Source organism: Bos indicus x Bos taurus, chromosome 14 (genome assembly GCF_003369695.1).
Source record: "Bos indicus x Bos taurus breed Angus x Brahman F1 hybrid chromosome 14, Bos_hybrid_MaternalHap_v2.0, whole genome shotgun sequence".
Taxonomy (NCBI): domain Eukaryota; kingdom Metazoa; phylum Chordata; class Mammalia; order Artiodactyla; family Bovidae; genus Bos; species Bos indicus x Bos taurus.
This window is the reverse complement of record NC_040089.1, coordinates 26,249,524-26,393,702: the sequence shown is the minus strand read 5'-3', so window position 1 is coordinate 26,393,702 and position 144,179 is coordinate 26,249,524. Positions and strand designations below refer to the sequence as shown.

Sequence of the window (144,179 nt, the reverse complement as noted above, 5' to 3'; positions counted from 1 at the left end):
ATCTCCTGGAGTTTGTTCAAACTCATGCCCATTGAGTCAGTGATGCCATCCAATCATCTCATCCTCTATCATCCCCTTTACCTGCCTTTAATCTTTCCCAGCATCAGGGTCTTTCTAATGAGTTGGCTCTCACATCAGATGGCCAAAGTATTGGAGCTTCAGCTTCAGCATCAGTCCTTTCAGTGAATATTCAGGACTGATTTCCTTTAGGATTGACTGGTTTGATCTCCTTGCAGTCCAAGGCACTCTCAAGAGTCTTTTCCAACACCATAGTTCAAAAGCATCAATTCTTTGGTGTTCAGCTTTCTTTATGGTCCAACTCTCACATCCATACATGACTCCTGGAAAAACCATAACTTTGACTATACAGACCTTTGTCAGTGAAGTAATGTCTCTGCTTTTTAATATGTTGTCTAGGTTTGTCATCGTTTTTCTCCAAGGAGCAAGCATCTTTTATTTTCATGGCTTTAGTTACCACCTGCAATGATTTTGGAGCCCAAGAAAATAAAGTGTAACACTGTTTCCATTGTTTCCCCACCTATTTGCCAAGAAGTGATGGGATCGGATGCCATGATCTTAGCTTTTTGAATGTTGAATTTTAAGCTAAGATGTTTACAGGAGTGTAAGATTATGGGAGGGCTTCCCAGGTGGCACTAGTGGTAAAGAACCCACCTGTCAATGCAGGAGATGTAAGAGACATGGATTCTATCCCTGGGTCAGGAAGATCCCCTGGAGGAGGGTATGGCAACTCACTCCAGTATTCTTGCCTGGAGAATCTCATGGACAGAGGAGCCTGGCGGGTTACAGTCCATAGGGTGACACAGAGTCAGACACGACTAAAGTGACTTAGCAAGCATGCATGCAAGGTTATGGAAAGTTGCATTTCCCAATGGGGACTGCTATTGTGTATTCCATCCCTTTCCACTGTTCCTCTTACAATATGATTGTTTCTCCTACCAAGAGATGGAAATAATGGAGGCTATATTCCCTCTTCTTGAGTCAAGATAGGTTTGGGACTGTCACAAGCTGTCCCAACTGCCCCTATGGAGTGTGGTTGAAGGGATCCCATGTGACTTCTGAGGTTTGGTCATAGAAAGGAGACAACTCCTTCCTCCACCCCAACCCTAATCTTAACCTCAGAACCCAGAGCTGGGTTTGTAAGGAAGCCTAGGATTCTTCTTGATCTGTTTCCAATGGCCAGCATCAGTACTAGATCTGCATGAAGTAATCTCTGGACGATTTCAGTCTGCAGCCTTCATGCCTTTCATTTTAGGTCTCAGGCGTGGGGGGAGAAAAAAGCTTGTCCTCCCCCGTGTCTTGCCTGATTTCTGGATGGACAGATACCGTGCAAGATGGTAAATGACTATTGCTATTAAGTCACTGTGTTCTTTTTAATATATGCACTTATGAAACTTGCTCTTTTATTTATTTACTTGGCTGCACTGGGTCTTTATTGCTACATGTGAGATCTTTATAGTTTTGGCATGTAGGATCTAGTTCCTTGACCAGGGATCCAATCTGGGCCTTGTGCATTAGGAACACATGGAGTCCTAGACACTGGACTACCAGGGAAGTTCCTTAAGTCACTGAGTTTTAAGTGAATTTGTCTTGTGCCAATAAATAGATCACCCGTGCAAAGGTACATGAGGGCCCATGTTTTTCATCTTTCATCCTCCTCTTACCCCTAAATCCTAAACTCTGCAGCAGTTAGTGCAATGATTTGCTCATATACTAGAAATTCTATTTCTTTAAATAATTATGAATATTAAATAAGATCACGAAAGTGAAAGGACTTGGCTGAGTGCTCATATGAGTAATAACATTCAGAGTAATTCAGGTATGACCTAAATCAAATCCCTTATGATTACACAGTGGAAGTGAGAAATAGATTTAAGGGACTAGATCTGATAGACAGAGTGCCTGACGAACTATGGACAGAGGTTCGTGACATTGTACAGGAGACAGGGATCAAGACCATTCCCATGGAAAAGAAATGCAAAAAAGCAAAATGGCTGTCTGAGGAAGCCTTACAAATAGCTGTGAAAAGAAGAGACGCGAAAAGCAAAGGAGAAAAGGAAAGATATAAGCATCTGAATGCAGAGTTTCAAAGAATAGCAAGGAGAGATAAGAAAACCTTTCTCAGTGATCAATGCAAAGAAATAGAGGAAATCAACAGAGTGGGAAAGACTAGAGATCTCTTCAAGAAAATTAGTGATACCAAGGGAACATTTCATGCAAAGATGGGCTCAATAAAGGACAGAAATGGTATGGACCTAACAGAAGCAGAAGATATTAAGAAGAGGTGGCAAGAATACACAGAAGAACTGTACAAAAAAGATCTTCATGACCCAGATAACCATGATGGTGTGATCACTGACCTAGAGCCAGACATCCTGGAATGTGAAGTCAAGTGGGCTTTAGAAGGCATCACTATGAACAAAGCTAGTGGAGGTGATGGAATTCCAGTTGAGCTCTTTCAAATCCTGAAAGACGATGCTGTGAAAGTGCTGCACTCAATATGTCAGCAAATTTGGAAAACTCAGCAGTGGCCCCAGGACTGGAAAAGGTCAGTTTTCATTCCAATCCCAAAGAAAGGCAATGCCAAAGAATGCTCAAACTACCACACAATTGCACTCATCTCACATGGTAGTAAAGTAATGCTCAAAATTCTCCAAGCCAGGCTTCAGCAGTACGTGAACCGTGAACTTTCAGATGTTCAAGCTGGTTTTAGAAAAGGCAGAGGAACAAGAGATCAAATTGCCAACATCTGCTGGATCATGGAAAAAGCAAGAGAGTTCCAGAAAAACATCTGTTTCTGCTTTATTGACTATGCCAAAGCCTTTGACTGTGTGGATCACAATAAACTGTGGAAAATTCTGAAAGAGATGGGAATACCAGACCACTTGACCTGCCTCTTGAGAAACCTATATGCAGGTCAGGAAGCAACAGTTAGAACTGGACATGGAACAGACTGGTTCCAAATAGGAAAAGGAGTACGTCAAGGATGTATATTGTCACCCTGCTTATTTAACTTATATACAGAGTACATCATGAGAAATGCTGGGCTGGAAGAAGCATAAGCTGGAATCAGGGTTGCCGGGAGAAATATCAATAACCTCAGATATGCAGATGACACCACCCTCATGGCAGAAAGTGAAGAGGAACTCAAAAGCCTCTTGATGAAAGTGAAAGAGGAGAGTGAAAAAGTTGGCTTAAAGCTCAACATTCAGAAAACTAAGATCATGGCATCTGGTCCCATCACTTCATGGCAAATAGATGGGGAAACACTGGAAACAGTGTCAGACTTTATTCTGGGGGGCTCCAAAATCACTGCAGATGGTGATTGCAGCCATGAAATTAAAAGACGCTTACTTCTTGATAGAAAAGTTATGACCACCCTAGATAGTATATTGAAAAGCAGAAATATTACTTTGCCAACAAAGGTCCATCTAGTCAAGGCTATGGTTTTTCCAGTGGTCATGTATGGATGTGAGAATTGGACTGTGAAGAAAGCTGAGTGCCAAAGAATTGATGCTTTTGAACTGTGGTGTTGGAGAAGACTCTTGAGAGTCCCTTGGACTGCAAGGAGATCCAACCAGTCCATCCTAAAGGAGATCAGTCCTGGGTGTTCATTGGAAGGACTGATACTGAGGCTGAAACTCCAGTACTTTGGCCACCTCATGCGAAGAGTTGACTCATTGGAAAAGACTCTGATGCTGGGAGGGATTGGGGGCAGGAGGAGAAGGGGACGACAGAGGATGAGATGGCTGGATGGCATCACCGACTCAATGGACATGAATGTGAGTGAACTCCGGGAGTTGGTGATGGACAGGGAGGCCTGGCGTGCTGTGATTCATGGGGTGGCAAAGAGTCAGACACGACTGAGCAACTGAACTGAACTGAACTGAAGGACTAAATGTTGCTGTCTTGTTATTTTCTGACTGTTTTGTAATTCTTTTCTTTCGCTCTTGCTGCCTTCCTTTACGTGTTGATGACTTTCCATAGTGGTATTCTTGGATTCCCTCTTTTTATCTTCTGTGAATCTGCTATTGGTTTTTGATTTATTTTTTACCATGAGATTTATCTGAAATATCTTATAGATATAATTATATTTTACACTGGTAACAACTTAATTTTGCATACGAAACCTCTACCCTTCTATATCCACCTTTGTGTGTTTTTGATGTCACAATTCACCTCCTTTAATACTGTATATACATTAACATTATTGTAGCTAAATTTCATGGAGCTAAGGAGTGGTGGTGGTTGTCTAGTCATTCAGTCGTGTCCAACTCTTTGGACTATACGGTCCAAAAGACTGTACAGTCTATACAGTCATGACCCCATGGATTGTAGCCTGCCAGACTCCTCTGTCCATGGGATTTTCCAGTCAAGAATACTGGAGTGGGTTGCCATTCCCTTCTTCAGGGCATCTTCCCAACCCAGGAACTGAACCACATCTCCTGCATTGGCAGGCAGACAGGAGGATTATTGTGATCCTTTGGTGATACCATGTGAGCTTGATTTTTTCATGTTCTTTGACTATTACATGGCTGTCTTCATATTTGAAATAGCAGCCACATCCTCCAATCTTTACTAACTGCCCACTCTAATGTATCCAAACTCTTACCTATTTGCTCCTGGACCACAGCCCAGAGGGCTGATGAGTCACTGCAGGATCTACAGTCAGGATCAAGGTCTGTTTATCTATTACCCGATGCACAGTTGGGTGAGATGTCTCCTGGGTCCTTTGGTATCTGGTGCTGGATCCAACAGCTCCCTCCAAGGCACCTTTATTCATGGATGAATGCTGAACTTCTGTTATTGTTGGGAGGGGAGAAATAAAGGGCATCTTATGCACCATAATGTTGATGTCACTCTTACTATATGTAAATTATGACTTTGCTTTCCTCATATATCATGTCCATAGGACACAAAAAGAAGTAGTCTATTAACACCAGATCAGCAAAGACAAAATCCATCAGTTGTTCTGTTATATTTATATCCCTAGTCTGTTTTGCTTCCCACTCCTTTTCCATGCCTTTAAAATTCTCGGAAAATTAAAAAAAAAATTCATTACATTCGTTTGTGTGACACAAATCTATGGAAGAAGGCCTGATGGGAATTTATTAAATGGCTGGGTAAAGTTACATCACAATTCTATTTTTGCTCCCTGGTACAGGAAGTGGTCTCAAATATTGCAGAGCTGGATGGAGACATGGGGACCTACTGGTCAGGCTAGTCACTTGCTGTCCCTTCAAATGAATGTTGTTCAGTCGCTCAGTTGTGTCTGACTCTTTTCGACCCCACAGGCTGCAGCATGCTAAGCTTCCCTGTCTTTCACTCTATCCTGGAGTTGGCTCAAACTCATGTCCATTGAGTCAGTGATGCCACCCAACCACCTCTCCTCTGTCAATGAATAGTCTCCTGTCAATGAATGTCTCCTCCTTCAAATGAATATTCATGAAATACTTGTTAAATAGTTAAAACTGAGGCTATAGAAGATTATCACACCTGTGAAAAGGTTGGTCTGGCTGTGATGAGTATTAATAATAGGCTGTGGTCTTGGTTGTCCCCAAACTACATTCATAATGCCTTCCCAAACAGAGGATGTTCCTGAGTTGTGTCAAGGATATACAGAACGGAGTCTGTGCCTGTGTCTTTTTCTTTTTTCTTTCGCATAAGACATCATTTTCATGAATACTGCAAGTCCCTTTGTGCATAATGGTAGACCCGATGTCAGGAATCCTGGAGGCTTAGTTTCTTTGCACCCTTCTCAATTGCCTTCCAAATGAGAGTGTTGAATAAAACTATGTTAAAAATTCTCGCCTACTATATTATTCCATCTCTTTGGCATATGGAGCTGCGTGATGAATCTATATAGAAAAAAGAAAATACACATGAGTTACAAGTGAAATCCAAAAGAATTAACCTATATATCCTTTAGGTTAATTAACATATTTTTCTGACTTATAAAAGCTCCATCTGATTCAGAGCTAGTACTTTAAACATTTTTGCAAAATCTTGGTGAACTGAACTAGAGAGTAATGCATTATAAGTTACCAGATTCATGGAAGAAATAGAAGCCTAATGCATTGTTGCCATGTTGATCAAATCACTGCATAATTTTTAGAAATAATAAAATATTAACCTTGATGAGGTTACCACTGCAAATGCATTCCTAGATTTTGTGTATACAGTTCTGAGAAATTTGTAGTATGATGCTACCATTATAAAATGGAAAATTTCCTCCTTCAAATAATGCTTTTGAATATGAATGTCAAATGTTTTCATGGAAGAGAAGTTTACTGAATTACACTTACTGAGAATTAGCAAAAGAAATGATAACAGAATGACACTACAGTCATGAAATAACTGAGATGCCAAGAGTTAAACTGCTAAGACTACCAGCTAGAAAGCAGACAATGAAGAAGGAAAAACGATGGGTCCTAATGCGCTGAAGAATTGCTGCTTTTGAACTGTGGTGTTGGAGGAGACTCTTGAGAGTCCCTTGGACTGCAAGGAGATCCAACCAGTCCATTCTAAAGGAGATCAGCCCTGGGTGTTCTTTGGAAGTAATGATGCTGAAGCTGAAACTCCAGTACTTTGGCCACCTCATGCAAAGAGTTGACTCATTGGAAAAGACTCTGATGCTGGGAGGGATTGGGGGCAGGAGGAGAAGGGGATGACAGAGGATGAGATGGCTGGATGGCATCACCGACTCGATGGATGTGAGTTTGAGTGAACTCCGGGAGTTGGTGATGGACGGGAAGGCCTGGTGTGCTGCAATTCATGGGGTTGCAAAGAGTCGGACACGACTGAGTGACTGAACTGAACTGAATTGGATAAAAACTTTTTTAAGGGAAAGTGGGTGACAGACATTTATAGTTTGGTTTTACAAAAGCCTCAGGCTATGCAAAGTACAAAGATGAAGCCAGAATTTCAAGCCTGAAAGAGATCTTAGATACTTGGATACATCAAATTATTACTAGAGTGACCTATTTACATGTAGATACTGGTTTACATAGGCTCAGTGGTAAAAAATCTTCCTGTAATTCAGGAGACACAGGTTCGATCCCTGGGTTGGGAAGATCCCGTGGAGAAGGAAATGGCTACCCACTCCAGTATTCTTGCCTGGAGAATCCCATGGACAGAGAAGCCCAGCGGGCTATAGTCCACAGGGTTGCAAAGAGTTGGACACGACTTAGTGACTCAACAACAACTGGTTATTTCTACTGAATTATACCTAGGATTTAATATTTATGACATTTTAATGATTTAAATAAAGTGCTACAGGAACGTAATTTCTCTTGTTTTGAAACTTGTCTTATCGATTTCATTTTCTTTCACCTTCCTTCTTTTATAAGAATGTTCTTTCTTCTTTCTCCTTAAGATACAGGATATAGAGTGCAAATTAATTTACAGTAGTTAAAAGTTTCTTTCTGTTGTTAATTAAAAATAAATTTTTCATCATATTAATCAAAATTAAGCAATATTAGGCAAAATAACTGTCTTTTTCACCTACCGAAAAACACTAAGTCTAAAGAAGGCAAAGAAAGAGTGTTGTAACTTGCAGGACTCTGAAGAGTTGACAACTAAATGCAACTCATGATCTTGATTTAATCCTGAGCCTACAGAAATGTTTTGTGACAGATGGAATTATTGAGAAATTTGACAAAATGTGACAGCTAGGAAGAGAGCTCCCACCTGGAACTGAACACTGCCGACCTTGACCTTGGACTACCCATTCTCCAGAGCTGTGAGAAGATAAATGTCTGTTAAACGTTTATGTCACCTGATCTATGGTATTTTGTTACAGCAGCTGGAGCTAAGTCAGCTACCAACACCTTGTCTTTACTTCAGATGCCAAGGCCAATCTTCATGCATTTCTCCACAACCAACTGGGTTTAAAAATAGATACTGGTTCCTTAGCAACACAAGGAAATTGGTGATGAATAACCACTCCTTAGGGGCTGTGTGTAGTGAGGAGAACCTGGGATGTATAATCAGAAGTGACCCTGGCAGAATCATGACCTGTATCACCTTGGTCTGCTCATCTCTTAAATGGGAGAATAAGACTCCTGTCCCTCCCCTCCCCCAAGATATTTTCTTTGTCAGTGGTGTATACTAGGTACAGGGTTCTGTCTACTATGACTCTACAAACAGAGATACACGGAAATACAACGTCTTTTTTTCTTTCTTTACAAATGGACAAATGAGATGCACAAAGGTGAACGGATTTTCCTCTCAGAATTAGATTAGCAAAAGAAAATTCCTAAAACTGACTCCATGTTTTAGTCACTTCTTTTCCTTGTTTGGATCTCTGTATGGTTCAGGTTGTGATTTTTCTTCTTTCATTGACTTATTTAATTTTCAGAAATAGGATTAACGCATGGACATGAATTAAACATAAAACAGACAGTCTCTGCATGACTGACCAGAACAGGGCAATCAAAAGAAAAAGAGAACTGAATGGGCCAGGGAAGAGATAAGAAGGGGGCGGAAATGAGGGACCAAGAACAATGTGGTCTTGATTTCTCACAGAGCTTTCAACACGTATTGTTTAACTGTCAGTTTGTGAACGGAAGTAGTTAGCAAAAGTTTTCCCAAGCAGCCATAGAGAGAAGAATGGGCTGTTCAATGGCAGTTAAGAAATCAAGGGTTCAAAAAGGCATATTCATACTCAGTCAAATGGAGAGAGATCCAAATTCCAAGTGTGACTTGGAAAGCATCATGTTGTTGACTTTCCCCCAAGGTTGACAACATACTGGTGACAAATGGCATTGCTTACATGTTCCCCATCCATTCCCACATTTTATTCTAAAATTCATCCCTACTTCAACTCTCCCTACTTTCATGAGTCAACTATTGTGGATAGTGTGGTCTCAACTTAGCATGGTTTATTTGCCTTTGCCACAAGACTCAGATATAAAGGGGCAACATTTACATAACTTTATATTAGCTTATTTATTTATTGGCCATGCTGCACAACGTGTGAGATCTTAGTTCTCTGACCAGGGACTGAAGCCATGCCTCCTGCATTGGAAGAGTTAAATCTTAACTACTGGACTGCCAGGGAAATCCCTATGCCTTCTTATTATGGTACTGAAAACCTTCACACTTCCCTCTCCATTTGGGGATAATAGAAAGCATTCTGGTTAAAATATCTCATTTCTTACGTTAGTGTGTTTGCATTAATAAGAAATAAATAGGATAGCTGTCTCTTGGAGACAAATAAAAGCTAGTACACTTAAGAGAAACTTTATATGGTGTTATAAATACAAAATGTCTTGGGCACATTGAAGGTGTACCTTGAGTTATACATTGCTTAATAAAATAACTAGGGGATCATGACCTAGTTTGCAAACATTAGAGACAAATAGATGTAGAGATTCTTTAATAATGATGTAAGCTTGGAGCTGGGAAGAAAAAGATGCAGTGATTGTCAGACTGTGGATGGAACTTTTCTGCTGTAAAATATTGTTGTATTTTGTCCTCCACAAAGAGAAAGAGAAACACAGGGCTTACTAAGCAAGTGTGCTTGGCTTAGAAGGATATAATGGATTACAGATACTTCTGTACTGGCTAGAGAAATATTGTGATTTCCACTACTGCCAAATCTTTTCTTCCCAAATGTACTGGAAAGCTTTCTGCCTTAGGGGACAAAGACCAGCAGACTAGAAAGCTCATCTTTCTCTGATGGACAGGGGTTTGAGTGTGGCAGAGATGGGGGTCGTACACTATGAGAAGATTTATAAAAGTAGCCAGGAGCTGGGGCTTCTTTCTTGCACATTGAGATCCAATTAGGCGCTAAAACTTCCTCCAAAAAACAAGCCAAGAAACTATGCCTCCCTGGTCAGACACAAACTCCAGAAGAGAGAACAAGTAACTGTAACTTTTCACATACTTTTAGTCCTTTCTGTATCAAGGAAGAAAACGCAGGTCATGAAACTTCCATTTGAAGACCAGTATTGAGGCCATTGTGTGGTTAGTCACTCAGTTGTGTCTTACTCTTTGTGACCCCATGGACTGTAGCCCACCTGGCTCCTCTGTCCCTGGAATTCTCCAGGCAAGATTACTAGAGAGGGTAGCCATTCCTTTCTCCAGACGATCTTCCCAACCCAGGGATCAAACTCAGGTCTCCTGCATTGCAGCAGATTCTTTATTGCCTGAGCCACCAGGGAAGCCCATAAGGAGATTAGGGGAAGGGCAATTTCTCTTTGTTCCTTTGTCCAAACTCTCAAATAAATAGGTCCTTCCTGCCCCCACCCCCAAACTTTTCTGTACTTAGCATTAAAATGAAGATATCATATTGATTTAGCCTTGAGATGGGGTAATGGAGAATTGAAATAGGCTGTCTGCAGTATTTTCAAGTGAATGCAAGAGTCAAGTCAGTTATACTTTCATTTTCCAGCGGTATACCACATTTTGCAGGCAATGGAAGCTATCGTATTTCATTTATACTTAGCAAATGATTCAGTATTCTTAAGATCACTTTTCAAACAGAATTTTGAGTCAGGGGCAAAATTTACTATTTTTCTACTCTTGCATCTTGGAGAATTTGCAATCTAGTTAAGCTGGATGGAATGTCTAAATTCAGAGCAGTGACTGAAAATAAAAAGATTTAAAACTCATAAAACCAGCATGGAAAAGAGAGAACTGCCTAAAGTCTTTGCTCTTACTATATACAATTATGGTTTTTTAAAAATTCTAGAACTAAAAAAAAAAAATCATTGTACCTGAAAGAGTAGTTTATTTAGTTTAGAAGGAAATGGGGAGAACTGTCCAGTGTGAATTTTTTTATTTTCAGTGTCCTGAGTCACAGAATTTGATCAACTTCTCATTTAACCTTGCATCAAAAGGGAGATAAATCCTTTGAGAAACAGGTTTTCAGGGTTCTCCTGCATTACTGAAGAATTATTTTCTCTCGACATTATAGACTTCCTTTGAATTCACATCCAAATTGTTCATTGTTGGAATTCAGACATTCAGGGGTTGACAAAAACATCTGCTTCTCTGATTTATGCTTCTCAAGGGCATTCACAGTACTCTTCAAAGAATTGTACCAAAACCTCATTTGGGATAGAAGCAATATTTTAAAAATAGAAATTGATGAGTTCCCTTTTGTCTACAGTTAATCACTTTTCTCATCACATGTAGAGTTTTAAAAACAATAAGAAAAACAACCAAACAACAATAACAATAACAGATACAACATCAGACACCATAACAACACCCATTACCAGGTAGTACTGTTACCTCTAAGCCTCTTCGCCTCTGTCATTTCTAGTAACAGGCCGGCGGAGGCTTGTTACTAGAGGCCTGAACTTTCTGTGTCCTCTTTTTAAAGCTTTTACTACTTTAAACTTTGAGTGTTAGTTTTAGAAAGGCAATGATGAAATCTACTGAGTAATGAGTTTCTTCCCCTCCACCTTCCTTATCTCTCTGATTCATCTCGCGCCTGGGATATCCTGGGTGGGCATTGACCTTGGCTAACCTCATAGCGTCAGCCCATCAAGGCCACAGAGCTCCTTTGTGTGACTGTGTAGAAAAGAGAAATGTTCCCTCAATGTTTCACCTTTTCCATACACAAAATTCTAATTTTGTAGTAAACTTATCTTTCCTCTGATTCAAATACTTATTCTGTAATTAATTATTTGGGAGACATTACAGCACAGTAGTTACTAATTCAAACATTCGAGGTGGCTAATTGTGGATCTGAATTCAAACTCCCACACTTAGACCTTGGGCAAGTTTATTCAACTCTTCTGGGGCCTCTAAAATGGGATATTCATATTTATCGCATTGGGTTATTGGGAAAATTAAAATGTGCATTTGTTGTTGTTCAGTGGCTAAGTCGTATCTGAGTACTTGTGACCCCATGGATTGCAGCGTGGCAGGCTTCCCTGTCCTTCACCATCTCCCGGAGTTTGCTCAGACTCATGTCCATTGAGTCATACAGTCATCTCACCCTCTGTCACCCCCTTCTCTTCCTGCCCTCAATCTTTCTCAGCATCAGAATTTTTCTCATGAGTTGGCTCTTTGCATATGCAACATACAATATTTTGTATGTGACATTCTTCAAAGTTATTTTTTCTCGTTGGGTCACAGTTTGCAAAAACAGTTGAAATGGTTTTGTTAATACTCTATGCAATTTTGATTTATTGGGAAATCTTTTGAGTTTCTTTCCAGTTTTTCTGGCCATTATGATTCCAATATATACATCAAAATTCTCAACTATGGGCTGATGGGCCATTTATTTTAAACTATTTTTGGCTTCTCAGAATTCTAGCCAAACAGAAACCTCAGATAAACTGTCTAGATTTTGTGATAGTAGGTTGAACCTTTGGTATCGAACAGCAATAGGCAGATTTGGACTCTGTTTAAGCAATGGGCTCCGCCATCCATTGAGTCATTTGGTAGCTCAGAGCCTGGAGTGCTGTGTGTGATATTTATTCCACCTCCATACTTTAATCATTTCTTGACTGAAGCTTGTTTTCCTATTGTCCTTTTTACTTTTTTAAACTATTTGACTGTGTCATTCAGCTTAAGGGATCTTAGTTCCTCGACCAGGAATCAAACCTGCACCTTTGGCAATGAAATCAAGACATCCTAACCACTGGACCAGCAGGGAATTTCCTCCAACCCTCCTTTTGTCTTATCCTTCATGCCCTTTGGTGCATTAGCACGGATTCTATCAACATTACAGAAATTTGTCTCTATTCCCCCATCATTTTCTTCCCAATGCGGTCTGCATTAAGTCTGTCCCACAGAATAACTGCTCAGTGAACCACAGGTCCAGCATCAGCCAGGGAACGTCAGATTTCCCCTGAATTATTTATTGGGTCCCTGAAACATTAGATATGTAGATGATACCACTCTAATGGCAGAAAGCAAAGAGGAATTAAAAAGCCTCTTGATGAAAATGAAAGAGGAGAGTGAAAAAGCTGGCTTAAGACTCAACATTCAAAAAACTAAGATCACGGCATCTGCTGCCATCACTTCATGGCAAATAGAAGGGGGAAAGTGGAAGCAATGACAGATTTTATTTTCTTGGGTTCCAAAATCACTGCAGACAGACTGCAGCCATGAAATTAAATGGCTTGCTCCTTAGAAGAAAAGCTATGACTAACCTATACAGTGTATTAAAAAGCAGAGACACCACTTTGCTAACAAAGGTCTGTATAGTCAAAGCTATGGTTTTTCCAGTAGTCATGTGTCACACATATGGATGTGAGAGTTGGACCATCAAGAAGGCTGAGTGCCAGAGAACTGATGCTTTAAAATTGTGTGGATGGACAAGACTCTTGAGAGGCCCTTGGACAGCATGGAGATCAAACCAGGAAATCAACCCTGAATATTCATTGGAAGGATTGATGCTGAAGCTGAAGCTCCAATACTTTGCCACCTAATGCAAAGAGCTGACTCATTGGAAAAGACTCTGCTGCTGGGAAAGATTGAGGGCAGGAGGAGAGGAGGGTGACAAAGGATAAGATGGTTGGATGGCAACATTAACTCAAAGAACAAGAGTTTGAGCAAACTCTGGGAGATAGTGAAGGACAGGGAAGCCTGGTGTGCTGCAATCCATGCGGTCGCAAGGAGCTGGACACGACTGAGCGACTGAACAGCAACAACAAACAGCAACAGGAAGGGTAAGCTTGGGAGTTGTGACACTTGAAAAGGATGTTGCAGACAATGTAGGTAAAGCTTTACATATATCTTAGATAACAACAATAATAACAGTTTGGCAAAGTTTTGGACCCCAAACGCAGAAGGAGAGGCTTCAAATGCTGCAGAGAGTTGTGAAGAATGATTTAGGAGAAAATGCTCACCTTGTCCCATTTGGAAGGAAGGTTAGGTTTTAATCATCTCAATCCATTTGGCTCAGGCGGGTAAATGTCTTCCTAGAAAATCTCTCGGGAAATTGTGTTTATAGCTCCTTATGTAATCGTTAAATATTTACTTTCTGGCAGGGATTTCAGTGCCACATAAAGAGGATCCCTTGTGTTTACTATCACAGCTAAGCAAAAATAGATGCCAAACCAGGTAGTTTTTAACGTTAAAAAAAAAAATACACTGAAGCATTCTTTACTGAGTCCTATTAATATTTTATTGAGGAAACAGTGCTATTTGCTTCTAAGTAAGGGTTAATTATCTCTATCCGGGTAGTGTTTATAACAACATTTTATTTGGGTCCCAGCCCCTGCCCAGGTCTCCCAAAGGTCTTGCTTATAATTCAACAAACCTTCTACAGAAAATACACAGATGGTTTGAAGTGTTTAAGTTCATCTGAAAAAAATCATGGTGAAAAACTGTACCAGTGTATCAGGTTGTGTTAACATTAGGTTGTTTTTGTACTCCTCTTTCTACAGTATTTGTTTGGAGTATATGAGTATTGTTATATACCTAAACTTAACAGGGGCTTCAAATATTCACAAAAGCAGTTTTTTCCCCAACACATATTTGGTATACATGTGCCACAGGCATGCATGCTAAGTTTCTGACTCTTTGTGACTCTATGGATTGTAGCCTGCCAGCCTCCTCTGTCCATGGGATTTCCCAGACAAGAAGACTGGAGTGGGTTGCCATACCCTCCTCCAGGGGATCTTTCCTACCCATCGACCGAGCTCTTGTCTCTTACATCCCCTGCATTGGCAGGCAGGTTCTTTACCACTAGCACCACCTGGGGAGCCCATATATGTGCCCCTTGCTGAGTCAAATGCTTGGCTTGAATTATTTCATGAATCTCTACAACAACTTGCAGAAATAGGTACTATTCCCACCACTGATCTTTATAATTTAAAGCTTCTATTTTTGCAAATTCACTCAGTTGCTAAACTTTTAACCCCATAGGGATGCTCGCTGAACTTTTTGCAGTTATTTGTGGACACACACCTGTGCAGAACAGGGAAAAATTGGAGTTGCTTGATGCCCCTGTTTCTAGGCAAGGTACAACAAAGGCCACGCTCTGCCCTCTTGTTTCAGCTTCACACTGTAACAAACTGGAGAAATGAGCCCTGAAAGCACAGTCTCAGCCTCACACCAAATAAACGCCATTTTTTAGGGTCTATGTAGTCCTGTTTTGGGGCTTCCCAGGTGGCTCAGTGGTAAAGAATCTGCTGCCAATGCAGCAGATGCAAGAGACATGGGTTCCATCCCTAGGTTGGGAAGATCCCCTGGAGGAGGAATGGCAACCCACTCCACTATTCTTTCCTGGGAAATCCCCTGGACAGAGGAGACTGGCGGGCTACAGTCCACAGGGTCGCAAAGAGTTGGACACGACTGAAGTGACTTAGAATGCACGCGTGTTCTTATGCCCAGGAATTCTGAGCACAACACCTGCAGGAAAGTGTTACTGCCTACACACAACTTCTTGGCTGGCATTTTATCCCTTGGCTGTTTGCTTCAACCCATCAGCCACATTAAATGCTCATCCAAAACTTCCTGGGAAAAAAAAAAAAATCTGTCTTCAACCATTTAAGGCAGTAGAAGTATTATCATTTGTGAACACAAAAGTTGCAACAGCACGCATTTCGGCTTAACCTAATACAAGTCAACACACACCTTAATCTGCAAACCTTTGCTCTCAAAGAGCTCAGAACTTCCCATGATGACATTTGTGCTCCCAAATTTATTGTTCTGGAAGTTACTTTTTTCTGAATATAAAACTAATACATATTTATTGTAGATTATTTAGAAAATACAGAAAAGCAGAGAGAAGACCATACAAGGCAGTTGCTAATTCTATCACTCACATATAATTCCTCTTAGAATTGGGGTGTTCTTCAGTTTTTTCTTACAGTTTATACAGTACAAAATGTGGCATTCCAAGCTTTTTCCATGAATATGACTCTATAAATATTTTTCTATTCATTTAGAGATCGTTATTACTATTAAATGATAGCAAAATATTTTATACCACAAGTTATTTTTCAGATTTTATATAGCTGTATATTCAGGTGGTTTGCTTATTTTTTTTTTTATAGTATAAAATGATTCAACATAGAGAATCCTTATAGCTCAGTCCTTGCACAAATCTCTAGTTATTTTCTTTGGAAAAATCGTTAGAAATGAAATTTGGTAGGTCAACAGTATGCACATTTTTGAGGCCTTTGAAAGCCTCGCATCCAGTGGGAGTGTAAATATTGGTTAGTATCCAAAGCTATTTTACCCCTTAGCTGGATTTCCTGCATGATAGCAAACATTAGCGGTATGGTGGACAGGCATAAACTTCAAGGACAAATGTTTTGGAATAAAAATCATTACCTCTTAAATCTTCCAAGTATTGATAGCAGAAGGATATGGGTAAGCTAGAACCAGATTGAATGTGAGTGCTCGTGTCTCTGTTTGGTAGCTGTCATAAGGGGTCCATCCTGACTTATGATGTATACTTGACCTTGTCTCTAATAATTGCTGTAATGTGATCATGACATTTTTTTTTCAGCTTTTAATTGGAGGACCATTGCTTTTTAATGTTGCGTTGGTTTCTGCTGTACAACAATGCGAGCATTCACGACTTTTCAACGCCTTACACTTGGAACCTGCCACCTCTCCTTTCACTGGAGAAATTCCCAAAAAACACTCATCTAGAGCTTGGAATACTTGAAAATAAAGTAACTTTTGCAGGTGTAGTTGCTGCAGAGTATAGCTCCATTTGGGTTAAGTTCTTCATAGTGATGAAATAGAATCATTTACAACAGAATATCTGTATCTGCAGCTGTGTGAATCTATTTTCATCTCCTGGAAAGACAGCCATTGTGCCATCTGTGTATGATGGTGTGGTGGTTTAGTCACTCAGTCACGTCTGACTCTTTTGCAACTCCATGGACTGTAGCCCACCCGGTTTCTCTGTCCATGGGATTTCCCAGGCAAGAATACTGGAACGGGTTGCCATTTCCTTCTCCAATGACATTGGTGAACTGGTGGCCACGATGTCTAGAGAAACCACCACCACCATCACCACTACATCAGTCTTTCTGCCTAGAGGAATTGATGATCAGTTCTTAGGACAGGATATGTATTGCTTACATTTAACATATTTATTTTTTATTTTTTATGGCTGCACCCTGCAGCATGGGGGATCTTAGTTCTCTGACCAGCGATTGAACCCATACCCTCTGTATTGGGAGCATGGAGTCCCGGCCACTGGACCACCAGGCAAGTCCCTATTGCTTACATTTAGCAATGAAGAAGTTATCCCTAAAAAAAGAAAAAAAGAAAAGAAATGATCACTGCTTCCCATAACGTGAATGTGAACTGAATTCGATCCAGTAGAACATTACCCATGGTTTATATGTCAGATCAAAATTTCTTTTTGAGGTCTGAACAAATCAGATGTAGACAGCAACAGCATTCTTCCTTCTCACCCAGAAAACTTTTATTGTGCCTAGTTTCCTTTTATGCATGCCCAAGTTTGTCACAGAGACAAGAATTTGGTATTTCCTTGGTCTTCTGAATAGCTAGTGGTGGAAACGAATGGTTTTATGCTGGGAACTCTGCTTGCACTAAATTCACCTATGTGTTGGCAAGCAATTTCAGTGCTGGCTCTCAGGGCTGCCAAGCCTGTGGTAGGTTGTTTGTTTTTGAGGTTAGTACCTCCCTGTTTTGTACATTTTCTTCATTTTCTGTCTTTCCCACTTCCTCTCTTGTAGCCTGGGTTAAAGAGAAGAAAGATCTGATAAACAAATTTTCAGTAAATTGATAATAACACGTGTTACTCCTTCTAGAAATATTTCAAAGTAGGTTCACAATAAGGAGGGCATCCTTTACAAAAAAGTAATTAATTCCCAATGCGTGCTTCATTGCCATTTCCACGTGTATATACCTGTTTGGTTGTTGTTTTTTGGTCACTAAGTCCTGTCTGACTCTGTTGTGACACCATGGACTGTAGCCTGCCAGGCTCCTCTGTCCATGGGATTTCCCAGGCAAGAATACTGGAGTGAATTGCCATTTCTTTCTCCAGGGGATCTTCCCCCAGGGGATCTTCAGGAATTGAACCTGTGTCTCCTGCATTGGCAGACAGATTCCTTACCACTGAGCCACCAGGGAAGCCCATGTACATGTTTATGGAGATGTATATTTATTTTGTGGTAAGAGGACGAGAAATGTCAAAATAAATCATAGAGGAATATAGCTTTGTACGGCAGTTGTTTTTGTTCGGCTCAAGGATTGTCGCTCAATCTGACAGTTTGTCAACATGAACAGCCATTTGGTTGGTGGAAGCTCCTTTTTTGTTTACAGTTCTGTACACGCCTTCCATTCTCCTACTGTTACGGGAGCAGAATTTAGAAGCTCTCAGTGATTTGATTACTATGAAAATCACTATTTTCTTGCATTGTTAAAAAAAAATCCTCCATGGTTCATTTCAGCAAATTTCTTCATGATTATTCTGGAAATGTTTGCATATTTTATTGTTTTCTTTTTGAACTAGAAGAAAAATTTGCTACAATTCCTAGTCACTAGTCGAACACATGGAGAAGGCAATGGCACCCCACTCCAGTACTCTTGCCTGGAAAAGCCCATGGACGGAGGAGCCTGGTAGGCTGCTGTCCATGGGGTCGCTAAGAGTCGGACACGACTGAAGTGACTTAGCAGCAGTGGAACACATAGGGTTTTATAAGTGATAAATAAGATAAATGCATTTGGTCCTATATTTATACTCCAGCGCTTCCCGTTCTTTTAGAATTCAAAACTTTTTTTAAGGTATAAATATCTATTCATAAAAGGCAAAGAAAGATCGAAGAGACTGTATTCAAATAAACAGGCGCTTTTCTAGTGTGATTTCATGGCATGTATCTTTTAAATTATTTTATGTGCTTTTATTAAGAAGAAAATTTTACTTTATCCTTTTGGCAATGAAGAGTATACATTAGAATCTATGTAATTTTGCCTTTAATTTTGTTCAGATGCATAAACTCTAAAAAGAAAAGTTTTTTTTTTGTCTTTTAGGATAGCTATTGCCAAGTATTGCATGGAAAAACCTCCATATATTTTCATTTTATTTATTACCCAACTTTTAATGACTTCATTTCAGTGTACTAAAGTACCAGGAGCTCCTCTTTGGGAGGATCAAGCTACAAGATTTCTTCATCAGTGTGAGAAAATAGCTCAGAGCCACAAAAGAGAATGTGCCTTGTAGATCTGTTGAGTTGACCTAGCACAATTTAGCAGCTAAAATCTAGGTAAAGGTAATAAACATCTCACAAGAAGACCAAGACTCTGGTCAGAAATTCTTTGTTTTGGGACTTCGGTGGTGGTCCAGTGGCTAAGACTCTGAGCGCCCCGAGTGCAGCGGCCCTGAGTCCAATTGGTGGTCAGGGAACTAGATCCCACAGGCTGCACAGCTGAGCTCACGCATGCCTCAACCAAGATTCCACGAGGTACAACTAAGAACCAGTACAGCTAAATAAATAAATAAATATTGAAAAAAAGAGAAATTCTTCACTTCTTAGGTTGTTTCTACAGAAGACATTTTTCCAGTTGCATCAAATGTTGCTCTGACGTTTTAATTTCTTTGATTCGTTCTTTCCAAATACCAATAACGTTGACCGTATGAACTTCCATTAGCACACTGATATTCTGCTCTTTTCTAAAATGGATCACAGCATTTAAGAAAGGGCATTCACACTGCCAGGACCAGCACTGTCCCCAGCATCAACAACCTGAGTCTGGCTTGGCTTGAAGTGAATTCCTCTTTGTGGGACTTCACAGGGTGAAGGTAAAGACGTCTGTCTCTGTCATGCTGTGCCTTTAAAGAAAGTTTATTTACTTATAACTGTGCTGGGTCTTCGGTGCTGCAAGCGGGTTTTCCCTACTTGCAGCAGGCAGAGGCTACTCTTTGTGTGGTGCTCAGACTTCTTGTGGTGGCTTCTCTCGTTGCGGAGCACCGGCTCTAGGGCGTGAGGGCTCAGTAGTTAGAGCACTAGGGCTCAGTAGTTGTGGTGCATGGGCTTAGTTGCCCCATGACATGTGGAATCTTCCCAGATCAGGGATCAAACCTGTGTCCCCCATATTGGCAGGTGGATTCTTAACCATTGGACCACCAGGGAAACCCGTTGTGCTTTATTAAACACACGGATTCACAGAGGACTGAACTTGAAGAACTGCAAAAATGGGTCAGGTCAAGCAAATTAATATTTCATTAGCAAAAGAAGTTCACCATTGAAATGGACAAGAAACTCTTAGAAAATCATTCCTGGAAAAATTTCCTTTTTCTTACCATGAGTAAAAAGTTATCCTCTCTTTAAAAAAGCCTTTAAGTCCTGATCAAATGTCAGTCTTTGTGGGATTAGGGTCTTATCTTAAACTCCACAAAGGGATTAAGAAAAGTATATGATGAGATTTCTGGAGCAAGAATATGCGATTCACTTAGTGAGAAAATGAAAGGACTAAATGTTGATATATTACCTTTTTATCCTGTGGAACTCAACCAATTCACAGTTACAATTTCATGCTTAGATCTCCAGGATTCATGCAGTTATCATGAAGTGTACAGTGAGTGCCTGCCACGTGCTTGGCAATGGGATAACTGTTGGAGATAAAAGGTGAATGAAAATTTCCATTTTTCAGAAGTTTATAGCCTTGGAAGAATACAAGACTTCACAGAAATAACTATAGAAATTAAAGAAGGTGTGAAAATTGCTGTGACATCTTGATGGACTAACTCCAACTTACAGAGAGTTAGGAAAAGCTTCACAAAAGAGGTGACATTGATTGAAGTGGACTCTTGAAGAATGAGTAGGAGTTGAAGAGGGAGGAAGGAAGGAAGCCATCATGGAACCTAAGGCTCCATGCTCCCAATGCAGGGGGCCCAGGTTTGATCCCTGATCAGGGAACTAGATCCTGCATGCCCCAACAAAGGGTTCTCATGCTTTTAAAGATCCCATTTGCTGAGACTAACACCCAGTGCAGCCAAATAAATATATAAATTAAAAAATTAGAAAACAGGAAGGGGTCAGAGACACAGTGAGCAGCATATTCAAAGACATAAAGCAGAGCTTCTCAAAGTCCTTCAGAAGCACGGGGGTGGGACATCCTTTCAAAGTGCAGATTCCTGGACTCATGTAACTTTATTTAGAATCAGAATCTCTGTGGGTGGGGCCGGATCATTCACATCTTGGCAAGCATTCAAATGTATTCTTGTGTACACCATAGTGTGAGAACCACTGGAATGGGGGAGAGACAAGAATTTCTAGATTTTCTCTAGAAAGTCAGTCTTACATTGGAATACCGAGATCTGGCAGCCTTGCAGGGAATATAGGGTTTGCTGGTGGCTCAGATGGTAAAGGATCTGCCTGCAATGGAAGAGACTCAGCAGACATGGGTTTGATCCTTGGGTAGGGAAGATTCTCTGGAAAAAGGAATAGCTATCCACTCCAGTATTCTTGCTTGGGAAATCACATATGGACAGAGAAGCTGGCAGACTATGGTCACAAAAGAGTCAGGCATGACTGAGCACATGCATAGCAGCAGTAGTGAATTTATGGTAGACTGAATGCCTGCCATATTAGTAAAATTTTGCCGGTGGTCAGATGGTCAGGGCTGTGCCAGGACATCTCCTCTAAAGTATTGCATCTTGCCTTTCCTTTCACAAAGCAGACACAATGCCTGTCTGGCCTCTGTGGGTTGTAGTAGCAGCAGATTCTAAGGTTGGAAATACTGCTCCAGCCCCATTGCTAAGTGAACCAAAAGGCTACCTACCAGCTCTGAATGTGACTGGGTGTCATCAGGCTCCCTGCAGCAGGTATTGGAGGTACTGGCAGGGGGAGCAGAAGCTGTGTATAACATGTGTCAAGCCCAAGGGGGAAAATCACAAAGCAGGCCCCCAGCCTTCTGCTGTCAAGCCATTTCAGAGGAGCATGGAATGACATGCTTTTTGCAAAGCATCTTCTGGGATGTTACTGGGCCTTGGGGGACCCATCCCTCACGAGCAGGGCAGACCTACTAAATCATCAAGTCAGGCTGGCCTAGCAACAATCCAGCATGAGATGAAACAGGTAGTCCAGCACTGAGCCCAAGCAGCACTAGTGGGCAAAGCAGAAGACATGTACTGCAGTCCAGACATGTACAGCAGTCCAGCTCCCAGTGCACTATGTCTGCTGTTCTGTTGCCACGTGGCTTACACCCACAGCCAGACAGGGGATCCCACGGGAGGAAGAAAAAGCTCACGCTTGCTTACAGAGCATGAGCTTGCTAGGTGGGTGCAAATAGCAAGTGGGGGATGGCCACCATGCTCCCAGCTCCCTGCAAGTTGACCTTGCTAGAGTATGGTGAGAGAAAACCCTTCCTGTGGGCAGTGTGCCTAGTTTCCCACTTTATATTGAAAGATAAGTGGCCCAGAGTTAGAAAATCATGGGAATCCTGGGACATAGTGAATGGCGTGGTAGAAGGAGAAAGATTGGAAGACCATGGATGTATGTGGACAGACACTTGGGGGGCCCTGACGACCACCATGTCACATGTTCATACGAGAGTGCGTATCCTCTCACTCAGAAGAGGCACTAAACACGGAGCAGACAAAGCGCCCCAGCCTCATTATTGTCAACTGCAAGTTGGTACTTGCCATGGTTGCTTGCCATCTACCTCTGCAAGGAGTAAATTATGAGCTGTTGCAGCTGCTGACCTTCAACACCCTCTGAAAGGAGTTCAGGGTGGAGAGCAGAAACGAGGTGTTCTGCACTCTGGGAAAAACTGGCAGGACGAGTTTTCAGGTAGTTAGATATTCTCAGGACCTGATTTTATGAGCCCAGTTCTTATATCTCCTCATACCTAGAAAAGCACTAAAATCCTTCATGGTGACGACTGTTTCTCGTGACTAGCAGAAAGCTGCATAAGACTAGTAGAAACCTTCTGAAAAAATATGTGCCTGATCACATGTATTTCCCCTTCACCAAAATCACATACACAATGACCCTCGCCCTGCCTCTCTGAAGCAGTTTCTCAGAGCCATCTGAGCTGTGTCTCCAGGGCTGCAGTCCTTATTCTGCCCCAAATTAGAACTCGTCTTGCAACTTTCATGTTGTGCATTTTTTAAAAAGTTGATGTTATTAGTCACCCTAGTGCTGATGGGAACAGCACTTGAATGCAAGGGCCACGGTGACTGTGCCTGGGCCAACAGCACGAACTCAGTCCCACCAAGACCTGTCTGGCTGTGGTTGCCATAGGGCATCTAAACCACAGCTCCAAGAAGTCTGAGGGCTTCTGTCTTCTCTACAGCCCAGCCCTGGATCACTTCTGGTCTATTCCAAAGGGGCCTCAGATTCATTCATAGAATAGCTTCTTGAAAAACCTGAGAGATGGTTCACTTTGGAAACCATACCATCACACTTAGAATTCTTTTATATTATTTTTTTTAATTCATTTATTTCAATTTCAGGCTTATTACTTTGCAATACTGTGGGGGAGGGAAGAGGGAGGGGGGTTCGGGACAGGGAACACATGTACACCAGTGGCTGGTTCATGACATACTTAGAATTCTTAAGACTTTTCACTTGCTGAGGTGTCTAAACTGGACAGACCCAATTTTATTATTATTATTATTTTCCTTTTCCATTGTGGTTTATGACAGGATATTGCAAATAGTTCCCAGTGCTATAAAATAGACCTTGTTTATCCATTCTGTATACAATAGTATTGAGCTTCCCAGGTGGCGCAGTGGTAAAGAAACTGCCTGTCAATGCGGGAGATGCAAGAGATGTGGGTTTGACCCCTGAGTTGAGAATATCCCCTGGAGAAAGGCATGGCAACCCAATCCAGTATTCTTGCCTGGAAAATTCCATGGACAGAAGAGTCTGGTGGACTACAATCTATGGGGTCGCAAAGAATCAGACATGACTGGTCGACTGAACACATATACACATACAGTAATTTGCATTTGCTAACCCCAAACTCCCAATCCATCCATTCCCCACCTGCCCTCTCCCCCTTGGTGACCACAAGTCTGTTTTCTATGTCTGTGAGTCTGCTTCTGTAAGATCCAGTTTTATTCCTGGTAGAAATAAGACGACTTAAAATTCTTCAGGTAATCTTTACACAGTTAATAAATTGACATTTATTGAAGAAATCAGTTTTAATGGCACTAAAACAGCATCATAAAAATTTCATGTTGGAAGAGGTGGAGGCCTCATGCCAAGGTCATGGATAAGAAGTTGATTTTCTTTAAAATTCCACTTCCCCCATCTTTTAAGTAAAATGTATCTCAATTACCATAGGAAAACTCAAAAGCATTCATATTATCTTTCATTAATTCACAATATCTAATCATAAAGGGTTAAAATTTCATAGAATGTACTTTAAAAGACCAATTGTGTTTGAGAGGGAAAAAAACCAAAGTAATCCTTCATGGAAGCCATTGGTCAGATAAAAGACCAATCCCATAGTTGGGAAAACAAAAGAAAATACATTTATAATGTTTGTAATCTGCCAAGATGTGAATATATACAAGTCTAGCTTTTGAGAAATCTAATCTTGACAGTAGAGCAATTTCAACTGGCAAAAGTAATCCCTGAACCCGTTAAGCAATTATCTGGGATTTCAGCATCTAGATAAATCCTGCTTATTTGGGATAAACCTGCTCTGGGGTTTAAAGATTTGTCAAACTTTGCCCTGCCTTGTGTTTTGAACTTTATCAAAGTGACCAGCACACACACACAAAAAAGTCTTTATGATATTGCTTTAGAGGGACAGCATTTTACAACAAACTCTAGGGGTGTGGTGTCACTAGAGTACAGGGCAGAAGTTCCCTGATTTTCAGTGATAGAAAATGATCAAAGTGTAGCACTGTAAGCCTACACTGACAGCACAAGAGGCATCCACATGCCTTCACTCCAGGCAACCAGACTGCAGAGCCAAGCTCTCTGAATGCCTGATAAATAATCCAATGGCAAATGGAATTTGAAAGAGAACAGGAATTGCCTCAGGCATTCCTCCAAAGGCTGTGCCTGTGGGAGACCTCTGCTTTTAGAGATTTTGGAAGCAAAATAATCAGTGTTTCTAGTATTGAATTAACAGTTTAACATGGAGCAAAGTCGTATTAGGAACTTACACTTTTGCTTTAGGGAAGACTTAGCTTTGCATGTCCTGGGGTTCCGACACCCTTCTGAAAATCTTGTACACCTGCCTCCCCGGTTCCACTTCTTAGTTAAGTTCTCTGCTCTCTTACTTCACAGCCTGCTGTCCCCTGAATTCTCCCACTGTCTTACTGCCTCCAAATTTTTGCTCTGTTGGAAATCCTCCCATCACCCCTGCCTCCTGGTATCCTGTTCATTCTTGAAGTTCTAGTTCAAGTATCCCTTGAAGAAATCTTCTGATGCCTACAACTGGGACCAGCCTCAGTCCCCTCCCCCTCCTGCTCTGCACACAGCCTGTTCAGACCTCTCCTTGGATGTCAGCACTTAACACAGACCCCAGCCACTGAGGCCTTAAGTGGCTGTCCCCACCCCACCCTTAAGCAGGACTGTAAACTTCAGGAGGATGGTGGTTCTAGAAGTCTCTTGAGAGTCATTGTGTCCAGCGTTCAATCACATGAAGAGTCTATGACCCATAGAAGGCATGTAACTCACATTTGTCATTGCTTTATCCCTCTGCACTTCCTTTCACAGTGAGATAAAATTAATAAATATTTTCTCATTCAGGTCAAACTGCATTAATTAACAAGCCTTTCCAACCTGTCAAGTGCTTTTGGAAATGAAATAATATTGATGTTGTCTAAGCCCAGCTCAGTTCCTCTAAAGCATAAGCAGGCTCTGTTATTAATGACTTAAGAAATGCTTTGGAAGATTAGCAGACTGTTTATACAACTTCTGCAGGCACTTGGCCTCTCTTAAATCAGCAAAAGCCACAATGTTGGATTCAATGGAAAGTACACAAATGAATACGGCTTACATTTCCAATGTTGTAACTTTCCCTTGAACAAAAGGATCTTTGGAAGCAACTTGTAATCCAATGTGTATTCCTATAATATCTCAACACTTAAAAATAAGGACTTGTAGGGAACAGGAAAATATCACGTGCTAAGTGAAATACATTAGAAATAGGTACAATTTATACATGTGGTTTTCTAATTTTGTAAATTGTAATAAAACTGTCCGGGGATTTGGTACAGGACTTGGCAAAATGTTTTAGTCTAAACACTGCTATATCAACTGACTAGCTGTTCTGCAGAGGAAAAGGGAACTTGAGAAAACTTCAGCTGAATGGCATGAATGTGGGAAGTCCCACCTTCTTGGCCACAGAGAAACCCTATTACCCAAGTTTAGAAACTGTTTACACAAAATAACACTAAATCTTAGAACTTCTCAGATGTGCAAATCCAAGATTAAAAACAACATGAATGACACAAACTGGGGATAAGGCTGGTATCATTCTCTAAAATAGGTCTTTTCATGGGAATAAAATAGGGGATTTTCTGTTTTCTGAGTTAAAATTTGTTTCATTTTCCTTTAGGGTTGCTCTTTGTTCCCCATTCTCCCAGCTATATAATATCTTTGGAATGTTCTTAGAAACCAAAGATCCAGACTTCTTCACACTAGTAACAAAAAGATACAGATGCGGAATGGAGATTTTTGAGGCCCAAACTCATATTTTGAATTCTGCAGGGGGTGCCTCACAGACTCCCCTTTCGAAGTCCTTCTTATTTTTTTTAATTAATTAATTTATTTGGCTGCCCCGGGTCTTAGCTGCATCACATGGGATCTTTGGTCTTAGCTGTGGCATAGATCTTCAGTTGCTGCATGTGAGATCTAGTTGCCCAGACAGGGATTGAACCCTCAGCCCTCTGCATTGGGAGTGTGGAGTCCTAGCCACTGGACCAGTTCTTTCTTAATCACTTCTGACATTTTCCAAGAGAAGAACAATGAGGATGAAAAGGAATGAAAGCCACTCATGTGAATTTCTTTACTGTTACTTATTTGCAATTAGGGCCATTTGGGGAAAATTCACTCTATGTTATTGCTGAGAAGGAGAAAATGCAGAGTATTGTACTTGCTTCTTTCTCTTACAACAGTTAGTAATATCCTCCTCCCGGGCTTGTACAGGTTTTCCCACTTTCATATCTATGTCTTGGCCCAATTTTGCAAACCTTCCCCCTTTCAACGTTGTTCAGTTGCTCAGTCTTGTCTGACTCTTTGTGACCCCGTGGACTGTAGCACACCAGGCCTTCCTGTCCATCACCAACTCCTGTAGCTTGCTCAATCTCATGTCCACTGAGTCAGTGATGCCATCCAACCATCTAGTCCTCTGTCACCTCCTTCTCTTCCTGCCTTCAATCTTTCCCAGCATCAGGGTCTTCTCCAATGAGTCAGCTCATTGCATCAGGTGGTCAGAGTACTGGATTGTCAGCTTCAGCATCAGTCCTTACAATAAATACACAGGCTTGATTTCCCTTAAGATTGACTGGTTGGATCTCCTTGCAGTCCAAGGGACTCTCAAGAGTCTTCTCCAACACCACAGTTCAAAAGTATCAGTTCTTCAGTGCTCAGCCTTCTTTATAGCCCAACTCTCACATTCATACATGACTACTGGAAAAACTATAGCTTTGGCTATGCAGACCTTTGTTCACAAATAATGGAGCCATCATGTAGCTTAATGTTGGAGCCATCATAACTCTTTTGACTTTGATTTTTTTTTTTCTAAATTTTTAGGTGTGGCATGGGGGATCCTAGTTCCCTAACCAGGGATAGAACCCATGCTCCCTGCATTGGAAGCAGAGTCCCAGCCATCAGACTACCAGGGAAGTCCCTTGATTCTGATCTTTAAATAATTTTTGCATATTGAAAATGCTTGATTAACTTGATACATTTCTTCCTTATCGTAATTACAGAATAGCAGTGAAGTATGGATTCTGGAGTCAAACTCCATGGGTTCAAAACCTGACACTACTGTTTCCTGGCTGTGTGGCCTGTGATTGGTTACTGAACCTTTCTGAGCTTCTGGGCACCATCTCTAAAATGGACATAAAAACTGAACCTCTCTCAGGGTTATGATAAGAATAAATGAGAAAATGCTTGTCACCAGCTTAGCAGTGTCTGCTATAGAATGGTAGCAGTGTCTGCAGAGAATGGTAGCTGCTGTTTATATGTGGGTTACATTACTGCTCAATCTTCTAATTCTTCAAATTCTAGTGGGAATATCATCCTATTCGGCCCTTCATTATAATCATAACTGGGTCATCCTAAGTTATCTCTGCCGGAGAGGTGCTTCAGGCCTCACCTTACTGAGCACTGATATTAATTCATTTCTTTTTAATTTATCAAGGGACTTCCATCAGCTACTAATTTAGCAGAGCCCAGTGTCTCCCTTTGTGTCCTTGGCTGAGATGTAGAAGATCAAGTACATAGGGAAGAAAAAATACAATTGCTTAACCTGCTAGCTGTTCATCTTCTGGGTTTTCAAAATGGCTTTTAGCGGCAAGCAGAGGACAGGAAAGAGGTTGCTCTAAGTGGGAACTTGATTTAGTCTGTTCTGGACACAAAACTTTCACTTTCAGCCCCATCAAGCCTGAAATACATGAAATACAACCCGTAACTTACTCAGTGCAGGGTGAGCAGCCGGGAGTTCAGAGGTGATCTGGCACCAGGGAAGATCTGATCTGTTTAGAAGTGGCTCCTGCAGGCCGGCTTCAGATGGATGTGCCTGACTGTCACCTGGGCTCTGGGAGGTTAATAGTGGCCCCTCTGGAGCAGGGAGAGACAAGCCTTTGCTGACCCCTTTCTATTAATGTCTGACTTTAGGCAGGCTGAACTGGTTGTAGCTGAGGCTGCGGGTCCTTTGGCTCCACATACAAAAAGGACAATTGCGCTGTGGTTTTCAGGCTGGAGACATGACACTCAGTGCTCAGACCTGCAGGGTCCAGATCCTGTTTGCTGAGAGGGGAAAGAAAAAGGCTACTTTCATTTTATTTGTGGTGGAAATTGTTCCCCTGCCTTGTTTTTCTTTATTACAATTTGCTGACTTTTATTACAATTAAAGCTCATTGAGGGGTAAAAGTCTATAGACTCCGAAAGGATATTTATTACAGAAAGTTATTACAAACCTAGACAGCATATTAAAAAGCAAATACATCACTCTGCTGACTAAGGTCCGTGTAATCAAAGCTATGGTTTTTCCAGTAGTCATGTATTGGTGTGAGAGTTGGACCATAAAGAAGGCTGAGAGCCGAAGAATTGATGTTTTTGAATTGTGGTGCTAGAGAAGACTTTTGAGAGTCCTTTGGACTGCAAGGAGATCAACTCAGTCAGTCTTAAAGGAAATCAAGCCTGACATTGGAAGGACGGATCTGATGCTGAAGCTCCAATACTTTGGCCACCTGATGTGAAGAGCTGACTCATTGGAGAAGACCCTGATGCTGGGAAAGACTGAGGGCAGAAGAAGAAGGGGACAACAGAGAATGAGATGGTTTGATGACATCATCAACTCAATGGACATGAGTTTGAGCAAGCTCTGGGAAACAGTGGAGGACAGGGAAGCCTGGCATGGGGCAGTCTATGGGGTCACAAAGAGTTAGACACAACTTAATGACTGAACAACAACAATCCAAGGACAAATTATGCTTTTCTCCACTCTGTTCAGAAAATAATTGCATGCAGTGTGCTTATGTTGAAACAGATTTTTACAGTTGAAATCATAATACTTGTACTAAATAGTTCTTTTACTTTGGTCCCTTAATATTTCTGGGTATCTGCTTCTTCAGATTAAAAAAATGAGGGGCTGGGAATAGATGAGCTATGAAGCCTGTGTCAGATTTTAAATTGTTATGGTTTCCTAGAGGGTTAATTTATAAAGAAATATACAACCCCCCTTACCCCAGTCAGTCCCAGATAATGTGCTATTTTTCACAAACATTACTGATATAGCATCTATTTTCAGTTTCCAATGAAATGGAGAACAATGTGACCCATTTAAAAGCCAGCTCACGAGAGAATATTACCTACCAGTTATCAATCCTTCTAGCTAATTCTCTTGATAAGGACCATATGATAGAAATATTTCTTTGCTGCAAAACTAATAGCAGTCTAGACTATACTTGATAATACTGTACATGCATAGTGCAACAGCTCTGAAAAATGATTTCCTATTTGTTGCCAATTTAGTTTGCTTGAGGTGAGAAAAAGAAGAAAACTCACTTTTATGTTCATCTGTCTTGAGTGACTGAGCAGTTAAAAAGACATATGGCTTCTCCAGATCATTAGAAACTATAGCTGTTAATTTCAGTGTGAATTGCTCTTGTGTTTATGATCCAGAAATCATTGCTATTAAGATGGTAAGAAATTTCTTTTTCAGTTTTAAGAAAATATTCTTCAGTTCACATGCATGCTTTCTTAGGATGAATTAAAGGATGTCTACTAAGAAAGACAGGAGAGTAACTGACTAATGGAAAGCAGCATCACTGTAATGAATAACTCAGTTCATGGATGTAGTTTCTTAGATTTCACCTCTCTAACAACAATTGGGCTAATGCCTATCCATGGGCGATAGCTAAAAGAGACTGTAAAAATCTGTTTCCTAGAGAAGGACCAGGCTTGGAGTTACTTGGTCAGTGAGGTCAATGGTTCCTCATCGTTATATTCAATTTTAGTAACAAGTTCCTATTACTGAGTTGGGGCAAACACCGGAGTACATATTTTTAATGATGTGTTAACTTGTAAATGCATAATTAAATACCACAAAGTGATGGTACATTAGCTTAAGAGATGCTTTTTAAGAACAAACCTTGGGACTTCCCTGGTGGTCCAGCGGCTCAGACTTTGCACTTCCAATGCAGAAGACCCTGATTCGATCCCTGGTCACGGAACTAGGCCCCACATGTCACAACCAGGAGTTTGCATACTGTAACTAAAGAGATCCTGCATGCTGCAATACAGATGGAAGATCCTGTGTGCTGCAAATGAGACCCAGCACAGCCAAATAAATAAATAAATATTTTTTGAAAAGGAACAAAAACCAATCCACCCATACTCATGTACTTCTCTTAATTCTTCCCAGTATCTTATCTGGGAATATCACACACACACACACACACACGCACACGCACATGCACACACACACACAGACAGACACATGACACGTACATGCCTCTTGAGTTGTGGATGATGGGGACAGAGGACACACCCCTCAGTGGCTGCAGTAGCACTGCTGGGTGGGGCTGAGAACCCTAGTCATGGCAGGGGGCACATGTGTGTGCTCCTTTATCTCTGAAGGCAGCTGCAGAACAAGATACCCAGGAGATGGGGAGGACAATTTGGGGTGTGAACCACGGAGCATCGTTAGCAGGCTGCTCCAGGATGACCCCTCTGTCTCCAGCTCCCTTAAAAAAAATTGTATTTATTTTTGGCTGTGCTGATCCTTCATTGCTTTGCACAGGCTTTCTCTAGTTGTGGTGAGCGGGGGCCACTCTTCCTTGTGGTATGTGGGCTTCTCATTTCGGAGCACAGGCTCTGGGGCATGTGGGCTTCAGTAGTTGCGGCTCCCAGGCTTTAGAGCACAGGCACAATAGTTGTGGCCCATGGTCTCAGCTGCCCCGCAGGAAGTAGGATCCTCCGGGACCAGGGGTGGAACTGGTGTACCCTGCATCGCAACGTGGATTCTTATGCCCTGGGCCATAAGAATTCTTATTCCCTGGGCCAGAGAAGTCCTCCAGCTCACTTTTAACAGCAGTGATACAGAGAGTGTGGACAGTGATGGGAGGAAAGGACAGAAGTGAGCGGGAGGATGAGAGAGAGAATGAAGGAGGGGAGAAGGGCTCTCAGTAAAGCACGGACGATATTTCAGAGGTAAATGCTCAGACTTCCTGGTTTGCCTGTTGTCCTTGAATAATCAGAAATAGTGTCCCTTCACTCTAAAAGTATCAACTATGGATGACAAATTGTTACCCTAGATACACGCCCCAAACGCTGGCTTCATCACTGATGACAGTCTTGGGACCTGAAAGGGTCAAATGGTGCAGCTAGGAAAGGAAAACTGCTGAGGATTTGGAGATAACTACGAAAAGAAAGCATCACTGCGTTTTTCTTGTATATTTCTATGACTTGACTGATACGCTTCTTGCAGCTTAGCTGGGTGGAGAAGTGTTTTTGTATCAAACATTATAATCTTAAGATTCGATGAGACTTTTCATCAAACCTCTCCCACTATCTCTGTCCTCCTTTTGCTGCTGAGACAGCCCTGAGGGCCCTGAGGGCACTCACACCTTGCGTTATTTCCTCCCCCTGAGTGTAGGCTAGGTTTGGGGACTTGCTTCTATTAGATAGAATGGGGCATGGGCGGGCGATGGAATGCTTCTTCCAGGTTAAGTTATAAAAAAAAAAAACTCTGGATTCACCTGGTTGTCTCTCTCTCTCAAACCAGCAGTCATGTCCTGAGCTGCCATTTGGAGAGGCTCACATGGAAAGGAACTGACATCTCCAGCCACCAGTTACCAGGGGCAGAGAGTGCCCACGGCCACGTGAGTGAGCATGGAAGCAGACCCTGCCCCAGTCGAGCCTCACGATGACAGCAGCCCCAGCCCACACCTTGACCACAGCCTTGTAAGGGGCAGAGGTTGGCACCCAAGCCAAGCCTAGAGTCTTGACCCACTGAAACCGTGAGATGATGTTTTATAACCTTACATTTTGGAATAATTTATTATGCAGCAATTGATAAAACTTAGATGAGCACCATTTTTGTCCCCTTGCAGGGTCCATGGATTAACTTCCTACCAACCACATCCGATTAAAGCAAGTCCCACAACTGGCCATCATTGAACAATGTTTTTTTTTTTAATGATTTTTTTTTGATGTGGACTTTATTTTAAAATCTTTATTGAATTTGTTACAATATTGCTTCTTTTTACGTTTTGGTGTTTCATTGGCCCCAAGGCATGTGGGATCTTACTCCCTAATCGGAGATTGAACCCATACCCCCTGTATTGGAAGGCAAAGTCTTAACCACTGGACCACCAGGGAAATCCCTGTCACTGAACAATATTAATCGAGTGTCTGCTGCTTAGTAGGAGGTCAGGGAGTCAAGAGTTTCTGAGGGAAATGGCCACAGTGAGAGGGGTATGTATGCAGGGGAGACGTCATTCTGATGAATGTGCCCACAGCAGATCTCGCCGTACTCATGTCCAATGCCTCTTACCATTTATCTTGTTTATGTGAGGACTCCTTTTCAACCCCTCACATCAAACCACCTTCTCCGTCTTAGGAGCTGCCCTTCAGCTATGGGACCTGAAGCCAGGCTTTCCACCCAAGACCCTGATCCTTCTCATCCCTTTCATCTGGGTGGAGGCCAAGGCCCAGCACATGGAGCTGTGTGACCTTGGGCAATCTGCTTCACCTCTCTGTGCACCTGTGAACTCAAACAAACATTGGGTAGGGGCTTCTCTGATGGTCCAGTGGTTAAAGCTTTGCCTTCCAATGCAGGGGGTGCAGGTTTGATCTCTAAACAGGGAACTAAGATGCCACATGCCTCTTGGCCAATAAACCAAAACAAACCAGAAGCAGTATTGTAACAAATTCAATAAAGACTTTAAAAATGGTCCACACACACACAAAATCTAAAAGGAAAAAAAACAACCAAAAACCACTGGATGATAGTAATACTGGGCACAGATGACCATGCACCTCTTGTGTATAAGGACTAGAAATGGTTAGCTATTTTAGAATGCAGAGCCATCAGAACTACATGAGAACAGTCCTGCAGGGTGCTCAGGCATAACGATGTTAGCTTGTGCTTACAGGAGCACCTGGCTTCCAGAGAACGCTCTGTGTACCTCAGCCACTATTGTCACAGTATCATTTGGCACAAATATAAAGCAGTCATGTTTAAATCAATACACTTTCTTGAGCTTGGACTACCGCCTCCAATTTCCAATCTAAATTTTTGGAATTTGACGTGAATTGTGAAATAACCCACTGACATAGGCTGGATTTTTAGAGAGTGGTTCATGACTCAGGGGCCTCAAAAGAAATAAGTCCTCCCTCTGCGTCTGGAAGATCCCCTGGAGGAGGAAATGGAAACCCACTCCAGTGTTCTTGCCTGGGAAATCCCATGGACAGAGGAGCCTGGCAGGCTACAGTCCATGGGGTCACAAGGAGTCAGACACGACTGAACAGACTCTTAATATAAAAACAAAACAAAACTACAAAGCCTTTGGAAGTCATCTGCACTCAAAAGAGTTGAGGGGCAAGTCCTGAATTCCTTTAAGAAAAAGGAAATAGCCTATTTAATGGGTGAAAAGACAACACTACAGAGTTCATGGAATTTTTGAGGAATCGTAGTTTGTAAAATAAACGAGGCAGTCTGGAAAAGTCAGTCAAAGGAGAAGGTGGTTTAAGTTTCATTATTTTTGATCCAGGGGATGAATCTAGGCCCAGCGATGATGCAGATATTTGCAATAACCTCGTCTCACAGATGCTCCTCACAGTGGTAATCTTCAGCAGACTAAGGACATATATGTATAGAATGCATGATTTATAAGGCCTGGAAATGCACTGTTTTGAAATTAAAATCCAGAGGGGGATTATACACACACATACAACACACACACACATGAACACACACGCATCATAACTTTCACAAGAAGTTTGGGTGTACCTGTGCCCGGACTTTCTTTCTTCCTGCTTCCCTGGTTCTGCTTCTCTCCTGACTTCTGACCACCTCTTTGCTCCACTTGGGATGTGCCAGTGCTGGATGGTTTTGATTGGAGCCACAAGTATTCAAGGTGGTGATGATACAGTAATTCTCCTACATACAAACCTTCAAGTTGTGAACTTTCAAAGATGCTAACATGCATTTAGTTCCAGCAAGGAGGCTGCACGTGTGCCATCAACATCAGGCTTGAGTCAAGCTCAGCTCACCTGCTGTCTCCTGTTGCTGACAGTCCTTCAGCTCTACCATCTCCCACCTCCTCTCCCTCCTCCCATCAGTAACTCTTCCTGTCTGTTCACTTGATGCCAGCCCCTGTGCGTCAGCTGCTGTGCTGTACTATTGTACTTTACATTGTACTGTAAGATTAAAAATGTTTTTTTTTTTTTTTTTATGGATTATTTGTGTGAAAAGTATTATAAACCTATTACAGTACAGGACTACATAGCCGACTGTTAGTTGAGTACCTAAGCTAACTTTGTTCAACTTAATGAACAAACTGGACTTACGAACAAGCTTGGAACAGAACTCATTTGTATGCAAGGGACTTGCCGTACATAAAGTCTGCAGAGAATTTCCCCACAAGTACAGGAGTAGACATGGAAAAAGAGATCTATGAATGAGTATATTAAAAAAAAACTACAGCAGATTCTAGACCCTTGAATTCAAAGTGTGGTCCTTGGACCATCAACACTGGCATCACCTGGGAGCTTGTCAGAAATGTAGAATATCAGACTTCAAACCAGACCAACTAAACCTGAATCTGTTTTTCAACAAGATCCTCAAAGATGTGTATGCCTATTAAAGTTTTAGAAGCATTTCCTGACAAACATATTAGGTTAAACTCAGGTTCTTATGGTGGCCTGGCACAGCAGTAAAAGTGTGGAAACTGAAGCTAGACAGTCCAAATCCTGTCTCCATCACTTACAGTCTGAATCACACAGCTTTTTCAACTTCTCAGAGACTCGGTTTTCTCATCTGGAAAATGGGAATAACAGCACTACCCAATTGGATTGTTAATTGAATTAACAATGGCAGAATTCTTAGAATGGCATATAGCGATTCAGTGCCATATAAGTATTGTTTAAGTATATTGTTCTAAAGCTATGTAGGGCTTCCTAGGTGGTGCTAGTTGTAAAGAATCTGTCTGCAATGCAGGAGACTCAAGAGACTCAGGTTCGACCCTGGGTCAGAAAGATTCCCTGGAGCAGGGTATGACAATCCACTCCAGTGTTCTTACCTGCAAAATCCCATGGATAAAGAAGCCTGGTGAGCTATATAGTCCATGGGTCACAAAGAGTCGGACACGACTTAGCAACTGAACAATAACAACTTCAGGCACTTGAAAATAGCTGTGGATGGGATATCTAAAGGAGAAAATAGAATAAGCTCAGGATAACTTTGAAATAAATCTAAAAACCAGATGCACAGAGTCTTATACATACCTTTCTTAAGAGGTCGGGAGTCACAGAAACAAATGACATGAAAACTGTGACTGTATGTAAATCAGCCCCACCAGGTACTGAGGACCTGCTCTGTGCCAGCCAGTTGGCAGATGCAGAGCAGATTCACGGGGAAGCCAAAGAAGCTCGGCTCAGTGCCCCTCACTTCCATGGGGTCCCTGGCAAGGCCCTTGAAGGGGCTCTAATAATTTTATAGTCTTAATTTTGTATACTTTTTAGGAGGGTCATTTTATTGAAGTATAATATTACATAAGGGCATTAATAGCAGACACTTCTGCATTGTCCTTCCTAAAGAGCAGACTGTGTAAGTTTCAGCAGTACATCACCGCAGCAGCCTCTGCTTGACCTCGTTTACAGCGAGGCCTCCTTTCTCTCCTCCTGCCTCTCATCCCACCTATGGAAGCAGACTTTGCTCACCAAATGCCTCCTTGAGTTCTGACTGAGTTATGAGAGACTTCTAGTATCCCGTTTACACCTTGATAGGCTTCCCAGGTAGCTCTAGTGGTAAAGAACCTGCCTGCCAATGCAGGAGACATAAGAGGTGTGAGTTCGATCCCTGGGTCAGGAAGATCCACTGGAGGAGGCATGGCAGCCCACTCCAGTATTCTTGCCTGGAGAACCCCATGGATAGAGGAGCCAGGTGGGCTATGGTCCATAGGGTCACAAGGAGTTGGAAGTGACTGAGCACGCAGTTGCACTTTGATAAAGATATAAATGATATGACAGTCATTTCTTCAGGCTGGAATAATGTACTCAAATTCTCAACATTAAAATTGAAGGGCATAGATGTAAAAAAAAAAAAAAATCTAGCATTTGAGCTATAAAATTAAAGGTACTGGGTGGTGGAAACTCAGCTAGAGTATCATCTGTGAAGAAAAGAATGAAGTGCTTTGATTCAGCAGTGCTAATGAGGTCACTAAAACGTCCTGGAGTTAGGAGAGATGGAGTAACCAGGCAAGCAGAGGAGGCCATGGTGCTTAGACAGCTTCCAGCGTGTCTTCCTGTGTGCTAGGAGTCCCGTTTCAGGAGTGTTACGGCATAATTTTTAAAACGGTAAAACCACAAAAATAAAATGAGTATGTGTCAAATATTTTATTTAACTCATTAATTAAAATTCACTTAAAATAATATTTTTGAGTCATAGAGATTTACATTCTCAAGCTTTAGCCTCGTTGTTGTGTAGTTGCTAAGTTGGGTCTGACTCTGTTCAGTGAAATCAAGACTTTCAGGGTGGGACTCCAAAGGGTTCTGCCTTTCTCAAATTCTGTTAAAGTCTCCTCTGTTATATCATTATCTCGTCTTGAGCACCTAGTGTTTTATTTGCATTTGACTTTCAACAGCCAGTTACAGATTTCAATGAGACTAAGTAAACATTAACACAAGACTAAGTCAAAGGGTACTTTTATATTGTTACACTCTTATACAGGGCATTCAGTGATGGGACACAACTTTCCAGTGTGTGAGGCCTGGGAAGCATAAACAACCCAACTTCTTTTGGCTGTTGAAGCCCTGAATGTATCTCAATCTTTCTTGAAGCTATAGATTTTAAAAATTATATCATAATTTTTCAAAACTTATTAACTGTATAAAATAGGCCTTTTAATGTTTCCTAAAAATCTTTTAATCTCTAAGAGGAGCTTTCTTAATTTTATTATTCCAGATATTGGCAAATAACAAACTGCATCTCATGTACTGACACCAAATCACTTCCCAACTGGAATGTATCTAGATTTCTCCTTGGGAACCTCAGTTAGGGTTTTGCCCACTGGTGCTTATCCAATGACTTTATCCACCCATATCCTCTTTCAACTTATGCTATCAAAACATGTATTTCTTGCACAAGTTTTTTGGTTTGCCCCCTCAAAAATCATCAGATCAGATCAGATCAGTTGCTCAGTCGTGTCCGACTCTTTGCGACCCCATGAATCGCAGCACGCCAGGCTGATATCAAAACAGTTATGAAAAGGGAGAAAAGGGAAAGGGGAGTTGCATTTCAGTCTTTTGGAAAAGGAGACAGGTTTGGGTAGTCTTGGTAGCCAAGAAGACCAAAGTTTCTTCTTAGAAGATACAAAGAAATACAGACCCTTACAGAGAAACAAATTGTTTCTTCTCCTTTGGAAGTTCTGACAGGCAGCAGGGTCATTTTCTCTTAGTCATCACAAATGCACAAGGTTTCCATCAACTGGAAACATAAATGGGCTTGGATGTGCTCCCTGGTTGGAACAGCAGGTTCCCATCAGGCTTCTGTTACAGAGAAAAGCTTATCCAAGCTGGGGAAATTCCCAAGGAGGACAAAACTTCAGTGGTTTTAAAAGATAAAAATGTAAAGACTTTCAAAATGTAATAAAATTTTATGAAGTGTTCTATCAAAAAGAACTGATTTAGTTGTACTGTGGCTCAGAGACTCCATGTAAGAATAGGACTTTGACCTTCAAAGTCTGTGATACATGAAACAATACAATTCAGTTACATTTGCTTGGAAGTGTTCCCAACCATTCTTAGCAGAGCCAGAATTTTCATTTTAGAGTCAAATTATGGACTTTCCAAAACATTTGTTCTGGTTTATTTTTAAAACGATGAAAATCTGGTCATGTGAGTCAGTTAACAAGCATTTTATTTGAGTACCTGACTCTTACTAAGTCTGGGAGATTCCAAGATGAACAAAATGTAGATATTGTCTTTTGGGAGCTTATACTCAAGTGCTGGAGAAAGATATGGAAGCAATGATGCTGGTGCAATTGCTTCAAGAATAGCACCTTCTTTGGAAAACTGTGGGAGGTGGGGGAAGGCTTCCTAGAAAGAAAGAATTTATTTTGTTCTTTTTGTGGCCATGTCACACAGCATGGGCATGTGGGATCTTTGTTCCTTGACGAGGGACTGAACCTGCATCCCCTACACTGGAAGCACAGAGTCTTAACCACTGGACCACCAGCAAGAAATAATTTGAGCAGAGTTTTGTAGATGGTGAGGAGGGGGAACAGGAAGATGAGCCAGACAGGTTCTCCATTTGGAGGGGGAAACACCACAGGCATTGTGAAAAACATGGACTGTTGTAAGAGTTACAGAAGAGCAATGCTGATTCAACCTAGCCGAGATAGATTCTGTGGAGTGCACACATGGGAGTTTTGAGAGCATAGAACAATCAAGATACGGGGTTGGCCAAAAAGTTCATTCTGTTTTTTCTGTACTCTTTTATGGAAAAACCTGAATGGACTTTTTGGCCAACCCAATAGACTTTAGGGTGGTGGTGGGGGATAGAGTTGGGAAGAGTGGGCAGCTAATAAGCAACTGCAGTAGTCAGGGTGAGAAACAGTGAGGTCTAATTAGCTAACATCTTGACACTATATGGTGTATATTGGTAGGAATTGAATACATTTTGAATGTCAAATGACTTTCTGAAAGACAGACTTTAGCTCCTCAGTGGTCAGGCAGTAGGTATTTACTGGTTGTCCAACCTGTTTCTTGATTCACAACCTTCTATTATGGGAATAATGGGAGCTATACGATCTCTGAAGCTAGCAGACTGTGTGTGTATCCTAATTTCACAGTTGTTGTTTCTGCTATTGTGGGAGAAGTTATATAAACTCTCTGAGCCTCAGTTTCCTTATCTGTCAAATAGTGGTAATGACATCACAGAATTGTCATAAGGATTAAATGAGTAAGTAAGTTCAACAGTATTTGACTTGTACTTGTCCACACTGCCTATTTCCCGCCCTGCTTTGGTGTGAAGTGTGGTTTTCCCATGTCTGCTTATAGGATTAACATTGATCGCATTTATTTAAGTGATAGCTATAAAAATGAATGAAATTGAGTCATTTGTAGTGGATGAGTCTAGAGTTTGTCATACAGAGCAAAGTGAGTCAGAAAGAGAAAAACAAATACATATTAACGAATATACATAGAGTCTAGAAAAATGGAATTAATGAGCCTATTTGCAGGGCAGAAATAGAAATGCAGACATAGAGAATGGACGTGTGGGCACAGTGGTGGGGGGAGAAGGAGAGTAGCATTGACATGTATAAACTTTGCTGTTGTTTCTGTTATTCAGTTGCTCTATTGTGTCCAACTTTTTGCGATGCCATCGACTGCAGCCCGCCAGGCTCCATGGGGTTTTTTCAGGCAGGAGTACTCGAGTGGGTTGCCATTTCCTTCTTTAGGTGATCTTCCTGGACCAGAGATCAAACTCATACCTTCTGCATTGTCAGGTGGATTCTTTACCACTGACCCACCAGGGAAGCACCAATATATACAACACATATATATAACATGACCCCATGAACTATAGAGTCCATGGAATTCACCAGGCAAGAATACTGGAGTAGGTAGCCTTTTCCTTCTCCAGGGGCATCTTCCCCACCCAGGGATCACACCCAGGTCTCCCGCATTTCTGGCAGATTCTTTACCAGCTGAGCAACAAGGGAAGCCCTATATATAACACTTGCTAAGTCACTTCAGTCGTTTCTGACTCCGTGTGACCCCATAGACGGCAGCCCACCAGGCTCCCCCGTCCCTGAGATTCTCCAGGCAAGAACACTGAAGTGGGTTGCCATTTCCTTCTCCAATGCATGAAAGTGAAAAGTGAAAGTGAAGTCACTCAGTCGAGTCCGACCCTCAGCAACCCCATGGACTGCAGCCTTCCAGGCTCCTCCGTCCATGGGATTTTCCAGGCAGGAGTACTGGAGTGGGGTGCCATTGCCTTCTCCAATATATATAAAACACTACTGCCGGGGACCAGCCCCAGCTGATCCAGGGTATTCGAAGGAGAGACGGCCTAGGCGACTATTTATATGCTAATTAGAGATATAAAGAATAATAGAATGAGGATAGCTCAGTAGGAAAATTCAGTGGAGAAAAGAGGCTGAGTAGCTTGGTTTACGCGGGAGACCAATAAAACTTCAAGACAAGAAGTTTGCACCACTTACGTAGGCCGCAGGCGCCCTCTCGAATAGCGGAAGGTGCCTCACCCTAGACACCTTCTCGAGTGGGTCTTAGAAGCCCAGGCATAATTACTAAGCGTGGTGGGTTCCGCGCTCCAGATGGAGACTCAGCTGGAAGTTAAAGGGAAGAATGACATGGGGAGACCAAGTGCTGGTGAGCAAGGCCCGTAGCTTTATTTTCAACAGGGGCTTATATACCCTAAGTTACACATAGAGGATAATAGGGGGTGCAAAGTCAGCAGTCTTTGATTCTTATCAAAAACCAGGGTTTCTTTCCTGCAAATTTATCGTATACAAATGGTTTAGGTGATTTACATCATCTTCTGGCCAGAAGGCCTACTAACATTTTATGACTCTTGACAAGGACTTATCAACAAAGACTTATTTTCTCTAAGAGTAATTATTTTAAGGTTTGGCGCCATCTTCCAAAAATAAAATTGCATTCCTATAGGCCGGATGTGTAATGGGTTTACAACAAAGGAAAGAATTTATTACCTTAAGCGTCTAAAGTTACTAACACCAAGGCCACTACTTATTTTTTCTATATACCAACTATTAATTAATACATATTCAAGGATACAATTTAGGGGATGTGAAAACTTGGCAACAAGCATTGACTCATCAATGAAATCCTTTACTAGTCTTATTCTGACAGTTTCTAACTCTCTGAGAGGCTCTAAGCTATTTGAATATCTTAAGCTTCCCGTGCCTCTGGAGGCTGGGAGACTGTAAACAATCGTATGCATAGCTGCAGGAGTCCGGGTAAACTTGTCAGGCGAGTTAGAGAGCCATCTGAGGGGTTTGGATTTAAACACTCCTAATTGCCCAGGAATTTTATTAATTGGAGCTGTAAGTTAACTCTTTGACAGAGAGAGCGAGATGGTGGTAGGGGACAGCCCCCAGTAAAGTCAGAGGTGAGAGCACAAAGCAATAAAGTAGGCAGACTCTGGTTTTTTTGGGGGGTAGATGCTCGAGAATATCCGGGCGGACTCCTGAGGCTCGATCCCGCCTTTGCGTATGCCGAGCCTCCTTCCTCATGACCTTTGTCACGAGTGGAATGCCTCACGGGCTCCCGGCACACTACCATGTGTAAAATAGATAGCTAGTGGGAAGTTGTTGTATAGCACAGAGGGCTCAACTTGGTGCCCTGTGATGACCTAGAGGTGGGGGATGGGAGGGGAACGGAAAGGAGGTTCAGGAGGGAGGGATATACGAATACATACAGCTGATTTACGTTGTATGATAGAAACTAACACAACATTACAAAGGAATTATTTTCCAATGAAAAAATAAACATAACATTTAGAATTTGGGGCAGCCTTACAAATATGTAAATCATAGAGACATTCCTGAATATGAGTACAACAACAACAATAATAATAGCAAGATGGACAATAATCAAACTAATCATGACAATAATCAACTCAAATATAACATGATCTACAAAAATAGCCAGGTAATGTACACCAAATGTCAGTTTCTTATAATTACAACCACAATAATTACACTATTTGAGTGCTTATCAGTGGCAGATACAGTCCGTTTTGCTATAATGTGATACATGTGTTCCTAAAAAACACTGTGCTCTGCAAAATTGGCAAAAATAGTCACAAGGCTTCTGGGGAACATGGGGTTGGGGTACAACATTCAAACCCTTCATCAGGGACATACTGAAAAAAACCAAAGGAACTGAATAAAATGGAAGGAGATTTTTAACACTTGTTTAAGGTTAAGAAATGCATAAATGCTAAAAATAAGTGTGACATTTTAGCTTGGAAAAGACCTGACGCTTTTCTTGTGGAAGTGTTTGCAGCGTATGACTTACTTCGAAGGGGTGAAAAGAAGGTCACCTGAAGTCTGATGGACAGCTGTCAGGTCAGATGTAGCTGGTCGATGTCTGAGTTTATGCGTGTATGGTCCCTACAAGTCTCAGGCCAACTGGGTGCGGTTTTTTCCGCTTCTGCCTCGTGTTTCTCACAGAAACGAAAGTGGCCTGAGCAAACAGGGACGTCTTGGTGTGCTCAAATTGTTCACTAATATGTCAATTCCATCGGAAAAAATCTGCATTTTCACAACAGTTATCCTATTAATACTAGGACTGACTGTTTTAGTTTAAGTCCTTTACCTATTTGAACTTAGGTGATCCTCTCAACACCTGCTTGGTTTGGTACTATTATTGTCTTCATTTTATTAATGAGGAAACTGAGGCAAAGAGAGCTTAAATGACTTGATCAAGATCAAAGCTTGTTACACAACACAGTCATTATACTATCCCACCTTCCAACATAGTATATTCTGCTCAGGATAATAATCTATTTAATAAGATACTTGTCTCCATCAGAGTTTTCAAGAGTGTGTGCATATACATGCTCAGTTGTGTCCAACTCTTTGCAACCCCATGGACTGTAGCCTGCTAGGCCCCTCCGTCCATGGGATTTCCCAGGCAAAAGTACTGGAATGGGTTGCCATTTCCTTCTCCAGGGGATCTTCCCAATCCAGGGATCAAACCTGAGTTTTGTGATTCTCCTGCTTTGGCAGGCAGATTCTTTACCACTTGCCATTCAGGAAGCCCCTGTTAGATGAACTAAAGTGAAAGTGAAATCCCTCAGTCGTGTTCGACTCTTTGCGACCCCATGGACTGTAGCCTATGAGACTCCTCCATCCATGAAATTTTTCAGGCAAGAGAACTGGAGTGGGTTGCCATTTCCTTCTCCAGGGCATCTTCCCGACCCAGGGATCGAATCCATGTCTTCTGCATTGCAAGCAGATGCTTTTATCACTTGAGCCAGCAGGAAAGCTAGATCAACTAAGGAAGCACTTAATTTATATCCCATTGAAAGATGGTTGCAAATGTAAATGGATGAATAACTAATGACATTCTGAATGGGATTTTGGTAAAAGAGTGGCTAAAAACTGACTCTAAGGTAACAGGTAGGAAATGGGTATGGAATAAGTCTTGGCTATAGAGCTGGTTATACTTGGTTAACTCCTGCACTTGTTAGCTGTGTGAACAGGGCAAAGCACTTAATTCTCTGAGTTTCAGTTTCCTCATCAATAAAAAATACCTTTTGTCATATCATTATGAATTAATGAGCAAATCACATTACATATATAATATGTAAAAGGTGATTAGTAAATCTCCAGCTAATAAGAGACGACCTTGAAGTTTATGAGAAGAAATCAAATCAGTCAGCAGGGCAAGCCTGAGGTTGGAGCAGAGGCTAAGACAAATACAAGAACAGATAGGGGAGAGGTCAGAGAAGCAACAGAGATGGACCCATACATGGTCGCAGAATAACTTACACCTAATCAGAGTCTTAAATTATATACAGAATGTACAACACAAACAGTGAATCCTAATGTAAGCTATGGACTTTTGTTAATAATAACGTGTTATTATTGGCTCATCAATTGAAACAAATGTACCACCGAATACAAGATGCTAATAATAGGGGAAACCAGGCTGACGTGAGGGGGTAGGTGGCAACTGTCTGTACTTTCTGCTTAATTGTTTTGGAATAAAAACTGCTCAGAAAATAAAATCTATTAATTAAAAAAAGTTTTGGTTTTGCATGGCTCTTTTCCCAAGCTTCCTTCCTTAGCTTGCCTGATCCTTCTATTTTTGATACTCTTGACTCTGGTTGCCAAGACTGGTCTAGCACTTAATTTTCTGAGTTTCAGTTTCTTCATCTACTAAAAAACACCTTTTGTTGTATTACTATGAATTAATGATCAAAATCACATTACACACACATAATAAGTCTTAGTTACTCTGTCATGTACAACTCTTTGTGACCCCATTGTCTGTAGCCCTTCAGCTTCCTCTGTCCATGGAATTCTCCAGGCAAGAGTACTGCAGTGGGTTGCCATTTCCTTCTCTAGGGGATCTTCTCAAACGAGGGTTTGAACCCGGGTCTCCCACATTGCAGGTAGACTCTTTACCAACTGAGCCACCAGGGAAGCTCCATATATAATATATGATTAGCAAATCATCAGCCCATGAGAGAGGATCCTGCAGTTTGCCCAGAGACAGGATGCAATAGAGCTGGCATGCAAATTTAAGTTGTCTGGCTGTTCTCCTGGTTGTGGAGATAGAGCATGGTGGCTGGGTTCACCAGCTCTGCAGGCAGGCAGTTTGGCCATTCTGAGCATAGGTTCTAGAGAGAAATAGACCTTAGGTCACCTACCTCCTCTGTCTGTGAGCACAGACCATCTGAGCCTTTCTTTTCTCATCTGAATGTGGGATGATATTATTGAAACTGTTATGAGAATTAAAGGAAACAGTCTATGAGAATGCTTGGCATAGTGTACGATACACTGTTACTGCTGTTTCAGTTCTTTATGCTGCATAATAAACCACCCTGAAGCTTAGTGGCTTTAAACAATGATTTATGATTTCTCACAAGTCTGTGGGTTAGACATTCCAGCAGGACTCAGACAGGCACTTTTCCTGCTCCACATATTGTCAGCTGGGGCCACTCACCTGGCTGTACTTGGCTGGGGCTACTAGGGGCTGGAAGGTCCTGCTCACCTGTGCCTTGGTATTGTCACGTGGCTAGCTTGGGCTTCCTTGCAGCAAAGCTGGCTCAGAGTAGAGTTTCTTCCATGATGACTGGTTCCTAACAGCAAAATTGGAATTGGCCAGTCCCCTCAGAGGCTAAGTCCTGAACTTGCCCAGGGTCATGCCACTACAGTCTCCTGGACAAAGCATATCACACAGCCAGCCTTGAGTTGGGGGAAGGGTAACAGGAGTTGCCCCTCATGTGCCTCAGGACAGGAATGACAGCAGCCATTGCCGGAGATGATTGCAGTGCTCCAATATTCTCCTGTGAATTGCCCTGTCATTTTACACGACAAGCAATCTCCTACTGCCAACAGCATGTTGAGAGGCAGAGGGAGGTGTCACTGTTGTTGAGGGAACGGAAGTACAAGCATGGCCAGCGGGCTACTCTAACCTAGCCGCTGCATCATCCCTTCATGTCAAGAGGGCTCAATATATTTTTATTTTATTCTATTTATGTTTAATTTTATTTATATAATTTTGGCTGTGCCTTGTGGCTTGCAGGATCTTAGTTCCCCAATCAGGGACTGAACCTGGGTCTCAGCAGTGAAAGTGCTGCATCCTAACTACTGAACCGCCAGGGAATTCCCCTCAATACATGCTTAGTATTGTTGTTCTGCCAACAGTGTGTACCCACCTATCATCTATTTTGTATTTTATTTCATGTCATGAGACTGCTTTGAGACTCTTTTTTAAAAAGTCACTAAAACAGAGACATAGGGACACACCATTTAAAAGTATCATTTTACCTTTTCACTGACAGCACAGAAAACCTTCTATTAACACCTCAGAAAAAGAAAATAAACCTGATTGAAAAGTAAGCCCAGGCTGGCTTCTATATTCGAGTTTTTGCTGTTTGTTTTTCCTTTGCACTGGAATGCCCTTCTTACCTGGCTTCCTCCTCCCTTCTGTGGGCAAAAGAACACTTATTTATCTTGTAAAACCCAGCTCGCATGTCATTTCCTTTATGAAGCCCTTATTGACACACCTGCCACCAAGTAAACTTGGTCACTCCCTTCTTGCGGCTCCACTGCACCCTGAAAGCTTCCCCTGTAGCAAGCATAACTTTATTGCACTAACATATTGATAAGGGTTCATCAGAGGGAGCATGGGGGCTAATGTCTGAGTCCTGCCATGAGGGGATACAGAGAGAAATGAGACGAACCTCTTGCCATTGGGGAGCTCATTGTCTGTTGGGGCAGTTATACAATATTAATTTCAAACATGATCTTCATTTCAGGGCTAGAGATCTACACAGGGTTGTTAGGGACACACTTTAACCACTTGAGTAGGGGATATCAGGTGGCACAGTGGTAAAGAACCTGCCTGCCAATGCAGGAGACCCAAGAGACACGGGTTTGATCCCTGGGTCAGGCAGACCCCCTGGAGAAGGAAATGGCGACCTGCTCCAGTATTCTTGCCTGGAAAATCCCATGGACAGAGGAGCTTAGGAGGCTACAGTGCTTGGGATCACTCAGACACAACAGAGCACACACACACCATGACACAGTAGAGGCTATCATTTGGCAGACTACTAGGAAGGCTCTCTGCAGAAAGTGTTACCTGCTATAAAGAGAGATATGGAGCCATCAGTATAATGATCTCAGATGTCCCGACTTCAGCCCCTGTCATTTTGGAGGAAGCTTTGCATCCCAGGTGTGATTAGTGTGATCTCAGAGAAGTGCGGGGAGCAATGGCCCATGTTTACTGTAAGAGATGGGAGGGTTTCAATGTATAAGGACTTTCTCATGGTCTGGTAAGGATCCCACGTAGAGCCAGGGCTGCTAAAAAGTTTGCAAGGAAGAGATAAGGGCATTGTTTAAGGCTGTTTGGTTTCCTTACAGGTCAGAGAAGCACTTTAACTATGAAAAAAAAAAAGAGAGAGAGACAGATGTAAAACAGCATTTGGGCCAATGAAGATTACCTTTGTACTTACCTGAATGACTGTAACAGTCAGCTTTTGCTAGGGTATGCTGCTGTAACAAACAGTCCCACAATCTCAGTGGTGTATTTCTCATTGACATTACGTGCTGACTTCAGAATGGCTGTGGTTCTGACCCCCATGTTTTTCATTCCAGGACCCAGACTGACTGAAGGAGCAGTGCTTTTCTTGGCCTGGGTCATTATGGGGCAGAGAGACAAACACAATAACTCCTGAAGCTTCTATTGGGAAGTGGTATGTGCGCGTCACTCATATTTAATTGGTCAAAGCAATGAGGTGCAATGTCACAGAAGGGACAAGAAAATGACAGGAATATAATTTACACAATTTACCACAGCTACACAGAACCCTAAGATTAAAAGCTGATGGTTCTGAAGACAAGAGACCAAGAATATATCATACAAATTAGATTGACAAGTGCAACTTGAAGCAGGAAAAATATGAGAGTAATCTGCTAAAGAAAGAAATATGAAAAAATCAAGGATTTCCCTGGTAGTCCAGTGGTTAAGGATCTGTCTCCCAGTGGCAAGGGACTTGGGTTCTATCCGGGGTTGGGGAACTTAGATCCCACAATCTGCAGGGCAACTAAGCCTGCTCAGCCCAACTACTGAGGCCACATGCTCTAGAGCCTGTGCTCTGCGACTAGAGAAAGCCCAAGTGCTGCAATGAAGATCGAACCCACACCACCGCCCCCACCCCCCAAAAAAAGAATCAGAACTTGCCTAAAAAACAAAGCTTAAAAACTTCAGAAATCAAAAGTGTATACAGTGAGGAAAATTTTGATGTCTTTACCGACAAACCAAAAATCAGACTAGCAAACAAAGCAACCAGAGAAGTGTGTTGCTTCAGACACAGGCCCACTGAAGCCCACCTGTTTTGAGGATCATGGATGCGTTTTGGCAGGTCACACAAGGCATTTAGAGGAGAAAATGGATCGAAAACAAGCACTTCCATGATTAGCATCATCGGTTGCGCTGGCAATGCTACTCTGTCACGCAGTGGCCACCAAAAGCTCTACTCAGCTTTTTTGCTTTACCTCCAATGCTGTCTTTTCCCAGAAACTTTCCTTGATGACTCCTTTGTGTATGAATTGCATCTTCCTTAGATGTGATGGTACTTGTGTCTCTATTTAATATATTGCCTTCATTACAGTTAATGATTTACTTCTACCTCCTCACCCCCAAGACAACTGTGAATTCCTTGAGAGCAGAAACAGGATTTTATACATTTTAGGGTCTCCCATAGTGCCTAGTACAGAGAAGTGCGCACAAAGGAACACAAATCATGGTTGTTGAAGTTCAGAAATTGAGGATCTTGTTTGGAGTCTCTTGACAGGCAAATGCTAGCTCCATTCTTGAGGTGTTCCCAGAGCATACGTGCATAAAAGAAGAAGGTAATGATTGTTAATGACACTTCTAGGGCTCAAACTCACCAGTACAGTAAGAAAGCCTTGGTAAGATAGGCAAAAGGGGAGAATAGATTGGGAGCAAAGGGTTGTGTAAGTGAGAGGTTCTGTAAAACAATACCAGTATCTCTTTGTTCTTGTGCCATCAAGATTATTTTGTTCCTTTTAGGTGTTTCTATTTTTCTTTTCTTAGTATAAAATAGTAATTAGTTACATAGGTCTTAGTTTCAATAAATTGTTTTAGGATGTGGTTTGATCTTAGTTATGCAAACACTGGAAGAGAGCAATATACAGTTAATTTAAGGACTTAAATATATTAGGCTGAAATGCATTATAATGATACAGAGGGCTATGTAGAATACTTATGTTCATAATATAGAGCATGAATATTTTTAGACTTTCTGATATTAGGTTTAGGTGTGCTTGTTCTATTTTGTAAATCAAGGAATTGGCCTATATCTTTGATCTATGTGTTTAAGTTTTCATGGTGACAGATACCTTATAATAACTAGAAATAGAAATTCCATCTTTAGTGATAATACAGTATGGGGATCTGAGAAGAGAAGGTCTTAAGGTGCTATTAATTAGCAGAAATCTGAAGCACACAGTCTCAAAGCAATTAAGGCTGTTAATTGAATATGTGGATGCATGGTGGAATGGCTCATATGTTGTTGGGGAGGGTACGATAGGCTGGCAGAGAGCAGTTACATTATACACATTAAGTTGAAAAATTCACAGAGAACAAATATGGGTAAATATACATTTGTCTAGTAGTTAACTGGATTTATGAATGGTGATACATTGTGGGGTATATGCAAATTTGTCTTTGAGAAGCAAAATCCAGCATTAACTATTCAATCTTTCAGCCTATCTGTGGGGAGATATGGCATATGACATATGGCATACCTTTTACTCACGGAAAACTGAGCTTTTCTAGGAGATTTTGCTGTCTTCTGGTTTGGCAAACATCTCTATAATTCACATGCTCCTTTAAATGAAATTGGTGGTCACACAATGGCTGCCACCTAGCATCCATGCAATTTTGGGGGCAGAGGGGAGTGGACATTGTTGATGAGCTCAAGGTCTCTAACAGATCCTATTATCAAGATCCTCCTGGGTTCTTTGAGTTGCAGCATTTGATGAACCTATGAACCTACTTCTAAAAGGAAACTTAATTGAAATGCTCAAGACTATGAAACTCATTATCAGAGAAATGCAAATCAAAACCACAATGAGGTACCATTTCACGCCAGTCAGAATGGCTGCTATCCAAAAGTCTACAAGCAATAAATGCTGGAGAGGGTGTGGAGAAAAGGAAATCCTCTTACACGGTCGGTGGGAAGGCAAACTAGTACAGCCACTATGGAGAACAGTGTGGAGATTCCTTAAAAAACTGGAAACAGAACTGCCATATGACCCAGCAATCCCACTGCTGGGCATATACACCAAGGAAACCAGAATTCAAAGAGACACGTGTACCCCAATGTTCATCACAGCACTGTTTACAATAACCAGGACATGGAAGCAACCTAGATGTCCATCAGCAGATGAATGGATAAGAAAGCTGTGGTACATATGCACAATGGGGTATTACTCACCCACTAAAAAGAATACATTTGAATCAGTTTTAATGAGGTGGATGAAACTGGAGCCTATTATACAGAGTGAAGTAAGCCAGAAAGAAAAACACCAATACAGTATACTAATGCATATATATGGAATTTAGAAAGATGGTAATGATAACCCTGTATGCGAGACAGCAAAAGAGACACAGATGTATAGAGCAGTCTTTTGGACTCTGTGGGTGAGGGCAAGGGTGGGATGATATGGGAGAATGGCATTGAAACATGTAAATTATCACATGTGAAACGAATCGCCAGTCCAGTTTCGATGCATAATACAGGGTACTCGGGGCTGGTGCACTGGGATGACCCAGAAGGATGGGATGGGGAGGGAGGTGGGAGGGGGGGTTCAGGATGGGGAACACATGTACACCCATGGCGGATTCATGTCAACATGGCAAAACCACTACAATATTGTAAAGTAAAATAAATAAATAAATAAAACAGATTAAAAAAAAAACAGAAAGAGAAATAAAATGTTCTTTTTAGAAGAACTTAAGTAGAAAGTGGTTAATATTTGGGACAGTGCTCATTATTTTTTAAGGCTATATCTATCTCCCCCATTCCCCTCTGTCCCATCCCCCCCCCCCATCCCCCACCCCCGCCGCCCCCGTGCATGCTCAGTCGTGTCCCAGTCTTTGTGACCTCATGGACTGTAGCCTGCCAGGCTCTTCTGTCCATGGGATTTCCCAGGCAAGAATACTGGTGTGGGTTGTATTAGGCACACAGTCCTAAAAATGCGAGGTTAACCTGTCCTAGGTAGGAGGTTGAAGTCATTCACGCTGGATTGAGGAGCATATTCAAGAGATGACTTTTCGGAGCAGGAAAGTTCCTGTTTGTTATGTAATATGTGTGTTTCATTATTTACACGATTTCCCTGGGCGATTGGGAGCTGTGTACACAGCCAGCTGCGTCCGAAGCAGCAACCCAGGCTTGAAATAAAACTAAACAGCCTTCTTTTATTGCCTTTCACTCCTTATGCCTTTTTTAAATGGAAAAATTTCCCTAAATTACTTCTCTAGATTAAAACAATTTTTTTCCCTTAAATATTTGTAGGAACTATAGGCTTCCTGGAAATTTTTCTGTACTCGTTTCCACTGGTCTCTAAGGATGAATTAAATTAAAAAGTGAATATTCAATGATAAAGATTCGGAGCGGGAAAGTTTTTTGGTTTTGGTAAGGGGTTCTCAAGCCCTCTCTCATCGGGGTAATTCATTTCTCTTCTCCCGACCCCCTTCGTTCTTTGTGGTATTTCCTGGAGTCAGATGACAATACATAAGGGTAGGGAGCCCTGGCCAAGGCTCTGCGCACTGGGTGCTCAGGGCAGACCCCGGGGTTCTAGAAGGAAGGCGCGGGAGCGGGGTGTGTGCGTGTTGCGGGGAAGAGGGGTCCGGTGTGTGTGTCGTTGGGGGCGGGGTCCGCCGTTTCCACGGCTTCGGCCCGGAGCCCCGGCCTTTCCCTGCGGTCCACCGCAGGCCCGGCCCGAGCGCAGGGGCGGTCCCTCCCGTGCCAGCCCCGCCCCGGTCGGGTTTATAACCTGCCTGCTCGCGCTCCTTGAGCCGCAGCTTCTCTTGCGCTCCTGCTGCAATCGGGTCGAGAGTCCCCGGCCCGCCGCCCGAAAGACTTCCGCCTGGCACGCGCGCGTGCTCGCATCCACATTGCCCTTCACCGCACGCTCTCACACTCATCCCCGCTCACACTCATCACCCTCTCACACACGCGCGCTAACACTTACGGGAGCGCTCCCCCTGGAACGTGCGCTCACACTTCACCGCTCACACCCACTAGCGCCCCGGAGCGCTCGCCCTGCAGGGGCGCGCAGGCACCGCCGGCGAGAGCCCGAGGGGACTCACGGCCTCCCCATGGCTGACCTGAGCTTCATCGAAGATTCCGTGGCCTTCCCGGAGAAGGAGGAGGATGAGGAGGAAGAGGAGGAAGGTGTGGAGTGGGGCTACGAGGAAGGTAACCCGCCGCGCGTCCTGAGGCTGGCCCGCGGGGTGGGTCCCGCTGCTCTGGCGAGTTCCCTGCGCCTCCGCCGCCCCTCTTTCTCACGTGGGTCCCCGGCCCGTTTAGGGGCAGCAGGTGCTCCGGGTAGAGCGGGCTTCTCTGGAGCCCGACCTTGGTGCCGGGCAGCGGTTGGCATCTGCCCCAGTCCGGTGGGCGAGCCCGAAGGCTGCGTTGGTGACAGTTCCATCTGGCTAGTAGCCAGAAGAGCAGCCTTAACTGTTACTGAACACCTTGAGAATGCAGCGTTACTGAAACTCTTATTTTCTTTCTTTGAAAAAAAAAAAAAATTCTTTGGTTTACAGCGTTGTGTTAGTTTCAGGAGTACAGCAAAGAGATTCAGTTATACAAACGCATATATTCACTCTTTTCCAGATTCTTGTCTCTTATCGCGTCCGTGAAACTGTTTCTTGCTTGCCTGCGGGGAGAAAGTATCTATTTGAGCTACTGAGTTTTCTAGAAGGATGCTGACACCTTTCAACTTTTTCTGAACAAGTCCTAAGTTTTTGAGCTGAATCAGTGGGCCTGGCAAGATGGGGATTGACCTTGTATAAAAAAGTTTAGTTTCCTAAAATGTATCCCTGAAGGTGTAGGACTCCTGATGGAGCTAACAACTGGTGCTGATGTTGACTACATATCTGCAACAAATGTAGAGTTTATAACTTGCATTATGCAAATATGGAAAGAGTATTATCTATATTTGCATGATATATATATGTATATAGGAGTATGTGTGTGTGTGCTCAGTTGCTAAGTGATGTCTGACTCTGCAACTTTATGGACCGCAGCCTGCCAGGCTTCTCTGTCCATGGGATCTCCCAGGCAAGAATACAAGAGTGGGTTTCTATTTCCTTCTCCAGGGGATCTTCCCAACATAGGGACAGAACCTAGGGATCGCATGTCTCCTGCTTGGAAGGTGGATTCTTTACCCCTGAGCCCCCCAGGAAGCCCTGTATATATGAATATGCACACTTCAAACTACTGTTTAAGAAATTTTTACTCACTAGCATTAGATTTTTATTTTTTGACTCACACTAGGAACACTGAAAGTTACAGGAATTTTCCAAGTACTTAACATAATTGCACTAATGAACAGAGGAAATTTTTGTGGTATTGTTTCTTTTTCCAATCACTTAAAGATGATCTGAATTTCCTAGAGCCATAAATTAGTACCTCTATGTAGGCAAATAGAACATTTTGTTAGTCTGGGACTCTGAATGTGATATTTGATAACATTCGATCATTCAACCTATGAATGCAAAAATGCACACACTTTGTTAATACCATGTCTTCTATAAAGCGACAGTAGTCATTGCTTTCTTAATAATGGCAAGGATCATAAACAATGTTTAAACTAGTTTTCACATGTTAAAGTTTGCTGTAACTTATTTTTTCAATCCATTCTAAGTTTGCTTCATTTTGTCCTCAGGTGTTGAGTGGGGCTTGGTGTTTCCGGATGCTAATGGGGAGTACCAGTCTCCGATTAACTTGAATTCAAGAGAAGCTCGATATGACCCCTCACTGCTGGATATCCGCCTCTCCCCGAATTATGTGGTCTGCCGGGACTGTGAGGTCGCCAATGACGGGCATACCATTCAGGTTATCCTGAAGTCGAAATCAGGTATTTTAGATGTTTCTGTGTGCTTCTTATTAAACTAGAGGTCATTGCCAAACTAATTTAGCTTGCATGACCTTAATGGTAGGACTAACCTAGCTCTATTGTCAGGATACCTTTATATACCGTAGCATGCTTTTTGGGGGAATTATTTTCTGAAACATTTTGCAAGGATGAAATTATGAAGGTGTCAGTTGGTTGTCCCATGTTATATGATGTTATTGGAACAACCTTAGTTGGTCAAATTCCAGCTCTGTGAAATTTGAGGAAAAGTATATACAAATGTATGATGCTGGAGCTCCAGACAACTCATTGGTAAAGTCCTTGATGCTGGGAAAGATTGAGGGCAGAAGGAGAAGAGGGTGTCAGAGGATGAGATGGCTGGATAGCATCACCATGCAATGAACATGAACTTGGTCAAACTCCGGGAGATGGTGAGAGACAGAGAGGCCTGGAGTCCTGCAGTCCGTGGGGTCTCAAAGAGTTGGACATGACTGGGCGACTGAGCAACAACATACACAAGTATACGAATCTTCGTTTTGTCCAAAGTGTTGATTAGCTCAAATCATTTAGATAATTATAATTCTGTCTTACTGCTTTGTAAAACTGAAGATTAGCATTTATTGATATAATTTGGCATCCAAGATAGACTTTTCAAATTAAATTTACTATATTAATATATAATTATATATAATATAATTAATAGTAATATAAATGTAATTAATATGGCAAGAAGAATTTTAATTAATAGCAGCCAAAATCAGTCTCTAAACTCAGTGAAAGATTTAAATGGCAAACAAAGCTCTTAGTTTTTATTTTTTTAACTCTCTTCCTCCCTTTTGAACCTATTTGAAATGGATCTGAAATGTTTTTTAGAAAAACTATTGGATAATTGCCAAGGAAATTGCTTTTTTGCTTAAATATAGGGGGAAAGGAGAGCAGAATATTTTAAAATTAGCATTAATTTCTGGCTTTTCATAGTGAATACTAACTATACTCCATGGGAAGAATGTAAAACTAGGAATGTGTTGAAATATTGGGAAGTATTTAATAAACAGAGACCAACTGTACTCAAATTAATTCTGAATCGATAAATTTGATATTTCAAGCCATAAAATCTTTCAGTTTAATGTTAGACAGGGCAGGTATTGATTTCCAACTATGAATATTTTATTCATTGTGAATATTCCTGAGCTTTAATTTAGAGTCTTCCCAGCTACTCTGAGTCTAGACGAGGTATGGATATTTCCCAAAATAGAATCTAAGGTGTAGTCAAAGAGACAGAGTCAGATATAAACTCAAACTTAAGTCAGGTTTTTTTGGGGGGAGGGCTATGATGGGACATCATGTATTAATTTTAAAATACGTAATAAAATTATTGAATGCTGACTGTCCTGACATAAAAAACATATTAAGGTAATGTTGGTATTACACTGTAAAGTGTATTGGGTTATGTTGACATACTGTTTCATTTCTGTAAATAAACATTTACGTATCTATACAACTAACATGCATTTCACATCAGGGCATCATGGTGACTGAGTGTTGGTTTGTATACAGATGGGTAAGATGGTTCTTGAAGATTCCTATTAATGACAACATAGTCCTCTATGGTGTCAGTGTAAATGCAACCTGGTGTTCTAAAAGTGTCACAAGAGTGTAGAGGAATGAACAAGTCCAAATGCTATCAATTAAGACAGTTTGTGTTCATTCCTGCTTGAAGATCAAATTTACTCCATCAGATTGAGTTTGCCATGTTTTTTCTGGTGCCTTCTCAAGCATTCACAATTTTCTGTGGCCCCCTACTGCACCCCCAAACAGAGCCCATCAAGCATTGTTTCGACTTTTCTGCCCACACGGTCCTCCCCTGACCACCGAGGAAGAGTTGTCTGTGTTTCTGTCTGGGCCTGTTTTGGCGCACACACTCTGACCCCTTCCTCCATCCTCTTTGAAGACCTTGCTCCATCAGATGCCTGTCTCCTTTCTTCCACTACAGTCAGTCATTTCTTAATTGTTTCTCCCTTTTCAGTGTTTCTCCATACTTAAAAAAAAAAAAGTAAGAAAGAAACATGTGTCTGGAGCAGTTTATATTTACCCACGTTCTATCCTTGGGTCGGGAAGATCCCCTGGAGGAGGAAATGGCAAGCCACTCCAGTGTTCTTGCCTGGAGAATCCCATGGACCGAGGAGCCTGGCAGGCTACAGCCTATGGGGTCACAAAGAGTTGGACCTGACTGAGCAACTGAGCACATGGAAGTTTTGCCCCTCATCATCCCTGTATACTTAAATTATAGTTGTTATTTAAATTAGCTCAGTGTTTTTATTATTATGACTGTGCAAATATTGTTTCCAGCTGAGGCTATGTTGTTTCCTTTATTGAATAATGTGGGGGGCCCCACCCCTGGCGTTAGTGTATTTTTGTTTGATTTTTTGTTTATCCATCATGGTTTCATTTCCACACTCTCTGACGGCTGGCAGGCACATCTTCTCCCAAGACATTCAGAAAGTCCTTTGAAGTCCTTCTGTCCCTCATATCCACCCTTCTCTCCTCCAGCCCACCTGGACTGCCATTGCCTGCAGCATCCTAGATCTCAGGCCTAAGAAGTCCATTGACCGTCTGTGTGTTCAATCCCATGTTTGCTCGATGATGTGATCCTCTTTTGAGACTGTTGCCTCCTTTCAGAGAGTTTTTGGTTTATTCCCTCCCACAGTTCATCTCCTAGTAATTTGCTGAGAAGAAGGCCTTGTGAGAGTAAATATTTAGATACCTCGTGTGTCTGTGTGCTGGGTGCTTGGTGGGCCCCAAAATCAAAAGATAATTGTCTTTTATTTCTCAGGAACTTTCTTATATTATTTAATTGAGAAGTTTTCTGTTTTTTCCCTCTTTTTCCATTAACTCTTTTTTTTAGTCTTTTTTCTTCTATTTTGTTAGATTTCCTCAACTTATATCTTTCTATTAAACTTCTACTCTCTTGTATTTGTCTTCTAATTGTCGTATATTTATCTCTAATCTGTTCTTAAATTTTTAATTTCTAAAATGTGGTGCTTATTCTATGAATTTTAAAAATTAAAAAAAAAAACTACCAGTGTTTATTTCTTGATTACAGGATCTTTTTTCCTGTTCTGTTTCTGTTTTATTTTGGGGTTCTTCTTCTGTTTGTTTTGGTCTCTCTGTCTTATGCTGGAGGTTCTTCTCAAATGTCCAGTGATCTTTGGCTTTGTTCACGTTTAGTAATGGGTCTAAAAGTCGAGTTAGAGGCTCTGCATGTGGGCAGAGATTGAGGTCTGGTGGCTGTCACAGTAACGCGGTTATGTAGGAGCAGGCTGTGTTGTTGCAGGAGCCTTTGTAGGTTTATGGATTTCTCCGGGGGAAGCCGTGTGATGGCTCACACCTGGCTGTCCGTATGCTGGTTGTTGCTCGCAGGTGAAAAAAGAACCAGAGGGTACATCGACAGTTAATGAACCTACATTGACACCTCATCAACACCCAGAGTCCATAGTTTACATTAGGGTTTGCTCTTGGTGTTTTTGAGCTTGAACAAATGTTTAATGACATGTGTCCACTATTGTAATATCACACAAAATGGTTTCACTGCCCTAAAACTTCTGTGTTCCTTTTGTTCTTCTGTCTCTTTCCCCAGCTCTTGGCGATCACAATACTGTGGCCATCCTTATACTGGCTCTGTAGTTTTGTGTTTTTCATGTCATGTGGTTGGAATCATACATTTTACAGGCTTCTGCTTGGCTTCTTTCACTTGGTAGGAATGCATTGAAGTTTCCTTGGATCCTGTTTTTTTTTTTTTTTTTTTTTAATAAAAAATTTGCAGAATAAGCACAATTAAAATTTTTTTGGGGGGGACTTCCCTGGTGGTCCAGTGGTTGAGTCTTCACTTCCAATGCAGGGAGTTGTGGGTTTGATCCCTGGTTGGGAAGCTAAGAGCCCACATACCTTGTGGCCAAAAAATCAAAACATAAAATGGAAACAGTACTGTAACAAATTCAATAAAGACTTTAAAAATGGTCGATATAAAAAGTCTTAAATGTTTTTTTGTTTTGTATTAAAAAAGAGTACAGAATTACTAAAAGAAGTTACGACAACTGTAGTATAATTTAAATACTTCCACTTATTAAGTGAAAGCTTCTAGCATAATCCTTATGGTGTAGTTTCCTTAGATAAGTGTGCTTAGTCGCTCAGTCGTGTCCAACTCTTGAGACTGCATAGACTGTAGCCCGCCAGGCTCCTCTGTCCATGGGATTCTCCAGGCAAGAATACTGAAGTGGGTTGCCCTTTCCTTCTCCAGGGTATCTTCCTGACCCAGGAATCGAACCTGGGTCTCCTGCATTGCAGGCAGACTCTTTACTGACTGAGCTATGAGGGAAGCCCTTAATAACCCTATCTGGGGTTTTAAATTTGAGAGATGTCATGAGCACAAATATTTCACTCCAGACCTCTTGCTGGAAGTTCCCAAACCAAGGTCATTGATAAGCTCCTCATCCCACGATCAAAGGACCACTTTAAAATCCTTATAGTAAGTTAATTCTGCTGCATTTGCAGTGGAATTTTTGGAAACTCTTTCTCCTGTTGGTCTCTATGACGCACCAGCTCTGGATGTTTCTTCTTAATTTTGACTACCTTTCCTCTGCCAGTTCTTCATCCCCCATTATCATTAATTGATGGAATTTCTCAAAGTTTCCTCTTCGACCCTCTTTTTGAGAAGAAAATAGTCTGATTGTGTAGGTGATACAATAAGGCAGCAGATGAGATTAGGAAGGTGACTGAATCACAGATTCACTGAATGGGTTGACCCCCAGGAGGCCACCATTCCAGCCCCCGATCTCAGACCCTCTGGCCAGTAGCTGCATGTCTTCAGCTTGAACAGCTCAGGAAAAGATATTCATGCCTCACTGAGAGAGGATCCATTTTGCTTTCGAGTGAAACCACATCAAAAAGTCCTGGGATCTCCGTCATCGCTTCTGTTGTGGAATTCTGGACCTATACAGAACACATGTAATTGTACTTTCTTCTTTTTTTTATTTTTAAAATTTTATTTTAATATGTACTTTTGGTTGTACTGGGTCCTCCTTGCTGCTTGCAGGCTTTCTGTGCTTGTGGCAGATGGGGCTACTCTCTAGTTGTGGCGCATGGGATTTTCATTGCGGTGGCTTCTCTTGTTGCAGAACACACACAGGCTGTAGGGCGTGCAGGCTCAGCAGCTGCGGCACACGGGTGTAGTCTCCCTGCAGCATGTGGGATCTTAGGCCTGGCATCGAACGTGTGTCCCTACGGTGGCAGGCGGGCTGGACCACCAGGGAGGTCCTGCAGTTGTACTTCCACATGACGTTCTTTAAAATACTGACTACAAGATCATACCATGAAATTGCTATTTTTCCTTTCCAGACATAATTAGTTCCTTCAGCTGGTCCTCAAATGATAGCCCTCCCTCCATGAATACATATTTATTGATCATTTACTACCTGAAATACAAATTATCTTTTCTCTTCTTAGAGAAGTTCGTGTAAATGAGGACAACTAGGAGAGCAAAACTTGAATTTCTTTATGATCATATTTATTATTAGCTGACTCTGGGGGACTTAAATTATCTGGACTGTCATCTTCATCTGCTTCACTTTGCTTATAGACCCTGCTTAACTGGCCTCCTCTCCCTCTTGTTTGATGTTAGCACTGCATTTATGAGCTGATGATATTTATTCTTTAATGTGCAATAAAGCTATAGGTTAAAAGCTAAGGACTGTTAAACATATTGATTGTTGCTTTGAAGACTTCAAATGTTAAAAGAACTGATTAATACTATTTTTTTAGAATGTTTTATGAATACATTTCGGATTCCTTAAAAATTAAACTGAGGTCATAAGATCTTTAAACCTATTGAGAAGTGCTCTTTGATGACCTAGAGGGGAGGGAAGGGAGTGGGAGGGAGGCTGCAAAGGAAGGTGATATGTGTGTACTTACAGCTGATTCACATTGTTGTACAGCAGAATCTAATAGAACATTGTGAAGCAGTTATACTTCAATAAAAAATAAATTAAACTTATAGAGAGTGAACTTTAGGGACCTCTCATCCTTTGGGGGATGCATCAGGGGTCATTGGTGTTGGTCTTCCTGAATTTGGGGTCATGACTCCATCAGGCTCTGTCTCCTGGTCATGCTGTCTTTGTCTGGCTATGGCTGCAGCTTTCTCAACAGTTGGGCTTGCACTTTGCTGATCTACCATCTATGCAGACCTAGGAGTAATATTTTAATCCCATTTTTTCTTTGGCTGTGCCTCATGGTATGCAGGATCTTAGTTTCCAGACCAGGGATGGAACTGGTACCCCCTCTGCAGTAGAAACACAGAGTCCTAACCACAGGATCACCAGGAAAGTCCCAGACTTGGGAATAATATTTTAAAATGCAAAAATATTAGCCCACTGCTTAAAAACTAGTGATGATTCTCCAAGATAAACTCCAGCCTGTCTGCATGGCCTGCCATCTGCCCACCCCAGCCCAGCCAATTTCATACCTTGAGGCCTGCCTTTGGCCATTGGACAACTCTGACTTTATTCTCTTGGCACCCATTCTGGCCATTTCCCACCTCTGAGTCTTTCTGAGCCTCTTCTTTCTGCTTCTAAAGTATAGTTTCTCACTTCTACACTTAGCAAATGGCAACCCACTCCAGTACTCTTGCCTGGAAAATTCCACGGACTGAGGAGCCTGGTAGGCCACAGTCCATGGGGTCACAAAGAGTCGGATATGACTGAGTGACTTCACATAACATAACATAAGACTTGCTTAGCTGTCACCTCCTCCGTAAAGTCTTCCCTGACTTACTTTCTAACTGCTCGCCTCCCCCCACAAACCCCACCTTTGGTTTTGGCTTGGATCCTGCTGGGTTCTGACTGCCTTGTGCATTTTCCTCTGCTCTTTTTTTTTTTTCTTTTTTACTTCTGTCCTTAGTCATGTCTGATTGTTTGCTACCCTTTGGATTGTAGCCCACCAGGCTCCTCTGTCCATAGTATTCTCCAGGCAAGAATAGCAACCCACTGGAGTGGGTTACTATTTCCTCCTCCAGGGGATCTTCCTGACCCAAGGATTGAACTCCTATCTACTGCATTGCAGGTGGATTCTTTACCTGCTGAGCCATTGGGGAAACCCCTTTCCCTTCTGCCCCGATGGAATCACTTTTAGTTCCTTCAGCACTGAGAATGCTTTGCCAGTGCAAGGGTATATCCTTCCTTTTACACACTCAGTGGTCAGCACATGGCCAGGCATGGAGTCCATCTCAAAACATGTGTGTTGAACTCAAATGAAATGAGGGGGACTCAACCTTTGAACTCTCTGGCAAATCTGTTTTCAGCAAAGGGTTATAGAAGCTTAGATAGTTTCAGGGGAGTGTGTATGTGTCACGTCTCTATGGGATTCTCAAATTTTGCAGAAGCTTCTGAAAGGAACTCTTTTATGTCTATAAGTGTAATAGCCATGCCTATCAGAGAAAAAGCGTTCAAGACAAGGGAGGTGGTAGCAATGGTAACAGTGTATCCTGTGTCCTTTTCACAAGTTTGTTATTCTCAGGAAATGCAGCACATCATCAGTGTGAGTTTCATGTTTCATTGTAATTTTATTGAACGTGATGATACCACAACTAATAAACCTGCCATCAGATCAGATCAGATCAGATCAGTCGCTCAGTCGTGTCCGATTCTTTGCGACCCCATGAATCGCAGCACGCCAGGCCTCCCTGTCCATCACCAACTCCCGGAGTTCACTGAGACTCACGTCCATGGAGTCAGTGATGCCATAGAGTGACAAAATATCACTCAGCAAAATTTGATATTCATAAATGCAGGATAAGTGTTCTTCTCTTGGTATGACTAGTTTCTTGTAGAGCAAGTAAATGGTCCAAAGGAAGAATAATGCTTTGAGAGGATGCTGCCAGATGGGTGAAATAGAGCTGCTATTTATTTGTAGTCTGTAAACACAATCATTTGTGGGGGATGAACGGGTAATGCTTTTACCTGGAACCTCATAAAATTCTGAATTCAGGATATGTCAGTTTTTATGGCTTTGCACGGCCCTGTGATTTTAGTGTGGTTTAACTTTGGATTATTTGTCTGCAGCTTGAATGGTACCAGAACCAATTCTTGGCTGACAGCTTCCCCTTTGTCACCTCTCCCTGGGGACCAGGCTTGGTTAAAACGCTTCCCTTCTTTGTGTTCCTTTCAACCCCATAGAATGAAAGACCCTGAGGATCTGGTTTCATTAGAATTTTCTTAAGCATGAGGACCGTGTAATGACCAAAAGTGAAAGTGTTAGTTGTTCAGTCTTGTCTGACTCTGCGACCCCACCAGGCTCCTCTGTCCATGGGATGCTCTAGGCGAGAATACTGGAGTGGGTTGCCATTCCCTTCTCCAGGGGAACTTCTCCACCCAGGGATAGAACTTGAGTCTCCCACATTACAGGCAGATTCTTTACTGTCTGAGCTACTGGGGAAGCCCTGTAATGACCAAATAAATATCACAGTAGAAGTCTGATCTTCATAAATATATACATTTGCATTTCATCCTAGCGGATGTAAGATCCATGAAGCCAGTGAGTTTTGTCTGTTTTGACAACATCCATGTCTCTTAAACACCATATACCTACTACAGTGTAGGTGATCAAAAAGTATTTGTTGAAGTATTTTTCAGTGAAACCCCTGTGGGCCCGGAACTTCTCTTCAATAAAACATACATCTGTGCAGTTTGGATTTTCAGGGCATTTAAAAATATCATCTCAATTTCCAAGTTTTAATCTGAGGAAATATTGGCCACTAGGCAGGTGGGAGGTACAGGTGAAGCTCAGAGCTCTCTTTTCTGCCCCTGAAGTCACTAGCAGGATCAGCTTCATCCGCTGTGTAAGAAAATACTAGTGAACTGCTCTGTAACGGTTTCAGAAACTCTGTGTGTGTGTTTGTGTGTGTGTGTGTGTACCTGATGAAAATGTTTTGGGCAAAGGTATTTTTAATCCTTTTTGTTTCACAATGCTCCCGTTTCTTTTTGCTTAGCCTTGTGGAGCTAAGCCTCATCCAAGACAATTTTCTGCTCTTTTTTAAGAGTGGAGTGTTAGAATCGTGCCCCCCCCATCCTACCCCGTGAATGCCCCAAAGCCTTAGGTCGGGTCATAGACACGTAGGGTGAAGGGTGCTTCCGTTTCAGATGGTGCAGGCTGGGGGGCAGCAAGCAGGAGACTGATCTCGATCTTAGGGAGACAGCAGCGAGCAGTGGCTTGAAGTGGGATCTTGGTTCCCTGTCCAGTGTTTTGTTGCTTCAAGACTAGATGTATTTTCCATCATCCTTCAGAGTGCCCTTGTTTGGGACGGAGTTCTAGGTTATCTCCAGAAGTGAGACACAGAGACAGGGCCCCATGGAACTAAAATTTAACATTTTAAATATTGTGAATATTTTATCACAGTTTTATTTTATTTGCATTTATGTGACACTGGATGATAGATGGCTTTTTAAAAATTGTGATTTCATTGCTAAAAAACCAGGTTGGCTTAATAATAATTGGCTTCATGGGTAATTATGCCAGCTAACATCTGTTCTCTCAATTGAAAGTGTGCTTGTGTATGGATTATCTATAAACAATGTTTAATTTAGTGATAAGTCTATAGAAAATTATTGGTCAGTCTGAGACTCAGGTCATATTCTTGTCTCCTGATCAATGCTAAGTTTAAGTCTCAGGGGAAACTGTGATAGCTGCTGTGTTTATTTCCTGTCTGCTCCTATGCCTAAAATATATAAGAAGTTAACATATACATGTCATTCTCAAGTATTTTAGAGTTTCTGAATGTCTGCTGTATCAAGATGATAGTATGAATTCATCCCAAAGTAGTTATACTCTCCTCATTTTGGCTATGTGAATTTAATCTGTAGAATTTATGAGACCTCTTGGCAAAAAATGTCCCCAAATGTTTATAATGCTGTGCCGATGAATGTGTTTGAGATGTAATTAAGTAGAACTTATTTTCTTTTTCCAGTTCTATCAGGAGGTCCATTGCCTCAAGGACATGAATTTGAGCTGTATGAAGTTAGATTTCACTGGGGAAGAGAAAACCAGCGTGGTTCTGAGCACACAGTTAATTTCAAAGCTTTTCCCATGGAGGTAAGAAGAACAAATCAGCTTGAACAGCACTAAAACTTTGTTGTTCATGTAGAGTATTTGGTGATTTACTGAAAATGATTTAGTTTCCAAGTAGCTGTGTAGTTCTTGAATTTGATCAATTTGTATTAAAATAAAAAAGCTTTTGGCAGCAGAAGAAACTTCCCATTAGCCTTAATGGGCCTGGAGAATGCCCATGGGCTGTTGGTTATAAAGGTAATCTATGCTGTTAAGTTTCATCATTGTATTATTATTATTGTAAAAATTCTATAGATTCACCAGGTCACTTTTGTGGATACTATGAATGGATGATAAACAGAAAACAACTTTTGGAGAAACTTCAATGGTAATTAAAAGTCTAGTTTAGCTCTGATTAAAATTGGTGAGTTGATTTATTCATCTCAAGTAATTAGAGGGAGAGAGAGAGATTTTTAGAGAGTTATTTTGTCTGAAGAAGTCACTCTCCTGCTTACCTTCTTAGTCAACTCCTGCTCTTCTTCAATATCTAGTTAGCATGTCATTTCTTTATGGGACTCTTTCTGAGTTCCTTCCCAAAGCAGAATTAATTTCTCCCTCCTCTGTGCTCCTAGTTTCCTTGATAGATGGCTGCTGAGGAATTGATCTCATGCATTGTAACCGTTAGTGTTTAAAGAGTCCTTCTCATTAACTGTGGGCTCTTGTTATGGATTCAAGTGTTTGTGATTTACCACTGCCCCCCTCAATTCATATGTTGGAAACTGTACCCCTTCATGCGATGATATTAGGGGGTGGAGCCTTTGGACGGTGATTAGGATTAGAAGAGGCCATGAGGGTGGGGCCCTCATGAATGGAATTAGTGCCCTCGTGGACTCCAGAGGGAGCTTGCTTCTTCTTGCTCACTGCTGGGTGATGGACACAGGACCATCTCCAAGCCAGGAAGCGGGCTCTCACCAGGTACCCTGATTGTGGACTTCTCAGCCTCCAGTACTGTGAGAAATAAATTCTGTTGTTTAAGCTACCAGTCTATGGTAATTTGTTATTACAGCCCAAGCTAAGACAGTCTCCTTCTCACTCTCTGGGTTCCTTCCAACATTGAGTCCAGTGCCAGGAACATCGAGACAACGCATGTTGGTGCAATTGACAGGATGCCTCTGTTGTTCATATTTCTTTCTATACGGACCAAAGTTCTCTCCTGGGAAATAGCCCATCAGTGACAAGTAATGGTATATTTGAGGGGCCATCAAAATGCCAGTCTTCCTATCATTCCCAGCTGCATGTACTGCAGTGTGGAATTGCTCATGACCAGATGCCACATTCATATCTACCTCATTGCCTGGAAATCACTACTGTTTATATAAGTGATACATATACCTTAAAGAATGAAATCAGAGAAAATATTTTTCAATGTTGCTTGAATAATCATTAAAGAAGTTTTATTTTGAAAGCTCAAAATATCCCTTCCTTAAAAAAACTCAGGGTCTTAAAGAAATATTAAATGAAAAAATATTATGTGTTTTGAGGATGGAGGGAAAAAACCAATTGCAGTGTGTTGAATAGCATGTGTGGTATGTGAAGTGAAGTGAAGTTGCTCAGTCGTGTCCGACTTTTTGCAACCCCATGGACTGTAGCCTACCAGGCTCCTCTGTCCATGGGATTTTCCAGGCAACAGTACTGGAGTGGACTGCCATTTCCTTCTCCAGGGAATCTTCCTGACCCAGGGATTGAATCTGGGTCTCCCACATTGTAGACAGACGCTTTACCGTCTGAGCCACTAGGGAAGTCCTAAGTGGTATGTGATACTGAAGACAATAACAGGAGATACTTCTTTAAGGCCTTGATGGGCGACGTTGGGTCTTCAAATGTTACCTTTCCTAGGGGCTTTTTCCCTCAGTGCCCACAGACATCCTTTCACGTCTAGTGCCTTGAAACAGTTCCACCCCATCTCTGTGTCACCTCTTGCTGCTGCCCTATCCCCATCCAATGTGAGAAGGAAGAGTTCATGCCAGAACATATGAAAGAAGAGAGAGGACCAAAGACAATTCCAAATAAATCTGCAGAGTAGCCGAGGGCTGTGGAGGGACAGGAAGACACTGGGCTGTCATCCTGCCCTCTTCTTTGTGTTTGAAAAGCTTCTCCATTTCAACCAGCCTTCAAAGATATATTGGTCTAATCAAAAATTTAGGGAGAGATGGGAGTCCTTGGAAAAGCACCAACTTCTGGATGAAGATTCAGTGACTTTGCTTGTGACACACAGAACTTACAGCCTTGGGGAGTTTTAATCGCTTAAGTGAGTCAGCGATATATGCTTTTCTCCCCAAAGTCAAAAAGAACTTCCGGATCAAATGTTCAGACTGGTCCTGCTACTTGATGAAAGTTTAACTGTCCTGGTCCATTAAGCGCAGGTAATGGTTTGTGCTGAGTGGAGATTAAATTCTGGTTTTGTTTCTGCAGAAATATTTTTATGTGTAGAATGATGGAATTACTGACTGTCATTTTTCCAAAAATAGATGATGAATAATATTTGAATTCTGTGTTATCCCAGATTATCTCTGATCCAGTCCTGAGAAAAGTACTTCTATTGGTCATCTGATGTTGGTTTTTAGTGCTGGGTCCTGATGAGTGTGTCAGTGCCGTGGGTGCACAGAGTTAGAGGGAGGTAACTGTGAGTCAGGTATGTTTTGTTTTGTTTTGTTTTAATGGAGGCTGTGAAGGGTAAGCTGGGTTTTCAGGAGGAGAGGGCTGACTCAGTGAAAGAGAGAAGGACTCCACTTAGAATAGTTGAGGAGGGAATGAGATGCCTAAGTGGAGATAGGTAGATAAATTGCCACCATCCCCCTGTCCTGAACTGCCATCCATTTGGAATATAAAGACATAGCCAAAGGAACAGTAGAGAGTGAGGGGACCAGGTACTGTTTGGGGTACATAATTAAAAAATAATAATTTTCTAGGATACTTTTTCTATCTTATTTAAAGTTTAAGACTGACTTTAATCTCCAAAAGATATTTCAATATATATTTCCTTTTTGTTTATTTTACTTTAATTTAGATGGACGGTTTATTCAACAAACATTGTAAACAAATATTTACCTTGTCTGTTGCATATAACATGGGGATAGCTTTTGAACAGCAATTCATCAAGCTTGCCTGTTGACTTTTAAAAATTATTTGTGTGTGCTCAATAATGTCCAGCTGTTTGTGACCTCCTGGACTATAGCCTACTGGGCTTCTCTGTCCATGGAGTTTTCCTGGCAAGAATACTGGAGTGGGCTGTCATTTCCTACTCCAGAGGATCTTCCCCACCCAAGAATTGAACCCTCATTTCTTGCGTCTCCTGCGTAGGCAGGAGGATTCTTTACCACTGCGCCACTTGGGAAGCCCTTTTAAAATTATAAATACAGGCCTAAAAGTAATCCTGAATGTATGTTTGATACTACTAGTAGTCAGCCACATCACTTCAAAAATTAACGCAATTTGTGACATTAGACAATTTAAACTGCAGCTCTTGTGCTCAGCAAGATGGATCAAGCGTGTCCTTTCTGCTTTTCCTACTTGAGATTTTCAGTTTTCAGAAACACGCATGCTTTCACGGCTGCCTGACATTTCTTGCCATGTTTTCATCTTGTAAACTAAATTCCATTATGAAGACTCCAGATTTCTGCTTAAATGACAGTGCTTAACAAGAGAAAAGAAAATTGTGCTGCATTTTTCTTCCTGTTACCTAAAACATAATGGGTTTGCATGTATTAACTATTTTTACAAGCGTCTGGGTGATGTCTACCAGCTTGAATTCTTACTGTGTGGATATTTTGCGTCATGATATTTAATCAAGACAGCAAATGTGAGTAGAAGGTTGTTGGTTTAAGCCAAGTATGGGATCCAGTCAAATTAATTCCTGTCTGTCCTTCTCGTGGCTGTAGAAGCTTCGTATTTTCTTTGGACGTCATTGGATGTCTTAGCTCTTGATGATCAACTTTAATACTCTATGAATTTTGTGATTAGCTCTATCCTTGGTGCATCCACCATATCACTAGAATTATTTATTGTATTCATATTAATTTCGTTTCAAATCCAGTTAATGGAGAAACTTCCAGATATTTAAGTTCAAATTCAACTTTCAGGATATGAGTTGTGTTTTAGTCATTTTATATGTGGAGACCGTCATGTTCTTTGCCACTTCTAACATTTAACATTTGCCACTTAAACATTTAACTCCTGGTAAATTGCGATTAATCTTCACACAGGGATCACTACACTCATACTTTTATGGGAGAGTACATTCCAGGCATTCAGGTTTTGTGCCAGAGCAGCAAAATTAAGAAAAAATCTGGGGAATGGAGAGATCAATAGTATGGCTAAGTTTTATTTTTTTTCCTTCAAATAATAATATTAGCTCTCTGCTTTCCCTATCATTTTGCAAAGAGAGAATCTCTAATTTAATAACTAAATGTAGGAAGAGTAAGGTCTCAGGATAAACACCAGCCTATACGTTGAATAGACTGAATTTTTATTTATTTATTTTGATTTCACATTAAATATTTCTTTTAAAAAATTTATTTATTTGAATTGGAGGATAATTACTTTATAATAGCATGATGGTTTTTGCTATATATCAGTATGAGTCGGCCATAGGTATACATGTGTCCCCTCTATCCTGACCCGCACCTCACACCTCCCTCCCCGCTCCATCCCTCCAGGCTGTCACAGAGACTGGCTTTGGGTGCCTTGCATCACACATCACACTTGCACTGGCCATCTCTTTTACACATGGTAGTGCATATGTTTCAATGCAATTCTCTCAAATCATCCCACCCTCTCCTTCTCCCACTGAGTCCAAAAGTCTGTCCTTTACATCTGTGTCACCTTTGCTGCCCTGCATGTAGAATTGTCGGTACATGTTTTACAATGTGTGTTGATTTCTGTCATACAACAAGGTGAATCAGCTGTAATTATACGTATATTCTCTCCCTCTTAAGCCTCCCTCCCTTCCCCCCACCCCACCCCCCAGGTCATCACAGGGTACCTGGCTGGGCTCCCTGTGTTATACCACAACGTCTCACCAGCTATCTATCTACTGAACTTTAAAAAACCTCCCTGGGTTATTTCCGTTTTCCTCATTTCACTACAGATGAATGGTGGTTTTATCAGAATGGGCACCGATCCTGCCCACACACCAGCAGGAGATCGGAGCTTGGGTTTGACTGTCGTCCCCTTTGGACCTAAAAGTTTACCCTTTGAGAGTGAATTATCCAGAGACACAGCTATTGTAGGGCCGACTCTTATCTTTATTTACACTATAGACAAAAGAAGCTCTTGCTCTGTGTACTCTCAAGGGCTCAGTGAGAACTGAGCTACATACCAGCTGTCTATGGAAAGTTGAGTGCATAAGATAAAGATCTGTTGTATGAAGCAGAAGTCCTTTTTTAAAATCAAAAAAAGAAAACCCAACTTTTTGGCCACATGGTGTGGCATGGGATCTTAGTTTCCCGACCAGGGATTGAACTAGTGCCCCTTGTATTGAAAGCGAGGAGTCTTAACCACTGGATCCTCAGAGAAGTCCTGAGCAGAGTCTTCAGTTGTGAAGAGTCAGACCCTGGTTGTAAAATAGGCCAACAAAACACTATGAAGAATGTATCTTATAATAAAGTGCCAATCCTGAATATTATACCGCGTCCCCTCAATGCCCCAGATCTCCAGATATCCCACATTTCTTCTGTTGTTTTCAGGCAAATAGTAGTGTCTACCATTTAAGTGTTCTTTGAGTGAGTAACTCCTGACCTTTGGGGTGCTGCCTTTCAACTCACTTGCATATTTATTTGACAGAAAGATGTTGATTTTTATTCATTTCCTGAGGAGATAGCAAGAAGAGTTTCATTGGTTAATAGTGAATTGATGATCTTCTCAAGTTATTTGATTTCCACAGGCATCCCAAGTTGAGCTTTAAGTTTGTCAGTCTCTTCCAAAATAGACTTCCATCGACTTTCCAAGGAAGTATAACAGGACAACTTCAGTGAGTTAGACCATGGTGAGGATTAGACATACAAGGCATATGGTCAAATATTTTATGTGTAAGAAGAACTTTAGAGATCACCTAGAAAAGTTATACTGAAGTAACTTTCTAAACTCTTATTAACCTCAGAAAAATCTGAGGCTCCCAAAGGTTGAGGGTCACAGAGCACTTTATAGGAAACCATGATGTAGAAGCGTGTCCTTTGGTTAATTAAATGCTCCATTTAAGAATTATCCTTTACTACTGGTCTTGCCTTTGCTGACTTAGATGGAAGGAGACAACACCAGAGTCTATGTCCCCCTTTCCACTGCCCCTGGCATTTATGTCTGCATGCACCCACATTTAGATGTGGGCATGTTTTTGCTTTTTGGTTGTTTTTTTTTTTGGCTGTGCTCCAAGGCATGTGGGATCTTAGTTCCCAGACCAGGGATTGAACCTGCATCCCCAGCACTGAAAGGTGGATTCCTAACCACTGGACAGCCAGGGATGTCCAAGGTGGGCTTGTTTTAACCTTGCTCTATTCTAGTGAAACTGTGACCTTGTGCCTGGGCCTTATGGGCTATGAAGATAAAACTCAGAGGGCCTTTGTGAAGGTACAGGAGTCTCCAAGGAGCAACCTTGCAACCTCCTGAGAATTGGGGTGGATTTAATGGACCATCAACTCCCCCCACCCCTCCTGAGATGCTCCCAAAGATCTGGAGAGGAAGCTGATGTTGCAGGAAATGGCAAAGGATACGCAGGATCTGTGAACTGACTTCTGTTCTGAGAGATGCTTTTTTATTTTTTCACCAAAGCCAAGTCTTACTATGAAAAGAAGCTCTAGTTTGAGAGCAGTTTATTTGCCATGATAGTTAATACTTGGGATTGTGGTTGCTTTATGGGAAATAAAAGGAATCTTGCCAATAAGAAGAGTTAAGACTGACACTAAAGGAAGCAATTTCACATTTGAATGTTCAGCTTCTCTGGGTGGTGTTATCGTTTTGACCAGAAAAAATTCTCTCAACTGTAATGATTATGATCATTTGGGTATCCAGGAATTATCCACAGGACTAGTAGATTGAGCCTCTTGGATAGTCAGATGGAAAAATTAGAACCTTGTGCTGTGGCCTCTTCAGTGGTCTTAATGGGGAACTCCCTCTCACATTTGGGTAAAGAAAAATAAAAACAGATTTTATATTTCCTGAATTCTAATGAACACTTGCCTTTTTAGTCCATAAAAATCATACCTCCTGCTCTGATTCAGCATGTTTATTTTTTTTTCCATTTATTAAAATGTATTTAGAGCAGAAATCTCAGTTTACTGAGTAGAAATTAAATTATAGTGCTGAACAAACAGAAATGTTCTTTTGGCTGCACCACGTGATATGGCAGTTTGCCATTTCCTCTTTGAAACAGAATTGTGTAAGGTTAACTTGACCTTAAAGTAGTTACTTTGAACCTACCTTCAATTTTACATTTATAAGGATTTCTCGTAGTAGATTATTCATTATCATTGTTTGAGAATGTATGGGAGGTTTTTCTTGCTAAACTAACTGAAAGAAGGATTAATATTGTAGCTGGTTTTACCATGTAAAGGCAAATTTGTGCAAAATAAAAATTAGTTCCTATAAATGAATATGATATATAATGTATTTATAGGTGGCTATATACTTGCTCCATGTAGACATTAAAAAAAATGTTTATTTATTTTTTTAATACAGAAGCTATCCTTTTTGGAGGGGGCTGTGCTGAGTCTTCCTTGCAGCACACGGGCTCTTTATTGCTGAGCGGAGATTTTCTCAAGTTGGGGTGAGCGGGGGCTACTCTGTAGTTGTGGTGCACAGGCTTCTCACCGTGGCGGCTTCTCTTGCTGCAGAGCATGGGCTCTAGGTGTGTGGGCTTCAGCAGTTGCAGCACGGGACTCAGTAGTTGTGGCTCAAGGGCTTAGTTGCCCCGAGGCACGTGGGATCTTGGATGAGGGATCAAACCTATGCCCCCTGAATTGGCAGGTGGATTCCTAACCACTGGGCCATGAGAAAGTCCCTAGAAATATTCAAAATTGGGTTCTAACAGATCTAATGGAGAAGGTAATGACAACCCACTCCAGTATTTTTGCTTGGAGAATCCCATGGATGGAGCCTGGTAGGCTGCAGTCCATGGGGTCGCTAAGAGTCAGACACGACTTCACTTTCACTTTTCACTTTCATGCATTGGAGAAGGAAATGGCAACCCACTCCAGTATTCTTGCCTGGAGAATCCCAGGGATGGAGGAGCCTGGTGGGCTGCTGTCTATGGGGTCGCACAGAGTTGGACATGACTGAAGTGACTTAGCAGCAGCAGCAGATCTAAATCCTCTAGTAAAACACATATCCTCTTAAATGGCCTTCCAATAAAAAATAGACTCTTGTTTGCTCAAACTCATGTCCATTGAGTTGGTGATGCCATCCAACCATCTCATTCTGTGTTACCCTTTTCTCATCCTGCCCTCAATCTTTCCCAGCATCGGAGTCTTTTCCAATGAGTTGGCTCTTCACATCAAGTGGCCAAAGAATTGGAGCTTCATCTTCAGCATAAGTCCTTTCAGTGAATGTTCAGAGTTGATTTCCTTTAGGATTGACTGGTTTGATCTCCTTACTGTCCAAGGGACTCTCAAGAGTCTTCTCTGGCACCACGGTTTGAAAGCATCAGTTCTTTGGTGCTCAGCGTTCTTATGTTTATATATCAATCCAAATTTCCCAATTTATCCCTCTTCCCTCTTCCCCATTGGTAATCATAAGTTTATTTTCTATGTCTGTGACTCTACTTCTGTTTTTTAAATAAGTTTATTTGTACCATTTTTTTAAGATTCCACGTGTGAGCAATGTAATATGTATCTTTCTTTGTCTGACTTAACTTCTCTCAGTATAATAACCTCTAAGTCCTTACATGTCACTGCAAATGGCTTTATTTTGTTCTTTTTATGGCTGAGTAATAGTCCATTGTATATGTGTACCACACCTTCTTTATCCATTTGTCTGTTGATAGACATTTAGATTGCTTCCATGTCCTGGCTACTGTAAATAGTTCTGCGGTGAACACTGGCCTATATCCTTTCAAATTATAGTTTTCTCTGGATATATCTAGAGGAAGACTTGAAGGCATTTATTAGAAAGCAGATATGTTAAGATGTAGTTGATTGTCAGCCAGATGAAATGTTTGTCAACTAGTATGCAGAAGGCACTATGCTAGGTACAACCCTATTACAGTAGCTGTAGGCTAGCGTAAGTAGGATAACCTGGCCAACATTAGGATCAGTGAGAGACAGGACAGGAGAGTTTAGATGGTAGGGAAGAGTTGGGAAAGGTCTTTGTTCAGAAAAGCAACCGGAGAACCTGACTCCGGTGCTGCTGCCTCCAGTAACAGTGGAGCCTCGCGGGAGGGGTCAGGATGCTGTAGCTGGAAGTCAGAAAACTAGGATCCAAATCCAGGCTCTGCAGCCTTGAGCAAGCTAGTAAACTGCATACAGCCTTGATGTTCCTATCCTTAGAAGGGGCTTGAAACTAGATCAGAGGCTGTGCTGTGCTTAGTAGTTTAGTTGTGTCTGACTCTTTGTAACCCCATGTAGCCTGCCAGGAACTGCTGTCCATGGGAATTCTCCAGGCAAGAATACTGGAGTGGGTTGCCATGCCCTCCCCCCAGGGGATCTTCCTGACTCGGGGATTGAACCCATGTCTCTCACACCGCGGATTCTTTACTGTCTGAGCCACCAGGGAAGCCTAAGATCAGAGGCTGGCAAAGAGTAAACCCTTCAGTACGTATTTCCTATCATTAGGAAGAGATGGGGGATGTCATTGTGGTTGTGATGATAAAAATCTAGTGAAAATACCGTGAGAGCGAAACCAAAAGCTTTTTTTTTTTTTTATTTCTACAGATAAGAAATGCAGAGACTATGAATGGAGAAAAAAGTTTGAAGTCTTTTTTTTTTTTCCTTTAAAACTCCTGTGTGCGTGCTAAGTGCCATGGACTGTAGCCTGCCAGGCTTCTCTTTCCATGGAATTCTCCAGGCAAAAATACTTAAGTGGGTTGCCATGCCCTACTCCAGGGAATCTTCATGAACCAGGGATCGAACCCACATCTTTTACATCTCCTGCATTGGCAGGCAGATTCTTTACCACTAGTGCTGTTGTAGCCACGAGTCCCAGGAAACAAACTCACTCAGAAGGACAATGCAGATAGTGGAGTGCAGTTTATCACATTGGAGGGCCCAAGGCAGAGTCTCCTCTCAGCCAAGGACTCTGACCAGTTTTTGTGAAAACCTTATATACCCTAAGTGTGCATGCACAAATCCACCTCCCCAAATTCCCTGACAATCAAGGTTAACCTGTGATTCATATGCCTTAAGCCTAGGTAGTTAACAGTGGACAATTATCAATAGGCCTGTGGTCATACCCCAGTAAGCATAATAGAATGTATGATTCTATTCAGTTACACAGATAATTAGGGTATTCTTTTAGCAATGAAGAGCCCTGGGGCTCTTCCTTCCAGGGGGCCTGGTTTTCCAGTTGGTATGTCATTTCCATAGATACTGGACATATAGCTCAAAGTCCACAGTCTGGCCCAAGATGGAGTCCTGCTTTCAAGATAGAACCCGTTCTATTTCCTCCTTCAGTGCCTCCCCTGAATATATCATCTTCTACAAGTCCAGTTAGTAGGACATTTCCTGGTCATTTTTCCTGACACATCTCTTTATGCTTGCTATATGTGCATATGCACTAGAATTTATATTATTGGCTTCTTTTGTAGTAAAAAGCAAGTAATTATTTCCTGCATAAAATAGTTGAGTAACAGTGTGATAAAACTTCTAATTGAATAGAAGGATGCTACGAGATTTTTAATTTCATGAGATCTTAATCAGTATAAAAACCGCCTACATTTTCCTAGTTGTTTTTCTTTTTGGATTTAAGAGCGATAGATCAAAATGACACAGTAAAGTTATTAGTAAGATAATTTTGCCCTGGCCACTGCGTTGCTGTGCTTGAATACATTTTTTTTTTTTTTTTCTTTTAGCTTCTTAAGACTACACACAACAGAAACTCACTGTCTAATCTGGAGCAATGTACCATGAATCCTATGGGAAACTGGACTTTCTGATTCTGTTGTTCCCTAGCAGGAAGACTGCTCTGGTTGTAGTCACGTGTTTCGGGAAACAAACTCACTCAGAAGGACAATGCGGATAGTGGAATGCAGTTCATTACACTGGTGGACCCGAGGCAGAGTTTCCTCTCAGCCGAGGACCCCGACCAGTTTTTGTGAAAACCTTATATACCCTAAGCTTAGGTGCCCAAACCCACCTCCCCAAATTCCCTGAAACTAGTCTGAACAAAGGAAAAAGAAGTGTACAATCAAAGTTAACCGGTGATTCATTTGCCTTAGGCCTAGGTAGTTAACAATGGACAATTATCAATAGGCCTGTGGTCATACCCCAATAAGCATAATAGAATGTATGATTCTATTCGGTTACACAGATAATTAGGGTATTCTTTTAGGTGATGGAGAGCCCTGGGGCTCTTCCTTCTGGGGGCCTGGTTTTCCAGCTGGTATGTGGTTTCCATAGATACTGGGCATATAGCTCAAAGTTCACAGTCTGGCCCAAGATGGAGTCCTGCTTTCAAGATAGAGCCTGTTCTGTTTCCTCCTTCACGGTGACATGGATTGCCAGTCAAGGAGGGCTGCACTCTCATTCCATTCACCATGGTGCTGGCTGTCAGACTTCTCTATGGGTGTTTAACCTCAGTTCCTTCATTGATACATAAGGGTGATGGAGTTTTTCCCACCCTTATGAAACTTAGCGAGAGGCTGTAAAAATTAATGGTGTAATACTGGAAGCACAATTCACTGAATATGGTGGTGGAAAATATTGTGTCAACTTAAAAAAGTATTCACAACCTAGAAGTTGAGAGTTATGTTTTATTTGGTGGAAATTTTTAGGACTTCAAACTCAGGAGGCAGCATCTCAAGTGACCCTGAGAGAGCTGCCCCAAGGAAATGAAGGGAGGAGCCAGGTTATATAGAAGTTTTGTAATAAAGAACAGGTAGCCTGAGTGTCAAAAGATGATTGTTAATTAAAGGAAAAGCAGATATCCCAAGTTAAGGACTTCAGTGCTTTTCTATGTATGGGAAGATGCAAGAGTCTGAGCTCACTGAAATTATTCCTTTGATTTGCACCTCAGCTCTCTCCGGCCAGTGTCCTGTGTTTCACATCCTGAGTTTCCTCAGGGCTCACCTTAGGGAGTTGGCTGCAGTCTGGTGGCTGCTAGAGGGCAGGTATTCTTTCCTTCTTGAGTCCCCTCAGGGCTCACCAGTTCACCATCCCTGGGATGGCGCAATCGCTGATGGCTGTAATGTCTTTGTTTACTGATATGGCAGGAAGTATTCCATTTCTCAATTGTTTTTAATTACAAAATCTGGTATTAAAGTGTTTCCTAAAAGCATTGTAAGGGCACAGTTAGCTCTGTTGGATGCAAATGTTGTAACTTGGGATGGTACAGTTTTTTTTTTTCCCTCTAAAAAACCTTGAAATGAGTAGATAAAAAGAAATCCAGATTTTAAACATTAAGTATAAAAGGAAAACATTTGTAATTTTTAGACCTGGCAAATGAAAGATGGACTTTTTTTTTTTTTAATCAATTAATGTTTTCACTTGGAAACCCTAAGGCAAGTGTATTTTCTAAACCCAGCTTACTGAATCACTTAGAACTCTGAATGAGAGAGTTTATTCAGTGGAACCAATTTATTTGCCTTCAGAGTTAATGTACATCTCATGGATATTCCTTCTTGGGTCTATAAATTGGTGAGTTCTCCCAGAAGATCCTATAAAGAGATCGCTTCTCCCCAGCCTGAGCTCTGAGCAAGTAGGAAGTAGGCATCGTTAGAGTCATCAGATAATGGAGAATAAAGCATCACCTTTGTTATAGATAAGGATGTCGAAGACGTAGCTTAGTATGAGAGAGGGAAGGGTCGGCCTACTCAGTCACAGGCAGTGGGGAGGGGGGAAGTGAGAAGGGAGGGAAAGAAGGTGGGTAAGGAGGTAGGGGTTGTGGGGGAGAGGTTCTAGGTTGCTTTATTAGCCTGCTTTCTAAGGGTAGCTCAAATTTCGTAAGAGGAATAAAGAGAAGGGAGGAGTTAGTTGAAGGGGTGGAAGACAGGTCAGCTTTGTTTAGGGAAAAATCTCTCTTTATGGGAACAAGGAACAGGGAAGAGGTATTTCCTGTTAATAAGACTAACTGTTCAAAATTCTCCCAAGTAGCCTTTACAGTTCTATGGCATTAGACACGAGCAAGAGACCAGCTGCATCTGGTGGTCAGTGAAGGAAGTCCGGCTTCCTTTTACTGAAGGTTTGTTCACTTAACCATCTGGGACCACATCCCTTCCTGCCTGTGCTCCATTATACCTAATGTAGTCCCACAGTTTTCTTCTTTCTAGAAGGAGTTGAGGACTTGGAGTGAGTAGAGATTTTGAAACATGTACAGGATTTATTTATTTATTTTTCTTTATAATTTACTTGGGTGGAGTTTTGCCCAATTCACCATCTCAGCTTGGACCAGCTTTTAAACCAAAGAGATGGTGACAGTTTACAGATGCTTCACTTTTCAGAACTCGTGACCCATGCCCAGGACTTAAATGGTTAATCCTGTTCCGAATTTGCATTGTATGACTCTGGAAATATTTTTCAATAATTTTTAAACGCAAATATCACTTATCCACCTTGTTATGGAGAACAAATATTACAGATTTTTATCAGCGGGCATTGTTGCTAATGAACTTACCAGCCCTAATGTGCTTTGTGTTGCTAACCTTGCTGTTTTCTCGCTGATGTAGAACTTGACTGTATTAAAGAGCTTGACTGTGTTTGGTCACTGGCTTGGGTCATAGTGGGGATAAAGGCTGTAGTGATCCTGCTGCCCTCTCCTCAGCTGAGCTCAGTGGGTTACTTTGTAGCTCGCGAGCAAGTGAAAAGAAAGATATTGCTAACGTTTGAGTCTGCTAGGAAGGCAAGATGGTAGAGTTGATGTATACCATTCAGTTAGCAGACATTGGTTAAGTGTCTGTATTTAAAGCCAGGCAGACCCAGGGAAAAAAATCCCTGATTCAGGCAGATCCCCTGGAAACAGGAATGGCAACCCACTCCAGTATTCTTGCCTGGGAAATCATCCCATGGACAGAGGAGCCTGGTGGGCCACAGTCCCTGGGGGTCACAAAGAGTCAGACATGACTGAGAGACTAACACTTTCACACTTTTCTGTGAGAAACATAGAAGGTAAGAAGACAGGCTTTGTTGTTGTTTTATATTTTAATTTTATTGGAGTATAGTTGATTTACAGTGTTGTGTTAGTTTCAGGAGTACGGCAAAGTGATTCAATGATACATACATTCCTTCTTTTTCAGATTCTTTTCTCATAGAGGTTATCACAGAATATTGAGTAGAGTTCCCTGTACTGTGTAGTAGGTCCTTGTTGGTTATCTACCCTGATATATTGTAATGTGTGTGTGCTCATCCCAAGCTCCAGATTTCTCTCTCCTGCCCACTTTTCCCCTTTGATGACCATAAGTCTGTTCTCAATATCTGTAAGTCTGTTTTTGCTTTGTAAATAAATTCATCTGTATCTTAAAAAAAAATACTAGATATCATGTATGAGTGATACATGATATGTGTCTTCATCTCATTTCATTTAGTATGATAATGCCTAAGACTACCCCTATTGCTACAAATAGCATTGTTTCATTCTTATGGCTGAGTAATACCCCATTGTATATGTATACCACATCTTCTTTATCCATTCATCTGGTTGGATGTTTAGGTTGTTTCCATGTCTTGGCTATTGTAAGCAGTGTCACAGTGAACATTGGGGTGCGTGTATGCCTTTGGATTACGGTTTTCTATGGATACATGCCCAGGAGTGGGATTACTGTATCATATGGTAGTTCTGTTTTTAGTTTTTCAAGAAGCCTCCTTACTGTTTTTATAGTGGCTTCAGCAATTTACATTCCTACCAACGGTGTTGAAGGGTTCCTTTTTCTCCACACCTTCTCGCCAGCATTGTTTGTAGTTTTTTTTGATGATGTCCGTTCTGACTGGTGTAAGGTGATTCCTCATTGTAGTTTTGACTGGCATTTCCCTGATAGTGATGTTAAGCATCTTTTCACGTGCTTTACAGACATCTGTATGTTCTTCTTTGGAGAACTATTTAGATCTTCTGCCCATTTTTTGATTGAGTTGTTTGTTTTTTTGACATAGAGCTGTATGAGCTGTTTGTATATTTTGGAGGTTAATCCTTTGTCAGTTGTTTGATTTGCAAATATTTTCTCCCCTTATGTGGGTTTTCTTTTCATTTTGTTTATGGTTTCCTTTGCTGTGCAGAAGCTTTTAAGTTAATTAGGTCCGGTTTGTTTATTTTTGGTTTTAGGTACTGCTGTGATTTCTGTTAGAGTGTTCTGCCTTTGTTTTCCTAGATAGTGTTTGTTTTTAATGATATTGTTGTCTGGTTGGAAGAGGCAGAATTAAGATAGAAACATGTGAAATGATGAACTTCCCCAGTGGCTCAGTGATAAATCATCCGCCTGCAAAGAAGGAGACACAGAGGACAAGGGCTCAGTCCCTGGGTTGGGAATATCCCCTGGAGGAGGAAATGGCAATCACTCTACTATTCTTGCCAGGAAAATTCCATGGACAGAGGAGCCTGGCGGGCTAGAGTCCATGGGGTCATAATGAGTCCCACACGACTGAGCACACATGCACGCGGGGCACGCATGTGAGTTGATAACTCTAGAAAGGTTGTGAGTTTCCCTTGTGGCTCAGCTGGTAAAGAATCCACCTGCGATGTGGGAGATATGAGTTCGATCCCTGGGTTGGGAAGATACTCTGGAGAAGGGAAAGGCTATCCACTACAGTATTCTGGCCTAGAGAATTCCTTGGACTGTATAGTCCATCGGGTCTCAAAGAGTCAGACACGACTGAGCGACTTTCACTTTCAGAAAGGTTATACAACAACGAAAAACAGTTCATGATACACATAGGAAACAATTCCTTCATGTTTGCTGCTGTGGTTGGTGCTGATATAGGATAATACATAATAAATAATCTAGGTCTAGAAGAACTTTCTATTTCCAAGAAGATGTGACCTATTAAAAATGCCTGTTATATAGGAAAATAGCTTTAAGGGATAAAATGTAAGTGGGGACACACATCATGGAATAATGGATTTTTGCTGCCCTCAGAGAAAACTGTGGGAAGGAGTGGATATTGGAAGTGGGCTTTTGATGGCTGGGCAGGAGTTTGCTGGATAAAAATGACACGGATGGAAAAAAAAAAAAGAGGTGGGTATAAAGATGTAGGAGAGGACATGGGCTGGGGCTTGAGGAGTGATTGGAACAGCCAGCATGATGCTGTGAAATGGAACTCAAGTAATTGAAATAGTGATGGCACAATTAACAGGAAAGAGAGGGAGTCAGCAAGTGAGGGACCATGCTGGGGAGAAGCTAATAAAATTGGATTAATAAATGACATTATTTTAGCAAGTGCCATTTTATCCTCTTACTGCCTGCAGTGCTTTTAATCCCAGCATTCTTTCAAATTAAGTAAAGAACAGTAGTAATTGGGGTCACAGTTCTTTAAGAAATTGTGAAGATGCCCTTTGCTGAAGGTAGTGTGAAGAGGAAAATATTTGAAGCTGCACTAAACCTTGTGTAATTTGAGTCTTAATTAGAGCTAATATTTCTCTACACAATGGAAGAATGAGTTAAACTCAAGATGACTAGATTTCAGTTTTTACTTGTTAATTGGAGTTGATTTGTGTTCTTGAGGGAGAACATTTTCAGTGTTGGACTTTCCATTCCTTCTCTGTAGTCTGATGGTCTGAATTTGTTGATTTTCATAGGGTCGTGTGCATTTCTGTCCGGGTTTTCTGGGTAGCACCCACCAGAACCTCTCCACTTTGGTGTTTTTGAAAAATATTTATTTGACTGTGTTGGATCTTAGTTGGGGTGCACAGGATCTTCGTTGCGGTGCTCTGACTCTCTGGTTGTGGTAAAAGGACTTAGTTGCTCCTCGGTCTGTGGATATTAGTTCCCTGACCAGAAATTGAACTGGAGTCTCCGCACTAGAAGGCAGATTCTTAACCACTGAACCACCAGTGGAGTCCCCCATTGGTGGAGAAGGCAATGGCACCCCACTCCAGTACTCCTGCCTGGAAAATCCCATGGACGGAGGAGCCCCGCATGCTGCAGTCCATGGGGTCGCTGAGAATCAGACACGACTGAGTGACTTCACTTTCATTTTTCACTTTCATGTGTTGGAGAAGGAAATGGCAACCCACTCTAGTGTTCTTGCCTGGAGAATCCCAGGGACAGGGGAGCCTAGTGGGCTGCCGTCTATGGGGTCGCACAGAGTCAGACACGACTGAAGCAACTTAGCAGCAGCAGTAGGAACCTCCTTGGAATTGCTGCATGTTGCTGTTGTGAGTTGCTGGTTCCAGAGTCTTTCTCTTCCTTGGTCACACTCTTTCCTTGGTATCACTTTTCAACATTGATGTCTGTATCTCATCAGTGTGCCTGATGGCCTCTTCAGTTCAGTTCAGTCACTCAGTCGTGTCTGATTCTTTGTGACCCATGGACTGCATGATGGACAGGCCTCTCTGTCCATCACTAACTCCTGGAGTTTACTCAAACTCATGTCCATTGAGTTGGTGATACCATCCAACCATCTCATTCTGTGTCGTCCCCTTCTCCTCCTGACTTCAATCTTTCCCAGCATCAGAGTCTTTTCCAATGAGTCAGCTCTTTGCATCAGGTGGCCAAAGTATTAGAGTTTCAGCTTCAACATCAGTCCTTCCAATGAACACTCAGGACTGATCTCCTTTAGGATGGACTGGTTGGATCTCCTTGCAGTCCAAGGGACTCTCAAGAGTCTTCTCCAACATCACAGTTCAAAAGCATCAATTCTTCAGCATTCAGCCTTCTTTATGGCCCAACTCTCATATCCATACATGACTACTGGAAAAACCATAGCCTTGACTAGACGGACCTTTGTTGGCAAAGTAATGTCTCTGCTTTTTAATATGCTGTCTAGGTTGTTAATAATCCTTCCAAGGAGTAACCGTCTTTTAATTTCATGACTGCAGTCACCATCTGCAGTGATTTTGGAGCCCCCCAAAATAGTCTGCCACCGTTGCCACTGTTTCCCCATCTATTTGCCATGAAGTGATGGGACCAGATGCCATGATCTTCGTTTTCTGAATCTTGAGCTTTAAGCCAACTTTTTCACTCTCCTCTTTCACTTTCATCAAGAAGCTCTTTAGTTCTTCACTTTCTGCCATAAGGGTGGTGTCATCTGCATATCTGAGGTTATTGATATTTCTCCCGGCAATCTTGATTCCAGCTTGTGCTTCTTCCAGCCCAACGTTTCTCATGATGTACTCTGCCTAGAAGTTAAATAAGCAGGGTGACAATATACAGCCTTGACGTACTCCTTTTCCTATTTGGAACCAGTCTGTTGTTTCATGTCCAGTTCTAACTGTTACTTCCTGACCTGCATACGGATTTCTCAAGAGGCGGGTCTGGTGGTCTGGTATTCCCATCTCTTGAAGAATTTTCCACAGTTTATTGTGATCCACACAGTCAAAGGCTTTGGCATATTCAATAAAGCAGAAATAGATGTTTTTTCTGGAACTCTCTTGCTTTTAATGATCCAGTGGATGTTGGTAATTTGATCTCTTGTTCCTCTGCCTTTTCTAAAACCAGATTGACCATCTAGAAGTTTACGGTTCATGGTTGTTGAAGCCTGGCTTGGAGAATTTTGAGCATTGCTTTACTAGCATGTGTTCTCTTAAGTTTCTGTATTTTAAAAATTAAAAGAAGTGGCAGAAGTAAGAAAGATACTGACTTCGAAAAAACAAATGAAGATGCTTCAGATTATGTGGCTATTTATACTTACATCCATCTCAATTTTAATGAAGACTTCATTTCAAAATTTGTGGGGGATCATATTTGTGCAAACACCATGGAAGTTTTCTTTGTATGATGAGAATTTGTCTTACTTTCGTTACTGATCCAGGTGAGCTAAAAACTTCTGGAGAACTAGACTTTTTGCTTCTTGATTCTAGTTAAATTTGAGCCCTGTTGGTAGGCAAAATTATCCTTGATTGTTTGAGTCTAATGTCAGAAACATGTAGGTGGCATCTCTTACTGAATAAATATTGAGCCCCGCGGGGACAAAGATTTGAGAGAATGGAGATGACTCTGCCTTTCTCTCCCTGACCTTGTTTTTAGAAGCGTGGGAAAGATAGAATGTGCAAAATGGGGATGACCAGCTACTATAATTTTCCGGGGAGGGGAGGGTGTGGGGGTTGGGGGGGGCAGGCGGATAACATTCAGTGAGCATGTACATAGTATTATTCTTGTCAAAAATGAATGGAGATTTTGAATGGGAGGCTTGGGAAGCACTGGGTGTTGTTAAATGATGTGGGGATACCAGGAGGGAGAGAGAATGGGGGGAAGATGTCTAGATCAGCTGTGCACGTGTGCTAAGTCGCTTCAGTCTTGTCCAACTCTTTGCGACCCCACGGACTGTAACCTGTCAGGTTCCTCTGCCCGTGGGGTTCTCTAGGCAAGCGTACTGGATTGGTTTGCCATTTCCTCCTCCAGGGGATCTTCCTGACCCAGGGATTGAACCCAAGTCTCTTGCATTAGCAGTCGAATTCTTTACCACAAAGCCTCCTAGGAAGCATCTCAGTGAGTACATAGATATATAAAAATATTTTGTTCATTAACATATTTCATTTCTCTGAAACATATATGCTATCTGTAATATATACTTTTAGGGAACATTTTTGTTTGTATTATTTGAATTTCTGTAGGTTTTTAGAGAATGAGTTGGATGGCCAAAATGCTAAGGGCTTGGAGTAGTAGAAAGTATATACCAGTTTAGACATCAGTGACTACACAGACCAGTCAATCAGGAGTGTTTTAAAGTAGAGACTCTAGCCAGTCCTGGAGAAGCTAGCCCAGGGGTAAAAATCCTCATTTCCTAATTGGTACCCTACATCTGCCCCCTTAGCCTTTAAAGCATTTCAGCTTTGCTGATTATACATTTTGGAATATGTGCAACACGTTATCATCTTGTTTTGGAAATCCTTTTCCCCTATGTCAATATGAACTGCATGAAATTGCAGTGCTTTGCAGTGTAAACGTAGGTGAAGTTTCCTATCTGAATTGTGCTTTTTCTGGTTCACACCCATTGATGTCTTTCCTGTTCCTAGTTGACCTTTTTTGACCTAGGCTGTTTTGGTCCAAGTTCCACCTCAATCAAGGAAATTGATACTTTACCTTATCATGGCATTGAAAAGGAACTTGGGCTCCGTGTTTTAGGTCAGTAGCAAGTCAAAATCCAGTTTTCTAGAATGGCCTTGAAAATGATTTGATTCGTGGTTGGTTCCCTAGAGCTCTGCTTCTGTGTTGGCATCAGAGTCTTATGCTGAAGACTTACCTGGGAAGCACGGTCCCCTTTAATGAGCCCTGAGAAATGATGTGGTTTAGGGTGAGTTTGCCAAAGAATGGTCCTTTGTCCAACTCTCTTGAGCAACGAGTGAGTTGGATCAATTTGTTAAGATTTTAAAGTAAATAACAAGACTTATATAAATAAGGAAGCACTTTGTGGGACTAGCATAGGTGTTGATATTTACAGAGCTTTTTTGTCCATGAGATTAGGGTAGCCTTTCTGTGTCCTCATCTAGTTGTGGGTAGGTGGGGAGAATGCCACCATTTCTTGGGGAATGGTTTTGGTAATACTCTGTTACATATATCTCTATGTATACATTTATTTGTGTAACTTGTCAAAGTTCACTCTTCTCACCATAATTCGAAGATTCAGGATGCTTCTTCTCTTGTGGCTCAGCTGGTAAAGAATCCGCCTGCCATGTGGGAGATCTGGGTTTGATCCCTGGGTTGGGAAGATCCCCTGGAGAAGGGAAAGGCTACCCATTCCAGTATTCTGGCCCAGAGAATTCCATGGACTGTACAGTCCATGGGATCTCAAAGAGTCAGACACGACTGAGTGACCTTCACTTTCATTTTTCATATTGTTGCAAAGTTTTATGTCTTTTGCATTATCTCATAGCCATGGAGTTAATGCAAGATTCAGTTTACTGCAGTCCTCAGGAAATTGTGGGGACCGTGTTAACGCTTTTGAAGGTTGTCCATGTGCCAGGCATATATATCTTATTTAATCATTAAAACATCTCTTAGAGGTAGATGTTATGTCTGTTTTTCAGCTGAATAATCAGGTCAAGAGGCATTAAATAAGCTGCCCAAGGTTACATTGGGAATGGCTGAGCCGTGGACCAACTACCGTTGTTTTCTGTATACAGTCTGTGCTTTCTCATATTTCTAATGAAATGGTCCTGATTTTTGCTCTAGATAATTGCCATTCAGAAAGTAAAAGCCTCTGAGTATGCTGTGTTCACAGATGAGTACCTTTTCAGGTACAGTGAGGAGTAAAATGGATTTTCTTTAACATTTTCAGATATATGCATTTTATTATAAATTGTAATCTTTTGAATATTGTAACTGGATTTAAAAAAAGCTTCTTGAAAATTAGATTATCAGGCAGTGGACTGGGGTATGTAAAGTTTGAGGGTGAAAATTGGCAATGGTATTTCGCAAAGAAATGAAATAGTTCTGAATTTTAAATTCAATTAAAGTCACTTTTTATGCATTCTTACTACTAAAAAGAGCTTATTTCTGTAATTTTTATCATCAACTCACCTGAAACAGTTAATACATGATAAACCAAATTTGCCACACTTTTCCAAGATTATAGAAAGACATATTCTTTTAGTGCAAAGAGTTTGGACTGTGCCCAAAGAGTTTGGACAGGGAAACACCTCGGATGAACTTTCCTACTCAGGCAACATGACAGAACTGCAAGGTGAAGTCTTTAGTGAATTTGAAAAGCCAGCTTCAGAGGCAAAGAGGCAAGCTAGCTAAGAGACCTGGGCCATAATTCTAGCAATGGTCATGGATGTCTAAAGAAAGGAGTTGCTCCTAGGAAGAAGCTGGGTGGTTGGACCTGGGAGACTGTAAGGAGATGGAAAATGTCCAGACGTAATTCTTGGTTGTTTGTAAGGCAAGAGATGGACAGAAGAGTTTTCTGACTTGAGTCTGCTAACTGAGTTGGGAGCAGAGGGAGACAGAGGTCTGAGGGGTGGTGGAGGAACTTCAGTTATGAAATGCTGACTATAAAGTATCTCAGTAGGCAGTTAAGTAGCAGGATCTAGACTTGGGGTGGAGATTTTGGTTAAAGATGTTGACCTTGAAATCATGGGCATCTAGATGACAAGTGAAGCCATTGGGTCACCCAGCAAGAATATTCTCAGTGAGAAGAGAAGAGGTGAAAGGATGGAGCCCTAATAGTGTCACCCCTCTGGGTGGTGGAGAGGGGTGTCAAGAGAAGGAAACCAGGAAAGAAAGCCAAGATGAAGCTGGGGTTGAGGAGAAGGAAACCTGCAGAGTGTGATGCACCGAGTACATAGAAAGGGGTGGTTCGAGAAGATCAGGAGGGTCTCAGATGCTCCAGGGCAGTCAGGTCAGCCCAAGCCCGATGTGTGAGGTAGAAGAGAGTCCGCATGGACTCAGGGAGAGCAGTGGCACTAAAGTGACAGGATGAGAGATGGGTTTCAGTGGATCATGGGGGAAGTGGCGATGCGGAGAATAGAGAAGTTTTTGAAAAAATCTGCTGTGAAGAGAAAGTAGTAGGAAGGGATGTGAGGTCAAGGAAGTGTTTTTTTTTTTTTTTTTTAAGATGAGAAAAATCTGCACATATTTAAGTGATGATGACAAAGGAGCTAATAGAGAGGGAGGCTTGAGGCCAAAGACTCAAGGTCCATGGAGGGGGCGGGGAAGAACAGAGCAGAGGCAGATGTTGAGTAGGCCATGAGACCAGAGGAAGGAGACAGGGTGGAGAGGGGGCTGGAGGGAGATGCGGAGGCAGGAGGGGGGCCCTGGCAGGAAGGAGAGAGAGACAGTTCCTTTCGGATGATTTAATTTTCACTTCCAGGCAGGAGACTTTGGTGTTTGAATATTAATGGTGCTCACGAGGGCCTGGATGTAGGGCTGAATCCTCCTTGGTGCCATGGTTTTGAAATTTGGGAATTTAAGCACCTTTGGGCAGGACGCCGAGTTTCTGTTTTTTCATAGCTCCCTCCTCCCTGCTCCATTCCATCTTTTCCCCATTTATCAGCCTGCTTCCTGGAGGCCTTTGAATTGCTGACTGACTTTGGTGACCTGCTTTTCTATAAAGCATTATTAATTATCGTTAAACCTTAAGAAAGTAAATAGTGAGTTCAGGCAGTATAAAGAGAAAATAACCAAACGGAAGGTAGATAAGCACATCTTCCTTTTCAAAGACTGAGCTGTTTAAATACAGCCCTGCCCACCTTTCCACTGGCAGCTCCTCCTTCTCCCTCTGCTAATTGGCTCTCTCCAGCACATACCTGATACTCACCAGCAACTTTCCAAATGAGGTTCCTTGTTCCTGTAATGGCTTTATACGTGAGGTAGTCTGATCCCTCTTTTACAGCTGAGACCCCAGGGCTCAGGTAATTTTTGCAGGAGCTCATAGTGAGAAAGAGTGTTCATTCATACTGAGTGTGCGCTTGGCACCTTGTGCCCTTGGCATTGGGCACAGCCTGGCTGGATTCTAGCTGCTTCCTGGGTAGTACACTCTCCATTCTTCCTTCCTGGTTTTTCTTGTCTCTACAGAGAACATTGTTTGTCGTTCCTCCATGTGTCTTGTGAATAATCATGCTGTGAGTTCTACTCTGATCAGTCTTCTCGTTGGAGGAAAGAGCTGGCATAGAGGTGGTGGAGCCACCTGGGCCCGGCTCTGGCTCTGTCACTTGTCAGCTGTGCAGCCCCAGGCAGGCTACTCCCTCCTCTGTACCTCCATTCCCTTCTCATTCAGGTGTGGTGTTGGCAGCAGTCATAGCATCTACCATGGTGGAGATAAAAAGCAGAGACATTGCTTTGCCAACAAGGGTCAGTATAGTCAAAGCTATGGTTTTTCCAGTAGTCATGTATGAATGTGAGAGTTGGACCATAAAGAAGGCTGAGCACCAAAGAACTGATGCTTTTGAACTGTGGTGTTGGAGAAGACTCTTGAGAGTCCCTTGGATAGCAAGGAGATCAAACCAGTCAATCATAAAGGAAATCCACACTGAATATTCATTGGAAGGACTGATGCTGAAGCTGAAGCTTCATTACTTTGGCCACCTGTTGTGAAAAACTGATTCACTGGAAAAGACTCTGATGCTGGGAAAGGGGATGACAGAGGACGAGATGGTACTTAGTGGACATGAGTTTGAGCAAGCTCCAGGAGATGGTGAAGGACAGGGAAGCCTGGCGTGCTGTAGTCCATGGGATTGCAAGGGGTCAGACACGACTGAGTGACTGAAGAACAACAACAACTGATGGAGATGATCATGGGGGCTGAGCAAGGTGATGTTTGCAAGGAAGGTGCCTAGCAGAGCAGATAGCACCAGTGCTCATTAAATAAACTGTTGTTGTTGTTTAGTTGCTAAATCGTGTCTGACTCTTTGAGACCCCATGGACTGTAGCCTACCAGGCTATTCTGTCCATGGGATTTCCCAGGCAGGAATACTGGAGTGGGTTGCCATTTCTTTCTCTATGAGATATTCCTGACTTAGGGATCAAACCCAATTCTCTTGCATCTCCTGCATTGGCAGGTGGGTTCTTTACCACTGAGCCACCTGGGAAGCCCCATTAAATAAATACATATCCTCAGAGCATCCTCTGCCACTTACGGGCACAGGTACCCTTTCTGCTCATCTTTTTCTTCTGATGAGCTGTCAATTGCATGGTTTTATTTATTCACATCCTGGCTTCTTGTATAAAACTATTTGAGGTCTTTGTATTTCCAATGTTGAAAGCAGAGTACACGAAAATCCTTGATGTTACTGGTGCTCAGTAAATGTTTTAATAAATGCCATGGTTATTTCAGAGCTCTGTTGTCAAATGTGGTTTTCATCTGGGGGCAGAGGGGCTCGGATGACAGATGCAGTCTCTACATGACTTACATTCTATAATGCCAAGAGCCTTTGACATGGTCTCTTTACATTCTTTGCTTTATAGAATGACACATGAAATGCAGAGAATTTAAGTTACAGCCGCTTAATTGCAGCCATAACTCGAAAATAAGACAGAGGATATTTCTTGGAAAACCAAGAAACCAATGTCAATGAATCATGTTAATTGCTTCTGATCTTACATTAAATATAAAATATTTCAAAATGATGTATTTTTTTCTTTGATTCACATGACTGCTCCAGTGAGCCTTTCCCAACCTTTCACAGTGAATTGCTTTAAGTCGGCTTCTTTTTTTGGGGGGAAAAGAGTCATAACCACTCAAAGCTATAGTTTTTCCAGTAGTCATGTACAGATATGAGAGTTGGACGAAAAAGTAGGCTGAGCACCGAAGAACTGATACTTTCAAATTGTGATGTTGGAGAAGACTCTTGAGAGTCCCCTGGACTGCAAGGAGATCAAACCAGTCAATTCTAAAGGGAATCAACCCTAAATATTCATTGGAAGGACTATTCCTGAAGCTGAAGCTCCAGTACTTTGACCATGTTTTTTTGAAGAGCTAACTCATTGGAAAAGACCCTGATGCTGGGAAGGATTGAGGGCAGGAGGAGAAGGAGGTGACAGAGGATGAAATTGTTGGATGGCATCACGGACTTAATGGACTTGAGTTTGAACCAACTCCAGGAGGTGGTGAAGGACAGGGAAGACTAGCGTGCTGAAGCCCACGGGGTTGCAAAGGGTCAGACACAACGTAGCAACTGAACAGCAACACCAGCCACACTACAATGCCCTGCTCCTAAGAGGGCAGCCAAATCAAAGTAAACAAAAGGAGATAAGCATTCAAAGAGGAAATCATTCTGCTTTGGAAAAAATCTTTTCATAAATTGCACGGAAGTAATGCTTTTCTTTTTTTAACATTAAAATAATTGAAATATAGTTGATTTACGAGTGCCATTTCAGACTGAGGTTTCTGAACCCTAAGAACATATAAATAGCTTTTGGTATTAATATATTAGTAGATGAATTTGCTCTGAAATGTTCCAACACAGCCTCCTATTTCTCTTTTAATGATATCAGAAAGTATATAATTAAATTTAGGCAAACATAACAAGTAGGTGACAGAGATAGAAGTTCAGATAATTTATTTTCCATTTCTTGCTTTACGTGCTTTGTCGCTATTCTGTCTACACCTTGAATGTCCTTCTCTGAATAATAACACTGTAATATATTGACAATGACATCTTAAGCGCCGGCACACCTGAAAATAATATACACTAAATCTCAATTTATCTACAGATGGATGACTGCACCGTATAATTAGGAGTGGCTCTGGAGGGAGGAGGTGCTTTCTTTGCTGTTTTTCAGTTATTCAGAGCTCTCATTTTGTTATTCAGACATTTCACTTTGTCTTCTTTCTTTATTAAAATTCCAAATTTTAAAAATACTTATATTTATTTATTTAGCTGTGCCAGGTCTTCGTTGTGGCATGTGGGATCTAGTTCTCTGACAAGGGATTGAACCTGGGCACCCTCCGTTGGGAGTGTGGAGTCCTAGCCAGTGGACCACCAAGGGAAGTTGGTGGGAAACAGTTTGACTAAAGATGTAACTTTCAGTTCTTCCCTAAATCTAGACTCATCCCTCTTTTGGGCAGTGGTTTAGGGTGGAAGCTCCAGTTCTCCCTTCCCCTTTGTATCTGGTGATTCATATTTGTCTTCATCTCCATCATCCCTATCTCTGATCTGTCTACCAGATGCCTGTCGGGGAGTGGGGGCAGATTTTGGGTAAGTGGCATGACAGTGAGGCCAGCATTCCAAGTGAGCGGAACAGAAGTGGAATGGGGAGGGTGTCATGAGGGATCAGGAGTCACACTTGATTTGAATACTTGAAGGATAGTTATAATAGGATGGGGAAGGATAGGGTTAGAGAAATTTAAGTCCTGTATGGGTAGGCTTCCCTGATAGCTCAGATCGTAAAGAATCTGCCTGTGATATAGGAGACCTGGGTTCGATCCTTGGGTTGGGAAGATCCCCTGGAGAAAGGAATGGCAACCCACTCTAGTTTTCTTGCCTGGAGAATCCCATGGACAGAGGACCCTGGCTGGCTACAGTCCATCGGGTCACAAAGAGTCGTACACAACTGAATAACTAACACTTTCACACTTACACTTTCATGGGTAGGAAATGAGGAAAGTAGATATTTTGAACAGAGAAATATGATGAGAGTGGTGTCAGAGACTGGTTGAACTTTTTAAAAAAATATTCACTTAAAATATTGTAATTTATTTATTTGGCTATGCCAATTGAGCTTTGAAATGCATTTGTGTTAGGGGTCAAGAGAGCCCTGGTGAGTTGAAGATAAAACAGTAGAGGTCCCCGGGCATTGGGAGCTCCATGGAGGAAACAGCAACAGGGACTGGATGTCAGTTTTGGAAATGCTCAGCTTGAGGAGACATGGAGCCATTGTAAAGGAAAACTGCATCAGGCATTGAAGGTAGAAGACGTGAACCTGTATGAATACAGGGCCGGGAGAGGAACATGTGAGTCATAATTGCCTTTTCAGTTTTTACTGCTTTTTCCATTCCTCACGATTTACTCTTTTGTACTTTAATGCTGGCATGTTATTTATGTTAATAATAAACCTCATTTATCTTGAAGATAGCTTTCTGTTAAGCTGCCATGAACTCTTCAAACTTATTTTTCTTGGTGACAAATAAATGATGATAAGGCTATGGCCTGTCACAGTTTCCTAACTTTGGACAAATTTATCCATTGCTGTGAGTTAAGTACATTAAGATGAACATTTCACAGATTCTAATGGCCTAGTGGCATCATCAAGGCAGGAAATTGGAATTTGTGAGCTCTTTAGCAGAAGAGCAGAGAGTTCCTCTAAAACAGTTAAATGAAGCTTTACAGTTTTTATCCTAGGTCAGATTTTTTAAATAGGAAGGGATGAGGGTCATGATGCTGAGAAAATAACAATAGGTTTTTGTTTGTCTTTTTTTTTTTTGGCTGTGCTGGCCCTTTCCTTGTGGACTTTCTCCAGTTGCAGCATGTGGGCCTCTTTTGTGGAGCATGAATTTAGTTGCATTTGGGATCTTAGTTCCCTGCCCAGGGATCAGACCTGTGTCCCTGCATTGGAAGGCGAGTTCTTAACCACTTGACCACCAGGGAAGTCCCTCAGTTGACTGATTTAAACCCTATCAGAGCTAAAAATATTGAATACCTTCATAGCTACATCTAGACTGGTACTTGACCAAGCAACTGGGCACCAGAGCCATGGTGTCACACAAAGTTAACCATCAGATACCCTTAACAGGGGCTTCCCAGGTGATCCTAGTGGTAAAAAGCACCAATGAAGGAGACATATAAGAGATACGGGTTCAGTCCCTGGGTTGGGAAGATCCCCTGGAGGAGGGCATAGCAACCCACTCCAGTATTCTTGCCTGGAGAATCCCATGGACAGAGGAGCCTGTCGGGCTGCAGTCCACAGGGTCACAAAGAGTCAGACACAATTGAAGCAACTTAGCACAAAGGATGCACCCTTAGAATAATTTTCTGTCGGAACTTTTGTTGTAGCCACCTAGCTTATCTTCCCACCTCCCATGCCAAATACTTCCATCTATCCCTATTCTGCTAAGAAGACCTTTGAAGGAAAGATATCAGCGTGGGGGAGTTTGGTTCTAAGCAGCATAAGTAATAATCATAGTCACTGCCATAATATATTGCTTTAACATTTCCCAAAGCACAGTTTTGATTAATCTTTAAACCTCTGTGCTATCTGAAGCCCTCTAACTTTTCAGCCCCATTACCCCCAAAGTGCTCTCAGTTCATCACAGGCACTGAAGCACAGTGACTTTGCTCTGTGAAACTGAACCAACACTAATATAAGGCAGAACAGAAGACGAATACTTACCAACCCTGGATACTCACTGGAAGGACTGATGCTGAAGCTGAAGCTCCAGTACTTTGGCCACCTGATGTGAAGAGCTGACTCATTGGAAAAGATGCTGATGCTGGACAAGATTGAGGGCAGGGGGAGCAGGGGGTGACAGAGGATGAGATGGCTGGATGGCATCACTGATTCAATGGATATGAACTTGGGCAAACTCTGGAAGATGGTAAGGGACAGAGAGGCCTGGCATGCTGCAGTTCATGGGGTCACAAAGAGTTGGATGCAACTGAGCAACTGAACAGCAACAAGAGGATAGGAATGAAGAAGGGGCCCTGGGAGATGATGAGTTGATGTGGGTAGTTCAAGATTTTCAGATCTGGAAAAACTTCATTAAGCTGGGGAGGAAGGAAAGGGGAAAATAGGCCGTGTTGGGGCTGAATTGGATCTTCTCTCCCCACCCTGCATCCCTCCATCCCTTGCCAACCAGTTCATGTGTTCAAGTCTTAGCTCCTGATATAGCAGAGTGTGATTGTATTTGCAGACAGGATCTCTACAGAGGTTATTAGACTAAAATGAGGTCATTGGGGCAGGCCCTAGTCCAGTGTAACTGGTGTCATTACACGAAGAGGGAATCTGGCCACAGACATGCACAGAAGAAAGACCATGTGAGGTCACAGGGGGAAGGTGGGTGTTTGCAAGACCAAGGAGAGAGGCTTCAGGAGAAACCAACCCTGCCCACACCGTGAGCTTGGACATCAAGCCTCCAGAACTCTGAGAAAATAGATTTCGTGGTTAAGCCACTTAGTCTGTGGTCCTATGTTATGGCAGCAAACTTATACAGGTTGGAGTGAGGCAGGGCTCAGGGAACACAGAGGGAGCTAAAGCCGAGAGGTGGCAAAAATGTAGAGTGTGTGATGGATGAGGACTGAGCATTTAAGTCAGCAGTAATAGTTAAACTGGTTTTCAGAATGCGCTGGAAATTTTCCTGGTACTTCAATTAACTATCTTCTAGTTTTGTGGAAAAGGGATCTCTGATTATGTTTTGTTTGGTCTTAATGAGGCAAAGCCATAAAGAGTCCACCTGCCAATGCAGGAGATGCTGGTTCAAACCCTGGTTGGGAAGATACTCTGGAGAAGGAAATGGTAACCTACTCCAGTATTCTTGCCTGGAAAATCCCATGGACAGAGGAGCCTGGTGGGCTATAGCCCATGGAGTCGCAAAGAATCAGACACAGCTGAGCAACGAAACAACAAGAGAAAGCACCTCCACGAGAAAAGAGTTTCTCATAAATCCCAGACCAGAGCTTTGTTTCTAAAGCTTGGGTTCCTTGTGGACTGTGAGGGAAGACTCTGTTTTGCTCCTTAACTACCATCCCGTCTCCAGTCATTATTTAAGATCCAGATGGTAGGATGAAAGCCAGGTGGCAGAGATTCTCTTGCTGTTTTCGTTCTCTGTTATTTTACCACTCACATGAAGGTCATAGCAATCTTCTGTTATCCTTTTTAGCTTGGATTGGTGAAAGTGCCAGCATTTCCCTTAATTTTTCTTTTCTTTCTTTCTCTTCCTTTCTTCTTTTTTCCATACTCTGCAGCTTGGAGTATCTTAGTTCCCTGACCAGGGATTGAGCCCACTCTTGGCAGTGAAAGTGTGGAGTTCTAACCACTGAACTGCTAGGAAGTTCCCTCTTTCTTTCTATAATAGATTGTATTTTTTTTTTAAGAACAGTTTTAGATTTACAGGAAAATTATGAAAATAGTACAGAAAATTCTATAAAATTGGGCTTCCCAGGTGGCGCTAGTAGTAAAAGAGTGACCATGCAGGAGACAGAAGAGATGCGGGTTCAGTACTTGGGTTGGAAAGATCCCCTGGCGAAAGAAATGACAGCCCACTCCAATATTCTTGCCTGGGACATCCCATGGACAGGGGAGTCTGGTGGGCTACAGTCCATGGGGTTGCAAAGAGTTGGGCACATGACTGAGCGACAGAAAGTTCATATCTAACTCAGATCCAGTTTCCCATGTTTTTAACATCTTGGTATGGCACATTGGTCGTAATTCGTTGTCCAGTCTTGATATGCTAAGTCCTTGTTTTATTGTTTCCTTCGTTTTCACCTAAAGTCCCTTTTCTGTTACAAGACCTCATCTGTAGCACCACATTACATTTACATTCTCCTGTTTCCCTGGATTCCTCTTGGCTGTGACATTTTCTCAGGCTATTTTTTTGTTTTTGATGACCTTGACAGTTTTGAGACATACTGGTCAGATATTTTGTAGAATATCCCTCTGTTAAGATTTGTCCGATGTTTTCTTCATGGTTACACTGGGGTTATGGGTTACTGGGAGGAAGAACATAGAGATAAAATGTCGTATTCATCATTCATGTCCAGGGTGCCTGTGTCAGCGCTATCTGATGACTTCTCATGTTGGTCTGCTCACCTGGCCCAGGTGGCATTGGCCATGTTTCTCCACTGTCAGGTATCCTGTACCATACTCTTTGAAATAAAATCACCATGAGCAGCACACACTCAAGGAGTGGGGACCCTCCATTTTTTAAACACAAAAACATGTGAAGTAGTTTTGGAGGAACGGGTGTGAGTGATGGGATGTTACTGAATTAGGAGGAGCGCCAAAGGAACAGAAAGGAAAACAGAAGAACTGAAAGCAGCCAACCTCAAAACATGCGTTTTTAGTTTGTTTCAGAAAAAAATACTCCTTACTGTTACCATAAGAAGTAAGAAAATCATTTATTTGAACTTTGTAATTTGTGAAATCAAGATAGATTTCAACCTTGGCCTTTTTTTCTTGTTGATTTTAATTATGGCAAACAGTTCTTATCTGTTCCACTGTACACTTATCTGTACCACTGGGACACCAAAGATACTGTTGCAGCCAGAAATGGAAAGATTAAGTTGGTCTGTCTTTCCTTATTAATTGAAGAGTTATAGAACATTGCTTTCTTAAAGGCAGTGCCTTGACAGTTACATTTACTGGGCAGTCCAAGTTCAGTGCAAAGAAACAGAGGAAAACAATAGAATAAGAAAGACTAGAGATCTCTTCAAGAAAATTAGAGATACCAAGGGAGCATTTCATGCAAAGATGAATACAATAAAGGATAGAAACAGTATGGACCTAACAGAAGCAGAATATATTAAGAAGAGGTAGCAAGAATACACAGAATAACTGTACAAAAAAGATCTTAATGACCCAGTAACCACAACTGTGTGATCACTCACCTAGAGCCAGACATCTTGGAGTGCAAAGTCAAGTGGGCCTTAGGAAGCATCACTATGAACAAAACTAGTGGAGGTGATGGAATTCCAGCTGAGCTATTTCAAATCCTAGAAGATGATGCTGTAAAAGTGCTTCACTCAATATGCCAACAAATTTGAAAAACTCAGCAGTGGCCACAGGACTGGAAAAGGTGTTTTAATTCCAATCCCAAAGAAAAGCAGTGCCAAAGAATGTTCAAACTACCACACAGTTGCACTCATTTCATATGCTAGCAAAGTAATGTTCAAAATTCTTCAAGCTAGGCTTCAATAGTATGTGAGCTGAGAACTTCCAGATGTTCAAGCTGGATTTAGAAAAGGATTTAGAAGCAGAGATCAAATTGCCAACATCCATTGGATCATAGAAAAAGCAAGACAATTCCAGAAAAAACATCTGCTTCATTGACTACGCTAAAGCCTTTGACTACATGGATCACAACAAACTGGAAAATTCTTAAAGTGATGGGAATACCAGACCATCTCACCTGCCTCCTGAGAAACTCAGATGCAGGTCAAGAAGCAACAGTTAGAACTGGACGTGGATCAACAGGCTGGTTCCAAATAGGAAAAGGAGTACGTCAAGGTTGTATATTGTCACCCTACTTATTTACCTTCTATGCAGAGTACATCATGCAAAATGCCAGGCTGGATGAAGCACATGCTGGAATCAAGATTGCCGGGAGAAATATCAATAACCTCAGATATGCAGAGGACACCACCCTTGTGGCAGAAAGCGAAGAAAAACTAAAGAGCCTCCTGATGAAGGTGAAAGAGGAGAGTGAAAAAGCTGGCTTAAAACTCAGCATTCAGAAAACTAAGATCATGGCATCTGGTTCCATCACTTCATGGCAAATAGATAAGGAAACAGTGGAAACAGTGACAGACTTTATTTTCTTGGGCTCCAAAATCACTGCAGATGGTGACTGCAGCCATGAAATTAAAAGACGCTTACTCCTTGGAAGGAAAGTTATGACCAACCTAGACAGCATATTCAAAAGCAGAGACATTACTTTGCCAACAAAGGTCCGTCTAGTCAAGGCTATGGTTTTTCCAGTGGTCATGTATGGATGTGAGAGTTGGACCATAAAGAAGACTGAGTGCCGAAGAATTGATGCTTTTGAACTGTGGTGTTGGAAAAGACTCTTGAGAATCCCTTGGACTGTGAGGAGATCCAACCAGTCCATCCTAAAGGAGATCAGTCCTGAGTGTTCATTGAAAGGACTGATGCTGAAGCTGAAGCTGCTATACTTTGGCCTGCTGTGTAGAGCTGACTCATTAGGAAAAACCCTGATTCTGGGGAAGATTGAGGGTGGGAGGAGAAGGGGACAACAGAGGATGAGTTGGTTGGATGGCATCACAGACTCGATGGAGAGTTTGAGCAAGCTCTGGGAGATGGTGAAGGACAGGGAAGCCTGGCGTGCTGCAGTCCATGGTGTTGTAGAGTCAGACACGACTGAGCGACTGAACAACAGCCAAGTTCATGAGAGCTTTTCATAGCCTGACCTGTCCTGGGTTCTTGTTTTTGTTGTTCAGTCACTAAATTGTGTCTGACTCTTTTCGACCCCATGGACTGCAACATATCTTTCTCCTCTGTCCTCCATTATCTCCCGGAGTCTGCTCAGATTCACGTCCATTGAGTCTGTGATGCTATCTAACCATCTCATCCTCTGCCGCTGCCATCTCCTGTTGCCTTCAGTCTTTGCCAACATCAGGGTCTTTTCCAATGAATGGACTCTTCACATCAAGTGGACAAGATATTGGAGCTTCACCTTCAGCATCAGTCCTTCCGATGAATATTCAGGGTTGAATTCCTTTAAGAATGACTGGTTTGATCTTGCAGTCCAAGAACTCTGAAGAGTCTTGTCCTGGTTTATTATTTCTATAAAATTATAGACAGAGGGTCTCATTACTTCCCTCTAGTGGTCAGCTTTATAATTTGAATTCTAGCTGGGAAAACAAGAGAAGCTTCAAATTTAGAGCGATCTTCCTTGATAATTTTCCTTCATATTTTAATATGGACGCTAAAAGGACAAGGTGTCTGAATTTTAGTGTGTCTTTTTGGATGAATTCTTAAATGAGGCAGTGTTTTCAGGAGGTAAGTAATTATAACTTGATTAAAATGTAAAGCGATGATTAGTATTCTCGGCAGAAGGTTTGCCTAACTACTGTTATACTGAGAACCTCAGCGGCCATTTGATTTTAACCAGGGAGTTGAATTTGGCTTCTTTTAAGTGTTTTATCAGCCCTGTAGAAGCAAGTGCGTATTCTAGATAAACCTGGAAACCACAGAGCTCTATAGGGCTAAGAGTGAGAGAGTCCTCTAGAGTATTGTTTGACATTCCTTCACAGATAAAATTTTATCTGCAGTGCAGGAAATGCCCTTTTTTAAAAAAGAGCTCCACATTGGCATTCATTACTTTACCATGCTTTAAAAAATGATGCAGTGCTTTTCATAGGATGCTATCTCTACATATTCTTAGAAAGTTGAACTAATTTACAGAATGTGAGACTGGCTTTGTGTCATTCTTGATGGAGATGGTGGGTGACACAGTCCTGGAGTGTATAGGTACTAATCCTTTCAATGAGTTCTTTGTGATCAGACCTGGAGTTTCATTTCAGGAAGAGCCAGAGGGGATGTCTCTAAGGAAGGCAACAAAATCAATTTGAAATCTGCAAGTCCCCTCAGATGTGCTCCTGATCAGGACAGAAGCAGAACTTGAGAGGCACTGAGCCCTGCTTCTGTTGAGAAGTAAGAAGGAAGGAATTCACACAGAGAACCAGGATTCAACCAGTCATCTCTTTGTATCTGTCTGTAATGCTGTTGTTGCATACCATACCATATGGATAGGGTCAAGGAGAAGTTGATATATCTTTGTTTTCCTAAACAGAAGTGCCTTTAGTAACGAGGTTGCCTCTCTGTCATTGCTCATCCAGCTCCACCTGATCCACTGGAACTCCACCTTGTTTGGCAGTATCGATGAGGCTGTGGGGAAGCCCCATGGAATCGCTATCATCGCTTTGTTTGTCCAGGTAAACGGTCTCCTGTTAAGATTACTACATTGTTCAGAGATGCTTCTTTTCTAATTCATTGTGCAGAAGGTTTTTTGTTCTCTCTCAGTTTTACTACTTAGAAGGGACATTAAGTGCTTATACAGAGAACATTGGTAGTTTAAAAATAGAAAACTTGGGGCTTCCCTGGTAACTCAATGGTAAAGCATTTGCTTCCCAATACAGGAGACATAGGTCAATCCCTGGTCCCGGAAGATCCCATCTGCCTCAGACCATCTAAGCCCGTGTGCCACAACTATTGAGGCTATGCTGTAGGGCCTGGGAACAGCAACTTTTGAGCCCATGTGCGGCAACTACTGAAGCCCGAGGGCCTTATAGCCTGTGCTCTGTAAGAGAAGCCATGCCACGGCAGTGAGAGGCCTGGGGACCACAGCTTGAAGGTAGCCCCCACTCAGAGTAACTAGCGAAATCTGTGCAAAGACCCAGCATGGCCAAAAATAAAGAAATAAAATTAAAAAAAAGAAAAAGAAACTGTGGTCTCTGTGGATCAAGTTCAGCCATATTCACTGGTAGAAAATGGTTCAGTGTGTTATCAGAAATTTTTTTCAGAATGGCATTCAGAGTCATTGGAGAAATGAATGAGAAAATGTCTCCTAAAGGCAGAGTTCATTTCATTAATGAAAAAGAGTTTCAGGAAATGTTTTTGGACCCTGCCTCACTGCAAAATCTAAGAAAAGTCCATAGTATAATCGTGCAGTAGATTCCTTTAGCTATTTGTTATGAGTAATTTTTTTTCTAAGATGATTGGAAGAGCCTTGTAGAAAAACATGGATGAAATAAGACTGACAAAAACCTTGGTGGATAAAGAGTTTAGATATGAACTCTTTGTTGGGCAAAGAACATTATATGCATTGAGTGAAATATACTCCTGGAGGAGGAAATGACAACCCACTCCAGTATCCTTGTCTGGAGAATCCCATAGATAGAGGAGCCTGGTGGGCTACAGTCCATGGGGTCGCAAAGAGTTGGACACAACTGAACATCTAACATACTTACAGTAAAATGTACAAATTGGACCGTATGCTTTCAAAGGTAAGATTTTAGTTTTTCAGGTGACTCTTTTAAACTTTGTCGTATCGTCTTCTTGATGCAATAAAAGATTTAGAGCTGAAAGAGACCCTGGAGGGGGTTCCCAGGTGGCTCAGTGGTAAAGAATCCTCCTGCCAATGCAGGGCGTGAAGGAAGATCCATATTATCTATGTGACGATGCCTTTCTCAGGAAAGAGCAATATCACAGAAACTGAGCACAGATGTTCACGGAGGAAAGAAGGGCTGATCCTGAGTGTCAGCCAAGGCAGAGAGGAAAGGACCACATCTGGGCCTTGCACTTAGGTCAGAGGCTGGGAAAGCGGAGGGGAGGGTCCAGGCAGTGAGGATGGACTTGGCTTTCAAGAAACTTGACTCAAAGACAGAAGGGGTGATAACTAGCGATGAGGTGCCCAGCTAGGTTCAGTTTGTTTCGTTTTGAGATCCAGGGTGGGCCTGTGTTTTTATTCTGAGCAAAAAGAGCTGGTGCAGGACTTCCCTGGTGGTCCAGTGACTGAGACTCTGCACTCCCAGTGCAGGGGGTCCGAGTTTGATCCCAGGTTGGGCAACTAGATGCCGCATGCTGCAATTGAGAGTTTGCTTCCTGAAAAAAAAAAGATCCCTCATGCCACAGTGAAGATTGAAGATCCTTCCTATCCCAACTAAGACCCAGTGTAGACAAATAAATAATTACATAAAAAAAAAAAAAAAAACTAGTGCAGATATAGTTTGAAAATACTGCAGGAAAGGAGATGATTGATGTAGAAGAGCCCCAGAGGAAGTGGGGGGTGTCAGATGAGAGTTATATGGATGCACTGACCCTGGACAGGAAGGGCCCACCCTTTCTCCAAAACAGAGGGCTAGGAGGAAAGGGTGGGCACCAATGGCAAGCACGTTTAGGTGAAGAAAGACAGGAAATTAGGGGAGTTCATGCCTGATGACCTGTATTATCTCCCAGACACGCACAGCAAAATTATTTATAGAGCAGAGGAAATGTGGGTGTGGGATTGAGTTTTGAAATAGCTCAGGAGGTGAATGACAACAGACTTGACTGTCAGGGTGGGAGACCGACTTGAAATTGAACATCACAGATAGTCTAGGACAGCGGACAGTGGGCTAGTCTCTTCATCCACTGTGAGGTGCAGAGAATTCTAGCAAATTAATTGTGGCATCGATGGGTTGCAGAGCAGTTGATTTAGGAGGGCAGAGGGACTAGAGGATGGAGAGATGTCTTCCAGGGTAGGCAGGAAAGGAAAGAGACAGAGCCAAGAGGGACCCCAGGGCTTGACTCCTTGTGATCAGTGAATAGGAAGAAAGAGAAGAGAGGAGAGGGATGGATGGGTGGGCAGGTACGGTCAGAGGGGATGGTCTGTGGAGTTGTGGGTGTCAGAGTGGAAACAAATCCAGGGCACATTCTCAGGATTGGTTGACAGAGGTGGGATGGAGCTGAGGGACATGGAGTGAGGGGTCAAGAGAGAGGCCAGGGAGGGCATAGGTCACACCCAGGGATGCTGAAGTCCTCTGGGGTGACTGCAGGAGGGAACGACCATTGGTTGTTACCAGTGGATCAGTGAGTGATAGTGGAGCCAGGATAGTATGGGAGGAGGGCAGTCCACTCAGAGGGGGCTGGCCTTGGGCTTGTGAAACAGAAGACCCATCAGAAGGTAACAGCCAGGCACTGGCCAGAGCTCTTAATCTCATCTTTGAGGGAGGCTGCACAGTGTCCACTCATAAGGCTTGGAGTGAAGACCTTGAGCAGATCCAAGGGGTTCACAGAGACCAGGAGGTGTCAGGGAGCTTGTCAAAGATGTGGCATCGTCCCATTCCAGAGGGTGTGGTGGGAAGTGAGGGGATTAGCCATAGAAGTTGAAAAATTCAGGGCTTTGCAGGGCTGAGGTTCTCAGAGAGGAAACTGACCGGAGGGCTGGCATTCTGGGCAGTGGTGAAAGGTGGCGAAGGGCAGAGGTCAGAAGTTACCTAGTTGCGGGTGGACTCTTGGCCCCAGGTTGCGTTGTCACCCACACTGTTGTAGGATTTTAGGGACTGGGCTGTGCAGAGCATCATCTTTATTTTCTTTTTGGTGGCTGTAACCTCTTCAGGCAGGACTTTGACAAAGAATGGAAGGAACGAGATGGAGCGATAGCTGGAATTGGCTGCAAAATATAGTTATGTCCACAAAGTATAGAACCTTTATAGATAGAAAGAGGCAGTAATAGTTATTAAATGCTGTATTTGATGCTGTGTGGCATTCTGAGTAAGAGTGATCTGGGTAATAATCACTGAGTTTCGATGCACCGTGCCCTATTCTAAGGTTTTTGTTTGACTGAGTCTTTTTTTCAACTCCGTCACTTGAATCCTCCCTGCTGTATAGAGAAGAAAGCTGAAGGACAGAGAGGTTAGGTAAACTTGCTCAAGACTGAAAAGTGAGTCAAGGTCGGAACCCAGCATCCAATGCAAGTGACCTTGTTCCTGGGCCACTAAACTGTGTGGCCTCACAGTGTTCAGACGTGGGCTGTTCAGAGAATTATGCTCTGATCAGAGATGCGTGAAGTGACGACAAAGCCCACCTGTGGGTGTAAGCATCCAAATACTACATTTTGCTTAAACCAGTACAACAGAAAGTGGAAGTGTTAGTTGCTCAGTCATGTCTGACTCCTTGCAACCCCATGGACTGTAGCCTGCCAGGCCTCTGTCCATGGAATTTTCCAGGCAAGAATACTGGAGTGGGTAGGCATTTCCTTCTCTAGGTGATCTTCCTGATCTAGGGATTGAACCTGGGTCTCCCACAGTGCAGGCAGATTCTTTACTGTCTGAGCCACCAATACAGCAAAGGAGTCTGTTTTTCCCTGAAGGTGGGGTGCAGGCATCTGCCTACAGGTCCACACTTTGACACCAAGGAGTACATTTTGCCTAAGATACACACACACACACACACACACACACAGAGTAACTTAAGAGAATTCATTTTCTATTTCTAGAGCCTATCTCAGGAATTGCAAACATTTGGAAAATATAATCTTGATTATTTGGAACTCAGTGGCCTGTGTTAGGTTGTATGAGTTTCCTGTCGCACCTCTTTCCTTTGATCCCCTTTGACCTAGTGTTTTTCCAAGTTGGTTCACAATGGAGAGAAGCCGGGCGAGTGAACATGGTGACAGCTCTTGTAGGTCCTTGTGGATCATTCTCCAAAAATTTATGTGCAAAAGAAAAAGCAAACCATAACAGGGATTGTTTATCTGACATAAGTGGTCTCTGTTGTGACTGCCTTCCATTAGCATGGACAGAAACTGTTGAAACTTGACTGAAAAGTAGAAATGAGATTACACTTATAATTTTTAAAGTTAGAGTCAAGAATACCTCACATCATATTCTTTTTAAAATCTCAAATTCCTTGGGACATTTTATGCACTGAAAATATGTGATGATATATAATGCTTTAAAATAGAAAGCTACAAACAGCATATTCTTATTTATTTAAGAATAAATAGGTGATTACAGAGTTATGTCCAATGATAAGAAATAAGTGTCTCAATTTCAGTGACTTTAGCATATGAAATCACATACTTATTTTTTGGAGTTAATAAAAAATTTTCAACATGAATACAGTCATTATAATAATGATCTAGAAATGCTAAAAGTAAAAATAGAAGGCTTTGGGCGTGTGTGAATAGTTCTAATTTAGAAATATCCTCAAAACTTTTATGTTACAGTGTTATGTGATTAGATATATATATAAACATAAATATGTTAATAAATATATAAATACAAATGTGTAGGACAGTGGGTAAAATCTATACCTAGCAAGGTAAATTTAGAATAGATTCTTGGAAATGCCCAGGAACATATCTAATACTTTCTTGTACTTTAATTGCCTTTAGTAGATGTTGACCTATTTATTAAGAAGTAAGTCTTGTATTCCCAAGAAGGACTTTCAGGTGAACTTGAACTTCACTTCAGTTGGTTATTTTACTTACGTATTTAAATGCTTAGTAGCTATGGTTTATACTTTATACATTGCAGATCGGAAAAGAGCACGTGGGCCTGAAGGCTGTGACTGAAATCCTCCAGGATATTCAGTATAAGGTAAGTCATTCTCTAAAAGAAGATAAAAATACTGGTTAGGTAAGAGCCTTCCATGTCTATCCTCGGGCTTGGAGATTCCCTAAAAGGACTCAGACAAGCCGTTAGTCTCCTGGTTGTGGTTTATTCCAGTGGAGGAATACAGATCAAAAAAAGTCAGCACAGTGAAAAGGTGGGTGGGGCGCAGTCCTGGAGAAACCAGGTACAAGCTCTCAGACGTGCCCTCCCAGTCGAGGTGCCTGGGGGCACAGCTGATTCTCCCAGCAGTGATGGCACAGCACTTGTGAAGCGCTGCTAGCCAGGGAAGTTTACCCGAGCCTTGGTGTCCAGGGATTTTATTGGGGGTCAGTTATGCCTGGGCAGTGCCTCAGGGACTGACCTCAGCTATGCTGACTCCAGCCCTCCAGCCCCAACCCTGAGCAAAACCAGGCTTCCACCATAAATTACTTTGTTGGGATAAACTTATCTGGTCCAACTGGTACAGCCTGCCCAAGGCCTCAGGCACACAGAGCCACTCTTATCAGGAGGCTTATTCCAAGGACTCAGAGACCATCTCCCAGGAGGCAGCCAAGGGCTAGGCTTGAAGACAGGACTTTTTGGGGGAATTGTTTAGGATTTGAGCAACCCAGGCCTCCTGTGTACATCTTTCTGCCCTCTGGATATAGGGAGGTAGTATAAATGAAAGAAATAAAAATTGTGGCGACCACACTTCAGAGTATTTATGTGAAAAGAGAAGCAACACAAGCTCACATAAGTCATAAGTGATACCTCCCTGAGAAGGTGACTTAAGGTTGATTTGCCCCAGTGGCTCAGCAGATAAAGAGTCTGCAGTACAGGAGACTCAGGAGACCCAGGTTCGATCCTGGGTCAGGAAAATCTGGAGAAGGAAATGGCGACCCACTCCGGTATTCTGGAGTCCATGGGGTTGCAAAGAGTCGAACACGACTAAGCAACTGAGCATGTACCTACTGTGCTGCCAAGAAGGTTAGAAACTGAGAGCAGAGTTTCAGGAGGAAAGTCATTTCTAAAGACTCCCTGGGTCAAGGCCCACATCTCTACTCCAGGAGCAGGAAAGGCAGTGATGAGGGGCAGACAGACACTGGATGGACACTTTTAAGTTTCACACCAGGAATTATAGGGAAATTCCTGAGCTGTGGCCATAGCAAAAATAGTTACAGACTCAGAGCAGGAACGTCCTGTTGGAACCAAGCCGTGTCACTCCAGTGAGAAGACAGATTGACACACCCACAAACCTGTGGGATCTGGCATTCAGAAAAGACTTCAGGGCTTTCGCTGGCGGGTTCAGTGATTAAGGATCCATGCTTCCACCGCAAGGGGCATGGGTTTGATCTCTGGTCAGGGAAGTAAGATCCCACATGTACAGTGTGGCCAAAAAGAAAAGACTTCAACCTCGATTTTTAGTGCTTATAAATGTTCTTATTCTAAAATTTTGTGTTAACGTGGGGTACATTTTCTTTTTTTCAGGGGAAGTCCAAAACAATACCCTGCTTTAATCCTAACACTTTATTACCAGGTAAGCATTTATTGGGTTGCATAGGGTAAATTTTAACTGTGGCTGTGACTGCATTGTTTTTCTCAGAATATACACAACTGTGTCTTACGAGTTAGTAAGCTTTCTTTATAATTAATGTTCTTTGTAGTTGTTACCAGTTTCAGATTGTTCTAAACTTGGGAGTAAACTTTTTGAGATAATAAACATTTTACCACTGAGCTTCCCTGGTGGCTCAGACAGTAAAGAATCCACCTGCAGTGCAGGAGATGAAGGTTTGATCCTTGAGTCGGAAAGAGCCCCTGGAGAAGGGAATGGCAACCCACTCCAGTATTCTTGCCAGTATTCTTGCCAGTATTCTGTCCAGCCTGGTGGGCTACAGTCCATGAGGTCGTAAAGAGTTGGACACAATTGAGCACACACACACACACACACACACACACACACACACACACACACACACACCTGGTATAGTATATCAAGTGTTTATGTATCTAGTTTATATAACCATATTTAAATATGTATAGGAATTCATTGATACAAAATCACTATAAATAATAGAGGATACATCATGTTCTCCATTGATTGTTTTCTTCATATGATTAGTTTTAAAATATATATGTGAGGCTTCAGTTTAAAAATGACATCTTTCTGAGACATGTTATCTGGATGGTTTGTAAGTTTGAAAATGATTGTTGGACTCTTCCAAATTATTTTTCATTAACTCATCTTTCCGTGATTGGTCCATGTGGTGGCACAGATCCCTTGCTGCGTGATTACTGGGTCTATGAAGGCTCTCTCACCATCCCGCCCTGCAGCGAAGGTGTGACCTGGATATTATTCCGATACCCTCTGACAATATCCCAGCTACAGGTGAGAGGAGGGCTTTAACCTTCCAGGATGAAGTTTTGCATTAAAGGGTAAATTTTCTCTCTGTAAAAGGGAAATGTCTGTTTCATGTTCTTGCTCCTTTCGGCTCAATTAGATCAGTCACATCTCTTCAGATAAAGTTAAATGTCTTGAGCCAGTGAAAGTAGTTGAAAGGTTAAGGATGAACAAAACCCAGCTTCCATTTACCATCTGTATTTTAAAAGTCAGTTTTTATAGAGTAAATAGAAGTCAGTGAAATACCCAAACTGTTCATTAGTCTAGTTACTGCTTCATGTGGGATTTCTCAGGTATTGGAGAGGAGAAAGTTCTTGGAGGTGAGGTGAGAACACTGGTTATTTCTGTAACTCACACTCGGGCTTTGTAATAGCTCTTTCTTGGCTTGTACAGGAAAATTCTGTATGGAGAGAGTGGGGGACCTAGAAAGAATGCCCTGTAAAGTTCTGGATTGTTCTCTAGCCACTTTTGGTCTGCTGTCCCCCACCTTGGGTTCAGCGTAGGTGCTCTAGATGCTAATGCAGCGTGTGAGGCACCAAGGTGAATTGTCACTGGGATGTCACTGGTGGGGCAGGATGCATGCTCACTACAATGTGTTTCAACATTGATTTTGACGTTATTAGTATCATAATATTTGATACTAAATGTACCATTTGTTAATGCTAAGAAGACAGCATTATTAATGATCACTCTCAAAAGACTTAGGCAATATGCTAAATAAATAAGCTAAATTTCCTTTAGAAATTCTTTACAAACTATTATACCCCTTATATTTTATAAGAAGTTCAAGTTTATTCACTATTCAGAAAAGCTTTCTTTTGTTTGTCCTTAAATCTTTAAAACACCTCTTTCAGCTCTGAACAGTTTCTTCTTTCTCTTTTTCTGAGGATTGACTTTAAAAGATACCCATTCAGCATCTTCATTGTTTCATTGTTTTAGAAGCTTTGATCACACCACCTTTGGGTCTTCCTGGTTTTCATATGACAAATCCCAATTCCTTTATCTGGTCAGTCTTTTTTTTTTCTTATGAGAAACTATTCCTGAGTGCCAACCAGACACAGAGGATCCAGAGATTAAAACACAGTGTTTATTCTTAAAAAGTTCACTGTGGAGTTGAGGAGGCAGATGTTCATACAGGCAACTGTGTTGTGTCATAAGTAAGGCGCTCTGGAAGCACACAGGGCGAAAACCCAGTTCAGACTGGAAGGTCCAGGGAATAACTCCTGAAAAATATTAGGAGTGAGTCTGTTAAAGGAGAGGGAAGAAATTAGAAATTTGAGTTGAATGTTAAGAATAGAGGTTTGGACTAAAGAGATATAGACGAAATTTAACAGCAAAGATGGTAGCTGCTGTAACAGATATACCCCAAAACTTCAGTGACTGGGGACTTCCCTGGTGGTCCAGTGGTCAGGACTTTGCATTCCAATGCAGGGAATGTGGGTTCTCTCCCTGGGTGGAGAGCTAAGATCCCACATGTTTCAGGGCCCAAAAAACCAAAGCATAAAACAGAAGCAATATTGTAATAAATTCAATAAAGATTTTAAAAATGGTCCACATCACAAAAATCTTAAAAAATTTTCAATGACTTATCACAGTAAGAATTTATTTTTTTTTTTACACTCTTAAAATCTAACAGATGTATTTTTTCTTCACAGTCAAGGCTTTTCTCTGTGTAGCCACTCAGGAAATGGGGTTGCAAGACACTCTGCCATCTTTAATACCTCTCTTCTCTTAGGTGTGGGAATATAGTGAGCAGGAGGGGGAAACATGTGGAGGATCTGAAGGGAGACTGCTTTCTAAAGAGTAGACTGAGAAATGGAGAACACCATTTATGCTTCCATTCTATTGGCTGGAACTTAACCCATGGCCACACCTGGTTGTAGGGGAAGCTGAGAAGTGAATTCTAGCTTCATGTCCAGGAAATAGAAATGAATTTGATGATCTGTTCAGCTCAAGTTGAGAAAGACAAGAGAGCCCAGCTGAATGCAAAACCTCAGTGCAGATGGAGGAGACAGGGAGTCAAGGGCTTGCCCATGGGCCTTGGGGACAGCCAGGAGGGAGTGATGTCCTGGGATCCAGGACAGGAGAGAGGATTTCCAAGTTGTGGAGAAGGGAGGTAAAGAGTGACAGATGCTACAGAGACTCTAAATAAGATGCGTGCATCTCATGCAGGTAGAAAATACAGTAAGTGCCCTACATACGAAGCTTTAGGTTGTGAACTTTCAAGATGCGAACGAGGTACTGCACTGTAAGGTTAAAAATGTTTTCTTTCTTGTGTTTGTTTATGTATTATTTCTGTGAAAAGTATAGACCTATTATAGAGCAGTACTATGTAGCCAGTTGTATTAGTTGGGTATACCTGGGCTAACTTTGTAGGACTTACAAACAAACTGGACTTCCCAACATGCTCTTGGAACAGAACTCTTTCCTATGTAGGGAACTTACTGTAACTATGCTTTATAAACATATGCCCAGGAGGCCACTGCTTGATTCTCACTCTTCACTCTTTTTTTAAAGTTAATTCCATTTATGTATTTTATTATTTTGTCTGTGATGGGTCTCTGTTGCTATACATAGGCTTTCTCTAGTTGCAGTGCAAGGGTTTCCCATTGCAATGGCATCTTTTGTTGCAGAGCACAGGCTCTAGGGGGCTCGGGTTTCAATAGTTACTGCATGTGGAGAAGAAGCCAGTAGTTCTGGTTCTTGGGCTCTAGAGTTGAGGCACTGTAGTCATGGCTCATGGATTTAGTTGCCTTTTGGCATGTGGGATTTTCCCGGACCAGGGATAAAACCCACGTCCCCTGCATTGGCAGGCGGATTCTTACCCACAGCCAGGGAAATCTTCATGCTTGACTCTTGTTTCTTGCCCCAGTGTGTTCACTGGTGGATCTTGGTGCTTCTCTGTTGCTGAGCTTTGGCTTCTGTTCTCCAGTATCATTCCTCCACCATCCCTTTCTTTATGCTGTTCTGGCTGCTCTAGGTCCACACCCCAGCCCATCCAGCCAGTTTGCCGTGGAGAAAGCCTTCATCTCTTTTCAAAGTTGCCATCATGCAAGAAAAGATTCATGAACAAGGAATGTCATTGCCAGTTAACTGAATCATTAACTGAAGTGAGATGTTTCTGTGGAGCACTGAGCTGAATGGGACCCGGGATAAGAGTTTCAACTGTGTTAGTCACAGCGGAGGGGTCAGACTGGCAGAGGAAACAGAAGCAGCTCAGGGTCTGCAGTCACATTTGTTCAGCAGTTTAGGGGCAATTTTCTAAAAATAGGTCAAATCTTTAATGAAAAATAAACTTTTCCTCTGTAACCACAGTAAATGTCTATTTATTGAAAGTCAATTTGAATGAACCTGGCTGAGCCACAGAAAATTCTCAGTTCCACTTAGAATTCCACAAAGGATTCTCTCGCTAGCACAGTATTGGGGATGCTAACCAATAGTCTGTAATGTGATGATTTACTTCCATGTCATCCAGTAAATTATGCAACAACCCAGAGGCAACTCATCATGCCTTTTGGTCTTGCAGGCTTCAAAGGGAGCCATCCCCCTGAGCGAGGTCAGTGACAAAGTCTAACCTTAACTCACTAAGTCGTGCTCCTCAATTACTGGGAAATAAGCTGTGTTTTCCTCAAAGGGAGCCAAAGCCAAAGGAATGTGTATTTGAAGGAATAATTTCAACTGCTCTTGGAAATGGATAACTTTCCAGTTTCTTTTCAAGAAAAGAAGATGTAGGTGCTGTTAGTGCAGAACTCCGTTGCAGCATCTGTTCAGAGAGCAGGAGTGTGGAAATGGACACACACACACTCACATGTACATTAAATTGCAATTTAGAGTGATTTAGGGGAAAAAATGATAATCTTAGGAGAAAATGAATCAGTTTGTCCTTGATTTGAATGTTTCACTGTTGCTGCTCATATAGTTCCAGAGAAAGCAGAGTCCAAAATAGAGAAGGTCCAGAGAGGCAGCAAAAATGAGAGGAACTAAGGGTAAAGGTGTGAATCTAGAATCAAAACCAAGAATTGAGGAGCCTCACCTTGTTGGGCTTGAAGAGGAGGAGAGAAACATAGAGACTGAGGCAGAGAGAGGATTGATATAGAAAATAACAAAAAGAATAGCAAATGGCAGGTGGATGGCTACTAAGTTGATTTTTTGAGAAACAAAGCTTTGTATTGAAGAAATAATGTGTCCTCTTATAGGGGTAACATATGTTACTAAGTAGTTGGGTGTTATGGGCTTCCCTGGTGGCTCAAACTTAAAGAATCTACCTGCCAATGCAGGAGATGCGAGTTCCATCCTCTGCCTGCTAGTCCAGGAGGAGGAGTTGGTACCTATAGTGTAGTATTGACAGCTGAGCCCAGCGTGAACCATTTACATCTTCCTGAGCACTAGAATCCTAGTGTCTGGGACTGGGAGCCCCTGGTTGGTCGGTTGACTTTTTCGTGTTGTTCTGGTTAGCAGACTGTATGCTACGGGAAGAAACCCACACAATTGGATGGATTTGGATAAGTGTAATTTAAAACATTTAAAAAAGTGATCTGTAACTATTGTCACTGGCTTGTCAGTGACAACGCAGGAGATGTGGGTTCGATCTCTGGGTTGGGAAGATCCTCTGGAGAAAGAAATGGCAACCCACTCCACTATAGTCCATGGGGTTGCAAAGAGTCGGACATGACTTAGCGAGTAAACAACAGCAGCAATTCATGTATTGTTATGAATTTCCTGGTGATAAAGGAAAATAAGATGAGAACAGGGACTTTTATGTGTTAGTTTTCTTTTAACATGATGACACATGAGATGTAAATCAAAACAAGTCTATTACAAAATGTGGGTAGGACCCCTGGAACTACTAAAAGCAATGTGTGCCAAACTTCAGACCCTAGAAATTAGCCTGTTAACTGCTGTCATGAAGAAAGCAGTTTTAAAGCTGAACTTTGAGTGAGCCATCAAGGTCAGATGTCAGTGAAGGCTGGAATGAACGTTGTAGACCGGTGGGCGTGCCACCCAGTTCAGGGAACAGTGGCTGCTCAGCTTTCTACCTTCACGGGTGAGGACGTGTCTCCCAAGTGTTAAATCTCTCTCCTCTCCATCTCTCTCTTTTAAATTGGCTGAACACACATACCATGTTTAAGTAGAGGAGCATTAAAAATCGATGAACTCGTACATACTGATTGATAATGATGGCCCCTGTATGGCCCTGACATTTGAATTTAGCTGAAGACTTTTATCTCGGAATATTATTCTGCTTCTTTCTCACTCTGTCTCATTTTGGTGCAATAACAGAGTGCGCACTCGAAACCATTTGAAGTGACTAAAGGATTCTGAGGGGTGGTTACTTCAGAAAAATTGGCATTTCAGAGAGATGTGTTTTTTCCCCTATCTTTGTTGATGTTTGAAGTCTTCAAAGCATCACTCTGATCAGAGAAAAACATTTCTTGTGAAGCAGTTCTCTCTGAGAAGGCAATGATTGGAGACTGGCCGGCTGTTGACTCAGATCTCTTCTAGAAGAAGTCGTTTTCACAGAAGGTATTTCAGGCTGAGGCCTGGGGCTTGAAAGATTTAGCTTCAGTTCAGAATACGTAAATACAAAGTTAACTCAGCTTTGCAATAAGCTTCAGAGTCAATAAGAAATGGAGTATTTCTTGAAATACCTCGAGGCAGTCAAGTTTTGAGTCCACAGTGCTCATTGGTGACCCTGTCCTGGGTTTATAGGTTCTGATTGCAGCTCTTACATATGATCACACACACAGGGAATGGGAGGAAAGAGAACCTTCTGTTTCTCAGTCAACTGGTTTATTATTTCTAGTCTCCTTTCTTGCATACAAAATTGTAGCTAAATAATCATCTCCAAACGCAGAAGCTTGGACTTCAGAAGTCATGTGGTTATTTATGAACATTCTCTGTGTGCTTGGAGCTGTGCTGAGTGTTTTCATGAATGATCTTATTTACCTCATATCACCCCTGGAATACTGTTATCACCTTCATCTCTGTTATTCACAGGTGGAAACTGAGCTTGAAAAGGAAGAGCAGTTGGGTTGTTTGGGTCTTGGGTAGCAGAGACTGGACAAGAACCAGCCTTTGGATGCAGTCTGTCCTTGAGCTTCATCTTCTTTTTGAAAAATCATAGGCTCCTCTGACTAAGAAGTTTCCCTTTCACTCCATCTCAGGGAAATCTAAGACAAATGCACCTCACAAATAATTATAAGGGATTCTCATGAAGACTTGGCTCTAGACATTTTTCAGGTGCAACAAGAAATATGAGTACTGCCATATTCCCTCCTGTAAACCCGTGAGAAGGTCTAGTGAGAAACCATTATATAGATTAAAAATCTCATGGCTTATATGACTGGCACTTTTTTATATAAAAACAGCATGTGGATGTTATTTTAAAAAACAGGACAATCCTAATAGGATCAGGGTTAACCCATTTAGGGAAATCAAACAGTGTTTGAAGAGATAGGAAAATAGAACTTTAGAAGGCAAATTTCTTTCCTTTTTATAATTCTATTTATTTATTCATGGCTGTGTTGGGTCTCCATTGCTGTGCAGGCTTTTCTCTAGTTGCAGCAAGCAGGGGCTGCTCTTCATTGCGGTGCAAGGGCTTCTCATTGTGGTGGCTTCTTTCGCTGTGTAGTACAGGCTCTGGGGTGCGCTGGCTTCAGCAGTTGCAGTTTCCGAGCCTTGGCGCGTAGGCTCGGTAGTTGTGGCACATGGGATTAGTTGCTCTGTGGCATGTGGGATCTTCCCGGGCCAGGGATAGAACCCGTGTCTCCTGCATTGGCAGGCAGTCTTTACTGCTGAGCCACCAGGGAAACTAGAAGTCAAATTTCTGACTTGGGTTCTGATCTAGCAAGCCATTTAATTTTTCCCAGCTCTGATTTCCAATTCATATGTGAGTGGATTGAATTAGAATCTTGTGAGATTTGACTCTTCTGGAGTCAGAGAACCTCTTAGGAGAATGCACCAGTGAAATTTTACAGGAGTCCCATGGGTCCTCTAAAGTCTGTGGATTTCTAGGTTTTTATTGGAACCCTGAATTAGTTACTATCATGTGGGTTTCCCCCTCATGATTGGATTAAGTCTGTGTCAGTGTTGTGTGAACCTTTGTGGGTAGAAGCCTCTGAGTCACAGACGGTGATGCTTTGGTCGATTGGTGCTATTCACGTCACGTTTGCTCAATGTCCTGGGTTATATGCTGGCTCTAGGGTCTACTGATGACTAGAATTTCTGAAGAGGTGGCTGTGGGACTGGGAAGAGGGCACGTGGCCTTGGAATTGTCAGACCCAGATTATCTGGAATCTTCCTTAACCTGTCTGACCTCAGTTTCTCCTTTTGTGTAAAGAATGAAGAATGTCTCATGTGATTTTATGTGGCATTTAAAGGAAATAACAGATGATTTGACAAAGGTAAATAAACTGCTAGATGGCATTGAGCTTGGCAAAAGCTCCTCACGTGTTTGCTGGTTGCTCAAACACTTCCAGTGGGTGGTGTCTGGCAGACTATGAGTTCTCAGGAGGTACAACTTGGCCAGTGAGGGAGACTGCCGTGAGCTGATGGGAATGGTCTCTTGGGACTGTGGTAACCAATAGTGCGTAACTGGAAACCACGGGATCTGGGGAGGCTACCTGAGAAGGGAGATAAACTTGAAAATCACTGTTGCCACAGGAAGAAGATGGGCTTAAACTTTTGAAAAATCAGAGGCATTCTTTGCTCTTTGGAGGGCTCAACAAGCAGCAAAGGGAGTTTTTTGATGAAAAAGCCTCAATCTAATATATTTAACATATAATCAGTTAGCATATAGTAACACCATGATTCATTATAGAGATATACTTGGGAAGCATTTCAGAACATTTCTTCATTTGTTCACTTTTTCTTATTATGTTACGGCAGACATAGAATTTTTTTTTTTTTTTTTTTTTAGGTATTACAGATTATCTCCTTTTTATTTTTATCTTTTTTATTTTTGGCCACAACAGGCAGCATGTGGGGATCTTAGTTCCCCTACCAGAGATAGAACCGGTGACCCCTGCATTGGAAGTATCGAATTCTAACCACTGGACTGCTAGAAATGTCCCCATAAGAGCTATTTGAGAGAGATGTATATCCTTTTTGCATGAACAGATCCAGCAGGTTTTGACGGTTGTTTGGGTTTATCTGGAGGCCTTCCTATCTCTGCTTCTGTTGTCTTCTTTCCTCTTGTAGAGGTTGTGTCTAATGTCTTAGCTCTGGAAGAATGAACTCAGTTTTTCTCTTTTTCGAAGCTTAATTTTCTCTTTTTAAATGCTTGTAATTTATGCATATTTTAAGTTATCGATGAGATTCCCATCTTGCTCATGGCCGGTCGACAATTAATCTGTTCTGTTCTGCTTTTATTTTCAGATTGAAGAATTTCGAAGGCTGAGGACACACGTGAAGGGGGCAGAGCTCGTGGAGGGCTGTGACGGGATTTTGGGAGACAATTTTAGACCCACGCAGCCGCTCAGTGACAGAGTCATTAGAGCTGCATTTCAGTAGCCAGAGAAAACAGGAGCTGAGAGTACGTGTGGGTACTTCATCTGGGTACGTGTGGATTAAATGAGGAAAACAGGCACACAGTTGAGCCTGCACGTGAAAGCAGCTCTCATGATGAACCTGTTAATTTTGCAATGTGAATGCACTTCATTGAAATTTAGGACACATTCTCAAGCCCCATTCATTACAAGTCAGGTGGTTTGTAAAAATTTCACACCCTTTAGGGAAAAATCTACATTCCATATGTTTTTCCAGCAGTGCAGCCTTTCATTCTATTGATAGGTTTTGCTTTAATATCAGCTTTCATAAGGGAAGGCACTTGAGGCAGGGTAACGATGATACGCAAGTACTTCTTTGGTACTTTGCTGTGTTGTTGTAGCTTGAAACTGCAGCTGTTATCTCCTGATGAATGGGGAGCATGAAGGAAGGGGCTGGGAGTTGTTGAGCCTCAAAGCTGGCCACTTGTCCAGTGCAGATTGGTCATCTTGCTTATTGAGGTAGGTAGTGAGGGTAGATCAGGCCAGAGTGATAATACTTACCCTGTGTAAGTGATTTTATTCGATAGATCAAGAAGCACTTGGTGATTATATAAATGCAGCATGTTTCTTTACTGATGGAATATTCTAATAATCTATACATTTTAATATATTGGATTCAATGTATGTGTTACTTACCCTTAAGGAGCTAACAAAATAAACATCACAAACAAGGAAAATATAAAATATATATAAATGCCTGTGTACTGGGTTACTTCTTCACTTTGTAGATTGACCAGGATCACATACCTAGGTCAGTGTGTTGCTATGAAACCGCTGCTTCCCGTGAGAGGAAAGTGCTTATTGGAACAGTTTCCGAGGAGTCAGCACAGAGCTCTGACTGTTTAGTGGTCTGTTGGGAGTGTGTCTTCTCACCCTATGTCAGTGTTCCAGTGGATGGGGGAGTCACAGAGGAACTGAAATCTCTGGCCTCCAGCAGCTCACAGTCTGGGACTTCCTTGGTGGTCCAGTGGTTAAGACTTACCTTCCTGGAAGAGTGTGTGGATTCGATCCTGGTCAGGGAGCTAAAATCCCACATTCCTCATGGCCAAAATAACAAAGTGTAAAACAGAGGCAATATTGTAACAAATTCAGTAAAGACTTCAGAAATTGTCCACATCAAAAAATATTTTAAAAAACAGAGCTTAAGCCTGAGATGGTGAGCAGGACAATGTAAAAACATTTCAAAAGTACAGTTACAAATTGTAATAAATTCTGTGAATGAGAAGAACAAAAAAGTGGAGTGGAGGAGATTTTGGCTAGAGGGAATATCTTTGCAAAGATCCTCGAGGGTCCCCTCTCTGTGGAGATGCTAAGACTTTGGTGTGCTGAGATACCTGAAAGAAGCCCCCTGAGTCTGGGGTGTGGAAATGAAAGGGAGAGTCAGGTGGGGCCCTGTCTTCAAGGGCTTTGTCAGCCGAGTTAGATGTCTTTATCTCATTGTCAATGTGTTGACCTCTAAGGGTTCTCAGGGGAGTGGCCTGACCCCTGTATATTCTCAGTAGATCACAGTGGCTGGAGAATGAATGGACTGGATTACTCTGGGCCAGGCTGGGGGAGTAGAAAGGTATTTTAGAAGTCCATTGGGTAACCAAGGTGCAAGGCATGGAGGCTTGGGTACCAGACTAGGAACAGTGCGGATGGAGAGAGGTTTATGTTTGTGAAAGAGTCTTGAAAGTGATATCTAGGGGTAAGTTGCATGTGAGTGAGAGGAGATGGAATTATCAATGATAACAGCTGGGGTTTGGGGCTTTAGAAACTGTAGGCAGAGTGACAACAGGGAAGCTGGATAGGTTCTGTCTGAGATGGAGAGATAGAGAGGACTGAGAGTGGCTTGTCAATCACAACAGTGGGTGGACCCGCCACGAAGGAAGCTGGAATTTCAAAAGTGGAGATCAGAAAAGAGGTCTGAACAGAATGTGGGAGTTGTGGGCATAGATTATGTGTGTCTGCATGTGTGTGTACAAATAATGTTCTAATAATACATGGGGATGACCTCACGTGTTCATAAAACCTTATGTGTTGCTTTATGATAAGTTAACCAAAGCACCAGTAAGTTAGGTCATTTGCCCAAAGTTGCTGAGCAGTGGAAGTGGAAGTTGGACTCAGGCAGCCTGACTGACAGAGCCCTCTGTCATAAGCAGTAAGGGTCAGAGATCAGGGAGCATCTCCACACTCGGGCCCTCAGGATAGCAGGAGGATGAGGGATGTAGGTTGCACTGGGCAGAAGTGGAGTTTGAAGGGAGGAGGCGGCGATACCTTGTAATGAAGCAGCTTCCCCCTAGCTATCTGTTTTACTCATGGTAGTGTACATGTGGGGCTTCCCTGGCCGCTCAGCAGTAAAGAAGCTACCTGTAGCAAGAGACCCGGGTTCAGTCTCTGGATCGGGAAGATCCTCTGGAGCAAGGCACTCCTCCAGTATTCTCATACATATAGTATTCAGTATGGAGTGGAGTGTACCCACTCCAGTATTCTTTCCTGGAGAATGCCATGGACAGAGAAGCCTCGTGGGCTACAGCCCATCGGGTCACACAGAGTCGACACAACTGAAGTGACTCAGCAGCAGCAGCAGCAGCAGCAGCATCGGTGGCGTGTATGTGTCAGTGCTGCTCTCTCACTTCATCCCACCGCCTCCTTTCCCCTTGCTGTGTCCACACCTTCATTCTCTAAGTCTGCATCTCTATTCCTGACCTGCAAATAGATTAAGCTGTACCATTTTTCTAGATTCCACATACATGCATTAATATATTTGTTTTTCTCCTTCTGACTTCACTCTGTATGACCATCTCTTGGTCTGTCCGTATCTCTACAGGTGACCCAGTTTCATTCCAAATGAAGGCTTTTTTTTTTAAACAAGAGAAATACTGGAACTTTCTATATGAGGGGTGGGGAATGAGCCAGTAGGTGGGCAGGGCTGAAGATGTTGTTTCTCGAGAGGCTAATCCTAGCAGTGAAGTCTGTGAAATGTTGCCAGGGGATGGAATTCTAAGCACAAGTGGAGGCTGACTTTTGTTAAGGGAATGGACATGTTCCATGCAGTCAGAGGAAGGAAGGAGGTGGTGGTTTATAGACAGCATTTTGTGACTTGCTTTACCATTTAAGGGGGATTGGGGAAGAGCTGGGAGTCGGGGAGGGAAGCTGAAGAAGCTGGGAGCAGAGGGTGGGGGGAGGGGTGCAGGCAGGACTCATTGGAGGGCAGGCAGAGAGGCACAGTGAGGCTGGTGAGCATGAGTTTGTGAATTTATCGAGTGCAGGTTTGGTATACTCTTCTGTGAATATCAGTAACCATAAATGACACTTTTTATGAAATGAGATGATTGGCTTGAGTTTTTGATCCTTATCTTGCCCTCCATGCAAATTGCCTCTCTAAATATCTAAATAATCATCCCTATGTTATCTCTGTCTTACACACACACACACCCTTAAATGTTTATGAGAAGACTGCATCTATTTCAGATACATATGCTTCGTATTCATTGTATGATAAGAAGACAATGTGTAATTCTCAAAGTTTTCAATTAATTACAGTATAGATATTTTAAGAGAGAGGATGGATTGCTATCCTTGTCTTGGTGGCTGAGATTCCTGAAAGGGGGTCATTTTTCCCCAGATTCTTAAGAATGGTGAGAAATTCTCTCAAAGATGAGTTCACTTCTGACTGTATCCTTTCATGAATACATTTTTGATCCTTTTATCTTGAAATGTGTAATACAAATCTAGTCATACTTCTACATAAGAATTATATTGGGAAATCAGACTTATGGATGTGTGCTTTTTATTTGATATTTAATAATGCCCTAAGGCAGGTAATTCAAATTTTATTAAAGTGAAATGATTTGACAGTCAGACTTTGAATTTAATGCATGAATGTTTCATTTAAGCTCTTAGAACTGAGAAGGAAAAAAACTTTTTTTCTGATAGCTTTCTAAAAAAATGTTCAAAATAATTCAGATTTATTTTAGCTATGCTTTACTAAAATAACTTTAGTTTGGGGATTTAAAATGACATTCATTTTTACATGACATGTCTAGACATCTGGAGGGTTTTGATAACCGAGACTTATTATTCCCATGAATTACCTGGGACTTTTTATATTACCATTTAAGAAGTATGAACTATGGTTTTGTACTTGTTTGAAGAGTTCACATGTAACTCATCCAGATCCAAGGCTAGTTCAGATTTCTGGGAGCCAGTTTACCCATCGAACTTATGGGTGTAGGAGAACCAAACCGTAGGCACAACAAATCAGAAATAAGACCAAGCTTTCTGACCAGTTTCTTTGCTGCCCTTGGCATAATAATGTGACTTCAAAGACCCAGAAAGGGCCTCTGCCCAAATATGCGGGTAAATTTGACACAGGGATCTTTCAGAAATACTTACTTTTTTCTTCTTCCATTTTTTCGTTTTCTAGTCTATTGGGAGCACACTTACCATTTCCCCTTTTAAGGGAGGGAAAGGAGATGATCTAGAATTTTTTGACATTGGTTTTTACAGAAAACAATTATGATTAGCTATAGTTACTGCAAACATGTGTGCAGTTTAACAATATTTGAGTCACAGGGGATTCAGGCAAATATATGAACAGTCAGGATAGCTTTCTAAAAACTGACTCATATTTAATGAAACAAACAGGCAAGTAATTATTTCATTGGAAGGTTAGTATTATAGTGTTTGATGCTACCTGTGACATTTATTACATCTAAGAAGACGATGTTATAAATTGCAAAAGTACACATGGGGAAGAGTTGAGTACAGTCTGAACATGACTTCAGGTTCTATCATAATATTGATATTAACCTTCAAATGAAATAATTACTTGCCTGTTTGTTTCATTAAATATTAGCCAATTATTAGAAAGCTATTCTGTTTAAAAATTTGCCTATTTCCCCTGTGACTCAGTTTAATTGTTAAGCAGAACACATGTTTACAGTAACTATAGTTAGTTATAATTATTTTCTGTAAAAACCAATGCCACAGAATTCTAATTAAGGGGAAACTATCAGTGTGCTCCAAATATATTAGAAAAAAAGAAAAAAGTAAGAAGAGAAAAGATAAGTAAGTATCTCTGAATGATTCTTGTGTCAAACTTACCCTCATATTTGGGCAGAAACCTTTTCTGGGTCTTCAAAGTCACATTCAGACTATACTGAATTCTTCCTCATGTATACTTTTGCAGTTAATAACGTTGTCTTCTTAAGTTTAATAAATACTATAGCTAGCATCAATTTCTTATCAGTTTTCTTTTATAACCTGACAAAGTTGGAGGTTAGAAAAGGCCAAGCCATTATGGAAAAGGAGGGGCTGTGTGGGGAAGGGATAATGTCAACTCTGAATGACCAAGGAGGCAAAAGCTATTATCCTTCCAGGATAAATGGAAATCTCAGAGCCATATTTTTAGTCAATAGAACTTGGACTTGACTCACTCTAATAATTTAATATGATATACAGCATTAGGGTGAGAAATGAGAGCTCAATGGATATAGCTGTTTTCTATTTACTATATCATATAGAATTGTCCCAAAATAAATGAATTTCCTAAAGGACTTCAAAATGATTTCAAGAAAAGGCCTATTAAAATACCAAGGGTACTCAGCCCATCTATTATGTGTTTATTGTATGATATAAAAGTTGTTATTAACCCAAGAATGAAAAATATCAAAACTGTATAGACATTTCTTCAAGATGACCAAAGAAGGAAAATAAGCCTTACTTCCATATCTGTCTCTTTTTTTGTGTGTATTGAAATGTTAATAATTTATTGAGGGTAAGATTGCTGAAATGATTTATCCCTCCCCCTTCACTTGAATTTAAACAAAATTGTATTTGGGAGGAAGAAAGAAAACATTTTGCAGTCATGGGTCAGCTTTTATGTTGAACATTAATATGTTAGGATACCTTAAGTAGAGTAGATTTTGTTATTTTAAACTTCATATATTTTCCATAAGAAAGACACCAAGACCAGGTTCATCTCACCTAAACATGTTGTACTGTGTCTCTTTCCTCATGGATGCTCATTATTGGTATTTCCTCAAAGCAATTTTTAAATTTTGTTTTTCCAGTTTGTGGCTTATTAAGAAAAGATTATTCACAAAGAAGCATTCATTTCATTTTCCACCGTCAGTTCTTTCCAGCTCTTCTTTTCCATGATGAAGTTCATAGATACTTTGTTGTTATTCAGTCGCTCAGTCATGTCTGACTCTTTGCAACCCCATGGACTGCAGCATGCCAGGCTTCCCTGTCCCTCGCCATCTCCTGGAACTTGCTCAAATTCATGTCCATTGAATTGGTGATGCCATCCAAACATCTCGTCTTTTGTCATCCCCTCTGTCAAAACTTAGGAAAGCATGTTTGTCATAACCCAGAAACTATGAAAACCCAGCACATAAAGGGACCTTGCCAGAGGGCACTTGCTGTTGGAGTCCTCATGGTTCAGCCTAGTGGGCCTCCTCTCTTTGTAGGTGAATCACCTACACCCTGAGCCTCTGTTACCCCCGAATGCAGATAACCCTCATTTATATGCCTGCACCAGGCCTCCCTGTTAAGCTCTGGAATTGGATGCCCAGCTGTTTGCATGACTTTTCTTCTGCATGTGCCAAAGACCTATATACTGAGTTTCAGACTCAGTATATAAAAGATTGAATTTATGATCTTCCTTTTTTAAAAAAAAAATTCTTTTGTTTCTATTCAAATCCACTTGGTTACTTTTGTGTGTTTTTCAAAAAATATTGATTTTTATTTATTTATTTGACTGCGCCAGGTATTAGTTGCAGCACATGGGATCTCTTTTAGTTGCAGCATGTGGGATCTAGTCCCCTGGCCAGGGATGCAACCCCGGCCCCCTGCATTGGGAGCATGGAGTCTTAGTCACTGGCCCACCAGAGAAGTGCCATGATCGTGATTTGCAGACTAGCCTTTCTTCCAGTTTTCTCATGGTCCGTCCATATTGCTGCAAAAGACATTATTTCATTCTTTTTATGGCCAAGTAATATTCCATTGTGTATATGTAATACATCTTCTTTTCCATTCCTCTGTTGATGGACATTTAGAATGCTTCCACATCCTGGCTATTGTAAATAGTGTGGCAGTGAAAACTGGGGTGGACGCATCTTTTTAAATTATATATGTATGTATCTTTTTGAACTATCTCTCAGTGTATGCCCAAGAGTGGGATTGCTGGGTTGTATGGTAACTCATGGAAAACTCAACAGCGGCCACAGGACTGGAAAAGGTCAGTTTTCATTCCAGTCCCAAAGGCAATGCCAAAGAATGTTCAAACTACCGCACAATTGCACTCATCTCACAGGCTAGTAAAGTAATGCTTAAAATTCTCCAGGCCAGGCTTCAGCAATATGTGAACCGTGAACTTCCAGATGTTCAAGCTGGATTTAGAAAAGGCAGAGGAACCAGAGATCAAGTTGCCAACATCCACTGGATCATGGAAAAAGCAAGAGAGTTCCAGAAAAACATCTATTTCTGCTTTATTGACTATGCCAAAGCCTTTGACTGTGTGGATCACAATAAACTGTGGAAAATTCTTCAAGAGATGGGAATACCAGACCACCTGACCTGCCTCTTAAGAAACCTGTATGCAGGTCAGGAAGCAACAGTTAGAACTGGACATGGAACAACAGACTGGTTCCAAATAGGAAAAGGAGTTCGTCAAGGCTGTATATTGTCACTCTGCTTATTTAACCTATATGCAGAGTACATCATGAGAAACACTGGGCTGGAGGAAGCACAAGCTGGAATCAAGATTGCCGGGAGAAATATCAATAACCTCAGATATGCAGATGACACCACCCTTATGGCAGAAAGTGAAGAAGAACTAAAAAGCCTCTTGATGAAAGTGAAAGAGGAGAGTGAAAAAGTTGGCTTAAAGCTCAAGATTCAGAAAACAAAGATCATGGCATGTGGTCTCATCACTTCATGGGAAATAGATGGGGAAACAGTGGAAACAGTGGCTGACTTTATTTTTTTGGGCTCCAAAATCACTGCAGATGGTGATTGCAGCCATGAAATTAAAAGACACTTGCTCCTTGGAAGGAAAGTTATGACCAACCTAGATAGCATATTCAAAAGCAGAGACATTACTTTGCCAACAAAGGTCTGTCTAGTCAAGGCTATGTTTTTTCCAGCGGTCATGTATGGATGTGAGAGTTGGACTATAAAGAAAGCTGAGCGCCGAAGAATTGATGCTTTTGAACTGTGGTGTTGGAGAAGAGTCTTGAGAGTCCCTTGGACTGCAAGGAGATCCAACCAGTCCATCCTAAAGGAGATCAGTCTTGAGTATTCGTTGGAAGGACTGATGTTGAAGCTGAAACTCCAATATTTTGGCCACCTGATGCAAAGAGCTGACTCATTTGAAAAGACTGTGATGCTGGGAAAGATCGAAGGCAGGAGGAGAAGGGAATGACAGAGGATGAGATGGTTGGATGGCATCACTGACTCGATGGACATGGGTTTGGGTAGACTCCCAGAGTTGGTGATGGACAGGGAGGCCTGGCTTGCTGCGGTTCATGGTGTCACAAAGAGTTGGACACGACTGAGCGACCGAACTGAACTGAACTGAACTGATGATAACTCTATTTTTAGTCTTTTAAGGAACCTTTGTATATTCTCCATAGTGGCTGTACCAATTTACGTTCCCACAAACAGTGCAGAAGGGTACCTTTTTCTTCACACTCCTCCCTTATTTACTGCTTGTAGTCTTTTTATGATGGCCATTCTGATCATTCTGATCCTTCAGTTTTAATTAAACAAACATGCCAGTTAAAACTAGTTTTGATAGCATACAATGCTAAAATAGTCTAGACAATGCCCAATATCTTATACAGAATCTGAAATATTTGTTGGATAATATGGAGGTTTCTCCTATCAAGAGATTTGACACTATGTAATATCATTCTCAGGCTTCCCTGGTAGCTCAGCTGATAAAGAAACCATCTGCATTGCAGGAGACCCTGGTTCAATCCCTGGGTGGGGAAGATCCCCTGAAGAAGGGATAGGCTACCCACTCCAGTATTAATGGGCTTCCCTGGCAGCTCAGATGGTTAAGAATCCACCTGCAATGTGGGAGACCTGGGTTTGATCCCTGGGTTGGGAAGATCTCCTGGAGGAGGGCATGGCAACTTAACTCTAGTATTCTTGCCCAGAGAATCCCCATGGACAGAGGATCCTGATGGGCTACAGTCCATGAGGTCCAAAGAGTCGGACACGACTGAGCGATTAAGCACAGCAATACCATTCTCAGAATAAATTAATTGTTAAACTAATAAAACCATTTTGGTTTTGGATGAGTCTATTTTATATCATGTCTGTATAGTCAAAGCTGTGATTTTTCCAGTATTCATTTACAGATGTGAGAGCTGGACCATAAAGCAAGCTGAGTGCTGAACAATTGATGATTTTGAACTGTGGCTCTGGAGAAGACTCTTGAGAGTCCCTTGGATTGCAAGGCGACCAAACCAGTCAATCCTAAAGGAAATCAACCCTGAATATTTATTGGAAGAACTGATGCTGAAGCTGAAGCTCCAGTACTTTGGTCACCTAATGCAAAGAGCCAACTCTTCGGAAAAGACGCTGATGCTGGGAAAGATTGAAGGCAGGAGGACAAGGAAATGACAGAATATGAGATGCTTGGATGGCATCACAGACTCAATGGACATGAGTTTGAATAAACTCTGGGAGATGGTGACAGGGAAGTCTGTGGGGTCGAAAACAGACACGGCTTATCGACTGAAAAAAAAAACAAATTTTCTATTACATTGCTTCTTTAAATGCCTGCACAATTTCTGAATTCTTATACTTTTAGTGGTTAGAAACTCATAAGTTTTGAGGGCTTGTCTGTAGAATATATTTTCAAAGACATCTTAGAAGCATGGAGTTGAATTGGATCTCAGAAAGTTATTTAATCTAGTCTTCTGCCTGAAGAGGCCTTCAGCTAAATTATTACAGATGGTTGATTTCCATATCTAGGAACAAGCAAACAAACCTTCATTGTATGAGATAACTACTTCAGAGGTTTTTTATTTTAACTCCTGCATAATGCAAAAGGAAAAATAAAAACAAAAAACCTCAAGAAATAGTCTCCTGGTAAAGTATGAACTGAATTGGAGCACCATTTTGATAGTAATATTTTTTATGGTTTACCATAAATGAATATTTTTGATGAATGTATTCCAAGATTTATGTTTTTCTTGTGTTAGCAGCATGTGAGATTTCCAGTAACCTTTATGGTACAGAGAAACTCATGTAATTTTTCACAAACACGAATGAATGTTGATTCTAATTTTAGTCAGGGTACAACCAATGGTTCTCTAATGGTATCTTTTATTTCAATAATAATTATATTTAGTGGGTCCCAGCAATAAAATCACTGTAATGAGGAATAAAAGATTATAAATATGAATAACAGTGTTATTAATCATCTAAATTAGTCATTTATGGCACATTTCTGGACCTGAAATATTTCCATAGGAAATAATGCTAAAATCCACATTTACTTATAATTAGACATAATACAAACCTTCTCCTTAAAATAGTTGCTCAAATCCCAATTCAGCTTAATTTCATTGACTTTGATTTCTGGACTGAAAGCATTAAACTTGAACCTAGTGAAAAATGTGTAATATGTGCATTCAATTAAGAAGTAATTAGATACTCAATCACCCTTACAACACACTTGGGATTAGGGAAGAAGGAAGGAAAATGTGACTCACTGTTGTGTATAAAACAGTTTTGTTAATGAGTTGAGTGCTAATTGAGATTGAGAAAGTGTCAAAAAAGCATAAGGTAGATTGGCTTGGGAAGAACTTTAAAAGCTAAGTTTAGTGGTTTATGATACTTTGGTGCAGAAGAGTTGGATATGACTTAGCAGTTAAACAATAATATGTATGCAATATACAAAGCAACCTGATGTGTTCTTGAGTTTTGGTTAAAGTTTAAAAATGTGTTTATTATTTTATTTTGACTGTGCTGGGTCTTTGTTGCAGTTTACAGGCTTCTTGCGGCAGCTTCTCTTGTTGCGGAGCACGGTCTCTAGGTGTGTGGGTGTCAGTACTTGCGGCTCCCAGTCTCTGGAGCACAAGCTTAGTACTTGTGGCACACAGGCTGAGTCGCTCAGCAGCACGTGGGATCTTCCTGGACCAGGGATGGAACCCATGTCCCCTGCACTGGCAGGCAGATTTTTTTACCATGAACCACCAGAGAAACCCTACACCTTCATTCTAAGTAACACATTCTAGTGAGCGATGACAGGAAAGAATGAACGCTGTTTTGTGTTTCAGACCCTGGGCTATATTTTATCTCATTTAATCCTCACATTGATCTCGTGAGTCGTGTTCTTTCATTTCCATTTTAGAAATAAAGACCCTAAGTCAGAGGGGTTGAGTAACTTGCTCAGGTCACAGACAGTACACTGCAAACCCAAGGTTCACATCCAGGTGGGTTTCACTGCAAACCCTGAGCTCTTTTCACTGCACATTTCAAATAACAAAGGGCAGATAATCCTTGCATATCTTTGCCTCCTTATCTCTCTTTTAAAAAAATTTATTAATTTATTTATTGGCTGCACCACAAAGCATGTGGGATCTTAGCTTCTTGACCAGGGGGGATTGAACCTGTGCTTTATACATTAGAAGGTAGAGTCTTGACCACTGGACCACCAGGGAAGTCCTTCCTTATCTCTTTAGATAGGTTCCTAGGATTGAGATTTCTAGGGAAAAAGGACATCCAAGCTTTCATTTTTGGTATCACATTGCTAATATCCCCAGTTGGTGCTCAGTCACTCAGTCGTGTCTGACTCTTTGTGACCCCATGGACTGTAGGCAGCCAGGCTCCTCTGTCCATGGGATTTCCCAGGCAAGATACTGGAGTGGGTTGCCATTCTCTTCTCCAGGGAATCTTCCCAACCCAAGGACTGAACCCACGTCTCTTGTGTCTCCTGAATTGGCAAGCGGATTCTTTACCAATAGTGCCACCTGGGAAGCCCCAATATCCCCTAAGTGTTAGGCTAATTTATGCTTGCATCATGGGTTCAAGGTGTTTTTGCCCTTTTAAAAATCAGTCACTTTATACTTTTCACCCCTTTCTCATCTCCTTTTTTACTCCTCACTGTCTTGAAATGTGTTCATCTCCATTACCTATTGAAATTTCTGTGGCAAGAGTCACTCTTTGATTTTCTTTCTGTTCTTTGTCCCTGTGTCTCTAAATAGAATACATGTTCGCGGCAGAAAATTCCAATAATACACAAAAGAATGAAGCAACAAGTGTCTCTCAAACCCTCCTCTCAGTGACGAGCACTGGGTTGAAAGTGGAGGCCCCCGGTGGCACAGCGGTGGATGGATGGCTTGGGTACCATTCTGACTCCACCACCAGTTAGCTGTGTGACCTTGACAAAGTTACTGATATCTCTGAGTCTAATTCGTTCTTTTAAAAAAATTCTTTAATATTTTTTATTGTAGTATAAAGACTCTCTGCTTTTGGAGATTTTTTACTGAATTATCTTACTTAAAGAGGGACACGGCAGTGGGTTATCAATTGGCTGAACCAAACTCCTTGGAACAAAGGTCAGCCAAGCAACTCTGCAACTTCTAAGAAGGACACGCGTGCACATGTGCTTTTTTATTTTTGAGAGCTTTTCAGGAAGTTCTTCAATGGTAATTTGATTTGCGCTCATTCCCTAGGGTGTCTTCATAGAAGATAATTTAAGGTTCAGAAATAGTCACATGAAAGATAGCATCTGTTATAATTATATTGAAATAGCTGATGATTTAGAAGACTTCTTAAGATTATGGCCTTACTTCAAGGTCTCATTATGAACAATGATCATTGGGTAATAGAAAATTTCCTTTTATAGTTAAACTTTCTTATTATTTATATATAGATAAATGAGTATTTGGAAGAAGTCCTAACGAGGGAGAAAGTCAGCCTGATTACCTTTGTATATTCCAAATGTCATTTCTTTAGATTATTATACCAGATAAATTAAAAAAAATTTTTTTTTACAATATTGTGTTGGTTTCTGTCATACAACAACATGAATCAGCCATAATTATATATATATCCCCCTCCAGTTGAGCCTCCCTCTCCTTCCCCCATCCCAGCTCTCTAGGTGATCACAGAGCACAGAGCTGAGCTCCCTGTGTTTCATAGCAACTTCTCACCAGCTATCCGCTTTACACATGACAGCGTATATATGTTGATGCTATTTCTCCATTTGTCCCACTCTCTCCCTTCCCCACTGTGTCCACAAGTCCATTCTGTACATCTGTGTCACCTTTCCTTCCCTGCAAGTAAATTTATGTTCTGATTACCAAATGATAGAATTATTAGAGAAAGTTTAGAAAATATACATGGAGAAGGCGATGGCACCCGACTCCAGTACTCTTGCCTGGAAAATCCCATGGATGGAGGGGCCTAGTAGGGTGCAGTCCATGGGGTCGTGAAGAGTCGGACACGACTGACTTCACTTTCACTTTCACTTTCATGCATTGGAGAAGGAAATGGCAACCCACTCCAGTGTTCTTGCCTGGAGAATCCCAGGGACGGGGGAGCCTGTTGGGCTGCTGTCTATGGGGTTGCACAGAGTCAGACACGACTGAAGCGACTTAGCAGCAGCAGCAGCAGAAAATATACAAATGCATAAAAAGGAGCTTATGTATCAAATCATGCTAATCCATTAAATAGAAAGGCCTTTAGTTTTGTTTCCGCCATGAAGTGTGTTAAAATAACAGGAAAGAGTTTTTTTTTTTTAAAGTGTCAAAACTTACAAGAATAGAGAAAGCAAAAGAAGAGACGGCAGGAACGGTATTTTGGAAGCAGGTGGCTGTGCGGGAATGGATTTATCACACACAAGGAACAAGCCTGTTTACATGACAGTATCTCTCAAAGTCCCAGGAATTGGTGGCAACGGATGTGTCTAGAAGTTGAAGGAGGCTCAAATCATCCGGACTTGTTAGTAGCTGTTGGAGAAGCAGTTACATCTCTAGGAGCCCTTCTAATCTGTGGTGAATCCCCGTAAGTCCTTATGCTGTGATGAAGGGAGAGTTCCTCTCTTAGAGCACTGAGGCTCGATTGAGGGTTGGGAAACCTTTCTGAAGACTGGGGGATTAAGTAACATCTTTATTGTGCACCTCCTCCCCTACTCATCCGTCAGTACCCTGGCAGGAAGACGTCTACTCAAACAGCAGATGTGCTTGACCAAAGTAATCCAAGAAAACAGATGTGGGATCCAGGAAACAGAAGATCCCCAGAGTGATGGTGAAGTGAGGTGGCCAGCGTGGAGGGTGTGAGTCTGGATATTAGCAGGCGAGAAGGTTCTAGAAGAGCTTTCTCCAGAAATACAGAGTTGATAGACTGCATGATATGTCTTAACTTCTTGAGAGGAGAGTCAGACAATTGTAGGCAATTTGGGATTGAGTACTTAGGTGAGGAAAGCTTGAGATAACGATTCATTCCAGAGAAAACAAAAAGTTGTGCAAGAAAGGAAAATGAATGATATATTAATACTGGTAGTTCAGCTCTGAATAATATTTTCGTGTTTGCTAAGTTACTTCAGTGGTGTCTGACTCTTTGCGACCCTGTGGACTGTAGCCTGCCAGGCTTCTCTGTAAACTGGAGTGGGTTTGAATTCCCTCCTCCAGAGAATTTTCCCAACCCAGGGATCAAACCTGCGTCTTTTATGTCTCCTGCATTCTCAGGTGGGTTCTTTACCATAACACCACCTGGGAAGCCGGATAATATTTACATCATCACAATAAAAGAAATTGAATATTGATCCAACCAAAATTGCTCTATACTGTATTGGGAGGTTGAAGGGAAGGGTTTACAGTGTGTGATGTGTGTGTGTGATGTGTGTGTGTGATGTGTGTGTGTGATGTGTGTGTGTGATGTGTGTGTGTGTGTGTGTGTGTCTAGAGGGGTGGTGGCTGACAGAAGGAAAAGAGGATCTGTCTATCTGTCTTTTGTCTAATTGATGTTTTGGACCATGGTAGCTTAATTTTTTTGCTTCCCTCATGGCTCAGATGGTAAATAATCTACCTGCAATGCAGGAAACTCAGGTTTGATCTCTTGAGTTGGGAATATCCCTTGGAGGAGGGAACGGCAACCCACTCCATTATTCTTGCCTGGAGAATCCCCATGGACAGAGGAGCCTGATGGGCTACAGTCCATGGAATTGCAAAGAATTGGACACAACTGAGTGATTAAGCACAGCGCACACAGCTTAATTTTTAGAATAATTGGATATATTCTTAAAATGAAATTGAATTACTTTCATAAACTTGGAATCTCCACCTCTAGAACACCCTTTCCCAAATGTGTTCTGCAGAGCAGTGTTCCCTCGAGGTGTTTGTTAAATCAAGAGGTGACTGTTCCTGTACATTTGGGGAATCCTGAATATGATATTTTCCTTTTGGAGATTAACAATGCACATTAGCGTATTAGAGACAGATGATTTTGTATGAAATAATCATGTTTTACTCAATTTGATCAGAGTTTTCACTGTTTTTTTGACTATAGATCCATTTTTTCCCACCTAACTTCCAGAGTTATGTGAAACATATTTGAGCAAGTGGCAGGGGGGCCTACAGTTTATTTTCCTTTTTCAAAAAATTCATGCATGCTGACCTTTAGGCTTCCTTTAAAAAGCTCTAAAATTCTGAGGCTTGACAATGTGGATCATCAGTTAGTTTTATGTCAGTCACTTTGATTTATAATTTGTTGGGTTATAGTTGTCAAATGCATATATAAACAGCATCCTATTTTACCTTCAAAATCATATCTTTGAGGCATAATCTTAAAATATTTGATCATGGCTCACTATCTTATTTGAAATTTAATTTGGAAATATATACCCTAGCATTATTAATGTTTTCTAATAAATTGTTCTATATAGGGAATACCAGACCACCTGACCTGCCTCTTGAGAAACCTATATGCAGGTCAGGAAGCAACAGTTAGAACTGGACATAGAACAACAGACTGGTTCCAAATAGGAAAAGGAGTACATCAAGGCTATATATTGTCACTCTGCTTATTTAACTTATATGTGGAGTAGATCATGAGAAACATTGGGCTGGAGGAAGCACAAGCTGGAATCAAGATTGCCGGGAGAAATATCAATAACCTCAGATACGCAGATGACACCACCCTTATGGCAGAAAGTGAAGAAGAACTAGAGAGCCTCTTGATGAAAGTGAAAGAAGAGAGTGAAAAAGTTGGCTTAAAGCTCAACATTTGGAAAACTAAGATCATGGCGTCTGGTCCTGTCACTTCATGGGAAATAGATGGGGAAACAGTGGAAACAGTGGCTGACTTTATTTTTCTGGGCTCCAAAATCACTGCAGATGGTGACTGCAGCCATGAAATTAAAAGACGCTTACTCCTTGGAAGGAAAGTTACGACCAACCTAGACAGCATCTTAAAAAGCAGAGACATTACTTTGCCAACAAAGGTCCGTCTAGTCAAGGCTATGGTTTTTCCAGCGGTCATGTATGGATGTGATAGTTGAAATATAAAGAAAGCCGAGCGCCGAAGAATTGATGCTTTTAAACTGTGGTGTTGGAGAAGACTCTTGAGAGTCCCTTAGACTGCAAGAAGATCCAACCAGTCCATCTTAAGGGAGATCAGTCCTGGGTGTTCATTGGTAGGACTGATGTTGAAGCTGAAACTCCAATACTTTGGCCACCTGATGCGAAGAGCTGATTCATTTGAAAAGACCCTGATGCTGGGAGGGATTGAGGGCAGAAGGAGAAGGGGACGACAGAGGATGAGATGGTTGGATGGCATCACCGACTCAATGGACATGGGTTTGGGTGGACTCCCGGAGTTGGTGATGGACACAGAGGCCTGGCATGCTGAGGTTCATGGGGTCACAAAGAGTCGAACACCACTGAACGATTGAAGTGAACTGAACTGATGTGAATATATACATACATGTGTGGTCATGTGTATGTACATATATACAAGGAAATCCATACATGTATCATGTATGAACAATTTTAAAGTATTGTATCATAGTTTATTAAAAAAGGAAATTGCGTAGTTTTTCTCTAGTTTTTTTTCCTACAGTGAATGTTCTTACACATAAATTTTTATATAATTAGGTGATTGTATCTCTATCATAAGTTTCAAGAAGTGTAATTCTGGGTGAAAAGTATATGCATAATTTTAATAGATATTTGTTGCCCAAAAAACTGGACTAGTTCATATTCAACAACTGTATGAACCAGTTGTGTTTCCCCAGCCCATCTGTTGTAACACGAGTAGATGTATTGAATGAAAATCTTAGCTGATATTATTTTCTAAATGAGAAGACTCTTAGTTATCTCAAAATATCTGCTTGTTTCCTGTGTTATTCTGTATTTATTATTTCTTCATTTATTCAATAGAATTTGGGGACTAGGAAGAAGTGGTCTTTGTGCTTAGTTACCACCTGCCATTATTACACCCAAAATTAATGACAACAACTAAAAGCTTTATTTATTATTTTGCATGACATACACATTTTTTATTTAGAAAACAGTTCAAGCATTCATTTATTTGGCTTGAAAATACATGTTTCTATGAAATTTTGCATTAATAGATTCTGTCAAAGAAAGAAATGTGGAAAAATTGCAGAGGTGACAGACATGAGCATGAAGATATTTTTGAAATTTCCACATTTTCTTACAAAACTTCTCGTTGTTGCTGTCTCCTGTTGGACTGTAGAAAAGACTTTTCAGTTTGCTGTGGAAGAATATCAGTAACGTAATTGACTCCTTTTTTTTTGCCTTGAAGGAGGAAGACAATGGTCCTATGGTGTTCTTGGATAAGAAACGGAAACTTTGAGCTGCAGCTTCGGTTTATCCTCAGAGCCTGCATTGTTTTCTTCATCTAAGCCAACTGTGATGGACATCTGTGACAGTTGCCTGTACACGAGCTCTAATGAAATGTTAGAAATGGCTGTACATTCAAATGGAGCCCCATATTCTGTATCCACATCACTGCTGCTAGTATTCACATTTTTGCACTTACTGTTTATTGCTTATGTGTAGAGGAAATGAAACTAGTTTTCAGAGTTATTGTTAATATGAATGCATATATATCATGTATTAACACTGAGACAGGAAAAATACATTTCCAGCATTTGCAGTCCTTCATTTCCTGTCTCCAACAGAAAATTCACTCATTCGGAGAATAATGTAATTCTTGATAATAAAATGAAAGTTCTGATCAAGAGCAGCATACAGCTTCAAAATGGAATGTGAAGGATTAGTAAAAATCTTATCCTGTGTTACTTTTCAACCCTCATACCATGATTAATGTCAGGGTGATTTGTTATAAAACATAATTTGGGAGTTAATGCAAGAACATAATACTTACTTTATATATTACTTTCTTAGACGATTTAATTGAATATACGAATCTAATCGTACTTGACATATGAGAAGCTGTGGTTTCTAGAAATTTGAGAAAGGTGTAAGAAATAAACTGGATAAAAAGCAGATACTTTATTTTTATTTTATAGCTTTATTTTCCATAATAGAAACATAAATTTAATAGTATGGCATAATAATTAAGTGGTGTACATTTTATGTCTTTAAAATATTTTATTCTGTAGGTTTCACATCAGTATATTGAGATATTTCTTTCGAAGATGATCAATATCTTTATTTTAATTAATATTAAGTGCTACTAGCAAATTTAAGCATATGCTTAGATGCGATTAGATGTGGCAGAACGAGATAATTTATGTAAAGCAGTAGAGTGCCTGGCACAAAGCTAGTACTTAGTACATGTTATTAGTCGTCATTATAATTATTCTTGTAAAACTAATGACTTCAGTAACATAGACCCAATTTTGAGGGATTTCATGATACAAAATATCAAAGTTAGAAATAATACAGATGGAATTAGGAAGTATGTGTTGAGAGATTTTAGATGTGTTGGGTGGAGGTTGTAATAATGAAAAGCATTAAATGCAAATAAAAAAAAATCACACCAAATATCCCTGAAAATGGAAGCCAAGATGGTTCATGGTGGAGACTTGGGCAGTGGAGTCATAGCTCTGGAGCTGTGGGTGGGAATAGTGGTGTGCATCTTGTGGATTGACTCTCCTGCTTTTCAAGCAGTGTTCTGGGTCAGGCGAAGCCTCTGGTTTTTGTGGCTTGTCTCGCCCAGCATGAAACTTCCACCCTATGAATAAGCTGAGGTTAAGGTGAGCAAGGTCCTGGTATTCTCAGTCTGCCTCTGGGTGGAAAACCTCTGCTCTGTGAGTGGGGGTTGGGTGGAGGAAGGGGGCTTAGGGGCTCTTGAAAGTTAGCCTCTGTAAACCTTTTAAGGATCCTTTGATTGAGGTTTGAGGGAAGAAGGAACCCCATCTTCCTGGCCATACCCACCTAAAATGGGTATTTAATCCTACTAAACTGGAATGAGTGTGTTTATGGCTCAGATTCCAAATAATCTTACTGAGATTCAGGAGAGTTTTCTTGAATACATTTTTCTCCATTTGTTGCATGTCCTTAGGAAAATTTCTGGACACTTTGCATTTCTTCTCCTTTTTTTTTTTTTAATTAAAGTTTTTCTTCTGGACTATTTTTGAAGTTTCTACTGAATTTGCAACAATATTGTTTCTTTCTTCTTTTTTTTTAAATGTTTTTGTATTTTGCCCATGAGGCATGTGGGATCTTAGCTTCCTTACCAGGGATTGAACCTGCACCTCCTGCATTGAAAGGCAAAATCTTAATCACTGGACCACTAGGGAAGTTCTCCCCTCACTTTTTAAAAAAATTGTCAGGTATGGTTATATCACTGGGAAGCAGGTCTGTGGAGCTTCTCATGTGGCCATTCTGGCTATAATGCTCTGTCATCTAAGATGGTACATTACTCAAAAGCTTAGGCTGTCAAGTTCCTTTTGGAATTTTCACTTGAGTAAGCAAAATTGTGTGTCAAATACCATCACTGTGATTGAGGGTAGACTCATGCTTTTGGATACCTTTAAGTTTCTTGAAAGTGAAGTTGACATAACAATAATAGTCATTAACCTACTGTGTTTATTACTTACTCTGAAATTTTCTCCATTTTATTTTTCTATTTAATTAAGAGCAATTAATTAGTATGTGCTGATTAATGACTTTCAAGTCTGACCTCTACAAGACTGTGCCTCAAGATAGCATGTGCATGAAGAGGCACCCAGAAACCTCATTTTCCTTAGAATGCATGCACTTCTGTTAGAGTATATTAATATAGCAGATATCGCTATGATAAAAAGCAACCTCTACTTTTTTTCATACAGAATATTATTTGTATCATAGTGTAGAGTATTATGTAAAAGATGAGGCATTCTACATCAATGATGTAACACAATCCCTAAAGAGAGGCTCACAGAAACATTTGTTCCTCTTGCTGCATTCCCTCCTTTGTTTAGAGGTGTTTTCTTCTGCTACTTTTTTTTTTTTTTTAATTTTTGGCAGTGTTGGGTCTTCATTGCGGTGCTCAAGGTCTTCTTTAGTTGGGGCACACTGTTCTAGTCGTCCCTGCAGTGTTATTCACCAGTCAGGGCTAGATGTGGGATCTTGGTCCCCTGACCAGGAACGGAAGCACATCCCCTGCCGTGGAACGTGGACTCTTAACCACTGGACCAGCAGGAAGTCTCTCCTGTGCCACTTCTGTGTGACCCTGGCAACTGACACTCAGGTCATGTGGTGTGACACATGACCCTTCACATGGGTTTTTCTTTTTTTTTAAGAATAATAACAACATGGAAGAAAAAGTTTTATTGGAAACTTTATGTTGTATTTGACTTATATTACACTTTAATAAAGTATACTAGAAATTTTCTAATTCTGGTTATATAGGAATACCCATTTGGGGTTGATGCTATTGAGTTTTAAGAAACTTTTCAATTTCTAAAACTTCAATGAATCTGCATGAATGACTGACCTTGTAAGGCTTTTACACATCTACCATCCAATGCAACACTGTAGTTTTAGTGAGTCAATAAAATTAAGGAATTTCTTAGCGCTGCTCCAAAGACCTATATACGCTTGTGTCATTCCCTTTTGGTCTGGATTCATTTCCAGAATGACTCTACCGCAAAATTCCTTTGATAAACTTTGATTGCTTTCAATTTACATTGGAATTCAGTCAACTTCAATAGGAATTTTCTTCTGAAATTATATTAGAATCTGGCCCAAAGGGATTTAAAAAAAAATGCATAATAAAGTCTATACATTGCATGAAAAACATGTTATCTTTTATAACATAAAGATGCTTCTTTGTGGCATAAAGAAAATCTGCAGTGTTATTATAGCAAAAGACTGGGATGAAAATTAACTCCTGGAAATTTCAATCATATTAAATAAATTTCCTAATAGAAGCTGTTTTCAGCAAATCTTGTTTGAATAAAATAATCTTAAGAAAATCTTTATAATTAACATGTTTCCCCTTACTCTTCTACTCATACTTAGAAATGATCTGTATATGATATAGTTCCAAAAATTCAAGAGAGATGTTTGAGGCCCTATTAGACAATTCACTTGCATGTCTAGTGAAGTCTCTTATAAGGATTTTGCCTCTTAAGCTCAATAGTTATGATGGTCAACCTCAAATTTTCATACATAACCAGAAACGTGAAGCAGTTTGGAAAATACAGGGACTAGGTAAGAAAAACCTATACTTCCACAGATCTTGGTTTTCTATATCCACAGAAAAGAAATGTGAATGCAGTTTTTCTTGTGGGTCAATTGGCTTTTCTAGGAGGAGGAATTAATGCTTCCAAAGCACCAAGGAGGTGATTTTCTCATTTACATAAGTGTGAGAAATGTTCTAGGTGGTACCCTCTTGTGCCAGATAAGTACAGGAGAGCAGTTAACTCCAAGGAGCTGGGCATCTCCCAGAGCCTGGGGCCACGCTTACTGTTAGTCCTTGCATGAAACTGTTTATTGGAAAACATTTCATGGACGTTGTGCTGCTGCTGCTGCTAAGTCGCTTCAGTCATGTCCGACTCTGTGCGACCCCATAGACGGCAGCCCACCAGGCTCCACCGTGCCTGGGATTCTCCAGGCAAGAACACTGGAGTGGGTTGCCATTTCCTTCTCCAATGCATGAAAGTGAAAAGTGAAAGTGAAGTTGCTCAGTCGAGTCCGACTCTTCGCGACCTCATAGACTGCAGCCCACCAGGCTCCTCCATCCATGGGATTCTCCAGGCAAGAGTGCTGGAGTGGGGTGCCATTGTCTTCTTTGATGGATGTTGTACACCTATTATTTCTCAATGCAGTTCCCACCTTTGGGCTCCAGCCTTGCATCTCTCTGTTCTCAAAATCCCTTCCCACCCACTCCCCCCAGAAGACTAAATGGTCCGTTCTTGCTAACGTCTACGTCCTTGGCAAGAGAACATGTATTTTCAAAACCATCCTTGGAGACCTTTTCTTATTTCTGAATTACCAACAATTGGTCTGTATTGTTTTTGCCATCTCATGCCTTTGTGTTAGATATATTTTAGTCATCATAATCACTAGGTTGGGAGTTAGCTTAAAGGAGACAAATAACATTTAAGCCCAAAGAAGCTTTATATTTTCCTTTCTAAATCATATTTTAAAAACTGGACACATAGGTTGATGTAATTGTTTTCTGGGGTTTCTTAATTCTGTCCTCTGATTTAACAAAGGGCAACTTTCTTTCCTATTTTTAACCAGAGAGAAAAATGTGTCAAGTATTCATATGGTCAAACCTATGCATCTGATGAAGAATTATTTTAATTTTGAATTTCTCTAGGATATTTCCAGCTTTCCTCAACAGTGTAAGTCTCCACAACCACCTTGGGAGGCAGCAGATGAGTAGCCGGAAGCTTGGTACAGCTTCTCCAGCTGATATGTGGGAAGAGAACCACAATAGTCAGTGGAGGCCAAGGGCACCTCCCGGGAGGATGTGGTGTCTAATAAGAGAATGTATCTGGGGTGGGTGCAGACATGAGAGAAGCCAAGTAAAGGAGCAGAGAATTGCAATGAAGCCAAACTCCCTGTGGAATGTGCAGATACAGGTTGCTAACAGCTTAGATAATAGTTCAGTTATAAAACAGAGACCTAATTCTTTTTCAAGGCATATCCATAGTAATCTGATCCATATATTTGAGTTGTTCTGCAGAAACTAGGATTCTAACTCACCCCCTTGGAAGGTGGTGACTACACCCTCACCACAAGCTCATAGATTCCAGACTTGCTGGAACTGAAAGGCAAAGGATTAAGATTCCCGAAACATTGCCCTGTTTTCTTACTACCACCCAATGAAAAGAAAGTCCACGAGCTGCAACCTTCAATCCCCAGACCCTTTAGAAACCCTTCCTTGAAAACAATCAGGTAGTTCAGGTCTTTTGGGCATGAGTTGCCCATTCTCCTTGCTTGGAGCCCTGTAATTAATGGACTATTTTCCTACACCATGGGGGCTTTCCTGGTGGCTCAGAGGTAAAGAATCCACCTGCCTATGTAGGAGACATGGGTTCAGTCCCTGGGTCAGGAAGATCCCACATGCCATGGAGCAACTAAGCCCTTGCACCACAACTATTGAGCCCGTGCTCTGGAGCCCAGGAACTGCGACCACTGAGCCTGTGTGCCCTGGTGCCCACGCTCTACTACAAGAGAAGCCACCACAGTGAGAAGCTGCTGCTAAGTCGCGTCAGTCGTGTCCGACTCTGTGCGACCTCATAGACATCAGCCCAACAGGCTCCTCTGTCCCTGGGATTCTCCAGGCAAGAACATGGAGTGGGTTGCCATTTCCTTCTCCAATGCATGAAAGTGCAAAGCGAAAGTGAAGTCGCTCAGTCATGTCCAATTCTTAGCGACCCCATGGACTATAGCCTTCCAGGCTCCTCTGTCCATGGGATTCTCCAGGCAAGAGTACTGGAGTGGGGTGCCATTGCCTTCTCCAAATGAGAAGCAGGTGTACTGTAACTAAAGAAGTTTCCCTGCAGCAGTGAAGACCCAGCACAGGCCAAAATAAATAAATAAAATTATAAAAAAATAAGACATCTTTGAGGGCCAGATGGATGAGTAAAATATGCTCCTCAATTTTCCCATCCACACTGATAAATCCTACTTTGTCATAATGTCAGAACATTGAAGACAAATGAATGCAGTGCATGGACCCTTCACTTCATCCTGGTGTATACAGAGACCTCTCAAACCTGCACAGATAGAGATTTCAGTTGTCCTCCTGCTACCAACCAAATGGATGACAGTAGCTGAACTTTCCAAAGTTTCTGCCTGAAAATATTCTAGCAAGAGAATCTGAAGCAAATAAAACAGATGGTCATTTGATTCATGTGAGTCATAAGCTGCAGTTTCCCTGGTGGGTCAAATGGTAAAGAATCTGCTTACAATATGGGAGACCCGGGTTCGATCTCTGGGTCAGGAAGATCCCCTGGAGAAGGGAATGGCTACCCACTCCAGTAGTCTTGCCTGGGAAATTCCACGGACAGAGGAGCCTGGTGGGCTACAGTCCATGGGGTTGCAAAGAGTCAGACATGACTAACACTTTCGCTGTCACGTAAGCTGTGGAATTCGATCTGGTTCTAGTGCATTAAAATTGTGATAGTTTTGTCTTAACTGGATTTTAGATGAATCGCTAAAAAAAGTCAGCAATTGCTGAATTAGTGAATTGCAAAGGTAAGAAGTGAGCAAGACTTTTGTCAGCAGCACACTGACTTCTGAATTAAGTGACAAGGAGGCTTGAGGACTCCTGAGACTGAAATTCCTGATTCCTTACACATTGGACAAGTCCCTCCGTGACAGGATGTCAGCTTGTGGGAGGTGATCCTCACACAAGTATGAGGTAACAGTAGTCCTTTTAGTTCTGCCCCCTCCACATTCCTAATTAATCATACCATATTGGACCACTGCTTTATTTTTCTCCTTTTTATATTTATATTAAAAACCCCCAATGTATAGTATCACCATTGACAAGGTTTCTTAATATACACATTCCATTTATTTTCATGACCGCTTAGGACCAGTGAAATTTATGTAGCAACATATTATTATCTGCCTTTCAACTTCTATCTATCAGAAATATTTAACAAATGTCCCCATTGTTTATTATAAAACTATCCCTGAAGCAAAGTGCTTTCATACTTGCATCTAACTGGTGCATTGTCTGTTTTTTGGAGATGCAGAGATTTCTGGAGAGCAGTCCTCTGACATGGCTCCCTAAATGATGGAGAGAGAGGATTATTACTCACTGGGATGCCGCCTGGGATGATGGTATGGCTCACTCAAAAGCAGAAAATAGAATAAAATGAGGTTTATGTGTTGTTGGGGTCAGAAAAGCCCATTACGATGATTTCGTTTGATGCTTGTCATCTAGTCTGTTGCTGTCATTTAGTGACTAAGTCATGTCCGACTCTTTTGTGACCCCACGGACTGTAGCACGGTAGGCCCCTCTGTCTAAGGGATTTTTCAGACAAGAATTGGAGTGGTTTGCTATTTCCTCCTCCGTGGTACCTTTCCCACCCCGGGATCAAACATGAGTCTCCTGCACTGGCAGGCAGATTCTTTAACATTGAGCCACTAAGGAAGCCCCCACCTAGTCCTTAGCTGTCTCTAGTACAATGCCGGTCCTGATGCAGATTGTTTTGTTTTGTTTTGTTTTGGAGAGTGGGTATCTGGATCCACAAATGCATGGGCATTTGGGCAGTAGGAAGGGTACATGGAGGGTGGTGTGGATGGCACGGGAAAGTGGGCAAAATCAAGGGCAACAATGAAGCCCCTCTCCCTTATTTGCATCTCTTCTTCCTCTTTTGCTGCAAATTAAATATGGTTGCTAACGTCTAATATTTTCCCTTAACAGTGAGGGGGACAGGGTACAAATCTGCTATTCATTTATTCAACAAACACTTTTACTGATTTCTTACTGTTTGTCAGTTACTGTGCTGGTGCAAAGAAAACTCAAAACTTGCCCAGAACACACCCAATTAGAATTCAAAAAGCCACAGGAGTGGCACAAATTATATGTTCAGAAGAGAAAAAAAGACTATCCCGAGGTGGACAGCATGTTTATGGAGAAGGTGTCATAGGACTTAAAAGGTGGTGCGGCAGGTGAGAGGAAGGGGTCCAGGCGTGCAAAACAGTAGGAGAAAAGGTGTGAAGAAAGCGAAGCCAGTGACCCGATACAGAGTCGGTGCATGAAGCATTATAGATGAATTAAAATACCTACAAGAGAGTGGAGAGATGTTATGATAACAGGCAGGATGAAAGAGTCAGCCTGAGGATTTTGAGAGCGAGATGATGATGTTACACCTTTATTTATGGGAGACCAGCTCAGTTAATAATCTGCTTGCAATGCGGGAGACCTGGGTTCGAAGAAGATCCCCTGGAGAAGGGAAAAGCTACCCATTCCAGTATCCTGGCCTGGAGAATTCCATGGACTGTTCAGTCCATGGGGTTTCAAAGAGTTGGACATGACTGAGCAACTTTCTTTCACGCGATCCATTATGCATGTTAATTATGGAGTCCTTGAGTAGCAGGCACTGGAATAGACCCCAGAAAGACTGGAGATAAATGATGCACCCACATCCTTCAACTAGAGGCAGCAGCAAGACTCAGAGAGGTTCGACCATGAGGTTGATGTCTCCTGGAGGTTACCCCATGTGTAATTCATCATGGACTGGAATGGTGTAAAACTGGGGGTTGACAAGCATGTCACCCAGAGGTATGAGCATAGAGTGAGAGGTCAGGGCCAAGAAGCAAAACAGAGAAACAGACAAGACAGGACAGTGCCTGCTCTACCTGCTGGCTTGAGAGCCAGTGCCTGAAGCTGCTTCCTGTATCACATCTTCGCCTCTTCATCTAACAAATAGGTGTGAGTGAGCTGCTGTCCTCAGCTTACTGTTGGGGGAGAGTCATTTGCAAGTTTTTTACATGACTCCTCAGGCTCTAAGAGATATGAAATAGCTCTCTGTCTTGTGAAATGTCTTGCTTGTAAATTGTCCCTAAAAGAACTGCACTGTGTTCCTGTCTGATTCTCCCAGGTAGTGTTGAAGCACCTCAAAGGTAAGGACTGTGTTTCCAGACTCTCTGACAGATTCCCACTGTGTGTCTTCCCCCCACATCCTTGTTGGCTGACAGATTTCCCAGTAACACAAAAGATTCTGAACTTGCACCAGACACAAGCCAGCCTCAGTAACAACTAACTTCAGATTTACCTATCTTTTTGGAAATGCAAAATAGACCTCTGTGTGTGTCTTCCTCCAGCTTTTCTTAACTCTCATTGCTAAATTCATGATTTCGTGGTAAAAAAAAAAAAAAAAGCCCCTGGAAAACAGCCAGTAAATTCTTGGTGTTTAATATTATCCTAAAGGCAAGCATCTTTCTCTTTCCAACTTGCTGACAACACAATTGTTAGGGGTCATGCACTCAAAATGGGTGTGTCTTCTTGGTAAAAAATAATACACATGTGGTTGTCCTAGCAGTTCCTGATTCTGTTTCTATTTTCTACACTTTCTCTAAGAGGATGTCTGGGTCAGCTCTGACACACCCAGACCCTTCAACTCTGTCTTAACATCCTGGACTGCTGCCAGTCTCCTTTCTCCAGACGAAGCAGCATAAGACCAATCTACGAGGACTTTGGAGCTGGGTGTCTACAAGGCCAGGTGAGTTGGTGTGCACTGGGTGGGCCTCTGCCCGCACATTGAGAGTTGAGGGTACCAGCTGGTGGATTGGGTGGATCCCCAGGCTGAGCAGGGTTCCAGCTTAGGAGATGCAGGGCAGCCCCAAGAGAACTGGTAAACCCTCCTGGGCCACTGGCCTGGCCCATTCCTCACTTTGGCAGTTTCATCATCTTCTAACTTCTTTTTTGTTTGTTTTCAAACAGCTCTCCTTTTGAATATTTTTACTCCTTTAAAAGCTGATTTATTCTATCTGCTTTATGCCACATGAGTGCTTTTTCATTTAGTGTAAGCTGGTGCACTTTCTCATTTTGATGGGGCTTTGTCTTCAGAATTAATTTCAGTCATTTCTTCTTCTCTTCATATCTTTAGCAACTTACAAACATTTTTTGAAAGATCAGTTTATATGATTTATTGGATCTTTAAAAAACCATTGCTATCTCTTCCTATTCCATAATTATTTTACTTAAAAGGCTATTTTTTCTTATTCAGATGTGAACATAAAAAACAGTATGTATCTCTGTTTACATAGTACATACGGGATGTTAAAAAAAAAGGATCAGCTGGTTGTGTCCACATGTATTTCAGTGGGTTTTCTTCAGCCTTTGCAACTACAAAAGCAATACTATTATTTTTGTTTTACCTTAAACCTACCAGAGCAAAGAAGAGTGTTACATAGTGTTTCAATTAGCTTAGTCTTTCTTTCTCCAGTGGTAACAAGTGTGTTGCCGGGAAGCCTTCTCTAGTAGTGCTGGAGTGATGAAGCGTGCCTGGTACATGGCATTGCTTGCAATGACATCTTTTTCTGCACAAGTGTCCTGGAATCACTGTGGATGGAGAGCCTGTCTTAAAAGGACGGCCTACTGT

At 41.6% G+C, this 144,179-nt stretch overlaps 1 protein-coding gene and 1 long non-coding RNA gene across 3 annotated transcripts; one reads left to right on the top strand and one right to left on the bottom strand.

Moving 5' to 3' along the window:
* Positions 1 to 30,718: 30,718 nt before the first annotated feature.
* On the bottom strand, positions 30,719 to 35,983 carry LOC113903948. Its single transcript, XR_003514357.1, has 3 exons — positions 35,861 to 35,983; positions 34,570 to 34,719; positions 30,719 to 30,874 (listed from the first exon to the last, which is right to left on the bottom strand). It is a non-coding gene; the product is annotated as an uncharacterized LOC113903948 (long non-coding RNA).
* A 16,117-nt stretch (positions 35,984 to 52,100) lies between these two features.
* CA8 (carbonic anhydrase 8) lies at positions 52,101 to 136,493 on the top strand. 2 transcript variants are annotated; one of them, XM_027561038.1, is made up of 9 exons: positions 52,101 to 52,512; positions 53,984 to 54,175; positions 64,185 to 64,309; positions 99,497 to 99,592; positions 104,678 to 104,740; positions 106,223 to 106,271; positions 107,008 to 107,120; positions 115,509 to 115,665; positions 133,454 to 136,493. In XM_027561038.1, exons 1-8 carry the CDS (start codon positions 52,413 to 52,415, stop codon positions 115,641 to 115,643), a joined length of 873 nt encoding a protein of 290 aa, XP_027416839.1. In that variant the 5' UTR covers positions 52,101 to 52,412; the 3' UTR covers positions 115,644 to 115,665; positions 133,454 to 136,493. The 2 variants fall into 2 exon arrangements, with proteins under 2 accessions (XP_027416839.1, XP_027416838.1); XM_027561037.1 differs by having other exon boundaries at positions 115,509 to 115,688.
* Positions 136,494 to 144,179: the final 7,686 nt, after the last annotated feature.

Excerpts from the sequence above, each read along its gene's own strand:
- CA8 (XM_027561038.1), top strand. The coding sequence starts at position 52,413 with ATGGCTGACCTGAGCTTCATCGAAGATTCCGTGGCCTTCCCGGAGAAG. Across the intron at positions 104,741-106,222 it reads TCCAGGATATTCAGTATAAG|GGGAAGTCCAAAACAATACC; the intron begins GTAAGTCATTCT and ends TCTTTTTTTCAG. Across the intron at positions 107,121-115,508 it reads TGACAATATCCCAGCTACAG|ATTGAAGAATTTCGAAGGCT; the intron begins GTGAGAGGAGGG and ends TTTTATTTTCAG.